This window comes from Micromys minutus (assembly GCF_963924665.1).
Source record: "Micromys minutus genome assembly, chromosome: 9".
Lineage (NCBI taxonomy): Eukaryota > Metazoa > Chordata > Mammalia > Rodentia > Muridae > Micromys > Micromys minutus.
This window is the reverse complement of record NC_137978.1, coordinates 33,780,018-33,907,763: the sequence shown is the minus strand read 5'-3', so window position 1 is coordinate 33,907,763 and position 127,746 is coordinate 33,780,018. Positions and strand designations below refer to the sequence as shown.

The 127,746-nt window shown below is 48.0% G+C and overlaps 8 protein-coding genes and 2 pseudogenes across 13 annotated transcripts in view; 6 read left to right on the top strand and 4 right to left on the bottom strand.

The window, feature by feature from the left end:
- Positions 1-10,579: 10,579 nt before the first annotated feature.
- On the top strand, positions 10,580-34,929 carry ARMH1 (armadillo like helical domain containing 1; the record flags this gene model as incomplete). The annotated part of the gene is made up of 11 exons (XM_080921227.1): positions 10,580-10,785; positions 16,500-16,568; positions 17,750-17,916; positions 18,332-18,528; positions 20,244-20,328; positions 33,135-33,257; positions 33,332-33,404; positions 34,074-34,203; positions 34,307-34,384; positions 34,652-34,733; positions 34,811-34,929. 11 exons carry the CDS (start codon positions 10,580-10,582, stop codon positions 34,927-34,929), a joined length of 1,329 nt encoding a protein of 442 aa, XP_080777353.1.
- On the bottom strand, positions 22,522-22,753 carry LOC308424000 (small ribosomal subunit protein eS27-like; annotated as a pseudogene). The gene has a single exon. The product of its transcript is annotated as a small ribosomal subunit protein eS27-like (transcript).
- On the top strand, positions 25,868-26,769 carry LOC308424846 (mitochondrial import receptor subunit TOM40B-like; annotated as a pseudogene). The gene has a single exon. The product of its transcript is annotated as a mitochondrial import receptor subunit TOM40B-like (transcript).
- An 18,042-nt stretch (positions 34,930-52,971) lies between the features above and the next one.
- On the top strand, positions 52,972-74,740 carry KIF2C (kinesin family member 2C; the record flags this gene model as incomplete). Of its 3 annotated transcripts, XM_080921525.1 has the most annotated exons (20): positions 52,972-53,032; positions 54,314-54,408; positions 57,071-57,172; positions 57,349-57,397; positions 60,102-60,224; positions 61,328-61,441; positions 62,866-62,966; positions 63,499-63,594; positions 64,539-64,593; positions 64,681-64,843; positions 66,727-66,817; positions 67,034-67,097; positions 67,174-67,265; positions 68,060-68,202; positions 68,997-69,201; positions 69,308-69,418; positions 71,825-71,892; positions 72,065-72,170; positions 72,270-72,374; positions 74,525-74,740. In XM_080921525.1, 20 exons carry the CDS (start codon positions 52,972-52,974, stop codon positions 74,738-74,740), a joined length of 2,160 nt encoding a protein of 719 aa, XP_080777651.1. The 3 variants fall into 3 exon arrangements, with proteins under 3 accessions (XP_080777651.1, XP_080777650.1, XP_080777652.1); XM_080921524.1 differs by having other exon boundaries at positions 57,071-57,166; positions 61,325-61,441; positions 72,065-72,374; XM_080921526.1 differs by lacking the exons at positions 52,972-53,032; positions 54,314-54,408; positions 57,071-57,172; positions 57,349-57,397; positions 61,328-61,441 and having other exon boundaries at positions 60,110-60,224; positions 72,065-72,374.
- Positions 74,741-79,081: 4,341 nt separating this feature from the next.
- On the top strand, positions 79,082-81,368 carry RPS8 (ribosomal protein S8). The gene is made up of 6 exons (XM_080921550.1): positions 79,082-79,101; positions 79,470-79,576; positions 80,046-80,145; positions 80,387-80,562; positions 80,745-80,874; positions 81,217-81,368. The coding sequence occupies exons 1-6, from the start codon at positions 79,098-79,100 to the stop codon at positions 81,324-81,326; spliced, it is 627 nt and encodes a 208-aa protein (XP_080777676.1). The 5' UTR covers positions 79,082-79,097; the 3' UTR covers positions 81,327-81,368.
- Positions 81,369-84,706: 3,338 nt separating this feature from the next.
- Positions 84,707-88,392, bottom strand: BEST4 (bestrophin 4; the record flags this gene model as incomplete). Its single annotated transcript, XM_080921226.1, is given in 13 exon segments — positions 84,707-84,856; positions 84,919-85,012; positions 85,117-85,268; positions 85,359-85,439; positions 85,566-85,763; positions 86,365-86,384; positions 86,387-86,441; positions 86,989-87,007; positions 87,009-87,141; positions 87,345-87,481; positions 87,483-87,576; positions 88,041-88,156; positions 88,241-88,392. Coding segments are annotated over 13 exon segments (1,401 nt in total).
- Positions 88,393-96,517: 8,125 nt separating this feature from the next.
- On the top strand, positions 96,518-101,467 carry PLK3 (polo like kinase 3). Its single transcript, XM_080921523.1, has 15 exons — positions 96,518-96,776; positions 96,884-96,991; positions 97,081-97,197; positions 97,354-97,483; positions 97,575-97,662; positions 98,420-98,515; positions 98,611-98,809; positions 98,920-99,046; positions 99,258-99,349; positions 99,593-99,686; positions 99,823-99,906; positions 100,002-100,164; positions 100,298-100,427; positions 100,775-100,888; positions 100,993-101,467. Exons 1-15 carry the CDS (start codon positions 96,567-96,569, stop codon positions 101,182-101,184), a joined length of 1,944 nt encoding a protein of 647 aa, XP_080777649.1. The 5' UTR covers positions 96,518-96,566; the 3' UTR covers positions 101,185-101,467.
- A 52-nt stretch (positions 101,468-101,519) lies between these two features.
- DYNLT4 (dynein light chain Tctex-type 4) lies at positions 101,520-102,179 on the bottom strand (the record flags this gene model as incomplete). The annotated part of the gene is made up of 1 exon (XM_080921549.1): positions 101,520-102,179. The coding sequence occupies one exon, from the start codon at positions 102,177-102,179 to the stop codon at positions 101,520-101,522; it is 660 nt and encodes a 219-aa protein (XP_080777675.1).
- A 2,344-nt stretch (positions 102,180-104,523) lies between these two features.
- On the top strand, positions 104,524-111,831 carry BTBD19 (BTB domain containing 19; the record flags this gene model as incomplete). Of its 2 annotated transcripts, XM_080921543.1 has the most annotated exons (8): positions 104,524-104,609; positions 105,750-105,951; positions 106,106-106,159; positions 107,916-107,975; positions 108,758-108,826; positions 108,908-109,039; positions 109,141-109,266; positions 109,377-111,831. In XM_080921543.1, the coding sequence occupies 8 exons, from the start codon at positions 104,524-104,526 to the stop codon at positions 109,509-109,511; spliced, it is 864 nt and encodes a 287-aa protein (XP_080777669.1). In that variant the 3' UTR covers positions 109,512-111,831. The 2 variants fall into 2 exon arrangements, with proteins under 2 accessions (XP_080777669.1, XP_080777670.1); XM_080921544.1 differs by lacking the exons at positions 106,106-106,159; positions 107,916-107,975.
- A 4,118-nt stretch (positions 111,832-115,949) lies between these two features.
- Positions 115,950-127,746, bottom strand: part of PTCH2 (patched 2) — a gene marked incomplete at its 5' end in the record, with an annotated part of 19,703 nt that continues 7,906 nt past the window's right edge. Inside the window, 20 exons of the mRNA XM_080921518.1 lie at positions 115,950-116,588; positions 116,880-116,979; positions 117,066-117,208; positions 120,351-120,488; positions 120,599-120,879; positions 120,994-121,174; positions 121,259-121,401; positions 121,492-121,804; positions 121,913-122,261; positions 122,368-122,486; positions 122,576-122,701; positions 123,268-123,360; positions 123,458-123,613; positions 123,704-123,831; positions 123,909-124,060; positions 124,201-124,322; positions 125,909-126,104; positions 126,729-126,820; positions 126,958-127,027; positions 127,131-127,320. Coding sequence (XP_080777644.1) covers positions 116,397-116,588; positions 116,880-116,979; positions 117,066-117,208; positions 120,351-120,488; positions 120,599-120,879; positions 120,994-121,174; positions 121,259-121,401; positions 121,492-121,804; positions 121,913-122,261; positions 122,368-122,486; positions 122,576-122,701; positions 123,268-123,360; positions 123,458-123,613; positions 123,704-123,831; positions 123,909-124,060; positions 124,201-124,322; positions 125,909-126,104; positions 126,729-126,820; positions 126,958-127,027; positions 127,131-127,320 — 3,284 coding nt within the window. The 3' untranslated portion in view covers positions 115,950-116,396. The remainder of the gene's footprint in view (positions 116,589-116,879; positions 116,980-117,065; positions 117,209-120,350; positions 120,489-120,598; positions 120,880-120,993; positions 121,175-121,258; positions 121,402-121,491; positions 121,805-121,912; positions 122,262-122,367; positions 122,487-122,575; positions 122,702-123,267; positions 123,361-123,457; positions 123,614-123,703; positions 123,832-123,908; positions 124,061-124,200; positions 124,323-125,908; positions 126,105-126,728; positions 126,821-126,957; positions 127,028-127,130; positions 127,321-127,746) is intronic.

Below are 127,746 nucleotides of genomic sequence, written 5' to 3'. Positions count from 1 at the left end.
CGTGAATGAATGTTTCGCTGAAGCAGACACACAGGTGGAAGGTTGTTCTGCTAAAGGAAGTACATGAGAGGACATGTGATGAAGGGTTCTTCAGTAACAACACTCATGTGTTGTTCCTTACATTGCATAGTTGAGCTGCATTTGTTAAGACTCCATAGAGAGAAATACACCAAAAAAAAAAACTTCTGGTGGTGTGCTGGCAGCTTCTTGCTGCTTAGGCCGATTGGTAGAGTTGTATCAACTGACACAAACTTATGTGGAGTTTTGCTAAGACAGACTGACGTGAGGTGAGACATATGGTGAGGCAAGGCCTGTGAAGGACACATGGTGTTTGGATGGGGGTATAAATAGGACTCAGCAGACTGTGAGAGGGACTTTGGTTTTGCATTGCTTCTTGGGATCTTCGGTTCATTGAGAGAGACACAGCCAAGAACGCCCTGGTGTCCCTGATAGCCCTAATCCCTCCTGCTGACTCCTGCTGATTCAGCTGAGGCCTGGCTGTTACTGCTGCTCACCACTGCTGCTATTCCAACACTACTATTCTGGACCACTGCTACGTAAAGTGTTTGCGAGTGGATTGGGCTGCCACTGCTGACCTGTGAACTGAACTGCTGATTTCCTCACAACGCAGATGGGGTTTGTTCCAAAGAATCATTTCTAAACAGGTCCACTTTCCCGGTATCCTAATAACTTTTCTCTTCCACTATCTCTGGTGTGGGTGGTGGGCAAGAGAAGGAATTGAATGTTTATTAAAAGTGGGTTGCAAAATTTTATACCTACATCAGTGTTCTAGCCCTAACCAGCAGCAGAACTTGACAGCTTCAGGAATATGATTCCGACCTTAAAATGCAGGATACAAGAAAGGGGTTGTAAAATCTCCCTCTGTGGGTAAAGAAAGTCAGGTTGTATATCAGGGTAGTCCCTACCTGGAGCTCCAGAGACACCATCGCATGATGCTATGAGAGCAAAGCCTGGATTTTGTTGAGAGACCCAAGATGTTGGAGAGTCCAAAGTTGTGCGACAACCCACCAAGGAGAACTGCCAACAGAGTGCAGAACCAGCTCAAGAGAGAAGTGTGTTGCAGTCAGCAAAGCTGAGAGGAGTTGGAGGTCTGGAGAGTGCTATCAGACATGCAGATGCAGAGTTTAGAGTTTGCCCAGCTGGGTTTTGGTCTTGCTTTGGTCCAGCAGTTCCTCAGTGTACTTCCTTTCCTCCCTTTTAGAATGTATATTCTGTGCCATTGTGTGTTGGAAGTGTGCGATCTGCTTTTTGATTTTATAGGGGTTATAGTTAAGAGTTTGCCTTGAGTCTCAGAAGACTTTGGACTTTTAAACAGTGTTGAGACAGTGATAGAATATGGGGATTTTTGAAGTTGGACTGAATTTATTTCTGTGTTAGGTTATGGCTACAAGACTCTGGGGGCCAGGGAGTGGAATGTGGTGGCTTAAATAAGAATGGCCCCCATAGGCTCATATATTTGAATGTTTGGTCACTGAAGAGTGGCACTATTTTTTGTTTTGTTTTGTTTTGAGACAGGTTTTCTGTGTGTAGCACTGGCTATCCTGGAATTCATGTTGTAGCCCAGGCTGGCCTCAAATTCACAGAGATCTACATGCCCCTGCCTCCTGAGTTCTGGAATTAATGATGTATGCCACCACATCATAGTTCATGAGAGGGAGCAATCAAGTCTCTAAGGAGAAGGCCTTCTTTGATTCTGCCCTATGAAACCCCCAGGAACAGGAGCAGATGACCTTATCAGTTAGGGAACCTGGGGAGTGTGAGGCAGGCAGATATAGCCCATGGCTTGGAGCTTTCTTGCTTTTAAAGATGTATTTTATTCTGAATTTAGAGAAATGAATTAGCAAGGGGGCTGTCTGGAAAATCTTGCCTAGTAGCAAGACATATTGAGCTCTTTTGTTTGTTTGTTTGTTTGTTTGTTTGTTTGTTTATTCATTTGGCTTGGTTTTGTTTTCCTTGGGACATGATCTTGCTACATTTTCCCTGATTGGATAGCCTGGTCCTTGCTACATAGCCCAGGATTACCTTGAATTTACGGTTGATCCCCTGCCTCAGTCTCCCAAGTGCTGGCTTTCCATGCCTGGCTTCTCTTAATTGTTAATAATACCTTTTGAGTGTTGGTAAGGAGCTCTCACTTAGCATGAGCTGGAGTTTTGAAATTTTTGTGATTTTGGTTTGCTCGCTTGAAGGACCTTTCTTTCGGCTACTGTAGAGTGATTTGTGCCTAAGACACTTATTAATCAGCTCTGACGATGAAGAGATGATCAAAGGGTCCATTCTGGGCAGAAGACAAAGTATGCTGGCCACTCTTGCAGAAGACTTTGCCAAGGTGAGAAGGCCACAGACAATTTGGACGAAGGTTTCTAATCTGGATTTTAATTTCATGTACTATGATTTTCACACCATCTTCTCTCCAAGGTAAAATAACGACAGTTGTAATTGGCTGCCACTTACAGAGAAATTCTAGTGAGCAGGATGGTGCCGGCCATTTTTCCCTGGCATTCCGTGCGAGCTCCAGTTCTGATCAAGCTGGTGAAACTGACTTTTATTGCCCACTGCATGCCATGATCGGCTGACTATAAATTAAATCCCCTTTTCCAAAAGCCATTTTCCATTAGTGCTAATTTGTTTGCTTCTCATTTCTGCTGATCATTAGAGTCTCTGCTTGTGAGCACCAAATTGGAAATCATTTCTTTGACGTTTCAAAAAATTTTTCTCCCCTTCTTGGATGCCATTTGGCTTCAACTAAAGAACATTATGGTTTTCAGAAGAACAGCTCTCTCCAATTACAGTTTAACTGACCGATCGTGGCACCAAACCCCTGTCCTTAGTTTCCAAACATGACACCCCTGATGACATCGCCGTCCCTGTCACGGCTGTAAAATGCCTCATAGAACTCACACTGGCCTCCTTGGATGGGGCTTCCATCATTCTATTCTGCACATGGCAGCTTTGAGAAGGCAGTGGTTTTATGTACCTACATATCATGGACATCCAGATATAAACATCAAAACAAGAGCTGACTGGTTTCTCATCAGCGCCGGGCATTTATTAAACATCTATTTTACGCCACCCGCCCCAGGGCACAGGGCTAGGGAAACCAGCCCTGCCATTTAGCTCAGCCTCCAGTGAGAGGGTTTGTTTCTCAACAGCACAAGGAAAGAGAAGGGTGTCAGAAGAAAGGCCACAGAAGCACAAGCCCTGAAGTGGCCCAGGGGTTTTGTCAAAGGACAAAAGGGAAGCTGGCCACCTCCTGGGTCAGGACAGTATTGAGGGCTCTCTGGAGAGGCCTGGGAGATTGAAACCTAGGGGTATGGGCATATGAAAGTGGTTGGAGATAGATTAGGCAGGGAGCCCTTCTTTAAAAGCTTATTCCCACTTTGATGCCCGTTGCTGTTTTGTCTGAATGTATGTCTGTGTGAGGGCTCCAGGTCCTCTAGAGTTACAGACAGACAGCTGTGAGCTGCCATGCGGGTGCTGGGAATTGAACCTGGCTCCTTTGGAAGAGCAGCCAGTGCTTTTTAACTGCTAAGCCATCTCTCCAGCCCCCAAGGTGGGGATCTTTTTTGAAATTTATTTATATTATTATTGCTTATGTGCCTATGGTGTGTGAGAGCATACTCAGGGTCATTCTTGGCTACACAGTAATGTGAGGCCAGCCAGAGATACATGGAGTGCATCTCAGTGGTATAGTGTTTGCCTACCTTGTAAGTGGCCCTAGGTTCTATCCCCAGCACGGCAAAGAGAAATGGAGGAGTGGGTTGGGGGCGTTTGGGATCCTTCATGCCCAATGGACCCCTTTAGTTTCTCCCTTTCTTTCATCCTCCACAGACACTCTGTCACTAGGTCCTGTTGTTTCTCTCCAAGAGGTATTTCTGCTTCCGTCTTCCCCTTGGAGCCCTGAGCCTCTTCTACCAGGTTACAGGGAGGCTCCTGAGCTGCCCCCACTTCTCATCTTGCCGGTTTTGCCCACATGCCTGTCTGTGTGCAGGTGTATGCCTGCTGCCTGCAGAGACCAGGAGAGTGTCGGATCCCCTGGAACTGGAGTCTGACGTGAGACACCATATAGGTGCTAGGAATCCAACCCAGATCCCCTACAAGAGCAGCCAGTGCTCTTAAACTGCTAAACTATGTTTCCAGCCCCACCTGTTGTTTTCCAAATGTGTAGGTCTATGTGGATGTATCCTGTGTGTGTACAAGTGCCCGTGGAGAATAGAAGAGGGTGTCAGACCTCCGGAACTGTGAAGTTCCAAGCAGGTGTGAGCTGCCCATCGTGGGCACAGGAACAACACTCAAGGTGTTCTCTGGAAGAACAGCTTTTATCCACTAAACCGTCTCTTCTGCCCCATCTTCCAGTTATTGTAGGAAATAATTAAAGGATTTCTAAAACAAAGCCAAGGCCATGCATGGTGGCACGTATTTTAGTCGAGCACTCAAGAGGCAGAGGCAGGGGAATCTCTGAATCCAAGGCCAGCCTGGTGTATGTGGTGAGTTCCAGGACAGTCCGAGCTACACAGAGAAGCCTTGTTTTGAAAGAAAGAAGGAAAGAGAGAAAGAGGAAGGAAGGAAGGAAGTACAGAAGGAAGGAAAAAGGGAGAGAAAAGAAAGAAGAGAGAAGAGGGGATAAGAGGAAGGGAGGGGAGGGGAGAGAAAAGGGAAGAGAAGGGAAAAGGGGGAAGGCGAAGGGAAGAGAGAAGAGTCCTGCCTCTGCTTAGGGCCTAGGATTATAGATGTGTTCTACCACACTCGGTTTATAAGGTAATGGGGATCAAAACCCATGGCTTCATGCATAATATGCAAGCATTCCACCACCTGAGCCCAAGTCCAAGACCAGGATTCAACCTCAGCTTCAACTGAGGATTTCATTCTGTATGTCACAGAGTTTATACTGAGTCTTATGAGATATTAGTACATTATAATGGATAATATAACCGAAACCCAGAGACATTAACTAACCAGCCTAATATGACACTGCTGGGAAGTAGGAAAATCACACAGCTCTCCAGAATCCACAGCCCTAACCACTGTACTGCACTCCCTATGACTTGATATTCTTTGCATCTCTCCTGATTCTCCTCGGAGCCAGCTACACGTTTTACCCTCTCCGCCTAGAACACGCTCTCCCTGTGTCTCCTCTGGCTAGTCATAAATCTTCCATAACAGCCAGCGCCCAAACCAAAGCAAGCGTCCTGTGCCTGCCCCATCGGAGCACACTGTCGGAACTGCAGTGATTTATTTATAAGGCTCTATGCAGAACTGGAGAGATGCTCAGAGGTCAAGGGCACTGGCTGCTCTTGCAGATGCCTCGAGCCCAGTTCTCAACACCCACATTGTAGCCAATGACTACCTATAACTGTAATTCAGGGAGTCCGATGCCCTCTTCTGGATCTCAGGAGCCACCAGGCACACGGCTAATGCACATACATACATGCAGATGAATACCCATACACACACAAGAAAAATAAATCGATCTTTAAAACAAGGCAGGGAGGTTTGGGGGAAAAAACAGGAAGGATGGCTCAGTGGGTAGGGCTCCTCACCAACCCTGATGGATTAAGTTTCATTCTGGGACCCACAGAGTAGAAGGGGAGAGAACCTCTTCCTGCGAGTTGTCCTCTGACCTCCACACATACACCATGGCATGCACGTGTGCCCCATGGACAAATAAATGAACGTAGTTGCACATTTTTTAAAACACAGTTAAATAAAAGGCTCTGTGACATCCGCAAGCCTTGTGCCCAGCAAGAAGAAGATCTGCGCCCTTCTCCTCCATGATAGTTGCTCAAACAGGACTTGTGTGTGCTCCGTTACCAGCAGAAGCGAAGGGGAACTTGATCCGTGGAAGAGTTTCCAGGTCACACCTACAGACGCCACTACAGAACACGCCTCAATAAAACAAGGAGTGACTCGAGAAACGAGACGTGTTTCCACAACAGTGGAGAACCACGGAAGGAAACCCCAAGGCAGCATTCGGTACGAGCCCCACCTGAAGAGAGAGGTCCACGGACACAGCTCTCCAGGGAGAAGGGACTGGCTAAATGTGTGCTGAACATCTAGAAAAATACCGCCGCATTTGAAGCACCCGCCGGGTAATCACTGCAGGTGATTAGAACTGAATGGCTGAGTGGAGATGTCTGTGACTGACACCAGATAAAAACCAAGCCGTAAGCAGAGAAAATGTAATAGTATTTTATTGCTTGACCAACGAGTTTATTTACTTGGTCAATAATGTAAACACTATTGATTTAACTGTAAATTGTGGGAAATTATATTGTGAGAAGGAGGAGGAGGAAAGAGAAGGTCGGAATGCTTCAAGAGAACTAATTCCTCGGCTGCCAAATAATAAATAATACATTTTTGTCCAAAATTGATAAATCAAGTAATAGTACTCTATCAGTTTGCTGAGGCTACCATGACAAGGAACCACAGACGGTGTGGCTTAAACAACGGGAATGGAGCTGAAGCTATGCCTCGGGTTACGAGCACTGGCTGACCTTGCAGAGAACCCAGGCTCCATTCCCAGCACCCACACTGGCTCAACCATCTGTAACTCCAGTTCCAGGCTGTCCAGTGCCCTCTTCTGGCCTTGGTGGGCACTGCATGCTCACGGCAGACACATGTACATCTTTAAAAAGAAAAACGCAGAATTGAATTCCCTTCCAGGTCTGCAAGTTGAAAGCTCATTTCAGAGTCCTGCAGGGCAGCTGGCTGCTGGGCCTCTCTGCTTCCATTATAAATGGCATCTTTCCCTGAATCTTCATTTTGACTTTACATATCCTAGTATTTTTAAATTTTAAAACATATACCATTATCCTTGGGGAGTCTAGTGTGCAAATGCCATGGTGCTTATGTGGAAATCGGAGAACAACTTGAAAGCGGGCCTGGAGGTTCCTCTGCACTTGTCCTGTCCAGGGGCCATTCTAAAGGTCCCCAGCCCATCAGCAACTGGTCAAATCACAACTCTCATGCCTGTGGCCTCAGGGACCTAGTGTTAGGCTCCGATGTCCCTCATGCACCCACCAACCATCTCAGTGTTCCATGGTCTTTCACCAGGCTAATGCTAGGCTGACCTTGAACTCACAGACATCTGCCTGCCTCTGCCTCCCAAGTGGTGGGATTAAAAATAGGCACCACCACACCCAGCCCTGATCTCTTCCTATAAAGATACCTCTCTATTAAACAATGTGCACCTCAGTGCCCCCACTAGGTGCTGTTTTAAAGACCCCGTTGGGGCCTAAAAGATAGTTGGGAAAGGGTTTGCCTGGCAAGCATAAAGACCCGAGTTCAATCCCTAGTGTCTACACTGAAAGGGGAGGAGGAGCAAGCTATTATGAGATATTGACGGGGCCCTGCTATCAGACTTTTATTAGGAAGCAATAATCTGAGACATGCTGCCATTCTTGTAATCCAGCAAAGACAAATGGACCCCTGATGCCATTTAACCAGCAAGCCTAGCCTAGTTGGTGAGACCCAGGAGAGTGAGAGACCCTGTCTCAAAAAACAGGGAACAACATTTGAGGTTGACCTAACCTGCAGATACGTTGCATATTGGCACGCACACATATACACACAGACCCTACCTCAAAGCATAGTCATGTTCTAAGGTACTGGGGATTTGGGGTTTCCACATATAAAACTCAGGGGAAAACAGTGCAGCCCATAGCAAGTGGTATGTGCATTGGAAACGTGGAAGAAAATACCAGAATAGTCAAAAGTGCCTGTGGCAGGAGGCAGGAAAGACGCTCAGAGCTAGGCAGGGACTGTTACTTTGCTTTCATGGCCTTGAGCCAGTCTGAGGCCAAACCTCATGCTCCTGACCCTGGCGAGGCGACATGCAGTCTTGCCTCCCACAGCACCTTGTAGAGAGCTACCCATGGGCATTCCTCGCACAATGAAGAGTTGAAGCTAGGTGTGGTGGGCACAAGCCAGTGAAGCTAGTATTCAAAGATGAGGAGAAGATCGTGTTTGAGACTAGCCTAGGCTGGCCTGTCTCACAGGAAGAAAAAGCAAAGAGACAAGAAAAAGAGATGAGCGTAAGGGGACAGTGAGCTCCGAGGACTTTGAGGGACCATTCCACGGAGCTTCTACCTGGAGTTTACTATCCCAGGGTTGCTAGGAGTTTCCCTAATAGTACACTTGAACGCTGACCCTAAGAAGAATCTGTCTGGAGAAAGTTAATGCTGGTGTTTCATCCCCTCCTCCCTGGGGTCTAAAACAGCTACTGATCCTTTTTTTGTTTTGTTGCCTGTTTGTTTTTTAAGACAAGGCTTCACTGTGTTGCCCTGGATAGCCTAAAACTCACTACATAGACCATGCTGGCCTCAAATTCACAGAGCTCTGCCTGCCTCTGCCTCCCAAGTGCTGGGGTTAGTGCCAGTTTAGCTGTTGAAGGTGTCTACAGCCTGTGACAGTTATTTTTATGTCTCTGATTACAATAGAGTTTGCCACAATGACGTCACATAAAGGTTTGGTCATTTTTTTGGTGTTTAAGTTGATCCACACTTGTCCTGCCCGCCCACCACCACCCCCTGCGCACACCCCTCTCAGTTCCCAGTTCTAGAAGCTGATTGGACCTTGTGATGCTTCCTGAAGCTGCGTGGTAACCCTTCCCAGGAGCACAGACCCGTTGTCCTCTGGGGAGTACTGGGGGTTGGTATGTATGTATTACGTCTGCCTCAGCATGCCTCAGATTATCACTTCCTAATAAAAGTCTGATAGCAGGGCCCCATCAATATCTCAAATACATATGAGGAAACGTTAATTTAGAATCAATTTTAGGATGTTTCAGACTGTAAAGTCCTTTTAACTAGATCTCTGGCAAAGATGTAGGAGCACTTTATGGGACTGTAAATTTCATGTTGAACCGTCTTTGTGAAATACACATCTCCCCTACACACAAGCTGTTCCCTCCATATCAATCATGGCCGCTGCACGTAATGTTTCACAAATATTCTGTAAATCACAGAAAACCCCATGATAATGTGAAATATGACTTTCACTTGTCTGTTAGACAAAAGGATCGCACGTGCCTTTATCCCGTCAGCACTAACATTTGTTATGGATAATAACACTTTCAATCACAACTATTTTTGGGAAACGGGTTTATTTTAAGCCTCCCCTCCCCCCACCGAAAACACTCTCCCAAGGACACAGGCTCCTACAAACCACAGCCCATTAATCCAGCTATGGAACAGGAAGTTGTTCTTTTCACTAACTTTACTTTGAGTTGTTTTAAAGAGTTAGAATAAACGCCCAGCTACAAGGTTAAGAAGAACTTTACCTAAACTGATCAGCCCTGGTCTCAAAAGACCCATCTCTGCCCAGCTTGAAGAGCGCTCTAAGAGCCACTGAGGCTTTTAGCAAACACCTCCCCCAACCCCCCCCCACCACCCCAGATTTTGTGCTTTCACGTTTCTGGCCTTCAGAGAGATGCCAGGCACAATAGTGCTCCACTATAAACCCAGAACTGGGTGGTTGCCAAGGCAGGTGTATTCCCAGAACTGGATAGCCAGTCCAGCCATATTGGTGAGTTTCAGATTCAATGAAAGACTTTATTTCAAAAAAATAAGGTGGCAGGGCCAGGCATAATGACACACGCCTTTAACCCCAGCACTCAGGAGGCAGAGGCAGGAGGATCTCTGTGAGTTCAAAGGCAGCCTGGTCTACAAATGGAGTTCCAGGACAGCCAAACCTATATAGTATAAAAAATAAAAATAAGGTAAAAAGCAGCTAAGGAAGATACCCAACATCAACCTCTGTCCTCCACATATGTCTATAAACATGTATGCACACACACACAAACACAAAGGAGAAATGTTTAGTTTAATTTCTGTAATCCAGCATCCACGGGGTTAAAGCAGGAGGTTTATTATGCCTGAGCTACATAGCAGAACTATTTCTCAAAAAAGAAAGAAAGGAAAGAAAGAAAGAAAGAAAGAAAGAAAAAAGGGAAAAAAGAAAGGAAAGAAGGAAGGAAGCAGACATTGTGGTACAGTCCTAATGCCTGGGAAACAGGACAGGCAGACCTCTAAACTCAAGGCCAGCCTGATGTACATTATCATTGAAATAACATCTTTCTCAACTTTAACTCATGCTACTTTGAAATTTTCCTTCTCCTGCTTCAGTGTCTTTAGGACCATAGGCTTTGGTCACTGATAGACCACCAGGACTCCTTTCATCCCATTACAACCTGGCTAAAGCCTCCCTGCTTAAAATCCTAGAGTGACCCCTCCCCTCAGTGTTAGGGATCAACGCTGCACCTTTCACATGGGAGGTGAGTACTGTACCTATAAGCGACAGCCCCGCTGTCACCCAGCCACCATTCAGTGACTCTGTGTTGCACAGTGCTAGGGCTGAAACTTGGAGGGCCCTGCAGGCATTACTAGGAAGCCATGCCCCACCCCCTAGTATGGCTTTCACACCTGCATTACCACAAAGTTTTCCGTAAGCTACAAATAGATCCAAAGAAAAGCGCAGCCCATGAAGTTATGGATTCATGTGGTTCTAAACACTATGGTACCTATCTTCTGTACCTTGCAGTTGACCCCAGGACTGGCTGACCATGACTTCCATAAAGGAGCAGGCAGCCATCAGCCGGCTCCTAAGCTTTTTACAAGAGTGGGACAATGCCGGCAAAGGCCTACGAACTCAGATTCTCACCACATTCATCGAAACCAACGAAGGCAAGACTGGCCCCGAGTTGGAGCTGGAGTTTTCCCAGGGAGCCAGTTTGTTCCTCATACGAGTGACCACCTGGCTTAGAATCATGTATCCTTTGCTAAATTGATGGGAAGCGGGGAGTCATCGTAAAGGGCAGGGGAGTATAGTTGAGGGAGTTTTTGTCTTGATTCCAATATTTTTAGACTTGAAAATGTGGTGATAAAAATATCTCCAAAGTCAAGAACTCTATTGATTGCCTGTCTTCCCAGATGTCTTAGTTAGGGGTTCTTTGCTGTGAAGAAACACCATGACCAAGGTAAATTTTTTTTAAGATTTTATTTATTTTATTATGTGAGTTCTCTGTAGCTGTCTTCAGACACACCAAAAGAGGGCATCAGATTCCATTACAGATGGTTGTGAGCCACCATGTGGTTTCTGGGAATTGAACTCAGGACCTCTAGAAGAACAGTCAGTGCTCTTAACTGCTGAGTTGAGGTAATTCTTATAAAGTACATTTAATTGTGGCTAGCTTGCAGATTCAGACATTAAGTCCAATATCATCAAGGCCAGAGCATCTAGGCTGGCATGGCTCTGAAGAAGCTACATCTTTTTCTGAAGGCAAATGAGAGAAGACTGACCCCTCAGGCAGCTAGGAGGAAGGTCTCAAAGTCACACACACACACACACACACACACACACACACACTCACTCACTTCCTCCAAGGAGGCCGTGCTTACTCCAACAAGGTTCCACCTCCTAATAGTGCCACTCCCTGGGCCAAGCATATACAAACCACCACATGACTCTGAGTGTGTCCTTATTCTTAACTCTGCCCTCTGTCACAGGAGACTTAGAAGCTGAGTACTCCTGAGTTGAACTTGTTTATTCTACACTTGACTCTTCCTCCGGGACTTTGTTTTCAGTCTTACATCTTTTCCATTTTCCTTATCTTCAACTTCTTTTTATCATCTTTTAGTTTGTGTGTGTGTGTGTGTGTGTGTGTGTGTGTGTGTGTGTGTGTGTCTTGGCTACCATGAGTATCTGATATCCTCAGAAGCCAGAAGTAGGTAGGCATCAGATCATCTGGAACTCACGGTGGTTGTAAGCCACTGTGTAGGTGCTGAGAGTCGAACCTGTGACCTCTGGAAGAGCAGCCAGTGCTCTTGACAGTCTTCAGTCACACCCACTTCTTTTTGTTTGGGGGCAAGATAGGGTCTTATGTCACCCAGGATAGCCTCAAAGACTATGTTGCCAAACATGCCTGACCCCTCTGTCTCCACCTCCCCTTCCCTTCACATTGTGACTTGCTGAAAAGGTCACCGTGTCCCTCTCTTCCCTTCTGCGGCCTGCTCACCCAGCTCCGCCAGGGCAGTCTTCCCAAGGTGTCCAGTGGTTTCCTAACTGCAAAGCCAAGTGGCCACTTTCTCATTTCTAATACATGCCCTCTTGATGACATTTGTCAGTCAGCCCTTCCTCTTCTCCACGCGGTTCCCTGGACTCCTGGGAGGCCCTCCTGTCTCCTCTTCTGGCTGACCCATCTCTTCTTTGGCAGTCCCTCCCTTAATTCTTGGCATTTCTTGAGCCTCTAATTTCTTTGCCTTTTCTCACTCTGTTTCTCCCTGAGTAATCAAATCCATTCTTATGATGCCAACATCACTCCAGCCAGAAGTCTCCAATTTCCTTCTGGAATCCGAGCTCTTTACCGAGAGACATCCAACTACTGGCTCTATTCGGGTGGACTCTCACATTTCTGGTTTATGAAAAACAAAACCTAGGTGAACAGGAAGCAAACACAAAAAGAAGAACAACCATGGTTAAGAGCATTGGCTGCTTGGCTCCCCCTAGAGGTCGTGAGTTCAATTCCCAGCAACCGTGTGATGGCTCACAGCCATCTGTAATGGGATCCAATGTCCTCTTCTGGTGTGTCTGAAGACAGAGCACTCATACATGTAATACATAAACAGATAAATCTTTAAAACTCCTTGTGTGGGACAAGTTCGCAGTCACCGTGTTGTTTGGGGTCCTGGAGGCAGAACAGGACGGAAGACAATTTGGTTACCATAGCTGAGGGTGAGTAGACAGAAGTTGCTTGTATTGTCTGTGAGGACCACATTGCTTCTGCTCTCGGTGAATTTACTTCAGACCTTCCTTTCCCCCGTGCTGGGGCTAGAACCCAGGACCTTAACACCTGCTGGGCAAGCTGGCCTTGAACTTGCTGTATGGCCAAGTGCTAGGGTTTCTATTGCCGAAATAAATCCACCAAAGCAACTTGCAAGGAAGAAGTTTATCTTACTGTACTGCTGGTAGCCCGTCGTCCAGGGAAGTGAGGGAGCTGAAGCCAGCAGCGGCACCTCCCACAGCGAGCTGGGCCCTCAGTCACCATCCACGACAGTGCCCAACAAGGCTTGTCAACAGGTCACTCTAAGGGAGCATCTTCCCCATTAAGATTCCTTCTTCACAGGTGACCCCAAACACGTCAAGCTGACATAAAGGCTAACCAGCACACCAACAATGACCTCGAACTGCTGATCCTCCGAGTGCTGGAGGTGTCAGCCCTCTCTCCCTGTCCTCTCAAGCACCCGGTGACGGTGACGCAGTCCAGGTGTTCACCGGCGTTTGTAGGAACTTGGTGACTCGGTGGTAGAGCTGCTAGGCAACAGAACCAGGAGTGCTTGACTGGCTCCTGACCCACATCTAACAGTGACCTCAATTTTCAGCAGTCATTTGCTGCTTGGAGTGAAGTCTAGACTCCATTTCTCCTGTTTGTCTCAGCATTTCCTGTGACCACCTGTGAGGCGAAGGAGATACATGCTCTAAGACCAGCTCCATTTAAAACCCTGATACTTTATCACAAACTTTATCTTATTTTCTGTCTTGGGTTTTATAAGCTTCTCTGTATCATTCTGTATATCTCTGCATCTGGTCTAGAACTCATGATGTGGCCCGGGCTGCCTATAGAGATCTTCCTGCCTCTGCCTCTGAGCGCTGGGATTGCAGATGTAAGCCACCACACTTGGCTTTAATGTCAATATTTTTAGTTTAATATTAAGTAGGATTTGATAAGGTCAAAAGAAGGAGGGCAAGCGCTGCAGGCTTGAAAAGTCTATAATCCTGGAACTCGGAAAATGGGTCGTCGTCAGCCATGTAACAAGCTCAAGAGTTCAGTGTGGCGACATGAGACCCCGCCTACCTGAAAGGAAGAAAAAAGAGAGAGAAAGAAGTCTGATGTGTTTGATTAGAGAACTGGGTTTTGTCCCCTTTTAAGTTTCTGACCTAAAGCAAGCGTGTCGCTCACCTTGCCCACTTCGGCCCTTCCACAGCGGCCACTACTTCTCAGACAGGATCTTCCTACGTATCCCAGGCTACCGTCAAAGGTGTGCTCCTCCCGTCTCAGCCTCCCAGCGGCTGGGACTTCAGGGATGCACTGTCCCTTCCACGACGCTCCGCATCCTCCTGTCACCGTGGATGTCTGTCTTGCTGCAGGGCCTGTCTGACCCGCCCCGTAAGTGCTCACACTTCTATGAGTGTGTGCCCTGCTCACCTCTTCCCTCTGAGCTCAGAGCGTTTAACACACTGGGCATCATGTCCTTGTCATGTGCCTGCCAGCCAATGCTAACGGGACAGTTCTACAAACCACACTGTTCGTCTACAGTCTGAAGATCCCGTTTCTAACCTCGAATCATCCGTTCGGGTACCTTTTCTTGTGATTCCGCCATTAGGAGTAGCCTACCGGAATGACAGTGCGTTGATTCAGCTCTCCCTCCGCCCCCAAGTCCTCCGGTTACTCACCCAAGAGGAAAACAAGCCCACGGGACATGGTTATCTTTTACAAAACTGACCACATGAGCCCAAACGTTTTGTTGGTCTTGAACGTCTCTAACAGCTTAGTGCAGTCAATGATTTGTACAGTGCTGATGTCACCGTTAGCTACTATTTTCTGTGTCTTCGAATGTTCTCGGCCCTGAGCCCTGTACCACTCATGTGTTATGTCCGCCAATCGCCTGATTGGTGGCTTGTAAGATCCCATCTCATTGACAAGAAAAATGGTCCTTGGAAGGCTGGGTAGAGCAGGGTATGGTGGCACGCGCCTGCCATAATCCCAGTGCTCGGGATACCAATGGAGGAGCACCTTACGTTCCAGGCTAGCCTGGGATACATAGCAAGACCCTCTCACAAAGAGAAGGGGGACAGAGATAGAGGAAGAAAGGAAAAAGAGAGGGAAGAGGGATGGATAGCGGAAAGGAGGAGAGGAGAGAGGGGAGGAAGGGGGAAAAGAACAAAAGCATATATCATAAGTGACTGAAACGAAGACTAGCCTGTGACAGGGAAATGAACTTACGGAAGCTGCTCAGCCCAGCTAGTAACTTAAGAAAAGGAGGCAAGAGCAGGGCAGAGATTGGGACCGAAGAGGCACAATGGAGCAGCCAAGAGATGACCCTGTGGGCTAAGGCCTGGCCCAAGCTGTGATGGCAACAGGCAGGGGAGCCTGGCTCCAGAGCAAGCACTGTTTCTGCTCTAAAGAGCCTTTCCTAATGAGCCAATCTGTCTCTCCTTCTATTGGCATCCTGGGAACTGGGGTGCAGCAGAGATAATTTGCCTCACCCCACTCCCCAACAAAGCACCATTACCTCCAACACATTACATTAGCCTTTCTCAGTCCTGGAAGCTCTCAGTCACCCTCGTGGACTGCAATAATTCCAGCTAATTTCTTAAGTGTTCTAAGAGCCTGTGATGTGTTATGAGCCTAGTAATTGTTGACTGGTTCCCTTTCTGCCGCGGCTTGATTTCATACCTTGTACTTGAGCCGAAGCGTGCGCAGGATGCTTTATTACTGTGAGGCTTTTTGCAAAGGCTCGCATTAAAAAATAACATTAAATACTGAGGTTGTTTTAAATCAGAGTTTAATTTTTCCCCCATTTCCTCTTATTCTTATTAGGAAGCCATGCAATTCTTCATAGGGATAGTAACCTCCAGTGTAAAATTTTGAGCAAGTACAGAATAGAGAATTAATGATAAAGCTAATTCTTTTATTGTTGTTGGTTTGCTTTTTGAGACAGGGTTTCTCTGTGTAGCCCTGGCGGTCCTGGAACTCACTTTGTAGATCAGTCTGGCCTTGAACTCACAGAGATCCACCTGCCTCTGCCTCCGGAGTGCTAGGCTTAAAGGACTGTGCCACCAGACCAACTGAAGTTAGTTCTTTGTAGAGAAGTCTAGGAATAAGACCCAAAACAATGAACTGTGCAGAAACTCGAACAATTGCATGGACCGTGGCTCTGAGAGGCTGTCAGATTTCTTCATATACATGCTTGTATGGGAACCTCTTTACTCCCTAAGGAGTTTGCAGAGCCCAGATGGGTGGGCTGCCCTGGAGGGATTTCTTAGAGAGCAGGGAAGGAGGTAAGAATACACAAAGATACACATACTCTCTCTCTCGAGCGCACACACACATACTCACACTGATACACATACTCACACACACACACATACACAGATACATACACACACTCACACAGATACAGACACAGGTGCACACACACACAGATACACAGACACAGATACATACACACACTCATACAGATACACAGACACAGATACACACACACACACAGATACACAGACACAGATACATACACACACTCACACACACAGATACACAGACACAGATACATACACACACACACCACACACACAATGGACTAGCTCTGCTTTATGCCCATGGGTAAAGGGCACAGGTCAGCCACATCCTCACCCTGGCCCTTGGCAGGCCTAGGGATCAATCGAAATGGAAAACCACCTGAAAGTTCTCTTTAACGCTGCCACAGCTACATGACTGGCTTGGATTTAGACAAGATCCTGAGGTCCATTGGCATCTTCTTATCCGCTGTGAGCAGGTAAGTCCTGTCCCAGAGAGACTCTGGGTCTCAGCTGTCAGGTCAGGCTCATGGTGTCCTTGATATTCAGGCCACATGGAGCCATGGTTCTAGGTGCCGGGGGATGGCCCAGGCCGCTGGGATTCTGCTCTAGTTGAGCCTCCATCCTTCCGCCCACCCACCCTTCACTACTGAGCACCATGTTGGCTGAGAGTCATAAAAATATAAATATAAAAATACATTTTTACTAGACTTGGGAAAGGGCAGTTTATTGACTCACTTAGCTGAAAAGGCCCAGAGGGTGGATAAACGTCCTTCAGGCCTGATCAGACCCAGGGGTTTTACTGTCACCGGTGTTTGGTCTGTCTATTCCTCTGCCCCTCCTCTCCTCAGGCAGTTCCTGTATTCAGAGGCTCCTGTGTACTGGAGTCTTTAGGCCCTCTAGAAGCCACCCTTATGGTTCAATCACACCAGGAGAGTTCCCATAGGTCACTTACCTGGCCCAAAGCAGCCTTCTGTAGTCAAAAGAGTCACAGCCCTGCCACATGCTTGTCCCACCAAGTCACATGGCTCTTGAGGGAAGGATTTGCCATGGGACAGTGAAAGTCATGATAGAGGGAAGGGGGGTGGAAGAAAAGAGAGGGAGAGGAGGGGAAGGGAGGGGAGGGGAGGGGAAGAAAGGAGGGAGGGAGGGATGGAAGGAGGGAAGGAGCAGACCAGCTATGGGGGCCCATACCTGTAGTCAGGAAGCAGAGGCAAGAGATCACTGCAAAGCCAGCCTGATCCATATAGCAGTGCTAGTCTATATAATGAGACCCTGTCCAAGGAAACAAAAGGCAGGACACAAAGACTAGAACAGACAAAGACAGGAATGCCTGTTGAACTTAACTCCAGTGTTTTCTTGGCTGAGCACAGCAGCACCTGCGTGTAACCTCAGCGTCTCAGAAGCTGAGGCAGGATAGCAAGTTCAAAGCAATGTGGTGAGATGTAATCTAAACATATGTGTGTGTGTGTGTTATAGTAATATATTTAATACATTTTAGTATATATTAAAATTTTAATCCAAACAATTTTGTCTCGATCTGTGGCAATCTCCTGAGTTGGAGGCAACTGTGTGAAGACAGTACCTTGGCTTTGGGTGCCTTCAGTTCTATGCTAAGAAACTCCTCTAACATCCTTTCTGTGGGGTCTCCCCTGGGCAGCAATCGCTACCTGATAGAATTTCTTGAGATTGGAGGAGTCCTAACGCTCTTGGAAATACTTGGCCTAGAGAAGATTAAGGAAGAGGACAAAAAGGAATCCATCAAACTACTTCAGATTATCGCAAATACTGGGAGGAAGTACAAGGAGCTCATCTGTGAAAGCTATGGTAGGTCCTGGGTTTGCCAGCCTGTGGACCTCACAGCCATTTGCTCAAAGAAAGATAGTTTTAGATATATTTCTCTATCTTTTAGTTTGCTTATAGCGTGCACATACGTGTGTCTGTGTATGGATGCATTGCAGAAACCAGAAGAGGGTGCTGAATGTCCCCCTCTTTCCTTCTCTTTTCTTTCAAGTAGAGTCTCCCTAAAACTGGGGATTGAGTTTTCTTGGCTAGGCTAGAAGCCGCCAAGCCCCGAAAAATCCCCCGTCTTTACCCACCTTGGAACCAGGGTTTCAGGCATATGAAGGATGCCCTACTTTGGTTAAACAGGCTCTTAAAGCAATTCCATTATGCAATCTTGTGTGGGAATTGTTTTAAACCTACATCCTGTCCAGTTTAACATTTTCTCTTCTTTGCCTAGGTGTAAGAGCCATAGCAGAATTCCTGGCAAAGTCTAAATCAGAAGAAACCCAGGAGGAAGTACAGGTTCTGCTGGATATGTTGGTTCATGGAAATCCCAAGTACCAGAACCAAGTATACAAAGGCCTAATAGCTCTACTGCCCTGTGGGTCCCCAAAAGCCCAGCAACTGGCCCTGCAGACTCTCAAGACTGCCCAGGTGAGCCACAGCTATGCTCTGCAGTTGTGATTCAGGTGCACAGTCTTGTGAACTTTCCCAGGGGCACTTCCCACAGACCTGAGAGGCAGAGCTCAGCCTTCTAGCACTGGCCTGCTATTCAGTCAACATCACTTCCGAAGGCCAAGGCGGGGCGTGGAGTTCATGTCTCCCAGCAGAGTGATTTGTCCTGTTTGCTTAAGGATCAGAAAGATATCGGCAGACTTCAAAGTGGTAGAGACAAGCACCAAGGATGACAAGGGAACTGTGGGAAACATTAAAGGCATCCGTTTGGCAGGAGAAGCATGGGGCTTCTGTAGGCAGTGTGTAAGTGGAGAGGCCAGATCTCGCTGATTGGAAAAGCCACATTGCCATATAGCTTTGGGCTTTGCCAACAGGGTGAGTTATACAGTGCTAAAGGCAGATGGGTAAAGGGGAGAAGTCAGGTTGCTGTGGGAGGACTTGGGTTTGGACTCAGTAAACAGCAGTGGCTCCCAAGTGGCCCTTGGTAATGCTTTGGCCTTTTTGATTCCCAAGGGGTCCTGATCCCTAGCTCAGTTTAAGAACCACTGCCCAGGGCTGGAGAGATGGCTCAGTGGTTAAGAGCACTGACTGCTCTCCCAGAGGTCCTGAGTTCAAATCCCAACAACCACATGGTGGTTCAACAACCATCTGTAATGAGATCTGATGTCTGTTCTGGTGTGTCTGAGGACAACTATTATATATATATAACAAATAAATAAATCTTGAAGAAAAAAAAAAAAGAGCCACTGCTCAGAGCTGCTGGAGAGGCCACTGGGCCACAGAAAGTAAAAAGCCAAAGCTCCAGAGCAAGGCCCAGGATGAGAATGTCAGCTTGGATTTCACAAACAGATTTCTAACAAGTGAAGCGGAAGTAAATGAAACTCCCCAGACAGGATTCCTCATGTCAGGAGGGAAGGAGAAGAGACACCTCCCAGAGCTGAGCTGAGCCAAGCCAGTGGGAGGCCACAGTCCCCTGCAGTGCCTCAAACAGTGGGCACTCGGGCAGACCCTTGTTTACATGGTTGTGTTCTCACTAGCTGGTGGAGGTGTTGTAGTGTCTTTGTTAGGGTTTTATTGCTGTGAACAGACATCATGACCAAGGCAAATCTTATAAAGGACAACATTTCATTGGGGCTGGCTTACAGACTCAGAGGTTCAGTCCATTATCATCAAGGCAGGAGCATGGCAGCATCCAGGCAGGCATGGTGCAGGAGGAGCTGAGAGTTCTACATCTTCATCCAAAGGAAGCCAGGAACAGACTGAGCATCCTCAGGCAGCTAGTGTCTCCAAGCCCACCCTCAGAGTGACACACTCCCTCCAACAAGGCCACACCTTCCACTAGTGCCACTCCCTGGACCAAGCATGTGCAAACCATAACATGTAGGTGAAGTCTGAAAAGGTAAAAGACAGGTTAACTGAAAGGTGAGGTTTCAGAGAGACGATTTAGGATCAGGGATGAGTACTTTTCTCCCTCCTGTGTCCTCCTTCCCGAAACCATACTCACATCCCTTTGTCCTGCGTGCCTCTCCGGCAGCCAGGAGACTTGGTTCAAGTCTTTAAAAACTTGGTTAAGGCATCTCGAGCTAAAGACTACAGAGTCAAGTCATCCCACAGCCTGGCTGTCTGTCTAGGGGGGTCCCCTTTCGCTTCCTCTAGACCCAAAGAGTCAACCCTCTTGTCCTCTGTCTTGCCAGTCGATCGTTGGAGCGACACACCCCAGCATCGTGGACTGCGTGCTGACGGTCCTGAGCACAGTGCACCTGGAGGTCCAGTTCGAAGGTAGGGAGGTCTCCAGGTCACCAAAGGTGGCAGCGAGAGGCGGCTCTCCAAAGTCTCCCTCCATCCACAAAGAGCCTGTTGCCAAGTCTCCAAAATAATCTTGCTGGAGGGAAGAGGCCAGTTCCTCAGAAAATGGTGGTCACATTTCGTTTGTTTGAGGAGTGGTTAGGACTGGCTAAGCCCACAACTCTCTCTCATATGCTTCCTGCGTCTGCACTGAAGCTCCTGACTAAGCTATGGTTGACTCCATGATAGGGTGCCCAGACAGTGTACACAGGCCTGGGTCAGACGCCAAGCACTGGGAAAATGGAGAAGGAAGCCTAGCGGTGATGCATACCTCTCTCCTCAGCAGTTGGGAGGCTGAGACAAGAGAACCTCAACTTCCAGGCCAATCTGAGCTACATAGTACAGCTGTCTTGTTGTAAATAATTGATCTCAGCTAAGACCCTCTGCCCTGCCTTTGATCACTCATTCAGTTTCCAGGTAAAATGCACAAAACCTTTGTATTTATAATAAGTCTTTAAAGCACTAGAGCAGGGCAGACATCCACCCGCTACGCTGTTAGAATCTACTTCCCTATCAACAATCCCGAGTTATAACATGTCAAGTTACATCTGGGCTGCTCTTAACCCCAATTGGCCAGCCCTCATGGCCATGTTTTTATGACTCACCTACCCCATGTCACCTTCTCCCCCCTACGTGTGGTCTCATGCCTCAGACCCCCAAGCCTGGAACCTGAAACCCCACCTACCTCTCTTCTGTTCACCTGGCTGTCTGGATCTTTATTCAACCAATAGGGTTTTTTGTTTTTAAAGATTTATTTATTTTATTTATATGAGTACACTGTAGCTGTCTTCAGACACACCAGAAGAGGGCATCAGATCTCATTACAGATGGTTGTGAGCCACCATGTGGTTGCTGGGATTTGAACTCAACCTCTGGGAGAGCAGTCAGTGCTCTTAACCACTGAGCCATCTCTCCAACCCCCAACCAATAGTTTTAAATTAAGGAGCAAGGTCACAGCATCACTTGGTGTAGAGACAACCTGGGCCAGTATTTAGCATTATGACAATACATTGCAACAGACCAAACCCCAACACTATCTCATAACAAAACAAACAGGAACCACCCTAGAAACGTCTTTCTTGCTAAAAACAAGCAAACAGACTGACTAACTAACTAATTTGGGCACTGATGGCACCCATATATTTTCATTTGGGAGTCTTTCGTTAAACTTCCATAGGTCACGTCATTTATTTCTCAAAATAATCCTCAGGGTACAAAACCTACAACCCACCCAGCTGGCCTGAGGGAACGAAGGCTGGATGTGTGATGAGGGTTTCTTTTTTGTTTTCTTTTTCCTTTAGAGACTGTATCTCTTATGCAGTCTAGGCTGGTCTTGAACTCTCTATCCTCCAGCAGCTTCCTAAGTACTGGGATTACAGGCACGCAGCACCGTACCAGGTCAAGTAGGTTCTTGAACTCAAGATTCTCTCAAGTCTACCTCCCTACCTTGGGATTGGGGACACATTCCACTGCTGTGACCTCAGTGGATGTGTCCTAGAAACCCAACTCAGGCAATGAGAGAATACACACACACACACATACACACACACACACATTCACACACACATACACACACATTCACACACACATACACACACACACAAACACATACACACATATACACACACAAACACACATACACACACATACACACACATACACACACACAAACACATACACACACACACATACACACATACAAACACACACACACATACACATACACACACACACACACACACACATACACACACACACACACACACACACACACACACAGAAAAGCTGGAATGGGGTGGGCTGTGCATGCTAGCCGAGAGCACCACCGGCCATAGCGCTGACTTCACCCATTACTGACTCCAGAAGGCAGCTGTACAGTGCATAGCTAAAAAGGGGGCCATAGGTCTCTGCAGGGGAACAGTCTGCAAAACATCTGGGAGAAAGCCAAGACTGATATACTACTCATCATGAGTGGTTTTTTCATTAATCTTCTTTTTGCAAATACTATTTTTAAATGATAGTTATTATGGTTTATAAGGCTTCTTTTTTGGCTCACTCTACTTAAATTTTTTTATGTCCAAAATGTGTTTATTGGGAAGGTTCCCACTCATCTGGAATCAGGGGCTTTCAGTGCTGCTTCCTCCTGAAGGAGCATCCTTCTGTCAGCCTTGAGGACAGTGGAGCAGCCGACACACAAGACCACCGCTTGTGCACGGCTAAAGACCGTGGTGATTTCATAGCATCCTGGGCATTTCACGCCTGTAAAGTAGGAACTGGGGCTCTGCACCAGGCACTTTTCCTTGTGTTTCCTCTTCTCCTCTTCCGGAGAGGGATGAAGGAGATCCTTTGTGAGAGGCATGTTCTCATAGGGAGGTCATAACCGCCGGAAAGCCTACTTAATTTTTATATCTGAAGAAAGTCTAGATCTTGGGGTGTCTTTGTTAGGGTTTTATTGCTGTGAACAGACACCATGACCAATGCAAGTTTTATAGACGACAACATTTAGTTGGGGCTGACTTACAGGTTCAGAGGTTCAGTCCAGTGTCATCAAGGTGAGAACATGGCAGCATCCAGGCAGGCTTGATGCAGGAGGAGTTGAGAGTTCTACATCTTCATCCAAAGGAAGCCAGGAACAGACTCAGCATCCTCAGGCAGCTAGGAGGAGTGTCCCCAAGCCCACCCCCAGAGTGACACACTTCCTCCAACAAGGCCACACCTTCTACTAGTGCCATTCCCTGGGCCAAGCATGTGCAAACCATCACATGGGGCTAATTCAAAGGACTGAAGGATTTGGAGGTAGGACTCAGCCAGAACCATCAATTATATGGCCTCTGTGTTGACACTTGGCTCCTCATAGCTTGATGGCTGGGTCCCAAAAAGGGGGCATCCCAGAACATCCAGTGAGAAGCTGCCTGGCCTTTTGTGGTCAAGCCTCATAAATGGCATAGCACTGTGTCCTGTTAGAATTCACAGGACTCAGCAGTGGTGAGGCACAAGAGGCAGAGGCAGGAGGAACTCTGAGTTTGAGGCCAGCCTGGTCTACAGAACAAATTCCAGCCAGGGCTACACAGAGAAACCCTATCTCAAAAACAAACAAACAAAAAATAATAATAATAAAGAATTCACGGGGGGCTGGAGAGATGGCTCAGAGGTTAAGAACACTGACTGCTCTTCCAGAGGTCCTGAGTTCAATTCCCAGCAACCACATGGTGGCTCACAACCATCTCTAATGAGATCTGATGCCCTCTTCTGGTGTGTCTGAGACAGCTACAGTGTATATAATAAATAAACCTTTATTAAAAAAAAAAAAAGAATTCACGGAACCACACAGTCGACACATCTCAATGAGAAAAAGGCCAAATAATATTGTGGCCAGTTCTTAAAACCACTGCAGAGGGGGTACTGGATCTGGGATACATGTAGGTGACATTCTATGGCCAGACATAATAGGCTCCTCTCCCCTTTCTCGTTCAGTTGCTCAACTAAAAGAAAATAAGATAAGGACTAAAGAGATGGCTCAGTGGTTAAGAGCTGAGTTCAGTTCCCAACAACCACATGGTGGCTCACAATCACCTGTAATGGGATCCGATACCCTCTCTAACACACAGAGGTACATGCGGATACAGCATTCATACATCAAATAAATTTCTTTAAAAATAAAATAAAAGATAGTGTGTGTGCTGTGTGTGCACGCGCATGTGTGCTGTGTGTGCATGTATGTGCCTTCCGGTGGGTGCTGCCCACAGAGGCCGCAAGAAGACAATGGCTCCTCTGGAGCTGGAGTTACGGGCAACTGTGAGCCAGCCAGTGTGGAGGCTGGAGCTGGATTCCAGTTTTCTGAAAGAGCAACACAAGCTCTCAGCTGCTGAGCCATCCCAGCAGTGCCCCCCCCCCGCCCGTTTCTCAGTATTTTGATTCAGTTTTCAGAAGCGTGCAAGGTTTGAGTGTGGGTGCCCCTGGTGCACAGGAGGGACAGCAGTCCTGGTCAGGGTCTTCTTTAAGCTCTGGAGGAGCTCCTGCCCCCTCCCCCCAGGAGAAACAGTGCAGGGGGCATGCAGAGGCCTGTGCTCACTGACACCCCAGGGCTTCTTACCACACTGCAGAATGGAATTTCTCCTAATGACCGTCCCATTTAAGCTGAGCCAAGATCAGAACTAACAGAGGACTTCTCCAAAATGGCCCTGCCTGGAATCTATCTCCATTTATAACTGCTCTGAAGTGAAAAATGACACTTTCCTCTCAGGAAGGATTGCCGTTCCAGGAACTGGTGGCACACAGGGACTTATCAGAACGAGCAGATAAAGGGACAAGAGCAAACATTCATCGTGTCCCTTCCCTAGAGTGGAGAAGCTAGGCTAGAGAGGCCAAGGCCCACAAGCTCAAGGCAGCCTCCTGCATTAAATAGTGAGTCTGTCTCCGAAACTCAGAGCTGGTGGGATGGCACATGCCTCCAAGCTTGTCAGCCTGAGCTCAATCCCCAGGATACATGTGGACAAAAAGAACTGACTCCCACAAGATGTCCTGTGACCTCCACGGGAGCACTGTGGCATGTGCACATACATATAAACACACACGCATGCACTAAATTTAAAGTTTTTGTTTGTTTGTTTGAGAAAGGGTTTTTCTGTGTAGCCCTGGCTGCCCTGAAACTCTCTATGTAGACCTGGCTGACCTCGAACTCAGAGATTCACCTGCCTCTGCCTTCCCATTGCTGGGATTAAAGGTATATGCCACCACTACCCAGCAATAATTTTTTTTAATTTCATTTTACTTTACTGTCCCACTGTGTGGTCTTACTGGCCTGGAACCCTCACAGTCTGCCCATTTTGCTTCTCAAGTGCTGGGATTAAAGGCATGTGTCACACACCTAGTTAAATGCAATAATTATTATTTTATGGAGATGGGTGTTTTGCCTGCATGTATGTCTGCTACCTGTGAAGGCCAGAAGAGGGCGTTAGATCCCCCGTACTGAAGTTACAGGTGGTTGTTAGTTGCCATGTGGATGCAGGGATTTGAACCCAGGTCTTCTAGAAGAGCAGCTAGTGCTCTTAACAACTGAGATCTCTCTTCAGTCCAAATAAAGAAATAAATATAAATAAACAAATGAGGAAAAGTAATAAGTTCAATTGAGAATTTTAAAAGAGGAAAGTATACCTCAGTGGTGGCCTGTTCCCTAACACTGTAAAAGAAAGAAAGAAAGAAAGAAAGAAAGAAAGAAAGAAAGAAAGAAAGAAAGAAAGAAAGAAAAGAGAGAAAGAAAGAGAGAAAGAAAGAGGAAAGAAAGAGGAAAGAAAGAAAGGAAGGAAGGAAGAAAAGAGACAGAGAAAGAGAGCATCAAGATGACCTGACGGGGTGTGCCTAGGGGAAAGGCAGCGGGATGGTCTGCGATGGTCTAGCATTGCAGCATATGGACGTTTCTGAAACTGGGGAGCCCCCAGGCTAACCCCAACCCCTCCCTGTCCTCTGGACTAAAATGGGGAACACCCTGGGCCTGGCACCGCTGGGGACTTTACTCTGCTGCAGCCACCGTCAAGAGGAACCACTGCCCAACCCCGGGAGCTTTGATGAGCTGCACCGGCTGTGCAAAGATGCTTTCCCAGCACAGATGGAAGGCGTGAAGCTGGTTGTCAACAAGGTTCTGAGCAGCCATTTCCAGGTGGCTCATACTGTGCACGAGTGCCCTGGGCTTGCCAGGGTACCACCTCCATACAGCCTATGCGGGGGACTGGCAGCTGAGCCCCACAGAGGTGTTCCCCACTGTGGTGGGGGATTTGGACAGCAGCGGCAGTCTCAACGCCCAGGTCCTGCTTCTGTTGGCAGAACGGCTGCGGGCTAAGGCTGTCTTCTAGACCCAGCAGGCCAAGTTCCTGACATGGCAGTTCACTGTACAGCCACTCTGACCCTGGGAAATCCGGATCTGACTGGGGAATCAGTGATCATGGTTGCTCGCTTCCTGCAGAGCATCACTCATCGGCTTGTGCTAGGAGGAGAGCTCTTTTATCACCGGCGGCCAGGAGAAGAGGGGGCCATCTTGACTCTGGCTGGGAAGTACTCAGCTGTCCACTGGGTAGCTACACTGAATGTCGGGTCAGGTGGGGCCCATGCAAGTTACTACCACAAGGCAAATGAACCGGTTCAGGTTGGAGTAGTTTGAGGCAAATACAAGACTACAAGATACAACCTTCTCCTTCGGTTACCACCTGACTCTGCCCCAGGCCGATAATGGTGTTTAGAGGCGTGGTGGATAGTAACTGGTGTGTAGGTGCCGTGCTGGAGAAGAAGATGCGTCCCCTGCCTGTCACCCTCGCCCTCAGAGCCTTTCTCAATCACTGGCGAAACAGATTCCATTGCGGCTTCAGCATCTCTGTGGGCTGAGGTTGTCCTGGAAGCAGCCTCCACAGCAGCTGGAACCTTTGAGTCTGATGCCCTAGGGCCAGAGACTAACTAGGTCCCTCTCCAGAGCCTGCCTTGCTGGGTGACTCCTAGGTCCCAAGGGCAGAGTGGGGGACAGGACGATGTTCTCCTCAGAACTGGAACTGCCACAGAATCATTTTTCCAGTTAGGTGGTGGGATGAGGCTCCCAGTACTGCCATCGGCCCCATTGTCATTTTCCACAAGCTCTATGGCTCTGGGGGGAAGGAGAAGGACTAAGGGATATGTCTGGCTTCCCTCCCCCTACTTTTTTCGTTATTTTTGTTCCATTAAGATATTAGTTTCTCCTCCTTCAAAGCAGAGAAATCTGCATGAAAATAGGGAGCAGAAAAAAAGCCCCCTATCCCATTTCTCCTGGTTTTTCCAGTTCTCGGCCTCCCAGGTTTGAGCAAGTAGGATTAAAGAGCTAAATCTTTGGCCATGGAAAGACCAAAGAATTGTCCCACACATTCCTAGAAGGGACTTTATTCACCTCTTACCCCTGAGGCGTCCATCTTTCCCATCCTCTGTGTTTCCAGAGAACAACTTTGGCCCTATGGTCACCCAACTCCCTCCTCTCTGTCCCCTACCTGCTCCGTGCTCCCACTGATGACCACACAAAGAGACGAGAGAGAGAGAGAGAGAGAGAGAGAGAGAGAGAGAGAGAGAGAGAAGGAAAGAAAGGAAGAAAGAGGAAGGGAAGGGAAAGAGAGAAAGATGGAAGGAAAGAAAGAAAGAGAAAGAACACATGCCACGTCTTTAAACCCACTCTGGAGGCAGAGGCAGGTGGATCTCTATGAGTTTGAAATCAGCCTGTTCTATCTTGTAAGTTCAAGGACAGCTAGGACTACATGGAATGACCTTATTTAAAAAACAAAACTGGGGCGGGGGTGGGAAAAATGGCTCAGTGGTTAAGAGCACTAACTGCTCTTACAGAGGTCCTAAGTTCAATTCCCAGCATCCACATGGTGGCTCACAACCATCTGTAATGGGATTTGATGCCTTCTTCTGGTGTGTCTGAAGACAGCTATAGTGTATTTATATAAATAATAAATAAGTAAATCTTAAAAAAAAAAAAAAAAAACCGGGATGGAGAAATGGCTCAGCAGTTAAGAGCACTGACTGTTCTTCCAGAGGTCCTGAGTTCAACTCCCAGCAACCACATGGTGGCTCACAAGCATCTGTAATGAGATCTGGTGCCCTCTTCTGGTGTGTCTGAAGACAGCTACAGTGTACTTATATACATAAAATAAATAAATCTTTTTAAAAACAGAAAGAAGAAAGAATAAGTAAAAAAATTAAAGATAAAATAAAGGAATAAAAGCTGGGCAAGGTGGCACACACCTTTAATCCCAGCACACAGGAGGCAGAGGCAGGTGGATCTCTGAGTTTGAGGCCAACATGGTCTACGGAGTGAGTTCCAGGACAGCCAGGGCTACACAGAAAAACCCTGTCTCAAAAACAAAACAAAAGGAATGAAAGGAAGTAAAAAGAGCAAGGAACCAATAAAATTATTAGTATCTTTTACAAATAAACTATTCATTGTTGCCTTAGGGACATAAACTTTATAAAGGACTACTTGGTAAGAAGCACACTAATTCGCTGTAATTTATGTTGTTAGATGCACACTGGCCAAAAGTCCTTTGATCAAAAGATTAACTTGCTGAATGACAATTTACCTAATCACCAATTTACTGACGATCTGTGTCCGTCAAATATTTGAAAATGTCTTAGCATTTTATATTGGCAGAATTAGTGAGGCCAGGAGAGTTGGCAGAAACCACATCCTCTGAATTCTGAGGCCTTCTTTTCCAGCACCCCCTTTGTGCCCCATGCTGGTTCCTTCTCCTTGTCTCTGGCCCTGCGAACCTCACACCATGCAGATGGTCACCTCTTCCTGACCTTTGTCCCGGGTCACCAAACAAAGCAGAGACAAACGAATCCTTACAATGCTGCCACAAAGCAGAAGTGAAAGCTGTTTATTTGAATTTGTGCATAAGCCCACAAAAGCTGCTAACTCTGTCTGTATATTTAGGGGATCTATTTCTACATTAAAAGTCTCCCCTACACTGTAGCAGTTAAAGACAGTAAAGATTTCACTATGTAGCCCAGGCTGACCTCAAAGCCCTGATGCTTCAGCCACCACATCTGACTAGTAAAGCTCTTACTACATATATCAGTGTTTATGGCTCGGGAATCTGAGAAAAGCTTACCTGATGCTAGGTCCCCACACCACCCCCTTTTTGAATCTTTTTTTTCCTTTTTTTTTTTTTTTTTTTTTTTCTTTTAACCCAGGATGCTGGGATTATAGGTGTGCAGCATACCCAGCTTAGACTTGGGATATTTAGTGAGGTTTCCAGGTCAAGATATCAACCAGGCTGTTGTCATTTGGGGCTATAATACCAGCACTTAGAAGGCAAAAGCAGTTGGATCTTTAAGTTCAAGGCCAGCCTCGCCTAGACATCAAGTTACAAGACAGCCGAGGAGAGAGGGAGAGAGAGAGATACAAACAGACAGAGACAGAGAGACATACAGAGAGAGAGAGAATCAGAGGAGAGAGACAGAGAGAGATAGAGACAAAGAAAGAGATACAGTCAGACAAAGACAGACAGAGAGACAGAGAGAGAAAGAATCAGAGGAGAGAAGAGAGAGTTGAGGAGAGAGAGGAGGAGGGGAGAGAAGAGAAGAGAAGGGAGAGAGAGAAGAGAGAGATCCAAGGGCCAGCAAAATGGCTCAGCCGGTAAAGATGCGTGCCTTCAAGTCTGCTGACCTGAATGTGGTCCATAGGATGTACATGTGGAAGGGGAGAACTAACCCCTCTGACTTCCACACATTCCCATGTGTGCACACACTCACACATGCAAAAGGAATGACTAAAGCTTCTGTCATCCTGTCTGCAGAATGAGTTCCATTGAAAAACACAAACAAAAACCAAACAAACAACCCATACTGAAATGTCAGTGGGGTATCCAGCCTGAGTTCAATTCCCCAAAGGCACGTGAAGATAGAAGAGAGAACCAACTTCATGGAGGATCCCGAGTCAACACGCATGCTGTAGCAAGGACATATGTGTGCGTGCATGTGTGTGCGCACACGCACACGTATGCGTGTGAGAGTTTAAGTGTCAAGGTGTTACTTATGTACAGATGTATTTATTTATTTGGGGTGGACCTGCATGCCACAGGGATCGGAAGGTCAGAGGACAACTAGCAGAGCTTCCACCATACATCCTTAAGATCCTACTCAGGTACCAGGCTTGGTTTCAAGTGCCTGTGTCCGGCTCTTAAAAAACAATTCTCTAAAAGTGTTTTTATCTGGACATGGTGGCAAATGTCTGTAATCACCGACGATGGATGTTGTCGCAGGAGGACCGCCACAAGATGAAGGCCAGTTTGATCTAACACGAAAGACTCTGTGTCTAATAATTCATTAATCCCTCTATTTTTAGTGTTTCAACATTGGTCTTTGAATACGATGTAATTAAAAATGTACGAGTTAATCTATTTTTAGTGCTTCAACATTACTATTTGAGTAGGAGGTAGTTAAAAGGGCAGCAGAACACACAGGAATCGGAGAGCATGTGACTGGTCAAGTACAGCCTGCCGAGGCTATTCGGCTGGAAAAGAAAGAAAATCTATGCTGAAGTGTGCTTCCTCTGTACAGCCAGAAGGTGGCAGTCTTGTCCAGACTTGCACAGTAAACTGGAGCCCTGGTTTGGAAAGGCTCTAGGAACAGAGAATTAATTCCTCTACTGCCTCAGACGTAGGTGAGCACCTTGGAAGTGGCTGTGTGCGTACGCAAGCTTTAGATTTAGTCTGTCCTCTGTAAAGGCATGATTATATTTTTAATATTTATTTATTTGTTTGTTTATGTATTACAAGTACACTGTAGCTATCTTCAGACACACCAGAAGTGGGCATCAGATCTCATTGCAGATGATTGTGAGCCACCATGTGGTTGGTGGGATTTGAACTCAGAACCTCTGGAAGAGCAGTCAGTGCTCTTAACCACTGAGCCGTCTCCCCAGGCCCCAAGGCATGATCATCTTAGTCTGTAAAGTGATTTATTGACAGATTAACAAACAAGGATTACTTGTTTGTTTTGTTGTTTTAGACAGCTTAGACCAGCCTCAAACTCTCTACAAAGTTAACAATGACCCTCCAACTCCCGAGTCTTGCTCTTATGGGCAGGTGCCACCTCACTCAGCTTCAGTCTGTGAGCTCTATAGTTCCTCTCTGGATTTAACTGCTGACTCTTTCCCCCTTGAACTGAGTCAGTGTCCATGGCATGTGACAGCCACCTTACACCTCAGCACTGGTCCTCTAGCAAGCGCATGCTCCATCCAGATCGGCCAAGGGATGGGGATGAGCCCGTGAGTCCTTAAAGTGCTTGCTCAGAGAGCAAATGTCTCAGAGGTGCAATCAGTGACAGCTGTGAGTTTTTTTTTAAAAAAAAAAAAAAAAAAAAAAACACGGTCAGAAATGGCTGGGTGGGTAAGTCCTCATTTGTCTCAGGAGCTGCGAGCATCACAGTTACACATGAAAGATGGAATATTCCGTGTAAAGCGGGTTGGCAGAAGCAGATTTCTATCTCCCCGGACGTTCACTGCACAGCAGAACCTGCTGCTCATCACAAACACACCTCCTCCCGCTCACCTGGAGCCCGGACACCTACCCAGTCGCTTCTCTTCATATCTCGGGCATAGACATATTCCCCAGGGTGCCCTGGCATTGCTTTGTGCTGTAGCTGGCAAAGTGGCACGCAGGCCAAACACCCGTATCCACCCAGCAGCAGAGCAAGTAAGAAACGCTAGAGAGTTTGGGGCTCTGGCCACTGCACATGATGTCTGCACCTAGAGGCTATTGTTTTCTTTCCATAAAGTTTGGGAGAAGCCAGAGAGGCTCTATGTGCTTCTCACCACCTCAGGGCTGGACCCTGTCCCCGTACGATATTGTTGGATCTATGATTCCAGGTTAGAACATTAATCAGCTGGGCATACAAATGCAGTTTTCTGTCCCAGCACTCAGGAGGCAGAGGCAGAGGCAGGAGGATCTCTATGAGTCCCAGCCCAGCCACAGCTACAGAGCCTAGGCACCCATCCGCTATGGCAACAACAACTATTACAATAACAACAAGAACCACATCTGGGCATCAAGAAGCATCAGGGGCTGGACATCAGGGTTGATTCTGAGGGTGCCCTGGAGGGCCTCTATGAAACACACAACCCAGAGAAGTGACGGCAGGAGCAAGAGGACAATAGGTGGCTGTTGCCACTGTTGTCTAGTTGGGTTTCCTTTTTGTTTGTGTGAGACGGGATCTGACTGCCTGTAGCCTTAGCTTTGTCAGGAATTAGCAATATAGGGCTATCCTCAAACTCACAATGCTCCTGCCTCTGCCGTCCTCAGCCTCCCAAACGCTTAGAGCACAAGCCTGTGCCACCATCTGAGCTGCATGAGAAGCGTTTGGTTTTCTGTTTTGTTGATTTCTTTAGAAGTATATAGACTGATAAAGGGCCTTGATCTACCTAAAGCCTAACCCATCCTCAAATTCAGACCCCTCTTACCTCAGCATCTGGACTGCAGAGACGACGGGGCTTTTCCCTCTAGGAAGTGTTTGTGGAGGAAGCAATGTTGCAGCCACTGTGCCATTTACTTTTTTCTTTAATGGCCTCAAACTCCTGCTTCCATTTTTCAAGTGCTAGGATTTCAAGCATGCAGCAGGGATGGGGGGTGGGGGAGTAGGAGGTGTGGGGGGAGGCGGGGCGATTGCATGCCATGGTGAGCCTATTGACAGTCAGAGGGAAGTTTGGTGGAGTTGTTTCTCTCCTATCTTTACCTGGTTTCTGTGGGATTGACCTCAGGGTAACAATGTAAGATGAGGAGTCTAAAAAGAGAGAGAGAGAGAGACCCAGGCCAGAGAATGTAGCTACAAGCTTGCCCAGAATGTAGGAGGCCCTGAGTTTGATCCGTACAGATCAACGTTTTAAAAAAATAAATGTAATCTGTCCTAACCCAGCCCTTTTTCCTCTATCAAATCTGAATTCCTTCAGGCTAAAGGCAGCTGTTTTCTGTGGGCCTCAAATCTCCAGCTCTGACCTCCAGGCCTTTCTCGATGGGCTCAGCCTCCCCTTCCTTCCTTCTGACTTCCTTCCCTCTTATGGGTATATAACACCGGCTCCAGAGGGCAGGAAGGAAGTGTAGCCTCCCCCATAAGGCCTTACCCAGTGCTGAACAGCAGAAGGTACTCGGAGAGGTGACAGACGGACGGATGAAAGGTATGGTGGGTTTGGAAGGACAAAGGGCCTCTCCAGCATCTCTCTCCTCCTCCAGCCATCGAGCTGATAAAGGACCTGATCCACTACGACGTGCGCATGCCTCTACTCAAGGGCCTCGTGGCCCTGCTTATCCCACCAGTCGAGGAAACAACCAAACTGCAGGCCAAGATCTTCAGCGGTAGGGACTCCTCTAAGGGACTGCCCCCCGGAAATGGGAAAGGCTTCCTGTCTGATGGTCCCTCATTTCTTCAGACTCTTCGGTTCTCCAGATCACCAACCAGCTACCTGTGTTCCTGCAGCAGGCTGCAGCTGCCAAGACTATTGGGTAGGGCTGCAGAGGGAGTGAGTGATTGCAGCCACCCTTGCACTTCTGCACGATAGGGTTAAAGACGTGTGTCGTCATCCCTGGCTCATGCACACGCACACACACACACACACACACACACAGATAAGATACAGGGCGGACATGCACTCAGGAAGCAGAGGCCAGTGGATCTCTGTGAGTTCAAGGCCAGCCTGTCTACATAGAGAGTTCCAGGACAGCCAGGGCTACATAGTGAGACCCAGTCTCAATCAAAGAAAGACACACACAGTAGTGTGGATATGGGCTTATCAATGAAGAATTGTAGCTTATTGACTTGTGTGTGTGTGTGTGTGTGTGTGAGAGAGAGAGAGAGAGAGAGAGAGAGAGAGAGAGAGAGAGAGAAGAGGAGGAGGAGGAGGAGGAGGTCTCCCTATAACATAAAGTTTATGAAGCCGAGGCTGTTCTGGAACTCTCTATTGGCCAAGCTGGCCTGAAACTCTCAAGAGATCCACCTCCTGAATGCTAAAGGTGTGGGCAGCTAATCCTATCTCTGCTGAGATTCTTGTCTCTCAGCTGGAGAGAGGCTTCAAACTTGGGGTTGAGGGACTCCTTTCCCTTCCCATATCCCCAGGGTTCTTTGTTTTGTTTTTGTTTTTGTTTTTTTTCTGTCTTTTTTCCCCACCTCACAAGGATCCTGGCACGAGACGACTTGAAAGTGGCCGAGGAGCTGCTGCACCTGCGCGTGGTCCACAGCCTGATGTTGGCCATGGGTAACACTGACCACAGCAATAGCCAGAGGCTGGCCAGCCTCACACTGGAGGTATGAGGGCTGGGGTGTGGCATGTGGCAGGCTGCTGGACGTGGGCGGCCAAGTCTGCAGATACCCACCCTGTCCTGCCGCCCCCGCCCTCCCTCCGCGGCAGTTCTTTGTGCAGATGTTCCCACTGGTGGAGGAACACGTCCGCAAGTCCATGGGGGAAGAACTCTACCAGCTCTTCCTTGTAAGTACTTCCGCTCCCACCAACCTCAGCAGATGCCCAGGACAGAACGGTGCCCCTGTACACAGAATAAATCTAGTCTCCTGACTTGGACCCCCCCACCTACCCACACACCCTGTCTTCTTGTCCCCTATCGGCCCTAGCTGGTAAGCTGGAAGCAGAATCTCTCTGCCTAAGCAGCTTTGCTTGTGGTAGCCCTTCCTCCCTAGCCCAACTCCGGGAGCACACTGCTCTGGTGCCCAGCCAGGCTCCTGCCGCTTCTGTCCTTAGAGTGATGCCGAGATCTTGTACACAAAAATAGATAGCATTCAGGCGGACATCTTGGCAGCCAACAAAGTCAATATCACCAGAGGTGAGCAGCAGGTGAAGGGGACCCAGAGCCCAGTCAGGGCCAGCAATCAGCCTCACGCTGGCCTTTGCTGCCTGCAGCGTTGGACAGCTGCGACTACATCAACAGCTCCATCAGCTTCTACACTGGCTCTGATGACTTGAATCAGGCAGGAGGCGTCAGCGACCTTGAGAAGCTTCATTCAGAACCCAAGGAGTGACAGAGCCCCCGTGGCCAAACCCGGAAGGCTAAGGTTGTGCCCTGTGGGAAGCCTGCCTGCCAAGAGGGTGGCACTGAGGGCGGTGCCATTCCCATTCGGCCCTGGGTGGGAAGCTGAGTATTAGATAATTCAGTGGGGAGAGGGAAGCTATTTCTGCAGAAGAGTCTAATAAAGAGTGGTGTTATCTGTACTGTGTGCTGTGGGCAGAAAGGAGCTCTGTGAGGGCTGAGTAACAGGGTTGACCCAGGGGAGGGGTCGCCAAGACTCTGGATGGGCTCCAGGGCCTACTGTGGCCTTAACAGAGGCCCCGCCTCCTCCTGATCCTCTAAGACAATGGTTCTCAACCGTTTTAATACAGTACACACACCACACCTGATGTTGTGGTGACCCCAACCACAGTTATTCTCATTGCTACGTCACAACTGTAATTTGTTACTGTCGTGAGCCATAATACAAGTATCAGTGGTTTTCATAGTCTTAGGCGACCCCAGTTGAAAGGGTTGGCGACGCAAGGGGTCGTGAGCCACGGGTGGAGAACATTTCTCTAAGCTCCCCCTTACATGCGCGCGCGCGCAAACACACACACACACACACACACACACACGTTTCTCTTCTACCTTTTGCTTTGCTTCTGTTCCCTCAACCCCTTCTGTTTGCAGACAAACATTCAGCTCTCATTGTATCTGAAACAACTCCAGATACAAACACCTTTCCCAGTTCTCCTGGCATTTGCTCTTCCTTCCTGTAACTCAATGCCAGAGTGTTCCAAGTACCTCGAATGAGCCGTCCACACTCCTGTTCCTGCCAACCCCACCGCACCCCACCCCACCCCTAATCTCTTAGGCTGCCTTGCATGGTACCAAGGCCTAAGCCTGGGGTCTCATAGGTGCTGTGTAAATGTTCAATCACTGAACTGCAACCCCAAATCGTTTCTACGTTTTATTTTTAAGGCAAAAAATATTAATAAAACTAAGTTACCTAGGCTGGCTTTGATCTTCTGACGACAGAAATTCCAGGCCTGGCCCAGCTAATTTCGATTTCCTGTTTAAGTTTTGATTTTGTTTGGGATCTCTTGCTCTCAGGATTCTGTTCCTTATTGATTTGGGTTATGTTTGTTGCCATTAGATTTTTGCCCAGGTTTTTTGTTTGTTATTGTTTCTTTAGGAGGATTTGTTGATGTCCTGCCTTTTTTTTCCCCCCAGCCAGGATCTCAGTGTGAAGTCCTGGCCATTCCGGACTGTTGCTTATTTAATATCAGACATTTTATATCTCTGCTTCTGCCTCCTGAGTACTGGGGTTACAGGCGCGCACCAATACACCTAGCTGACAGTACTGTCCTTGTCCGGATGAACTAAGCAAGAAAAAGAATGAATCAGCCAGTGAGTCTACAAATAAGCTGTTTTTCTCCAGCAAAGCATGGGTTTTATTCCCTTTGGGAGAACTTGTAGAACTTCTATTCTTTTTGACACCATAATTTGCCTTGTAAGTACAAGGCACCAAAAAATTGGGTTAAAACTCAGAGTTGTTCCTCTCCACGGAAATCTTTAGTAAAAGGCGAAAGATTTATACGATCTGAAGAGAAACCAGAGTATACAGAGCAAGTCCGCTGCATACAGTACTCACCTGACTGTATATCCTAGATCACCTATGGTAACTCTTTCCTCAAGAGTACACAATACTTATGTTTTATTCTCACTTAAACCTGTGAAATTCGTACAATTATGAAAGAAACCAAGATAGGAAAAAAAGAAACCAGCAGTTTCTGGTTTTAAATCAAGCAATGACCCCTCTGCAGTGCATTGTGGGTATGTAAATGAGGCCGTCCCGCCTCTGAAAATACCTTATTTCCTTTCCTCTCCTCTGTAAAGTGTGAGCTGACCACCAGGGGGCAGTCTGCCGTAAAATTGTCACAATAGGATAACATGCTCTGAAATTTAAAAAAAAAATAAAAATAAAAATAAAAATATAAAGAGTCAAAAAATATATATATATAAAGAGTCCTGGGGCTGGAGAGATGAGCCATGAGACTTTGGTAGCCTCCAGAGGTGGTAGCCAAGAGGCTAGACTTTGGAGGCTAGCTTTAGGAATGTAATTCAGTTTTTAACAAGGCAGAGGGCATGGGGGAGAAGGGCAAGGCCTGCCAGAGCCATGTTTGTCATGCTCGGGCTAGCTAGAGTCCCTCCAGGAGGGTCAGATATTCAAACCCAGCCTGAGCTATATGAGGCTTTCTCTCAACAACAAAAAGATGTAGTTGTCAGGCCTAGTGGCTCACACTGTAGTCACCATACAGAGGAGGCAGAGGCCAAAGTCAAAGACAAGAACATCACCTACAAGTTGAAGGGCAGCTTAATCTACATACACATCAAAACACTGTAGACACACCAGAAGAGGGCATCAGATCTCATTACAGATGGTTATGAGCCACCATGTGGTTGCTGGGATTTGAACTCAGGATCCCTGAAAGAGCATTCTTAACGGCTAAGTCTCCAGCCCCACATCAAAACTCTTACATCAAGATGGAAAGATTCCGTAAAGAAAACATGCAGGGCAGATGAAGTAAAGGTGCTTACAGCCAAGCCTAATGACTTCAATTCAATCCAGGGCCCCAAGAAAGACTTGACTCCTGCAAGGTATCCCCTGACTTCCAAATGGAGACACACACACACACACACACACACACACACACACACACAATTTACCTATTTCATTTTTTAGTTTTTTAAAATGAGGTTACAATGCATAGATCAGGTTGACCTCAAACTCACAGAGATTCACCTAGCTCTACCTCCTGAGTACATGGATTAAAGGCAGAGCCACCATTCCTGGTAACTAATTACTTTTTTAAAAAGGGACATAATGCTGCAGAAGCGACATAGGTGACCCCCAGTAGGAGAGACGAGAATTACTTCTTTAAAACGAAAAGGGAGGTTTAGGGATTTTGGTGATGGTGGTGGTGGGTGGTGGGTGGTTGGTTGGTTGGTATGGTTTGGTTTGGTTTGATTTGGTTTTTAGAAACAGGGTCACTCTTAGCCCTGGATGTCCTAGAACTCACCCTGTAGACCAGGGAATCCTTGAACTCAGAGATCCATATACCTTGCCTCCTGTGTGCTGGAATTAAAGATGTGCACCACCACCAGACAGCGTAGAGCTTTCTGTTTATTTTGTTTTAATTTAAGAGACTTACTTGATATAATCTCCTCTGTCATTTATGTAGGGTCCATATCTAGGTAGCTAAATGAACACACCTCACCATAGTAAATTTTACAGCACTAGCTGTCTTTTGGGACATTTGGAATAAGATGCCATGGGTCATTAGGAGTTGAGCCCCAAATACTTTCATGTAGGCCTTTCTGTCTCAACATGTTCCCCTGACAACAAGGTCAAATTAAAATCATAGATATAAGTCCAAGATGTCTGCCTCCGACCCAGCCTAGCATGCTGGCTGTTTCAGACAGAGATGGGCCCTGGTTACACTGACTCATAGGCTGTAGAATGAATCTAAGGCAGAAAAGGCTGGAATGGCAGTTTAGATCAGAGACGGGGTGGTTACTGTAAGAAACCAAAGGCTGGCTGGCTCCTGGTTTTGGACATTTTTAACTCCAGCATTCAAGCACACAAGGGAGAAGGAATGGATCTCTGTGAGGTCCGAGGTCAGAAGGTTCTCTGTGGTTGGAAACGGGTGTTGGTGGTAGTGGTTAAAAGCACTGGCATAACACAGACCTTGTGGGGTTTAACGGCTGGCAGGCTGGAAGGCACCACCTCACCATACAGTTAAATAAAGAAGGGGCAAGTGGAAGGAGCAAAACCACAATGGTGAGGAAACCCCGGAGAGACCCATGGAAGCCATGCCATGTGTCCACTACAGGAGTCATCCCTTGGAGGTGCTCCCTTCCCCCCTTTCTCCTTCCCTCCTCCTCTTCCTCTGCAAAGTAGAAGGGAAACTTTATTCAAAAGCAAAGCAATAATACAAGTCAAGAAAATGATGTCTGTGGTGGTTTGAATATGCTTTCCCCAGAGAGTGGCAGGTTTAGGAAGTGTGGCCTTATTGAAGGAAATGTGTCACTGTGGGTGTGGGTTTTGAGACCCTCCTATTAGCTGCCTGGAAGCCCATTTCCTGTTTGCCTTTGGAACAAGATATAGAACTCTCGGCTTTGCCAGCACCATGCCTGCCTGGACTCTGCCGTGATGATAATGGATCGAACATCTGAATCTATAAGCCAGTCCCAATTAAATGTTCTTATTAAGAGTTGCCTTAGTCGGGAATGGAGAGATGGCTCAGCAGTTAAGAGCACTGACTGCTCTTCCAGAGGTCCTGAGTTCAATTCCCAGCAACCACATGGTGGCTCACAACCATCTGTAATGGGATCCAATGCCTTTTTCTGGTGTGTCTGACAGCTACAGTGTTTATTTAAATAAATAAATCTTAAGAAAAAAAAACTAGTTGCCTTGGTCATGGTGTCTCTTCAGAGCAATGGAAACCCTCACTAAGAAAATATCTAACACCTCACAAGTATCTGTAACCTCGATCACAGGAGATCCTATGCGTCTCAGGACCTATTCTGGTTCTTGCATGCATGTGATGAGCATACATGTATAAGGCACATAAACATAAAAGTGTTTTTAAAAAGAAAGATGTCATGGTATACCATAAACTAAGAGTATGCAAGGGCTCGAGGATCTCTGTTTAATTGTTTAAAGATTATATGTGTCTGAATGTTTTACCTGCACATATGCATGTATGCCACATGTGTACCTAGTGCCACTGACAGTCAGAAGTGGGTGTCAGGTCCCCTGGAACTGGAGTTAGTGGTGGTTGTGAGCCATCACATGAGAACTGTTGAAAAAAAAAAAAGCAAAAAAAAAAAAAAAAAGCATCAAAGGAAACAAGAGATGGTTTATTCTAGAGCCAAATTGAGTTACTATGACCCAAAAACACATATCTAGGCTACTCTAAAGATGTTCCAACAAAGAAGCTTTTTTTAAAAGATTTATTTATTTATTACATATAAGTACACTGTCACTGTCTTCAGACACACCAGAAGAGGGCATTGGATCCCATTACAGATGGTTGTGAGCCACCATGTGGTTGTGGGATTTGTACTCAGGACCTCTGGAAGAATAGTCAGTGCTCTTAACCACTGAGCCATGTCTCCAGCCCCTCAGTTGGGTTTTATTGCTGTGAAGAAACACTATGACCAAGGCAACTCTTATAAAAGGCAATTAATTGGGGCTGGCTTACAGAAGTTCAGTCCATTATCATCATGGCAGGAAGCATGGCAGCTTCCAGGCAGGCATGGCGCTGGAGGAGCTGAGAGTTCTACATCTACATCCTAGGGCAGCAGAAAGAAACTGGTCTAAATCACACTGGCCAGACTTATGGACATGACACCTCAAGGCCCCGGCTCCACAGTGACACATTTCCTTTAACGAGGCTGCATCTCCTTCAATAAGGACACCCCTCCTAATAGTGCCACTCTCCACGGGCCACCACAATGAAGTTTTATAGTTAGACAGAACAAGGACATTTCATAAATCAAGGGAAAGTTTTAATTTTCCTGAGTAGTTAGAGGCAGATGTGGTCAGCTCCCCTCCAGGAAAATGCCTGATGACATTCTTCGTTTGGGAGTTGGTAAAAGTTTATGGTCTGCTAAGTTAGTGGATTTCAAAAGGTTTAGTAACCCGAGGTTAGTTCTGAAACAGAGGTGTGCTAAGGGCAGGCAAAGTCAGCAGTATTCTCCATGGACCTCGGATTTGTGTTATTTGAAGAGAATGTGGGTCTTTCCAAGAGGCAAGGAGAGGTGGTTGTAAGGGCTGAAATGGGGGCGGGGTGGTAAGAAAGTTATAATGGCTTGGTTTTTTGTTTTGTTTTTGAGGCAAGGCCCCAACATGGTGTCTTTGCTGACCTGAAACTCACTGGATAGCCTAGGATGCCCTCAAACTTATGAGCAATCCTCCTGTCTCTGCCTCTCTCTGGAGTGCTTGGATGTGTCACCACACCCAGCGCTGAAAGTTAAGTGGCACCAAAGGATGGTTATTTTAAGAAGACAGGTAAGAAGTATAAAGTGGTTATGAAAATGAGAAGAGCCCCTATGTCCAGGGGAATTGGGATGTGGGGTCTGGGGACTGTCACCTGAAGCATGTTCAGGAAAGGTGTAAGTCTCCCTGAGGATACAGGTCTAGGATAAAAGTTCCTAAATTGGGCTAGGTTTTAGTTTATAGTTTTTGTATTTTAAGTTTAATGTTGGGCTGGAGAGATGGCTCAGTGGTTAAGAGCACTGACTGCTCTTCCATAGACCCTGAGTTTAATTCCCAGCAACGACATGGTGGCTCTCAACCATCTGTAATGGAATCTGATGCCCTCTTCTGGTGTGTCTGAAGACAGCTACGGTGTACTTATACATAATACATCTTTTTTTTTTTTCAGTTTAATGGTGTGTGTGTGTGTGTGTGTGTGTGTGTGTGTGTGTGTGTGAAGTGTGGGTGCCTCTGAGGCCTGATCTATGAGGCTGGAGTTACAGGTGGTTTTCAGTCACAGTATGTAGGTGCTGGGAACCTAACTTGGGTCCTCTGCAAGAGCTGTAAGGCACTCTTCACCTCTCTCCATGTCTTTGGTTGGGTTTTTAGATCAAGGCGGAAAGAGGAGAGAATTTATAAAATTATAGAACCTTAGGGAGACCAGGAGATGGTGCTGTGCACCTTTAATCCCAGTACTTGGGAAGCAAAAACAGGCAGATCTCTGAGTTCGGGGCCAGCCTGGTTTGTGTAGCCGAGGCTACACAGAGAAACGCTGCCTAGAAAAGCTAAAAAAGAAAAAAAGAAGAAACAAAACTTGGAGCTGCTAAATCTACCTGTTTACTTTGGCTTTTTGAAACCGGGATGTCTCTACTTATGTAGCCCTGGCAGTCCTGGAACTCACCATGTGGATCAGGCTGGCCTTTAACTCAACAAATCTCCCTCCTAGGTGCTAGAATGAAAGCCTATCCCGACCAGTTCGGTTGTCTTTCAGTAAAATGACGTACTGAGATGTGTAACGTGCTTCTGAGAAAGGCAGAGCCAAGTCTTAGGGATCTCTAAACATATTATGCTAATGTCCTTATCTGCAAATACCTGCAGCACAAACAACCTCAGACGGCTTTGAAATGACAGTTCTAACGTTAAACCAGAAATGTCAGTCCCGTGCAAACAGGACCTCAAAAAATTGGTATAAGACTCAAAGTTGTTCCTCTCCACGGAAATCTTTAGTAAAAGGCGAAAGATTTATACGATCTGAAGAGAAACCAGAGTATGCTGGTGTGTATCTGCCCACCATCCTCGACCGACAGTAACTCCTACAAAACTGATGGGAACTAGACGCACGAAATAACTGGCTAGTGACCTGTTCTTTCGCTTCACACTAAGCTTCTTAAAGCTGGATCACTATTTAAAAACAAAGCAAAAAAATAAAAACTAAGTAAAAGAGTTTAAAAATTTAAACATAAGCGCGGGCCTGTGTGCAATGCATTGTGGGTATGTAAAAAAGATGCTAAGTCACCGATCAGATTTCCGGGACGCCGACCCTTCTCCCTGTACTACCGCCGGGCTACCATTAGGGGGCAGGACGAAAGCCGCATTTTCGAGAATATATCCAAGCCAACCACAAAGTCTGACTTTTATGGGTGTGGGTGGGGTCTTCGAAGCTCCACTCTTAGCGAAGGAACTATTAGTGGTTGGTGGCTATTGAGGAAGAAGATTCTAGCAGGTTGACTCCATACTCCTGTGCTTTTGGACAGCATTAGCTGAACTTGGGAAGGTTATTAACTACAAAAGAAAAAAAAAGACAAAAGCAAAACCCACAATAAAGAGGACAGGAGGTGGTAGAGAGTCGGAATAAAGTAAGTTGGAGGGAGGTAGCAGTGGATGGATATGATCCAAATGCATTGGGTATTGAGTTGTGATGGTCTGTACCTTTAGTCCCAACACTTAGAAGCAAAGGCAAACATATCCAATCTGTTCTACAGAGCAAGTTTCAGGCCAGCTAGGATTACACAGACCCTATCTCAAAATAAATTTTAAAATAGATAAATAAATGATAACTATAAATAAAATAGGGGTTGGAGAGATGACTCCGCAGTTAAGAGCACCGGCTGCTCTTTTAGAGGGCCAGGGTTCAATTTCCAGCACCCACATGGCAGCTCACAACTGTAACTCCAGTTCCAGAGGATCTGACATCCCCACACAGACACTCAGGTAAAACCCCAATGCACATTTAAATAAACCTTTAAAAAATTAAAAACCTTGAAAATTGTCTCGACACATTCACTTCACAAGAAAGTGTTGAGCACTGACTGCTTGCCCTGTGACCCAGGAGTGTGGGCTGAGCTTTGATAACAGAATGTTGGGACACAGGGGCCAGAAGAGCAAGGTAGTCAGTCACCTGAGGTGTACCTAGAAGGCTCTCAGAAGCCACACCACTGAGGTCTCAGACAGGAAGAGTGCCAGGAATTTACAACCATGGTGGTCTACACAGTGAAATCTAGACTAGCCTGGGTTATAAAGTGTGACTCTATCTCCAAAAAAGAAGGAAGATGAGGAGAACCATATAAAACAGAAGGCAATGGTGGCTTTTGTTGTTTGTTTAATATTCCTTTCTTTTTTGTTTGTTTGGTTTTTGTTTTGTTTTAAGGTTGGTTGATTGGCTTATTATATATAAGTACGATGTAGCTGTCTTCAGACACACTAAAAGAGGGTATCAGATCTCATTACAGATGGTTGTGAGCCACTAGGTGGTTGCTGGGATTTGAACTCAGGACCTCTGGAAGAGCTGTCAGTGCTCTCAACCACTGAGCTTATGACCATCTGTAATGAGGCCAGGTGTCCTCTTCTGGTATGTCTGAAGATAGCAACAGTGTACATACAATAAATTTTTAACAAGGAAAAAGAAAATAGAAAATGCCTCAGGATCTTCTGGAGGCTTCCTCCTCTCTGATGACTCTGGCTTGTGTCAACATGGCCCAATATTAACCAGTACAATTAAAATGTGATTTTTTTTTTTTTTACAATTTATTTTGTTTTTCCAAGACAGGGTTGCTCCGTGCAGTCCTGGCAGGCCTGGAGCTCTCTCTCCAGACCAGGTTGGCCAGGGTCTCACTGTAGACCTGACAGGCCTGGAACTCACTATATAGCCCAGGAATGTGGGTTAATTTGGAAATTGAGTTATATAAGCCACTTTTTCTAAGAAGCGTGGAGCCTTCAGCTGACTATCAGGAATCCAAAAGCAGGAAAGAAGTCTGGAATCTCCACCTTCATTTTTTGTCTGTTTCCCCTGCTCTGGACCACGAGCTTGCTTCAGTACATAGGTACACAAATCACTGGAGGAATGAGACCATCAGGAGGCCATACCACCCCAACACCAGAGGACTCCTGCTGACAGTATAATTGTTCTATTTTTTTTTTAACAATGTTATGTTCTAAACTCCCCCAAACTGCCTAAAAGGTATCCAATTGTTACCCTTGTCACCATAGATTCTAGGAGCAGTGAAGCTTCAGAAAACACACAGGGTTTCTCTATGCAGCCCTGACTGTCCTGGAACTCACTCTGTAGACCAGAAACTCAGAGATCCACCTTCCTCTGCCTCCCGAGTGCTGGGATTAAAGGCCTGTCTTGTTCTTTAGAACAGGTTCTCCACTGTTACTGGGAGTCAGGGTCTAAGTCATGTGCCTCAGCATCTTCAAGAATGAAATAGGTACTGAGAAGTTGGCTAGAGGTAAAAGGGCCTGCTGTTCATTCAGAGGACCTGAGTTTGACTCCTAGCACCACCTGACTCACAACTACCTGTAAGTATTGCTTGTGGTCAGGCATCCTCTTCTTAGCCTCCCTGGGCACCCACTCACATGTGGTATATGCCCACACAAGAAATATATCTTTAGAGGCTGGAGCAATAATTCAGCCATTAAACAGTACTGGTTGCTCTTCCAAAGGTTCCAGGTTCTATTTCCAGTCCCCACATGGTGATTCACAAACATCTTTAACTCCAGTCTCAGAGGATCAGTGTCCTCTTTTGACCTCCTCAGGTACCAAGCATGCATATACTATATAGGCATACTTCAGTAAAACATCTCTACAATACTCTAAAAATAAATTAATAAAAATTAAACTTAAGCTTGCTCTTGAGCTCTTTCAGCCTTGCTCTCCCACCCCTACCCTTCCTCTTCCCTTCCCTTCCCCCCCTCCCTCCACGTGCTCATGGCCGGCCTCTACTTGTCTATTACCCCCCCCTGCCTCTACCACCTTCTTAACTCTCCCATGACCTGAATAAACTCTATTCTGTACTTAAAAAAAAAAAAAAAAAAAAAAAAAAAAAAAAAAAAAAAAAAAAACTAGGGTGGTAGTGTACAGCTTTAATCCCAGCACTTGGGAGGCAAAGAAGGCAGGCAGATCTCTGAGTTCAAAACCAGCCTGGTCTACTGATGGAGTTCCAGTATAGTCAGGGTGACACAGAGAAACCCTGTCTCCAAAACAAAAACATTGAGAGAGATTCAGTACTGAGAGAGAAAGTGAGAATCCAGGAGAGAAGAAATAGTGAGGGGGACTCTGAGACTAAGACAATGGAACCTCTTCTCACATCAGAGTGCAAATGTTATCATAAACCACCACAGTGATCATGATCTCCTGGGCTCCCTGAACAGCCTTCCTTCCAGCTCTACCTCTTCAGCATCTACAGCTGAAGTGACGGGGAAATCGGGAAGCCAGAGCTGCGCTGAGTGGCTCACACTGGTGTTCCTGGCACCCAGGAGGCAGGTTAGGTGTTAGTTCGAGACCAGCCTCTACAACAGAAGAAGCTGAGTGTGATGTCCACATCTGTAACCCTACTAGCTGGGAGGCTGAGGCAGGCTTTAGGACCAGCCTGTTCCACACAGTTTCAAGCCAACCAAAGATATGAACTGAGAACCTAAAAGCTAAGTGAAGGAGGGACAGAAGGAAAAAACAAAACAAAACAAGCAAACAAAAACCCTAAAAATATGAACTGAAGGCTGGATGTTACTTGGCAAGTCTCTAATTGGCTTCTTGGCCTGCAGCAAAGGCCTCTGTTGACACAGGAGTTCCACAGCACCTACTAGCCGCTCTCACCTTCAGCCTGGGGACCACAGAAGGCATCGACTTGAGTGAGCAGATCAAACACGTCCTCGCCTAACACTGACCAACATCTGCCCTTCTCGCTTCCAAGGCAGACAGACTCCCAACCTCCAGCTCCTCCCTCTCGGTCTGTTTCTTTCTCTTCTGTCGGGTTACTCCTAAAACCAAACTGCTGGCTAGCAAGCTCCAGGGATGCAGCTGCGTGTCCCTTACCCCAGTGCTGGAGTTACAGACACAGGCTATGCTAAGACCTAAACTCGGGTGGGTCCCTGTGCTTGCTCAGCAAGCGCTCCCCAGTCCCGAGATAGATGAAAAATTGCTCTATCATCAAGCTATGTGCCTCAGCCCTTTGGTGGAGATTAGAGGAGGAAGGCTTGGTCTTTTGAAATGGTCTTGTTATGGAGTCTAGAATTCTGGAATTCTGTCTGGGCCTCCTGGGTAAATAAGATTACATACAGTCCCAGTGGTATTGTGTGTTGTTTACATAATTTTTCTTTATTTTAAAATATGTGTATGCAGGAGGCCAGAGGGAAGGACGCTAGAGTTATAGGTAACTGGAACCAAAACTTGCAAGAGCGATAACACGGTTTTTTGCTTGGCCATTTCTGCAGCCCCTGATGTGTATGTTTCTTTTTCTCTTCTAAAACCAGTAGTATTTGCTTCTACCCTGGGTCTTTAGATGCCTTGTCTCTGGTTCTTTGTCACACAAGCGTTTTTTAGTATGGGCAATAGCAATACAGGAATGTACCATCTGCCCCAATCCTGGCTTTTTGGTTTTTACTGAAGAAACCCAGAACTTTACTGAAGAAGCCCAGAAAGCTTGCTCATATTGATACACTACTAAATTAAAACCCAGCATTTGGGAGGCAGAGACAGACCACTATGGTCTACATGGTGAGACTCAAACAGGAAAGCAAAGCAAATTCAACATAGAGCGTTTACTAGCCCCTATCTCTAGTATACCTGTCTATTAGTAAACAGGCCTGTAAATCCCCTATTACTGCTGAAAATAGATCACCTAGGAAACCTATAAGCACAGGTCAGACTTAACAGAATCCACAAGCACGATTCTAACTTTAAACCTTGATTAGTAGCCCTGCACAAGCAGGACCTCAAAAAATTGGGTTATGACTCAGAGTTGTTCCTCTCCACGGAAATCTTTAGTAAAAGGCGAAAGATTTATACGATCTGAAGAGAAACCAGAGTATGCTGCCATCACGCTGCCGAGCATACTCGTCCGACTGTAACTCCTAGATAACGGATGGGGGTTACTTACACACACTAAACTATGACTTCTGCTTCCTCTCACGCACGTCTCTGAAAAATTCACATCATTGTAAATAAAATACAATGGGAAAGAAAAAAAATAAGCGTTTATCCGTTTAAATTTACGCACTGATCTGTGTGCAATGCATTGTGGGTATGTTAATAAGGCTTCCCTTATTTTTCCCCTAGTAGATGCTGAGCCGCCGCCAGAGGGCAGTGCAGAAGCCGAAATCACAGGACTATGAACACCTTGTTTTAAATTTAAACTTAGTGGAAGTTCTCTCTTTTTCTTTTAAGCCGGAAAGGGGGAGCAGGTAATGCTTTGCTTTTGCTTTTTGAAAGTTTGAGACTGTGCCTCACACAGTCCATTAGCTGGCCTTGAGCTTACAATGTAACCAGGTAAGTACCGGGCAGCCATTAGGGAATCTCCGGTATCTTAGGCTGGCATTAAACTTGCCGAATCGGCTCGGAAAATCTTGAACTCCTCATCTTTCTGCCTCTACTTTCTAAATGTTGGCATGACATGCATATGCACCCACACCCAGCTTAAAAGTTCTCTTACTAATTAAAAATAAAATAAAATAAACAGGGGGCGGGACTTGCCTAGCAAGCGGACAGCACTGGATTGCATCCCAGCACCCAGAACTAAATAGAAAAATGAATAGTCAAACCTTGAGACCGGTTATCCTGGTATTTTCATTTTACAATAAAAAAAAATTATTGAGAACTAACAGTTCTTGTTCTAGAACACAGGGCTGTGTGCTGAGCCTCTAATAATACGTTGATTACTGACACAGGCCAAGCACCAAGGATCCTGAGGAACAAGATGGCAACTGCATGTTACCTGCATATAGCATGATGTTATGACCTATTGAAGCTGAACTGAAACTGTACCCCAGATGAGCTTGCCTATGACAGACAATCGCATAACCATGGGTACCACGAGCAGGAGACGTGAAGAGAGAGGGCACACGCAGAGACATCATAGGACAGGCAGAAGCAGAATAATAGGACTTTTGGTTTTGGTTTGGGGGTGTTTTTCCCCTTTTTTTTCTCTTCCTTTTCCTTTTGCTGTTTCAAAAGGGTCTCAGTATGAAGCCCTGGCTGTCCCAGAATTTGCTATGTAGCCCAGGCTGGCCTGGAACTCATAGATCCACTTGCTTCCGGCTCCTTCTTCTGAGATTAAAGGTGTGCATCACCCAACCAGGCCAAAATGTTGGGGTGTTGAAGGAAGAGAGGCACCCCTCACTTTTAAAAGATAAAGTGGGATCCTGACTCTTACAGGTTTCTGGGTGGGCAAGCTCCACCCTTTGTAATCTAGCCTGCTGTGGCTAGGAGTGTCTGGAGCCACAAAATGGGAAGACACTAGAATAAAAGCAAGGTTATGGTTCAAGGCTGCCCTTGGTCTAGGATTCATGGGGGCTGGCTTTGCTCATAGTTGCAAGGGAGAAAAAGCTGAGCTCTTTGTAAGACCTGTAAGGCCATGACACAGTCTCAATACTGTCTCAGAGAGAGTTGCACAGAGGCATGATCTGATTTCTAAGGGGAGAGAGAAGAAGCTAGAGGGTCTGTGATCTGTTCTACCTTGGCAACAAGAAGAAGGCACTGAAAAGCTATAGAACAATCCTGGTACTGGGGAGGATGAGGCAGGAAGGTTACTCACAAGTTCAAAGCCATGTTACTTTTCACAGTGAGTCTCCAGCAGCCTCTTCTGCTTTTTTGTTGGTTTGCTTTGGTTTAGGTTTTTAAAGACAAGGATTCTCTGTGCAGCCCTGGTTATCCTGGAATTCACTCTGTAGATCTTGAGTTCACAGATATCTGCCTGCCTCTGCCTCCCCTGTGCTTGGATAAAAAGTGGGGGCCAACATACTTGGCTTCAGGCTACTTATTAAGTGCTCAGTGAAATATAAATAGCGGGTTTTTGTTTTGTTTTGCTTTAAACAAACAAACAAAAAAAAGCTGCCAGGGACTGGAGAGATGGCTCAGAGGTTAAGAGCCATGTAGGTACATACCCTTAATCCCAATGATTGGGAGGCAGAGGCGGGCAGGTGGATCTTTTTAAGTCTGAGGCTAGCCTGGTCTAGTTTACATATAGAGTTTTAAACAGGCATGGCTACATAGTAAAACCCTGTCTAATCAAACCAAATAGTTGAAGGAAGGAAGGAAGGGAGAAAGGGAAGAAGGAAGGAAGGAAGAGGTAAAGAAAGCAGAGCTGTTGTGGAGTATACCTTTGAACCCAGCACTCAGAGGCAGAGGCAGATGAATCTCCGGGAGTTTGAGGCCAAACTGATCTACAGAGTAAATTCCAGAATAGCCAGGGTCACCCAGTAAAATCCTGTCTCAAAACAAACAAATAAACAAAAAACAACAACAAAAAGCTGAGCCAAACTGCTGAATATTACCTCTGCTGCCACTACAGCAGGACAGGAGCAGATGTAGGTTGATGTCAAAGTGATACATGATTGGACAGTAGAGAGTGAGTGGGGTGGGGACAAAGGTTTTGTAAGGCAAGAGAGAAAAGGAAGGAGACAGAATCAACTTAGAGCAGGCGAGATACAATTTAGACCCAGGTGATCTTAACTGACAATAGGTAGATATGAATATTTTCAAGGGTTTCAATAGGTCATTTTGTTTTATCTAGGTTGGCAGTTTACATCTTTGTCAGTTGGTTATAAGCTTATTGTGTGGATGTATTGTGAATTGAGAATTTAATATATAAATGTGCTTGATAAATTATTGATTGTTGAGTCACGATTTTACCGGGCTGTGGAGAATGTGAGCTAAATTCCCGGCTGTCAGGGAGACAGCTGGGAGGGGGCGGCTCGTGGACCTGCAGCTCCCCACTGGAGCAGCTCCCACGGATTCACGCAGAGTGAGAACACACAGGAGGACTAGTAGCCACAGATTCATTTTTATTTTTACTGCAACAAATAGATGTACATCACCCTCTACCCCATCTCTCTTATGTAATACCATAATCAACCATGGCAACGAAGATCTTCTGATATTCCTTCTGAGGTATCCCTTCCCCCCTGAGGTACCAGCCATATGAAGGATATAGTATAGAATAGAGTTTATTTAGGGCATGAGAAGGGGAGTTGAGGGGGGAGTAGAGACAGTGAAAGGCAGAAAGAGAGAGAAGAGGTGAGAAAGAGAAGAGAAGGGAGAGGCCAGTCAGGAATGCATGCAGAGAGGAGGAGGGGCAAGGAGAGAAGGGGCCAAGAGTAAGAGATTAAGAGAGAGAGGAGGGGGGACAAACAGCCTCTTATGTAGTTGAGTCAGGCATACCTGGCTGTTGCCAGGTTACTGTGGGGTGAAGCCTAGAAGGAATGCTAACAGAGTGGATTGCTTCTTTTTCTTTTTTAATTTTTTAAAAAAATGAGGCTGGGTCTAATTATATAGACCTGGCTGGCCTGGAACTCATTATATTGACCAGGCTGGCCTTAGATTCTGCTGCATACCCTCACGAATACATACTCTTGAAAATATTTATATTTATTTATTATTTGTATGTGTTGGGATTCAGACCCAGGAAAAACAGTTGAGGTGCATATTTTATATACCAAAATAGACCTAGCCTCCATGTTCTCCCAGCATCCTTCAATCCCTCCCTGGCATACCTCTCCCCCAACCCTGTACTTTCCGGCCCAGGGGCTGGGTTTCCTCTCCCCAAGAAGTTCTTCAGTCTGTCATACAGACATTTTGGTTCCATTCTCTCTCTTCTCTCTCTCCCTCTCTCCACATTTTCTCCCTTCCTGTGTGCATGCTCCTTCTCTTTCTCTAACCCCCTTCCCTCTGTCTCCCTCCCCTTGGCAACTTCCCTGACCTCCTTCCTTGGGACCAGTGAGAGTGAATTCCCAATGATCCTGCCTTTATATACTTTAGTTTGGTTTGAATTCACTTATTGCATTGGCAGATGTTACTTATCAGTATATACGAGTGTTTTATACTGTGTATCCCATGCACGCCTGGTGCCATCAGAGGACAGAAGAGGGCATATTAGATTCTTAGGGATTTACAAATGATTGTAGGTAGCTATATGGATGTTGGGAATGGAACTAAGTCCTCTGAAGGAGCAACTAGTGTCCTTAATGTATTTTTAAAAAGAAAGGAGCTGGGCAGTGGCATACATCTTTAATCCCAGCACTCAGGAGGCAGAGGCAGTGTTCCAGGGTCAAACATAACAGCAAGTGCTTTTACCCTCTGAGCCATCTCTACCCTGTCCAGCTTTCCATTGTTGCTGTTCTTGTTTTAATGTAACAACCTTTAACTTGGTGTCCATGTGGACATGTGGTACACACCACTGCACATCTGTGGAGGCTTTGGGAGTTCATTCTCCTATCATGTAGGTCCAGAAGATCAAACTCAGGTCTTCAGGCTCGGCAAGGTCAGACAGACCAACAGCTAGACACCATTTACACAATACATGTACCCCTAATTGGGGGGGGGGTGGTTGCTGGTCGGCATACTGGGCAGTCAGTGTAAGAATACTTGTCTAGGGCTAGAGATGGCTCAGCAGTGAGTTAAATTCCCAGCAACCACATAGTGGCTCACAACCATCTGTAATAGGATCTGATGCCCTCTTCTGGTGTGTCTGAAGACAGCTATAGTGTATTCATATACATAAAATAAACACATAAATTATTTGTTTACTGAGACCACACAGCCCATGCTGGTCTCAAACATGATGCTTAGCTAAGGTTGGCTTTAAAATTATTTTCTGTCTTTATCTACACAGAGCTAGGATTATAGGCATGAGCTACCATACCCCACTTCCTTATTGGGTTTGTTTTTCTAGACAGGGTTTTCCTGTGTAATCCTGACTAGTCTGGAACTCAGTCTGTAGACCAGATTGACTTCGAACTCAAATCTGCCTTCTCTCTAGTGCTGGGATTAAAGACTTGAGTCACCACCGTCCCGTGTCCCCCATGTTCTTTTTTTCTTTTTTAAAGATTTTTTATTTATTTTGTGTATATGAGTACACTGTCACTCTCTACAGACACACCAGAAGAGGGTATCGGATCCCGTTACAGATGGCTGTAAGCCACCACCTGGAAATTGAACTCAGTTCCTCTGGAAGAGCAGTCAGTGCTCTTAACTGCTCAGCCATCTCCAGCGCCCCGTTCCCCACCCCCCAACCCCCGTATTTTTAATAGAAAAAAAATGTCTCACGGGCAGGAGCTATTCGTCTTGTTTATTCCACTATTCCAGTCTAGCACTATGTCTAGCACATGTGGCCGACTATGTTAAATTGGTGTCTTAGAAATATTTTATACATTTCAAAGAGAAAGCAATCAAGAAGCCAGAATTTGAATCCCCGTTTGCAGAATCACAAGGCTCTCACTGAAACATTATACATAAGTTTTCCCAGTCTTACATAAAGGCAGAAATCCGACTTGATACTAAGCTGGGAGAGGGACAGAGGCCATAAAACCTTCCCATCAGTCTCAGCGCCTGGGAGCCCGCCCACGCGCCGGAAGTCGGGAGGCCGGGACTACATATCCTACAATGCTCTGCGGTGCCTCGTACTGGTGACGTCGTAGGGACGCTGGCGCGCGGGATTTAAACTGCAGCGGTTTAGGCGGCGTTAACACAGCGCAGGATCTGCAGAGTTGAGGTTTTTAAGATTTTGGCTTTTGTTGTTACCGGTTGTTCCCGAATCCATGGAGTCGCTGCACGGACGATTGTTTCCTGGACTCTCTATCAACATTCAACGCAGCAATGGTGAGGGCAGGGTCCTGAGGCCAAGGGGACCCAAGAGCGGTGAGACTGACAAGATAGTTATCCGAATCCCCATACGGCAAGCTTTGGGACACTTTCCCTTATTCCACACTCAGGGGGTCCGTGTCACTACACTGGCAGTCGGTGTCCCCTACCCAGGACGAAAACGCTGCTTTGGTTGTGGGTCCCTTGTCTGCTGAATGTGGGCGGAGCACCTCTGTGGTCACTGGTGCACCTAGATTATGGAGAATGGATGCACTTCCTTCCGAAAATTTCCCTAGAAACTGCTCTGCTTTCTAGCTCCCAGATTCTGCTGGATATAGTGTCGTTGCAATATGTCAGGCTCAGGAATTCAAGGTAAACGAACAGGATTCCTGCTCTTAAGGAGGTGGTAAAACAACCTTCTGTTTTTATTAAGCAACTGCTGCAGGTCTAGTAACGGGTCGTTCGAAGAATAGCCAGTCACCCATTGCCAAAAATGAATCAGGGAAACCCGAGCCATCCAGCTCTTCAGCGATGTGTTTAGGAACAGCTAGCTCCTCCAAGGAATGTAGTACCGTACTTGCTCAAGTGAACCTTCATTCTATTGGAGTGGTGATGGAATCTTATCCTATGCAGCTGGGGTTTAAGGCCTGTTCCATATTCACTCTCACTGTGGGATGGTCTAAGGATGAACCCCATTAGGATTATTAGTGTTTGTGTTAGTTTTGTTTTGTTTTTTTTTGAGACAGTTTCTTTGTATAACAGAGGCCTGGCTGCCCTGGACCTGGACTTGCTTTGTAGACCAGGCTGGTCTCAACTCACAGAGTACTGTACTTTGCAAGTGCTGGGATTAAAGGCATGCATCACCACAGGCCTGGTTCTTTGGGTTTTGTTTGTTAGTTGTTTGCTTTTTAAATTACTAATATGTTTTTATTTTATGTTCATGGTGTTTTGTTAGGTCCTTTGGAAGTAAAGTTACACTTTGACAACAGTGTTTCTCTGTGTAGGCCTGACTGTCCTGGAACTCACTTTGTAGACCAGGCTGTCCTCAAATGTACAGAGCTTCTCTGCCTCCTGAGTGTTGGGATTAAAAGCGAGTACCACCACTGCCTAGCTTTTTATGTTTTTTAAAGAAGGGGAAGTAAATTTTCCCGTCCTTGGTAAATTCTACATTTGAAATCTCAAGGATCCTAAAAGCAAAGTAGAATATAAAACTTTCTTAGTTCCCAAAAAAAAAAAAAATTTTTTTTTAATTAAGTTTTTGGAAGACAGATGGATAACCTCTGACCTTTTCATATATAGGCTTAATTCACAGCGCCAATATAAGCACAGTGAACTTGGAGAAATCCTGTGTTTCAGTGGAATGGACTGAAGGAGGTACCACGAAGGGCAAAGAGGTAGGTCCTCCGAGAACACTTGTGTGGCATCTCACATGATCCCGTGCAGAGCATCTGTGTGGAACCTGTGATAGCCCAGCCTGATGCTGTGCTGTCCTCTCTAGCCTTAATTGAAATGATCCTCCTGGATACATTGGGATTTCCTCTGTCAAGTGTTCTAAATTGAAGCAATTAGCCGTTTCTGGTTTGTCTGTGGAGAGCAGATTGCAGCGAATCCTAAGCAAGGCTTTGCTTGCTCACCTAAGCTTGGGTTCTGAGTACGCACTGCCTGTGTCAGTTTGGGTATCAGAGTCTGTAACCCAGGAAAGGAGGAAACAGGGGAGCGGTTTTGACATGCTAAGTCATAAAGCTGCTGGTAAGGGATGGCACAGGTGGACAGCATCAGAGCCTGGAGTAGCTCTGATGGGTGGACTGTGAGGGCTTAGCTGAAGCAGTACAGTAGCTTGCCTCAGTGCAGAGGTCTGCACAGCACCGACCATAGGCAGAGCACGCTTGGCATGCTTTGGCAGCAGCAAAACAACTAGAAAGAGGAGGGAGGAAGCCATTATGAAAGTGTCTCTCTGGTCTATGCTCATAAAACTCAGATTTCTCCTCTGTCTCTCCCTCTGCTTTATGTGTGCTCAGTCATGTTTCTGCCCTTAGGAATTCCATTTCCTCATCTATAAAGTGGGCATGAGAATGTCTACCTCAGAATGCTGTGAGGATTTAAACAGTTCTTCTGGACTGGTTCTAAAGCGATAGGCAGTGTGTTGAGGCCTGGAAATGTAGGTGACTGAGGTGCAGTCTCTCTCGTGGAGTTTTAGAGGGTGACACAGTAGCCTGCTATGGTAGTCCATACCAGTGTCCAAGAGCCAAAAGCAGGCAGATTTTTGTGTTCTTGAGGCTAGTCAGGGCTACACAGTGAAAGCCTGTGTCTAAAAAAAAAAAATGTGGAAGTCTTTTTCCTTTAAAATTATTTGTGTGTGGTGTGGTATTGCATGCCCTTAATCCCAGCACTGGGGAGGCAGAGGCAGGAGGATCTGTGAGTTCTGTGCCAGTAAGAACCAGGACAGTGAGCTACACATCAAGACTTTTTTAAAAAAAGGTGTATATGTGTGTGTAAGGAGAGAGAGGAAGCCACGGATGTCATGTGCACATGTGTTTAAGAGTGGCATGTGTGAAATCTGTGGTACATAAGTGCTTAAGAGTGCAATGTGTGAACTGCCATGGAACTCATTTAAGACTGTCCTGTGTGGACTACAGAGATGGCTCATCTGTTAGGAGTGCTGACTGCTCTTCCAGACAGCTACAGTGTACTTATGTATAATAAATAAATCTTTAAAAAAAAAAAAAAAAAAAACTCAAGTGTGAAGTACCATGGTGCACATGTGTTTAAAAGTGTCCTGTGTAAAGTGCTGTGGTGCACATGTGCTTGAGAGTATCATGTGTGAAGATTTCAGGACAACTTTGAGGAGGTATTTTCTTTTTTCTTTTTCTTCTTTTTTAATATTTATTTATCTTATGTATATAAGTACGCTGTCACTGTCTTCAGACACACCAGAAGAGGGCGTCAGATCCCATTACAGATGGTTGTGAGCCACCATGTGGTTGCTGGGAATTGAACTTAGGGAGCAGTGTTCTTTTTTGTTTTGTCTTTTTTTTTTTTTTTTTCAGTCAGTGTTCTTAACCACCAAGCCATCTCTCCAGCCCCTGTATTTTTTCTTAAGTTTTATTTATTTGTATAAGTGCTCTATTTTCATCTATACCTGTGTGCCAGAAGAGGGCATCAGATCTCATTACAGATGGTTGTGAGCCACCATGTGGTTGCTGGGAATTGAACTCAGGACCTCTGGAAGAGCAGTCAGAGCTCTTAACCACTGAGTTATCTCCCCAGCCCTGGGGGAGTACATTCTTAAGCTTTATCCATTTTAAATATAAACAAAAGTGGGATTTATTTGGTGTCTTGTGTCCTGTGTGGTGCTGAAGAGTGACTTCAGGGCCTAGCTCAGGAAGGAAACACTACTGCTGAATTACATCCCTCAGCCCAATTTGCTGTTTCAAACTTATGAGTTATGCTGGTAAAGTCTGAGTTGTTCCTAAAGAGTTACAGGACTCTGGTGATGTAAACCCAGAATTGTGACCTCATTGTGGGTGTGAGCAGGAACTAGGAAAGGCATCAACTGGAAGGTGTGACTGGGAAGAAGCCTCTGGGCCCAGTAGAAAATGTAGGTAGACTTAGGATTAGGTAGCAGCTTTCGGGAACTTACTCCTGCTTATAAGATCCTGAGGGGCCCTCCATTTTGATATCACCAGCCGGTTAGAACTTGTTTCCTCCTTCGTGTCAGCCAGCAAGAAGTGCTCAGGGGGCTGTGGCCAGCAGGACGTCACTGCCCAGCAGAGCAGTAGGAGAACCAGTGGCGTAGGTCTACTGTGGACTTCTGTGTGCCTGCCTGTCTGCTTTCCCCTCCACCTCAGTCTCCTCACTCACAGACTCCCATTGGCTTGGAAACTGGAAACCCATTCCATCTAGATGGTAAACCATTACTAAGGAATAACTATTTTGTAGTGGTCAGTGCTTTAATGGAACGTAAGGTTGGTAAAGCCTGAATCTTGGGTGGTCTTGATCACAGCGATTCGTTTAGGTCACACAGTGCTGCTTCACCGAGACTTATTGCCCTTGCAGATTGATATTGATGATGTGGCTGCAATAAACCCAGAGCTCTTACAGCTTCTTCCCTTACGATCAAAGGACAGTCTGCCCCTGCAGGAAAACGTAACCGTCCCGGTAAGTGCCTGTCACCGGATTGCAGCTGCTGTCCCTGAAGAGACACTTTACCTTGGTACCTTTTTGCTGATTTTTGCCTGGGTCTGCCTGGGGCCTTATCCCAATACACAGGCTCATGATAGGACTGTGGTTACTAACAAGAGCCATATATTGTGGCCATTTGTTCTGTTTTTCAGAAGCAAAAACGCAAATCAGTCAACTCCAAAATTCCAGCTCCAAAAGAAGGTAAATGACCGTCTGTTGTAGTGGTTTTGCTGTGGCTAAGATTCCTAGGACTCAGAGTGGAAGCCAGAGTAGTCACATTAGGAAGTCCTAATGAGCATGTGCCTTCTGTATAAGCTGAGTTCTGTCCTTTGTGCAACCATCTTTCTCAGCAATAAAAACTCAGCCTACACCTAACCTTTGAGAGAAGTGTGTGCACATCTCAGGCGCTTACTTCCTGGACTAGATACTTGTCCTATATATCAGCGTCTGGTGCTGGGGAGAGTGGGAAATCAGTTGCTTCCTTCCCTCAGAACGCTGGGCTAAGCTTACAGTGAGGATGTGAGGAAAGTGTAGGTGTAGTTTGGGGGCTATTTAGAAAATCAGTGGGTCTGAATACAGTGACATGCTTGTGATCCTCATAGAAAGCTGAGGCAGGAGGATTGAAAATTCTAGCTGCCTTGGGCTGTGTAAGGAGACCATCCCCTAAAATAAAGAATCTGGGTGTGGTGGTGTACACTTTAATCCTAACACTTGAGACAGAGGCAGGAGGATCTTTGAGTTTGAAACCAGCAAGTTCCAGGACAACCAGAGCTATATAGTGGGGTCTGTCAATAATAATAAATACAAATTTTAAAGGTGAAGGGCAAGATAGTTCAGCGGGTAAAAGCATTGTGTGGCCCAAACCTGACAACCTGAGTTCAATCTTAAATGGAGAATGAGAAAACTGTAACAGTGTCCCCTGATCACCACACATGTGCCTTGTATGCCTGTCCCATAGACCTGTTTCACACACACACAGGGCCTGCAGGAAAGACACGGGTGCCACCCTAGTGGCTGTCCTCACAGGATGCAGATCCTTTCCTGGTTGGTTGGTTTTTGTTGGTTTTAGCCTGTGTGATCACACATAGGCCATAGTACACCTGCTTTTGGAAGTCAGTCCCGTCAGTCTGCCTTGGGCGTCCCGGTGGTCAGACTTAGGTCAGCAGGCTTGTGTAGCAAGCTCCCTGATGAGCTGTTGTGCTATTTTTAATGCTTTAGATTCATAATTATTCTTAATTCTATATCGTTTAGTATTGCTACATATGAATGCAGGTGCCCAAGGAGGCGGGAGGTATCAGAGGCTTGTAGAGCTGGAGTTAGAAGCCATTGTGCCTCACTCTCTAGTCCTAACTGCTGAGCCATCTCTCTAGTCCTGGTAGCCAGGTTTTTTGAGAAAGGGTCTCGTTCAGCCTGTCCTGGAACTCACAGTATAGCCCAGGTTGACTCCCCCCCAAGTTGTAGACCTACTATCTCAGCCTTCTCTAAGTGTTAGGATTGTAGGTGTGAGCACTCCCTCAACTTGACTTGGGAAAATAGAGTATCTTATCTGTTTGTTAGGATTTTCAAGATAAGGTTCCTCAGTGTAGCCCTCTCTGTCCTGGAAGTTCCTCTATACACCAGGCTGGCCTCACACTCAGAGATACACCTGCCTCTGCCTCCCAGGTACTAGGTTTAGAGGCTTATATCACTCACTTGTAGGGCTTTGATTATTTCTCTGTCTTGCTACAGCTATAAAAATTCAGGTATTGGGGCTGGAGAGATGGCTCAGTGGTTGAGAGCACTGGCTGATATACCAGAGGACCCAGGTTCAATTCCCAGCACCTGTATGGCAGCTCACACCTGTCTGAAACTTCAGTTCCAGGGGATTTGACTCTAACACAGACATATACAAGCAAAACACCAATGCACATAAAATAAATACTTACTTTTTTTTTTTATTTTATTTTAGGAACAGCTTACCTATATCCCAGTTATAACTCCTTCAGCTTTCTGAAAAACAGCATAGTTGTCCATAGGTTTCTGAAGAGGTGGCCTGTCTCGGTCCTGATAACGCACCCTAGAACAGTGGTGAAAGCCCAGATGTTGTCATGACAGCCCATCACAACCTGGCTTTAGCTCCTTCTGACTTCACCTGTGTCGAGCTTGTTCTCTTCAACCTGTGTCTCTAAATTCTCCCCATCTCCCTGCACTGCTCCCTCAAGCTTTCCTGTTCCTTCTTCTAGTGAGAGTTGGGCAGATGCTGGTCCATTAAATCTTTTTCTGATTCATCACTTTCTCTGCCCCTTAATTAGAAGTCACTTTCTACAAACTAACTTTACTCTCATTGTTTGGGATTAAAGGTGTGTACCTAGGATGTGTATGCCCTCCAGCCAGAGGAATTAACGATGTGCCACAACTGGAAACAGTTTTCCAGTAAAAACAGTCATTTCGGCATTCACAATTTGATCCGTTATTCTGTGACACATAAGCCCTGAGCTGTCTCCATCTCTAAAAAAATGAATGTTTAAGAAAGTTTTTTTTTTTTTTCATCAAGACTTAGAAGAATAGGTCTTCCCCTCTGGAATGATTTTAGATGTGCTGTAGGACCTTTTATTTATTCAGTCCCCCAAACCCCTGACTGCCTCCCATACTAGGGATTGAACCCGGGGCCACATACATTTTATAGATTAGCACTTGACCACTGAGCTATATTGCCAGCCCAAGACAAAGGTTCTTAAGGGGAGATATCTTTGCCACAGGAGCACCAAGATCTACCAACTGCACAAATAGTTTGAGCGTTAGTACTTGGTCTTCTGAGTGTTTCCTTTGCTGGGCTCATTCTGGGTGGCTAGGATCTAACCTGCCTTGTGTAGAATCTGCTGCTTTAAATCTATCTTGTAGCACTGATCGGTCCTCTGGGTCTTAGGCCTTCGAAGCCGTTCCACTCGAATGTCCACTGTCTCAGAAGTTCGCATCCCTGCTCAGGAGAATGAAATGGAGGTGGAGCTGCCTGTGCCTACAAACTCTCGCAAGCAGTTTCCCATTCCCTGTGAGTAATGAGTGTGCTCTCCTTGTATGAGCCCTGAGCAGCTCCTCATGCTTATCTGAGCCAGCCCCACTGCATTTCCCAGGCTCCCTACATGCATAGTTCAGGATGGGCTTTGTCACGAAGGGAAAGGCTCCAAAGGCCTGATTCTACAGACTTGAGCCAAGCATAGCTTTTCAGGCCAACCCCTTTCTGACTCTCCAAAGCCCCAGAAACCATGTGGTTAACAGAATCGAAGATGGGGGAGATGGAAAAAACATAGATGATGTCTGCTTAGGCAATAGTTAACTATGGGCTCAGTGAACCAGTGACTTGTCACAGTTAAAACGCCACTACTTAAGAGATTGCCATGGGTTTGAGATCACCTGGGCTACAGAGTGAAACTCTGTCTCTACATATCTGCCTGTGCTCGCTCTCACGAGTGTGCACACACACACACACACACACACACACACACACACACACACCATGAACAACAACAAAAGTTCAAACTGAAAAAAGAAAAACAAACCACAATACCACAGAAAGGTAAAATCCATCATGCCTTTCTACCCTCATATGTGGTCATGATCCTTTCATTTAGATGGATTTAATACATAAAGCATAATTTAGCGCCTCATAAAATCTTCATCTACTTTACAATTGAACAAGCACTTATTCAAAATAATTTTGGAGTTGGGGTTATAGCTCAGTTGTTAGAATGCTTGCCTAGCATACACAAAATCCTGGGCTCCATTCCTGGTCCACATAAAATGGCGTAGTGGAACTCCCCTGAAATAGCACTCATGAGGCAGGATGAGTACAAGTGTGACGCCAGCCTCAGTTAATCATGGTGGGTTTGAGGTCGGCTATGTCATTCCCCTCCAAACAATCGTCGTTCTCCCTTAGCCTCCCAAGTGCTGAGATTACAGGTAGAAGCTACTTTGATATTTAGTTTAAGTTTTTTTTGGCCCAGGTTTGATCCCTGGCTGGAAAGGTGGTTGGATTTGGGATGAGGACAAAAGGAAAAGCCTAAGTATGGCCCTTGACTCCCCCTTCTCCCTGAGAGTCAAGGACAGCTGCTGCATGCTACCTAATTCTCCAGTGACTCTTGTTCTCCACAGCAGGCCACCCCAGGCCCTCCTGCTCCACAGTGACAGACTTACCGTTGTTGATGGTCACTGAGGAGGCAGAAGTCCACTCCACCCGAAGCACCTCTTCTGCAAACCCTGGAAATTCAGGTAGACATGCTGAGCCCTGTGTGCTTCTGCTCTAGCACAGGACAGGGAATTCACACTGGGCCTGTCTGGGTCTGAGTTCAAACCCTGTTGTCATCCTGTGGTTCTGGACTGAGTCTTCCACAAGACACAGTATGTGAGAAGCCACTTGGTGTAGGTGAGATAGATGGACTGAAAAGCCCAGAGCACTTCCCCCATGCAGTGGAAATGGCTTGCTTTTTTTTCTAAATTAACATTTATTGATTTTAGCCAGATGTAGTGGCTTATGGTTCCAGCATTTGGGAAGCAGAGGCAATTGGACCTCTGTGGGTTTGAGGTTAGCCTGGTCTATGGAGGGAGTTCCAGGATAGCCAGGGCTACACAGAGAAACCTTGTCTGTAAAAAAACAAGCAAAAGGATTTATTTATTTATTTATTTATAATGAGTGTTTCACCTGTGTGAATGACTGTGCACTATGTGCATTCCTGGTGCCTGTGGAAGTCAGAAGAGGGAGTATCAGATCTCAAATGGTGTTATAGATGGTTGTGAGCTACCATGTGGGTTCGGGGAATCAACCCTGGGTCTTCTGCAAGAGCAGGTGGTCTGAATCACTGACATCTCTCCAGCCCTGCCTCATTTGACTCTAGAGGAGGGAGCTGCATTAGCATAAGGAGAGCTGAGGTCCAAACCAGGGCGGGGCAGTTAGGACTGCCGTCTCCTTAGCCTGCTTAGTGCTCCATGGAGCTGTCCGTCTTCTTACATATACCAGTTTACGGACAACCAGAAAAATCTACAAAAGGGGTTGGGATATGTCGGTGAGGGGGCTGAGCAATAGAAGGTGCTTTTCACCAAGCCTGATGACCTGAGTTCTATTTCTGGATCCCACATGGTAAAAGGAAAGAACTGACATCCAAAAATTATCCCCTGACTCCACATGTATGGTGTACACGAACACGCATACAAATGTACACACTAGTTTATAAGCAAATGGGCCGGGCATGGTGGCCCACACCTTTGATCCCAGCAATGGGTTCAAATGGGAGGCAGAGGAGTGGGGTGTTTATAAAGCAGACCAGCCTGATGTATTCACAGTGAGTTCTGAGATCAAGCCAGAGCTACACAGAGAAACTCTTATCTTAAAAAAACCAAAATAGGGCTGGAGAGATGGCTCAGAGGTTAAGAGCACTGGCTGCTCTTCCAGAGGTCCTGAGTTCAATTCCCAGCAACCACATGGTGGCTCACAACCATCTGTGATAAGATCTGATGCCCTCTTCTGGTGTGTCTGATGACAACTGCAGTGTACTTATATATAAGTAAATAAATCTTTAAAAGAAACGAAAGCAGATAGGGTCCAGAGAAGGAAGACGTTTCTATGAAGGATGCAGTCCACATGGAAACAGCCAGAGACTGAGAGGGTGCGTGAACGAGCGGCTTCCTTCTCTTCTTAGTTCGGAGGAAGTCGTGTATTGTGAAGGAGATGGAGAAAATGAAGAACAAGCGTGAAGAGAAGAGGGCCCAGAACTCAGAGATAAGAATAAAGCGTGCTCAGGTGACTCTTGGGAACATGGGCAAGAGTTTCCCCATAGGCACCCCTGACAGATAAGCAGTCAACATATAGCTGGCTCCAACTCTGATATCCGGGAAGTTTGATTGGTTTTCAGAATTCAGAAACCAATGCAGAATTCAAAAATTATCTGAAGGTGATCAGCTGAGCCATGCTTGATGCTGATTGGCCAGTGGGGTAGCCCATCTTGTCTTCACAAGGTGTAATGCTTTTGCTGGGCAGACCCACTTGCTCTCTCGTTTATCCCGTCAGGGTGGAATCGGTGGCAGTGGAGTGTCCTTAGCTGGGTAGCTGCTCTGAGGAAACCCATTCTGCTGCTTTGCCTCCTGAGATGGGGAAAGCAGCTCTCGGCCTGGTGCACACCTATGCTCCCCACAGTCCTGCCCTCGGCAGTCCGCCTGACTCTCAGACTAGAGCCGGTGGCACCCCGTTGCTGTGCAGCTGTCGCTGCCTGATAGCTCTGGGTCTAAGAGCACTCACCTGAACAGTGTGCCTTTGTCCCTCCTGCCTCAAACAGGAATATGACAGCAGCTTTCCAAACTGGGAATTTGCCCGGATGATTAAAGAATTTCGGGTGACTATGGAATGTAACCCGCTTACCGTGGCAGACCCTGTGAGTATACCAGAAAGTCTCCCTCTCTTCCCTAAGCAGGTAAACTACTGTAGGAGAAGGAGAAAGTATGCATGGATCTCCATTCACTCTTGAGTGTTAATCTGGGGGGATGGTTCGCTCTCTCCCTCCCTTTCCCTCTCTCTCTCTCTCTCTCCCCAACACTTTTTAAAGACTGTCTTAGGGCTGGAGAAATGGCTCAACAGTTAAGAGTACTTGTTCAAAACGCCTGGGCGTGATTCCCAGCACCCACATGGTGGCTCACAGTCACCCCTTGGCTCCCTGGGCACTGCTCCCATATGATGCCCAGGCATGGACAGGCCAGCACCCACACAGGTTTACAAAACAAAAGGGTCACACTCAGTAGCCATGCCTGGTCTAGAATTTGCTGTGTAGACTAAACTGGCCTTAAACTCACACAAATCTGCTTGCCTCTGTCTCCCAAGTGCTGGAGTTATAGGTACATGCCAGTATACACAGTTAAAAATGTCCCTCAAAAACAAAAAGAAAACAAAAGTTCTGGGTGTGTGTGCACATGCCATGGCACACATGGAAAGGTCACAGAACAACTCACTGAGTTGGGAATGTTATCTTGTGGGTTCTAGGTACGGAACTCAGATCATCAGGCTTGACAGAAGAATTTTTGCCCACTGGGCCAGGTTTTCTTGTTTTCAAATACTTTAGTGAGAGCATTAGTTAAGGCTCAGATGAGGCTCTCTCTGCTTTATGCTGGCCTGCCTACTAAGGGCAATTTGAGTACTGGAAAGCTGTGGAGTAAGAGAACCAGGGGGTGTTCGGAATGACTTTCTTGTACCCTAGAGTGGTTAACGGGCTTCTAGTATCAGGTCTCTTAGTCTCCTGCTAGAGCCAAGAAAGGGGTTGTGGATAAACTCTGCTTTGGTACTGTTCTGACCTCCTGTTGACTGTTTCCCCTCATCCTCCTGCAGATTGAAGAGCACCGGATCTGTGTCTGTGTCAGGAAACGCCCACTGAATAAACAAGGTGAGCTGTTCAGTCAGAAGCAGAAGGGTGACTGGGAGGAAGGTCCCATGATCAGGGAGCATCCTCTGAAATCTTCTCCTTCTTCAGAACTGGCCAAGAAAGAAATCGATGTGATTTCTGTTCCCAGCAAGTGTCTCCTCCTGGTTCATGAACCCAAGCTAAAAGTGGACCTAACGAAGTACCTGGAGAACCAGGCTTTTTGCTTTGACTTTGCCTTTGATGAAACAGCTTCCAATGAAGTTGTCTACAGGTGTGTCCTTTACTGTTTTCTTCCTCCTTCCCCAAGTCTTTCTTTGACATCAGACGTTGAGTTGTATTGGGTTAGCTCTTGATCAAGGAGCTCTGGCCCCTATAACCTAAGGGGGCTGCCATATCACCTTTAAAGCTAGAGCAGCCCATTCTTAGATGACTCGTGAGTGAAACATTGCCCACTGCACTGAGGCTCATGGGTAGGCACCAGCAATCCTTTCTGATGTTTTGTTAGGACAAGAGCTCATTCTGTAGCTCAGTCTGCCCTAGACCTGTCTGCGTTGCTCAGCTGGTCTTGAAGCATGACAGTCGAGCGTCAACCTCCCAAGTGCTGAGATTATGCCTTCCAATGGTTTGTGCAGCTACCTCGTTACCCACATGAGCTTATCAGACTCAGGTGACTTCAGATCTACTCTGTCCAGTAGCCACTCAGCATTTAAACTTAGAATTTTTGTTGTTAGCTTAGCCTTTAACGGCTGATCCATCTCCCATCCCAGCATTTAATTCTTAATGAGGGCTTAGGGGAGGGGGGTTAGTGGAGGGTGTGTCTGTGTGGGTGTATGAGAGAGGAGGGGGTGGGCACAGTGTGCCATGGTTTGTGTGTGGAAGTCAGGACAGCTCTGAGAAGTCAGCCCTTCCTACCACCCTGAGTGCAGACTTGTGCAGAAAGCACTTTTATCAGCTAAGCTCCAGTCTTAAAGAATTTGGGTTTGGTTTAGTGGTACAGTCTTACACTTCTAGTGCTAGGGGAGCTGGGGTAAAGGTCTTGACTTTAAGACCAGACATTGTGTCATAGAATCCCAGCTTAGTGGCTTATACCTATAATCCCAGGGTTTAAAAAGCTGAGACTTTGAACTTAAGGCCAACCTAGGCTATAGTGTGAGGTCCTAACTATGACAGACACTCTATGTAGTTCACAAACGACATATTTTCGGCCTGGTTATCTTTTGCCTTTTGAAATACATCCTGCAGAGGATGTTTTACTTAAAGTTTGGGTCATCAGCTTGTTCCTGGCAGGTCATTTGGACACTGCCCACACCCTTCCATTTAGCTAGTGGTTCAGATTGGTTACCGGGATGGATCAGGGTAGATCTTGAGAGGAATACTATACTCCAGGAATGAAGACTTGGAGCTCCACAGGCAGTGGTGGTGCAGGCTTTTAATCCCAGCACTCTGGAGGCAGAGGCAAGCAGATCTACAGAGGGTTCCAGGACAGGTTTCTCTGTAGCCCTGTCTCAAACAAAAAGACTTGGAGTTCTAGAAAGGACCATGTTCTAAGGAGCACATTTTGCAAATAGATAGTCTTCTACATGTTCTTGAGCTGCTGTGGACTCAACCACAGAGGGAAAATATTCCCAAAAGAATGGTGGGTGAGATGGCTTACCTAACCTGCTGGCCTAAGCCGGGTCCCCAGGACAGGCATGTAGGAGAAAACTGAGTCCCACAAGTTGTCCGCTGACCTCAACATGTGCCAAACCATGCCACCAACCCACGAGCACACTGAGAAATACACGTAATTTAAGTTAGAAAGAGTGGTTTTGTCTGTTCTGAACACATTCTGATTGATGTTTCTTTCACTTTTCCCCCAAACAGTAAAGTGTAAGAACTATAGGTTTTAAGTAATCTAGAAATATGTAATACTGTATGTAATATGCAAACATGCCATTTTATATAATGGACTTGACTAAGAGTCAACTCAGTGATAAAGTGTTTGCCTAGCACGTACTAGGCTGTGGGTTCTGTCCAGAAAAAAAAGAAAACAAAGGAAGTAGTTTGAGCAGCAGCTGTGTGTGGAGTGTCTATGGGGTTCCAGTAACCAATGCCTCTTGAATTCTAAGGGATAGCTATACAATGCACTTCTCTCTACTCCATCTGTTCTCCTAGGTTCACAGCAAGGCCACTAGTACAGACGATCTTTGAAGGGGGAAAAGCAACATGCTTTGCCTATGGACAAACAGGCAGTGGGAAAACACACGTGAGTACTTCAGTCTGGCAGAGAAGACCTCCTATTTGTACAGCAGTAAGTTCTTGAGAAGGAAGACAGGTGCCCAATCACTAGCTTCTGCCATGCCAGATGCAGAGAGGGGCTTTAACAGGTCCAGCCCCCTGGCTCTGGCATAGGCCACTCACTGTCTTAAGGGAGAGCCACTGTCTTCTACTGGGCTGTGTCACATGCTGTTTCCCTTTGCAGACAATGGGTGGAGACCTGTCTGGTAAAAGTCAGAATGCATCTAAAGGGATTTACGCAATGGCTTGTGAGTAAATTGTTTGGCCACATTGGGATTGGGCATGGACAGCAGGCTGCTTACTTAGGGAGGCTCTTCCTTCCAGCCCGGGATGTCTTCCTTCTGAAGAATCAGCCTCGATACCGGACCTTAAATCTGGAAGTTTATGTGACATTCTTCGAGATCTACAATGGGAAGGTAAACTGACTAAAACCTTAAAGAAGGATAGAAGTTAGTGAAGCCAGACATCCTGTTATCTGTAGGCCTTCAGGGCTATTCTGCCCAGCATGTGGACCTGTCCTCTGAAGGTGGGAGGGCAGCCAAGCTCAATAAGGAGAACAGAAGTCCTCTTGCAGGCTCCCTCTGAGGTGGGAGGTCTGCCTTGTATGTGAGCAGTCCTCCCTGACCACCACTTTCTTGTCCTCCTTCCCCATCATGTTACCTTAGCCTCCCCCATCTTCTGCACTCTCTCAGAATTGCCTTTTGTAGAGCAAGACCTCAGTAATAAAAATAGCTGATATAATTAATGGGATATCATGTGCTAAGCACTCTCTGTTCTAGTCTTTCCCTTTTTTTTAGTTTTGGTTTTGGTTTTTTGAGACAGGGTCTCTCTGTGTACTGTCCTGGAGCTCACTCTGCAGACAGGCTGGCCTCAAACTCAGAGATCCCCCTGCTTCTGCCTCCTCAGTGCTGGGATTAAAGACATGCAGCACCACCATTTGGCCGACCTACTATTGTAGTTTTTTGGATTTGCTTGTGTGTTTGTTTGTTTGGATTTTAGTAGTAGGCTAGAGTAGCTTAGTCTTGCTCAGGTTGGTACAGTTAGTAAGGTAGTAGCATTGATGTGAGTCACAGAGATGAGCTTAGCTTACTCCTGGCGTTTACCTGTCAGTGAAGCTCTGCCTTTCCTGACCAGGCTGCGCAGGCTCTGCAAGAAGGTCAGGCAGGGTACCCAGCACCTATGGATCTAAGCTTATACTCTGCCTGCACAGGTGTTCGATCTGCTCAACAAAAAGGCCAAGTTACGTGTGCTGGAGGACAGCAAGCAGCAGGTGCAGGTGGTGGGACTGCAGGAGTACCAGGTTACCTGTGCTGATGATGTCATCAAGATGATCAACATGGGCAGCGCCTGCAGGTCGGGGTTCTGGCAAGGGGAGGGAACTATGGGTAATTCCTGGTTCAGGTCATGAGCCTCAGATGCAGAGACAGGCATGAGAGGAGAGGGAAGCCATGTTTTTCCATAGTTCTACTCACCACAGCAGCTGTGAGAGCCTCTGCCTTAGGGAACCTCAGTAGGGCAGATAATCCCAGAAGGTCCCAAGGACAAATTTAGAGCAGCTAAAGTCTAACAAAGGCAGGCTTTATTGGCAGGCATTCTTGCCTGGGATCTGTGAGCGTCTCCTTGTTTCCCCTGTAGAAGAAATCAGCAGCCCTGAGTGTGGTCTGGGCTGGAAGTAATATGCATGGCACCTCCATGTGAAGGCACCGAAGTGCTGACACATGCAGAGGCGCACCGGGCAGTTGCCGGCTCAGACTTTCCCCTCCCAGTACTGGGGATTAAACCCAGAGCCTCACTTTGCATGCAAGGCAGGTGCTCTGTAGTAGCTCCATCCACACAAGAGCCCTCAAGTTTGCACAAGTGACTAGTCCCCTTTCCTTGTGGCAGAGTCAGCCTTCTTCATTCATCTTCATGAGCCTGAGGTCTGTTAATGCTCCAGCACAGACTCGGGTACTGATCTGACTGCGTGGAAAATGCTCGGTTAAGAGCTACTGTCTCGGAGGGCAAAGTAGAGGTTAGAGAGGGGAAGACACAGGACTTAGGATCCTTCCTTTACCATAGTTTTACTGCTGGGCCCTGGGATAGTGTAGACCCTGGGGTTCCCTGGGGGATAGTGTATAACCTTTCCTTGCCTTTCCCTCCTTTAATAGGACTTCTGGACAAACATTTGCCAACTCCAATTCCTCCCGCTCCCATGCCTGCTTCCAGATTCTTCTCCGAGCTAAAGGGAGATTACATGGCAAATTCTCTTTGGTGGATCTGGCAGGGAATGAACGAGGTGCAGACACGTCTAGCGCTGACCGGCAGACTCGCATGGAGGGTGCAGAAATTAACAAGTCTCTCTTGGCCCTGAAGGTAGCAGGCTGGAGTAGCAGTGACTTGGATGGCAGTTGGGAAGGGAGAGAGTAGGCCACATAAGAAGTGAAAAGAGGCTTCCAGGTTTTTTAATTCTGTCCCACAGGAGTGCATTCGGGCGCTGGGACAGAACAAGGCTCATACCCCGTTCCGTGAGAGCAAGCTGACGCAGGTGCTGAGGGACTCCTTCATTGGGGAGAACTCGAGGACGTGCATGGTGAGTGTGGTGGCTTTGCGGGGTGGGGTTGCAGAAGACCCAGGGCTGCTTTCCAGATGCTGACTTGTCTGTGGGCAAGGAGCTCAGCACCCCTTCCCTGCCTGGGTTCTCAGGCTCTTGACTGACAGGCCTTCACACCCTGCAGCCTCTTGTTACCTGTAGGCAAGGAGGAAAGAATTTATTCTTTATGTAGGTGAAGCTCTTGGTTTGAGGACAGCCATTGCTCCCTTACCTGGAAAAGGGGTTCTGGAATTCAGGAAGTGAGCCTTAGATGCAGAGGGAAGTTTTCCCTTTCCCACGGCTTCCCTTTGTGTTCATGGCTCCTACCATATAATCTCATATTCCAAGTCTTGAGTAACTGCTTCATTCCCTACTTTTCTCTTTTTAAGATTTATTATTTAATGTATATGAATATACTATTCTCTTCAGACGTATCAGGAGAGGACATAAGATTTCATTACAGATGGTTGTGAGCCACTGTGTAATTGCTGGGAATTGAACTCAGATTCTCTGGAAGAGCAGCCAGTGCTCTTAACCGCTGAGCCATCTCTCCAGCCCCCCTTTGGTTTTTTAAGATTTGTGTGTGTGTGTGTGTGTGTGTGTGTGTTCCCTTAGATGTTTGGAACTCACTATGTAGACCAGGCTAGCCTTAAACTCAGAGATCCGCCTACTTCTGCTTCCTGAGCACTAGGATTAAAGGTGGGAGCCACCCCTGCCAGGCGTTCCCTCCTGCTTAATCTTCAGGTCCTGCTAAGTGAGATCTGCCACTATCCAGAGAGCACTCTGCTCCTCTTCCCTAAGAGTAGGACCTTCTCATGGATAGGCTTCCTTATCTCTATTAGTATTGGTGCTAATTAATTAGTACTTCTGGTCCCTCTTTCTTCCTCTCTGTCAGTGTAGAAGATTGAAGTCAGAGTTCAAAGGCCTAGTCAAGTATTTTACCCCTGTCTAGGCTGTGAACCCTTCTCTGAAGCATCACCTCATGGATTGGGTAACCTAAGCAAGAGTCACTGAGGTTTGAAATGTGTCTTTGATAGAGGAAATTAAAGAAGCAGAAGATAATTAGAGGTACCTTCAAAAACAGAACCCAGCCAGGCTTGGTGACCCACCTGTAGCTGTGGTCACTAGGCAGGCTGACGATGGAGTATCATTCAGAGCCAGCCTGGACAATATGAAGACCCATACAGGGAACCTTTAGTTTTGTTCGTCTTTGAAATACAACAGGCTAGCCTCAATTTCACAGTGATCCTGACTACAAGGATTATAGGTATGATGTACCAGACCATTTGGGGAGCCTCTTTTCTTTATTGGGGAGTGGAGTTTGATACAGGGTCTCTTTGTAGTCTGACTGTCCTAGACCCTGCTATGTAGACCAGGCTGGCCTCATACTCACAGAGATCCACCTGCTCCGTCTCCCAAGTGTGGGATTAAAGACGTGCATCACCACTACACCCAATAACCTTTTTTCTTTTTCTTTTTTAAATTTTTTTTTTTTTTTAAATTTAGGGCTGGAGAAATGGCTCAATAAAGAACACTGACTGCTCTTCAGAGGCCCTGAGTTCAGGTCCCAGCAACCACATGGTGGCTCACAACCATCTGTAATGGGATCTGATGCCCTCTTCTGGTGTGTCTGAAGATAGTGACAGTGTATACACACACACACACACACACACACACACACAATATAAATCTCTAAAAATGCATACTTTTAAAATTTATGTATGTGACTATTGTATTTATATATGTAAGTGCACCACAGATGTGCCTGGTGTTCTCAGAATTCAGAGGGGAATGACTAATCTTAGGAATTGGAGTTATCATGGTTGTGAGTGGCCATATGTGTGCTGGAACTTGAACTCAGGTCCTTAGCAAGAATAGGTGTTCTCAGCCACCGAGCTATCTCTCCATCCTTTTCTCTTTCCCAGACTGTATCTCACTATTGGTAACTCTGCTGGCCTGAAGCTCATTACATAGACCAGGTTGGCCTCAAACTCACAGGATCTGCCTGCCTCTACCTCCCAAGTGTTGGGATTAAAGGGTATGTGTCATCACACCTGACTTTGTTTATATCATAAATCTGAGTTTATTGTGTAAGTGGTGCTTATGACACATGCCATGCTAATCACGTGAGACTCAGAAAACATGACATTCACAGGAGTCTACTCTCTGTTCCCAGTGTAGGTCCTAGGGTCAAATTTACCCTTTTACTTGCTAAGCCATTTCACCAGCCCCCTGGATCCAGTTTTTCAGTTGCTCTGGTTTACATGCTCAGGAACAAATTGCCTAGCAGAGCACATGTACTTCGCTTGTTGGACGATACTCCTGGTGCCTTCTCCAGGAGCAAATTGTCCAGTGCCCTCAGTTCCTGACTCTGAACCTCTAACCACGAGTTTCCTCTTTTCTCAGATCGCCATGATCTCACCGGGCATAAGCTCCTGTGAATACACTTTAAACACCCTGAGATATGCAGACAGGTATGGGGGCCTACATCCAGGCGGGACAGACAGGGATGAGTGAATGTCCTCCTAAACAGTAAATGTGACATGTGTCAGTCAGCTGTGTGCTAGGTCTGCCCCAGTCCCTCCCCGTCAGTAGTCAGCTTCAGCCTCTCCTTGGCTGGAACTCAGACCCTTCTTATGTCCTCAGAGTCAAGGAACTGAGCCCCCACAGCGGGCCCAGTGGAGAACAGCCAATTCATATGGAGACAGAAGAGATGGAAGCCAGCTCTAATGGCACCTCGCTGGCAGGCAATGTAAGATGGGGAGGGCACAAAGCAGTGTGGCCTTTGAGATGGACCCTAGACCACAGTCTTTACACTGTTATCTCCCTCTTTGGCCTTCTGTTCTCCAAGGATGAGGAGGAGCTGTCTTCCCAGATGTCCAGCTTTAATGAAGCTATGACTCAGATCAGAGAGCTGGAAGAGAGGGCCATGGAAGAGCTCAGAGAGATCATACAGGTACGAACTGGCCCAGCCAGCCAAGGAGGGACGAGCAGGTCACTCTCAGCCTGCAGAGCTCAGCTCTCTCCCTGCAATGTGGTCTGGGCATTGTTCCTGTTGGGGTGGGACAGGGCGGTCCTTTATACCCTGCTCTCAGTCTCCAGCTGCTCTTCTAGAAAGCTAATGACTACCTCACTACCTCGACCGGGGCACAGACTCCTGTGGCATGTTGCTGCTGCTGACTAGTTGCAGAGGGTCTTTCATATAAGGCATCATTCAGGGAATGTTCCAGCTTTGTAGTGACACATGGCCCTACAACACCTCACTCTTTCATTCCCTGCTGAAAGGCATTTAGTCTCACAGAGCCTCCGTTTTCTTCTTTCTAAGCCAGGCAAGACATAGTGTGTTCTTTGGGGACTAACTGCTAGTTTCTGTAGCTGCAGCACAGTACCAGCATCACTCAGAACCGAGTAAGTGGGAGGCGCTCCTTTTTCTTGTTTTGTTTTGTTTCTGTATTTTATTTATTTATTTATTTTATTTTTTGAGACTGGGTTTCTCTGTGTGTAACAGCCCTGGCTCTTCTCCCCAAGTGCTGGGAATAAAGGCATGTACTACCACGTCCAGCCAAGGGAGATGCTGTGGGAGAAATAGGAAACATCTCCTGACAGTGGCAGACAGCAAAGCAGAAAGAACTTGGGGTACTTATGACACTGTTGTGAAGACTAAGTGTCCAGATGTCCCCTCCTTCCTTGTGGCATCCAGGACTCTGCAATAAAATACAAAGCCCTTCCAGGATACATGAGAGTTGACTATGGTCAAAGCAAAAGCTGTGAACAAATGGCACAGGGAGATAGATAAACAGCAGGGTCAGTGGGGCTGCACTGGGCTCATGCCAAAGGCTTAGATTTTTATGATGATGCGTTGAGTGAGGCCTCCAGCAAAGGGGCAGTGTGGTCAAAGCAAAGGTTGGCTGTTTGGTTTTTATTTTTGATGTGTTTGAATGTTTTTGCCTGCATATATTTATGCTTCATTTTTATGCCTAATACCTAAGGAGGTCAGATTAAGGTGTTGGATCCTGTAGAACTGGTCATGTGCTGCCACATATGTCCTCTAGTTCTCTTAAGCACCAAGCCACAACTAGCCCCTGGTTTTGTTTTTGAGACAGTCTCTATATAACCTCGAACTCTCAGTCCTCTTGCTTCAGCCTCCCAGGTACTGGGATTCAGGTGTGTACTACCATGCCCGGCTCATGTCAGAGGAGAGGAAGAAAAGGGGGGAACCAGGGAGTCATGTGAGCTGGCTTACATCTATAATTCCAGCATTTGAGAGGCTGAGGCGGGAAGAGTTGGAGGCCAGACTCAGCTACAAAATAAGATCTTGTCTCAAACATAGGGCCGATAGGCCTGAGTACATAGGGATGCTCATCAGCTGGACCTAATGCTAGTGCTCTGGTTCAGGGCCATTCTCTTATACATTCAAGCTACGTGAAACCTGTCACAAAAAAGGGAGGGAGAAAGTTGTCATCCCAATTTCTGACGTTTTTGTTTTTTTCAAAAGATGGGGTTTCTCTGTAGCCTTGACTATTCTGGAACTCCTTGTAGACCAGTCTCGCGGGGAACTCAGGCCTATCTGCCTCTGTTTCCTAGGTCCTGAGATCAAAAGCACAGCCCAGTTTCTGACTCTTAAGAACAGGATCAGTGATGTTATTCACTTGACATAGGGACAAATTTGGGGTAGGAAGATGCTAAGGATTTCTTTTTGTTTGGTTTTGTTACTGTTTATTTTGAGTCATGGTCTCTTGAAGCCTAGGCTGTTCTTGAACTCCTGAAATTTTTTTTTCTCTTTAATTTCTTGTTTGGGTGGGTGGGTATTAGTACAGGGTTAGGCAGAGGACAATTTGGAGTCAGTTTTCTCCTGGGAATTGAATGCAGGTTGTCTCTGCAGCCCTACCTCCTGAATTCCTGATCCTCCAACCTCTGAGTGTTGAGTATGGGCATATACCACTACTACACGGCCCAGGCTGAGGACTTTCTGAGGAGAGGGTTTCAGGAGGCAGAACAAAGGTTTGGCCTCCGCTGATGTGTCTGTATTGCAGGTGATTGAGCTCTGTTTATAACTTGCTGGAGTGTTGTGAGTTTGTGCTGACCGGGTTCTCCCTGTTGTTGCAGCAAGGACCAAATTGGCTTGAGCTCTCTGAGATGACGGATCAGCCAGACTATGACTTGGAGACCTTTGTGAACAAGGCCGAATCTGCCCTGACACAGCAGGTTAAGCAGGCTAAGCACTTCTCAACCCTTCGAGAAGTCATCAAGGCCCTGCGCCTGGCTATGCAACTGGAAGAACAAGCTAGCAAACAAATAAACAGCAAGAAACGCCACCAATGATGACTTCAAATAAAGATCTGTTTGGTACCACACTAGCCTCTTCCCCTCCCCAGAAAACTTTGGGCACCTCTGGCTTTGGTTAAGAACTGAGTTGGACAGATTTTGATAAATGTCAAGTACAGGAGGGCATCATGCCCAGGAAAGCTAGGGGGAAGACGCCCTCAGTTTGGAGCAGGAAGAAGGAGCTTTAATGACTGTAGGAGCGGAGTGCTGTTTGGTTTGTTTTGTTGGTGCAGCATCCAGCTGGGTAGAGAAGATACAAGGTGCAGGCTCTGGCAGAGAAGCAGTGCTTGTCTGGCTCCTGCTGCCTCTGGCCTGCAGTACAACCCTTGGTCTGAGCACTCTTATGTTTTTACTTTCAGAATGATTTTAAAGCCTAAAGAAATCTTTATGTTCTTGCTTTTTATGTGTATGTATTATGTATATGTTGTCCCTAACAATAAAGAAAGAAAAAAACAAAACAGATTTTGTGTGATTGTGTCTTGAGCCTTCTGAGTCCAAGGTCAGTGCTACCACCTTGGGTTCTGATTCTGTTTTTAATCCACACTGATTTCAGCAACAGGGTAGAGTTGCAACCTGTGGCTTGTCTGCCATAGATGTGTGTTGAGCTCCAGTCTCTGGGGCTGGAGTAATATTGCCTCCTGCTCTATAGCCCTGGCTACAAAGCAGCAGGGATTTAACATGATAGGCAAACACTCTGCAGCTGTGCTCCCAGTTCTATTGAGACAATGTCCCACTAAGTCTCTAACTTTGAACTGGTAATTCTCCTGCTTCAGCTTCTGCAGTTAATGGGAAGATATCCTGTAGCACCAGGTCTAGCTTAGTCTGCTCAGGACTTGTTGAAGAACTGGTAACACTGACAAGAATGCACTTGACTTCCCCAAAAGAAAGGCATCTGGAGGGAACACTACTATTGTTTGCTTGCTCGGTGGACTGAGGAACCAAGCTTAAAGGCATGGGTGTTTGGGCACTAGAGGGTTAGATGTCAGAGTGAATTCAGTGAGTTGGGTCCAAGGTGTTTATAAAGGATTTTAATGAACCATGTGTTCAGATTGGGTAAAACAGTAACTGAGCCCACAAACCAAGGGGTGAAAGTCCTTGGCTTTGCCTCTCCTTTGGAGAACTGGTGAGGTTTACACCTAGCGCTTTCCGGGAAGTAGCAGACAGGTCTGGCTTAAACCTTCTTAAAATCCTTCATCTAGTTTCTGTCTGAGACTCAGAAGTTACTTCTTGCCACAGACCATTTCCATGGATGCTGGATCTCCCAGCCATACCAACGAAGTGGTTCCCATAAGGTCTGGCCCTATAGTTTCTGAGCTAAGGACTAAGGGATCTTTGATGGCTAAGCATGTCCTGCTTCTGCATGACAACCATCTTGCAGAAGTTGCAGGAGAGCTGGCTATAGTTGCAATCTGTGATGTTCTACAAATCTGTCTCTTGTATGTGACCTTTTCCGTCTCCCAGACCAAGAGCTTGCAAATCCAGCCCAGGTGCATTGGTGGCTCCGACTTGCATGTGGCAGATTATAGTGTTTTCCTCTTCACTGAAGTGCTCCAGCTGCTGCTGTGAGGGATAGTGTGGCACATCCCAAGTTCAGAAAAGTTGGATGTGGTAGCTTGCCTATAATTCTGCAAGTCAGAAAGGCTGACACAGGAGGATTACCAGGAGTTTAAGCCTAGCCTGGGCTTCTGTGAGTTCTAGGCCAACATGTAAGACCCCATATTAATACCCCTTAAGGACTGGAGAGATGGCTCCGTGGTTAAAGAGCACTGACTGCTCTTCCAGAGGTCCTGAGTTCAATTCCCAGCAATCACATGGTGGCTCACAACCATCTGCAATGGGATCTGATGCCCTCTTTTGGTGAGTCTGAAGACAGCTTCAGTGTTTATTCATAGACATTTTTTAAAAAGCTTAGGTGGTAATGCACACTTTTAATCCCAAATCTTGGATGGCAAATTACAAGCTTATGTCTTCAGGTCTGGCTCAAGAAAATTTACTTTTTGTTGTTATTTCTATGCACAATTGCATTATTCTTCCCAGGGATATTAGGCAAGAAAAAGGAGTGAAGGTCCTAATTGGAAAAGTAGGAGTTCTGGCCCTCTGTTCACAGGTGGACTTGACATGTATATGATCACACAAAACTCGTGTGTATCTCTTACATGGCAGCAATTAGCAATCTGAAAAGGAAATTAAGAACAGTTTTAGTTCTAGAAAGATTGGTTATGCAAACTGAACCCAGGTTCTCTCCAAAAGCATCAAGTGAGTAGGTGACTCACAATTACTGTAATCCCAATTCCAGAGGATCTGACAATCTAGCCTGGCCCAGTGGCTCAAACCTGTAATCCCAGCACTGAGGTAAAGAATTGTCTCTAGTGGAGGGCTAGCCTAAGCTAAAGAATGAGATACTGTTTTTAAAAGGCAAAGGATTCAGGCCCACACTTTTTTTTTTTTTTTTTTTTTGAGACAGGGTTTCTCTGTATAATAGCCCTTGCTGCCCTAGACTCACTTTGTAGACCAGGCTGTCCTCAAACTTACAGAGATCTGTCTGCCTTTGTAGTCTAGGCTAGTCTCAAATTCACAGAGATTTGCCTGTCTTTGCCTCCAGAGTGCTGGGATTAAAAGTATGAGCCACCACCTATGCTGGATGTGCCTGGCCTACACCTTTTATCCCAGTATGTAGGCAGAGGCAGATATCTAAGTCTTAGGCCAACACAATAAGCAAGTTCAAGGACAACCAGAAATACACAGAGAAACCCTAACAATAAACAAACAAACAAACAAACAAAAAACATCCATTTTTATTTTATCAGGTCTGTGGGCACCTTAGCCCAGGAGCTTATTTTTAAGACATGAATTTGAAAATTACATGAAACTCAAATGCAAGTATTCACATGACACAGGCACTCATTTGCGAGTTGTTGGACATGCAGAGGATCAAACTTCAGATTTGGCCGCAGGAACCTTCACTCGCTGGCTCCATATTTACTATTGCCTAGACCTGCTTTGGCTAGACAGGACTGAGTAGTTGCACCTAAAGTATTTCTTTCTCATCATATATGTATTCCAAGGCTCAGCAGGGAAGAGTACTGGCTGATCTTTCAGAGGACAGGGTCCAATTCTCAGCACCTATATGGTAGCTTAAAACCATCTGTTAATCCAGACAGGAGTACAGAAAAAAACACCAATGTACATAAAATAAAGATGAATCGTTTTTTAAAAATGTATTCCAGGGGCTGGGGAGATGGCTCAGTGGTTAAGAGTTTAAGAGCACTGACTGCTCCTGAGTTCTGTTCTCAGCAACCACATGGTGGCTCACAACCACCTATAATAGGATCTAATGCCTTTTGGTGTGTCTGAAGACAGTGGCAGTGTACTTACATAAAACAAATAAATCTTTAAAGTTAAAAAAGGTATTCCAGAGCTGGGGTTAGCTGAGTTGGTAGTGGGTGCCTGGTATCCAACAGCTTCTGTTTCTAGCAGCAGCACACATTGAAAAAAAAAAAAACAAACCAGAACCAAAACACCCTGGTCCCACGGGGTAAGTGCAAACCTACTCCTTCAGGTTGTCTTCTGTTCTCCCCAACACACACACACACACACACACACAGAGTAATTTTTTTTCTTTTCTTTTTTTGTTGTTCTTTTTTTAAATTATCTATTTTATTTACATGAGTACACTGTAGCTGTCATCAGACACACCAAAAGAGGGCATCAGATCCCATTACAGATGATTGTGAGCCACCATGTGGTTGCTGGGAATTGAACTCAGGACCTTTGGAAGAACAGTCAGTGCTCTCAACCGCTGAGCCATCTGTCAAACCCCTGGGTTACAAGCTCCAGCTGTCCTGGAACTCACACTGTATAGCCAGCCTGGCCTCAAACTCACAGAAATCCGCCTGCCTCTGCCCCCAGTGAGCTACGATTAAGGGCATGCGTCGTCGTGCCCTGCCATGTGTAATTTTAAAAATAATAAACTGGAAAAAAGCAAACAGACTTTTACATTCACAAATTGAACGGTGATGTGAGCCTTTAATTTCGGCCATAGAAGACTAGTTTACGACCCTGTCTCAAAAAACTGTTTTTCTAAAGCTCAAAATGTAAGCATAACAGCTGGCAACCGTACCCTAACACCTCCGTTTAAAGTGCAGCGGGCCTGCCCTCCAGACCACCCAAGGTCAAGGGATTTGAGGCGGAGCTCCCAAGAGTTGGCCCGCCCCAGGACCCTCCGGTGCACCAGCGTTCCAGGATCGCCCGAGGTCCTTCCCGGCAGCCGGAAGAGACGTAACGAGGGCGGGGCTGCGTTTTAGAAACCGGACCGTGAGGCTTTGCGCTTCCTCTTTCCAGCCAGCGCCGAGCGATGGGTGAGTGTTGCTGCAGGCCGGGTCGGGCCTCGGGGGGCGAGCTCCATCCGTCCCCATCCTGCCTCACAGCCCGGCCAGACGCATGCTCGGGCCGACCGTGGGTCACGAGCAGCCGTGGCAAGGGCCGGCCGTGGGTTTGAGCCGCCGAGATCACTTCGGCCGCCTCCGGGGCTCGGGGCTGCGAGCGGCCCAACATGGCTGCCGTGGGCCGCACGCGGATGATGACACCTGGGTATGCTGCACACTCCCGACACTGCGTCGTGGGGAAGCCAACCTTGGAGAGCTGAGCGTGCGGGCCTCGGGAGCGGGCTAAGTCTCTGGCACCGAGGCCCGGTTGCTCAGGCTTGCGTCCTCGCTCCCACACACAGGGATCTCTCGGGACAACTGGCACAAGCGCCGCAAGACCGGGGGTAAGAGAAAACCCTACCACAAGAAGCGGAAGTATGAGTTGGGACGGCCTGCAGCCAACACTAAGGTGTGTGTGGGGGGACCTGGGAGAGACCGCCTTCCCCTACGTTAGAGCGTGGTTGCAGGGTGCACGAGTGACTTTGGTCACCTTTAAGGCTCTGACTTTTCTCAGTACTGGGGACTGGGCATGATGTACGTGTCCACGTGCTGAGTGAGAAACAGGGTCTGTGAACCCCAATCACCAAGCTTAGGGTATTACTAATGGGGCCTAGGGATGGGCTCCTTTCTAAGTACCGCAAGCTTGGTGTATCCTTTACTGGAATTCTGCGTTTGAGGGGTCTGGCTTTTCTCTTTGGAGGTAACTAGGGTGATGAAAAAGTATCCTTAGGCGTGGTTATGGCCGTCTTGGTCACTTGTATGCCACTTGCCAATGCAAGGACTTGTCATAGTTACACTGACTGTTACCTCCATTCAGTTCAGGATCTGATCCCAGTCCCCTCTACTCGATGGCCATGTTCTGGTCTTATGCTTTCCAGATTGGCCCTCGCCGTATACACACAGTCCGAGTTCGAGGAGGCAATAAGAAGTACCGGGCTCTGAGATTGGATGTGGGGAACTTTTCCTGGGGCTCTGAGTGTAAGTAGGTGTTAAAGCATTTGAACTTGTTCCACGCCGAAAGACCCTTAGGTGGTCAGATTTCTTTCCGATCATCTGATTCCTTAATTCCTACAAAAAGATAAAAGATCTTAGTAATAAAATCGTGGTGGGGGCTGGGGAAAGAGCTTAGGCACTGGGGAAGGGTGTACTGCATATCACATTGGGGCCTGGAACACCTTGAGTGCGCCAGCCCCATGATGGTGAACTCCTTTGTGTGCAGGTTGTACTCGAAAAACAAGGATCATTGATGTTGTGTACAATGCATCCAATAACGAACTCGTCCGCACCAAGACCCTGGTGAAGAACTGCATTGTGCTTGTTGACAGCACACCGTACCGGCAGTGGTACGAGTCCCACTATGCACTGCCCCTGGGCCGCAAGAAGGGGGCCAAGCTGGTGCGTGGTTTTCTTGTAAGAGGTGGGGGGGGCACCTGCCTTCTTGTGATGAAAATACTGTCCAGTTCTGCTGCTGAAGGAATGAGATGAAAACTTTAAAGCTGAAGAAGGCCAGCATTAAGGTTTTGGGGGTTCAAGGAAGCTGTGGCCTTTCTGGTGACAAATCCATTTGTATTATCTAGACTCCTGAGGAGGAAGAAATTTTAAACAAAAAACGATCGAAGAAGATCCAAAAGAAATACGATGAAAGGAAAAAGAATGCCAAGATCAGCAGTCTTCTAGAGGAGCAGTTCCAGCAGGGCAAGCTTCTAGGTGAGTTAGCTGTTGTGTTGGGGAATTGGGGTGGTGGTGTTTTGCCCCATCCCGGTTCAGTGGGGTACATGGGTTCAGTGTAGATGTTATAAGTCAGCAAGCACAAGTAAAGCAGTTGGGGGTGGGCTGGTACTCTGGCTGGTGGTGCTGTCTCGGTGATGAGAACTTTGTCCAGTTCTGCTGCTGATTTCTAAGTGAGGATGAAGTGTATCTGAGGAGACAGTTGGCCCCAACACCTGCCCTCTGGGTATCAGGCCAGTGTGGGCTTCTAACTGGACAGGGCAGGTAGGTTGTGTGGAGCTTCTTATCCTTTTTCTGAGAACTACTCATTTTCTCTTTCAGCCTGCATTGCCTCAAGACCAGGCCAGTGTGGCAGAGCAGACGGCTACCTTCTCGAAGGCAAGGAGCTGGAGTTCTATCTGCGGAAGATCAAAGCCCGGAAAGGCAAATAAACCATTCATAGCTCATGTAATAAAGGTGTTTGCTGTTCTGTATGTATATTGTCTGGATGTTTAGATAGATTTTTCCTGTTCTCTGAGCAAAGCTGAGGAAATACATCTTTACTGTACTGTAGGGGCCAGTCCTTGAGAGAACGATGTAAAATTAAGCCAATATCCCTGGTCTTTGGAACCTAGAGTAGATTGGTGTGGCCGCGGCTTCAACTCTTCTGAGTGCTCTTAGACACCAGGGTGCTGTCTAAATCATGCCTGCATTGGGCTAGTAGAAAGGCTGTCCCTTTCCTTTGTAGACTTGGGTTTTAAGGGTTCTTTAATTAGTATATGTGAGTCTTAAGCACATAGCTGGCTACATCTCGAGCCAGATTCCTGGGAAGTCTGGGGATCCTTGACATTGAGAATCTTCCCCCAGTGGTCAAGATTTTGGGAAAATTTTGAAGTTACCTGCAAAGAATCCTAAATAAGGTCATGGGGTCCACCCAGCAGGACTGTACAGTTGACTACAGGTTAGAACAGAAGTCACCAAAGGTTAATAGTTTAGGGGGTTTGGGTTGAGGCACAATCCTATTTGGTGACCTTGGCTGGCCATACCAGGCTGATTATAGTTCAGATCCACCTTATCTAAGACTATTTTGTTAGCTTTAACAGCAAATATTTGATTCTGCTGAAATATTTCTCTTGTAATTGAGCTTCCCTCCCAAGGTAACTTGCAGCCTAGTCTTTTGGGGTGGGGCATGGGTGTGAAGGTTGAATTGGAGGGGAGTGTCTTGTACCTTTGAAATGAGATGCCAATTTAGCCAAAACTTAGTAGCCAGTGAGCTCCAGGAGTCCTCTCCACTGTTAGGATCATGGGTGTACTCTGTTGTACCAGGCTTTTAAGCGGATGCTTTGTGGGGGGTGAATTAGGTCTTCATGTTTGCATAGCAGTTAGCATTCTATTGTCTGAACTCCCAACAATTCAAAGGTTTGTTTTGAGGTCACAAGTTCTGATGCAAAGTCTCTGGTCTCTTTGAATTCCAGTAAATGCTGGCAAAGGTGTGCACTACCTGACCTTGCTTAGAGTTCTCGGTTAATCTGACCCTCTGGGTAAGGAGGGGAGCGCAGCAGTTGGGCAGGTACAGCACCCTAGCAGTTGCTGTCAGAAATGGAAGACAGTTTAACTGGGAATAGTTAGGATTTCATTGTTTTTTCATGGCTAATCAGAAACTCTGTAGATCAGGCTAGCCTTGAACTCAAAGTTTGCCTTTTCCTCTCCAGTGCTGGGATTAAAGGTATGTGCCATCGTGCCTGACCTAATGAAGTACTGCAGGTTTTTTGTTTTCGAGATAGGGTTCCTCTATGTAACTGGCTGTCCTGGGGCTCACTCTGGTAAACCAGGCTGGTCCTGAACTCACAGGGGATCTACCTCCTTTTGTTTCCTGAGTGCTGGGATAAAAGGAGTCAAAATTGACCAACTATTTTTAGAGACAGGTCTGGAGCAGGCCGCAAGCTTATGTCTAGGGAAGTACGAATTTGTAAACCGTTGACTAGTGTGGCTGTGTTAACCTTCCTGCCTCAGTCTCCAGTCCTTAATTTTTGTGGGAAGAGGGGTTGGCCCCTCACTGGACATCAGGGCAGAATTTCAGTGAGTCCCAACAATCCGATGTAGGCGGTCAGACTTGACAGTAAGTACATTTAACCCACTGAACCACTGCCCTCATTTTATGTGTACACCCACCCTAGACACTAGGAACATGTCAATCCCTAGGAGCTGCAGTGCAGATAGTTAGGAGCCACCTGATTGGGTGCTGGGTACTAAGCAGGTGCTGGGACAGCACCAACAATCAGCAAGCACTTTTTAATGCTGAGTGCTCCCTCAACACTCCAAAACTGGGTTCAGTTTTTGTGGTAATCTTACCCTAGTCTGGTAAAAGAACTGGTGTGTGCCATCAGGTGGTTTTGTCTTATGGTTTAGTTGTACTAAAACAAGTTCTCATCGCCTAGGAACTTAGGACCTTTGGAAGAACAAACTTTAACCACCGAGTCATCTCTCCAGCCCAGACTTAATGGATATTAAGCATTCTTTCATGAGAGTATTTCTAGCTGTCCTTCCCTACTTCAAATCAAATTTGGGATTTAATGAATATTAACAAGAGTTAAGTTCTAAGGTTTCAAAACACAGTGGATGTGTAGAGGCTGGAGAGATGATGGCTCAACAGTTCAGTTTGTCCAGAGGACCCAGGTTCAACTCCCAGCAGCTAACGTAGCAGCTTACAACTTTCTTACAGTTTTGGTTCCAGGGAATCAACAGACATAACATGGCAGGCAGAACACCAGTATACATCATGGGGGTGGGAACAGGCTTTTCATAGGAATGTCACGGGTAGCCCACACTCACATTGCTGCTAGGACCAGTGAGGATAGCCTGGTAGTTAGGGTGAATACCTAACCTGGTGGGCCTGGATTTGACACAGGGAACCCACAAGGGAAGGAAACTTTGAGACAGGCATGTTGTGGAGCATCCGTGGGTCTAGGTTTTAGAGGCAGTCTGGTAGCCGAGGCTATGCTAAAAGTGTAAAGCAGGGCAGGCTGGCCTAGTAAACACATCCCCCTCCTGCTTCAGCCTTCCCAGTCAGACATCAAGTAATGTTTTAATTGCCCTTGATGACTCAGCAAGTAAAGGTAGTTGGTCCCAAGCTTGATACCTGAGGTCATGAAGTCCCTAGGACCCACAGGATCGAAAAGTTATCAAACCATGTAAATGTACTGCTATTTTCATTTTAAAAGTTGGAGGGGTGGAGAGTGGTCCTCTGAGGTCCGTATAGACAAACAATGGTTCTTGGAAAATTTGGGGGATTGCCTGGAATCCTATTTACTTGGAAGGCTGAGGCAGGGGAAGGTCAGCTGGGGCAATTGAGTGAGATCCTGTCCAGTATTCCCTTAGCCATTATTTCATAAAAGCAAGAGTCCAAAGCAAGCTTTTACAACTGGTCTTCATGAGCCAAATGCTCTTAATGGTGGGCCACCATTACTGGGAATATAGATACTCCACCAATAATATCCTAGGCAAATTCCAAATTAAGCATAGCTCCACAACAAAGAGATGGATATGTTATTGCAACAACGAAAAAATCATTACAGGTTTATTACAAACATTGCAGCCCACTCACTGACTTCTTCAGAGTGAATGAAGTTACTGAGCGGTAGCTGTCACAGGCCTGTAGCATAGCATCATCCTAGAGCTAGAAATGCCTGACAACCAGGAAGGTAACAAATATACACCTCCCATCTTCACTTCTCCCAACAGCCAATCCTGCTGTCCAGAAAAGTTCTAAGCTGTGTATAAGACAGAATGAAGCTGGGGAAGAAGGCGGGGTGGTGGCCACCACAGAGGATTCTTAGGGTTCCAGGGTTTCATCCTCAGATCCTTCATCCACAGTCTCATCGATGCGACCCTTGGCCTCCTCACCGCAGGTTTGGAAGTGCAGCAGGTGCGGGGCCCAGGCAGCACCATGCCTTCCACTTAAGTTCTGCAGGTGAGGGCATTCCTGCACCCAGGAAGCAGGGGGGGTGCAGGTGGGCACCGTCACCCAGGAGGGCATTCCTGCACCCAGGAAGCGGGGGGGGGTGCATGGTGGGCACCGTCAGGTCGAATCTCCCGGGATGCCTCCACCTGCAGGCACTGCTCAGGGTCATCACTCATGCTGCGGGCACCAGGGCAAACAAAGACAATAACTCATGGAGGGCTTGTGACCCCATAGGGTAGTCAGGGACTAGGCAGAGGTTCCCATGTCAAATCCCAACTCACCACAAATTGAAAGTAGAACCCATGAAGGAAGGACGCAGCGACTCAGTAGCTGTGGCCACCATATAGGGTGGCTGAGGTTGGGCCTCATCCCAGTACAGATCCTCCTCAGTGGGAGCCAGGTTCTGGTACATATCCACAGAGAGCAGGGACACCTGGGCCAGCAGAAGGGCAAGCAGTGGGCCACAGCCATTTCTCTGCACACCTGGCTATCTCTGACCCCAGTTCCCTACCCCACACCTAACCTGAAAGTTTCGGTCTATGAGCTGATTGGTCTCAAAGTCGTCGTCATCCTCACCAAAGGGGTTAATGAGCTGTTCAGCCACCTATGAATGGCAGAAATGGTGTCTTCTAGCCTCAAAGCCTCCCTACTTGCTACCCTGACTGCCCAGCACTGCAGCCTGACAGTGATTGTATGTGCCCACCTCTACAAAGTAGGGTGTCATACTCGCCTTGAGCCAACCAGCATAAAAGAAAAACTGCAGCAGGGTGGTGAGAGGTGCAAACATGTCCAGGTCCCACGGGGCCGGAGAGGACCCCTTGCCTGGCTCCAGAGGCTCCAGAAGTTTGGCAGCCCCTGTTTCTGACTCCACAAACTGGCGGCCAACCAGGGAAAGGGTGAAGAAGGAACAGACAGCTATTGTCACCACCTAAAGAGAGAAAAGCCAGGGCTAGACATGGACAGCAAGGAGTTTGTCCCTGTCTCTGAGGGCCTGAAGTCTGACAATCATGAGGCTGGGCAGCAGTAACAAGAGGGGCAGGCTCATCCTTCTGTTTCGTTTGCTTTCTTGAGACAGGGGCTCTATGTAGTCCTGGCTGTCTTAGAACTTGTACACCAGGCTGGCCTGGAAGTCACAGGTCCTTCTGCCTCTTGTCTCCCAAGTGTTGGGATTAAAAAAAATATATTTATTTATTTATATGAGTACACTGTAGCTGTCTTCAGACACATCAGAAGATCTCATTCCACATGGTTGTGAGCCACCAGTGGTTGCTGGGACTTGAACTCAGGACCTCTAGGAAGAGCAGTCAGTGCTCTTACCCACTGAGCCATCTCTTCGGTCCAGGTGTTGGGATTTTAAAGATGTGTTTTGCCATGCTTGGCAGGTCATCTTGATGGGTTGGGAGGAAGGTTTTTTGGATGATCCTCAGCAGTTCAGTGTTTCCCCAGACTGAGTTGGCCCGGATGAAGAGCCTTCTCTGCCCCTTGGTATCTCCCACACCTCAGAACATCCAACAGACACCTGAATTTACCTGTGTGTAGACAAGGGGACACTGATCCAGTCATAGTGGAATAGCATGCTGCACTTGGCCTGATACTTGTTCAGTTCCTAGAGAAAGAGGATGAAGGGGAGGGCAGAGGAGACAAAGGAGGACCTGGAGCCTACCTTAGTTTCCTTACCTGTGAAAGGGGGTTATAACTTGTCTCAAGGGTTCTGAGGACTGAGCCAATGTAAGCACATTGCTTCCAAAATGTATAGACAGTACAGAATTGCTATGGATTTGGGGCCAGCCTGGGCTAGATAGTGAGTTCCAGGCAAGTTTGAGCTATGGAGAGTAATCCTGTATCCCTTCACCCCCAAAAAGTGTGTGATATATTGTTGGTACCTAGTAAGTTTTTTATTTAATTTATTTATCTTATATATGTGACTATACTGTCACTGTCTTCAGACACACCAGAAGAGGGCATCAGATCCCATTACAGATGGTTGTGAGCCACCATGTGGTTGCTGGGAATTGAACTCAGGACCTCTGGAAGAGCAGTCAGTGCTCTTAACCTCTGAGCCATCTCTCCAGCCTGCCTGGTTAAGTTTTAAGTACCAAAAAGTATGCTGAAGCTGAAGGAGAGGCAAGGATCCAAATTCTAAACTAACTTACTTCCAGTATGAGACAGAGCGATGTCGTCACGGATTCGTCCATCCCTGCGGGCCTGGGCCGCTAGGTTAGTGAACCAGACACAAGGGACCCAGTACTTGTTAAAGTCCGATTTCAAGCTCTCAAACTTTTTCCTCTCTTCCTGAGACATGAAACCTGGCCAGGGTGAAGGAGGTAAGGTATAGAATCCTCTGCTGCCAGGGGGCGCCAGTGATTCCGTAGCTGACTGTTCTCCCTTAAACCCAGTGTTCTCCCTGGAATCCTGGAGCGCCCCCTAAAGGTCAGACCTTTCCATCACGGAAAGAGAGCCAAGATGACAGCGTCCAGCCACCCACCCAGGGGCTGTGCCCTGCCAGCACCTGCATTCACCACATGCTCCGTGGTGGGGAAGCGCTTGAGTACACAAGTGCTCACGGAACATAGCACCAAAACCGATGCCAGGTTGGCATAGCGGGTAAGAGTTCTGCGTAGCAAACGGCCAGTCTGGTCCACGCCGCACACTGGCTGAGATGACACACATTAACTGGTCTGGCAGTGGAATGCTTGTGTACCGAGACCACCAACGGTTCACCACCAAAGTCACATAGAAACCTAGTGAGCCGCCATGGGTAACAGAGACAGAAAGGTCAGTCCCAGGCACTTGAAAGGGGTTGAGATACTACCTTGGATTCTAGTGCCCTTCTAGTTCCACTAGAAGAAGGACTTGCTGGGAAAGTCGGGCCAGGAGGAGTCAGAGAATACAAAGTTCTGGGGAAAAGGGGGGGGGGGGGGATTGAGACCAGGTAATTATTGACTCTGAGACCTTATCCCATGAGGGTAGGGATTCCTTCTCTCTAGATTCTGTTTAATACCCAGAGTGGGGTTATAAAGCCAGGGAGTGTCTTTGTGCCAGTGAAGATTGAGGGTCCAGCAAATGACAGGCAAGTAATAACCCAGTGGAAACAGTGGACTCAGGATCTAACCCCTATGTCTACTGGTTAACTGCAGGCCATGTTGCTCAGGGTTGTCATGTCAACCGGAAGGTCAGAAAACATGGTCAGGATACCAGGGAAAACTAGAAAGAGGTGTCACCCAGCTTAGAAAGAAGGACAAGGGGATGAGGTTTGCGGAGCGGGTGCAGTATCGAGCCACCTGGGCATAAATATGCTTCTGCTCCTGGGTCAGCAACAGCCTAGGGAACATCAGGCAGAAACCATGGTTGGAAGAAGGCAGGCAGCACAGGTCACCGTAGGCCAGGGCTCAGAGCTGCCCTCACCGGTAGGTGATGTTGAGCGTAGCATACAATGCGCAGAAGGGCAGGAACTCCTTGTACAGGAACTTGTAGATGCTGCCCCTCCAGCGGAAGAGCAGGCCAGAGAAGGCTCTGATGCGCGTCTCTGCCACTTTGAGAGTGTAAGACACTGTCATGGTGCTAGGGCCTGGCACAGAAGATCACAGAACTGGCCTCTTCTCTGCTTGTCTTCCTACCGCTAAGCCTAGTACCCCAAGCAAAGTTCCTTCATCTCTGGCCACTCATCTTCACCCTGTGTTGGTAGACAATAGGGCTAAAAAGCCGTACAGACAAAGTATAAACGGTTCTCTGCAGAACATGGATGAAACCAGGATGGAGTTGGGTAAAGTGAGACTGACCTCTGTGCCCCTCACAGAGGTTTTCCATAATTCTCCTGCCTTTGGAGCTGGGATAGATTCTGAAGTATTACATCACAAGTTCAAGGCCAGCCCATGTTATAGAGCAAGCCTTTCTCTCTAAACAAACACAATCAACCAACTACAGCCCAGAGGCACCATTTTCCCCAGGAGCTCCCCTTTGACACCTGGTTACCTGGTCTCCCAAGTCCCAGGGCCTCTACCTGCCTACCTGCTCTGAGCAGCAGCCTGGAAGAACTGGACCAGACCCCACTTTTCCCGAACTTAAGTAGCTGCTGGGTCCATAAAGTTAGGTTGGACTGGAGCTGTCATTGATGGATGGAGGCGGTCATCCAGCCGATCCTGGGAACTGGGTGTGTGCTACTAGCCTTGTGGAGCTGGTCTGGACTTTGAGTAGCAAAAGTGCCGTGTGTCCTGACCCCACATTTCACAGGTGATACCATGTTCTTCAAGCTAGGGACAACAGGGATTACTATCCTATGCCCCAGGAGAGATGACAGTGCTGGGTAAACTGTTGTCACAACTATCACCTGCTGATCACAGAGTACTAGCAAATGGACAGACAGACACAGTGTCATCACATCCTCACCAGGCAGGAATCATCCCAGTTTCACTGATTAGGTTCCAAGAGGCAAATGACATGCCTAAGGTCACACAGTTAGGTCACGTTGGACGCAGGAGACAATGACACAGCTTCTGGACTTGAAAGGCTAGATTGTGCCCTGTTTGGACCCTAGATCAGAGTCTTTGGTACCAGTGGCCTTAACACAGTGCCAGGCTCCTGTCCCAGGCTCTGGGGTCCTAGTCAGGTCATTCCCATGCCACAGTGTTAAAGAGAGCATGAATCTAGGAACTTGGATCATCATGTGCATCCGTTCACGTTCTGTGAAACTGTCTTTTTTTTTTTTTTAAGATTTATCTACTTTTATGTATATGAGGTCACTGCTACTGCCTTCAGACACCAGAAGAGGGCATCAGATCTCATTACAGATGGTTGTGAGCCACCATGTGGTTGCTGGGAATTGAACTCAGGACCTCTGGAAGAGCAGTCAGTGCTCTTAATCGCTGAGCCATCTCTCCAGCCCCTGTGAAACTGGATGCTCTCAGGGACTCACTGTCTCCTGACTGTTTTATTTCACATTTTGGAGTGTATATGCACCGAGTGTATTCATGGCCTACAGAGGGCAGAAGTGCCACATGCTGGAGGGATTCTATCCTTATCCTGATCTTGGTTTTTCCCTTCCTTTCTGTCCTTCCCATCCTTCTATCCTTCTTTTCTCCATTGCTCCCTTAAGATCCTGTGCCCTGCACCTCCATGGCGCTCACACACTTAAAACCGTTATCAGCTTTCTGGTTTTCCCAGAGTTAGGATAAAAGGTTTGTGACCTTCACCTTATCTTCCTTCCCACTGAAGAGGGGTCTCTTTCTCCCTGCTTTATGATCCCAGAAAGGGAACCATTCCATCTATAAATTACGCAGCCTGGCCTGCTTCTCTATTTCCTTCTTGCTGGAAATAGAGCAAGAAGGAAATAGAGCCTACCCGAGCCCTCACAGGGAAGTAGCTTAGTACTTACAGCAGAGGTGTGCAGCCACTCCCAAGCTCCCCAAGATTTTTTTAAAAAAAGATTTATTGATGTATGTGAATACACTGTCACTGTCTTCAAACACACCAGACGAGGGCATCAGATCCCATTACAGATGGTTGTGAGCCACCATGTGGTTGCTGGGACCTGAACTCAGGACCTCTGGAAGTGCTCTTAACCTCCGAACCATCTCTCCAGCCCTGAGCTTGATTTTTAATTCCTGAGCCTCCTGCCTCCACCTTCCAAGCGCTAGGATCACAGACAAGTGCCAGAAATACCAGGCTAACCTTTGTATGCTTGATCAGTGAATTTCACCAAGAGGAAATGGAAACGACAGTACCCATTTCATCCCGTTGCTGGAAATATTAGTTAACATGTAAAGTACTCGGAGGAGCAAGAAGGAAGCATGAAGCCTGGTCTAGCTAGTGGAAGTTGTGTGGAGGGATGGGAGTGGGATAAGAGCCTCCTGTAGCTCAGGCTGACCTCAGGTACTGGGAGGGCAGGTATGTATCGCTATACCCAGTTTTATGCTGTACTGGGAACTGAACCCAGGACCTCCTGCATGTTAGGCAGGCATTCTACTGAATGAGTTGAATTCTCAGCCCTTTTGTACCCCACACTGGCCTTCCCTCAGACCCGTGAGGTAGGTCGTAGCACATCACAGGTCCTGCAGTCTCCTTCCAGACTAACCCTGTGTTTCCTCCTGAGTCTGAATCCTAACCTGTGCAATATCTCATTCTTGACTCCCCCTCCTCTCTTAGCTTCTGATCAAGAGACATGTGACTCCGAGTTGCCAAGGGAACCAGGAGTCTAGATAGACCATGTGCTCAACAGAGCAGGAGGCCTGACCACAGCAGGAAGGATGGACGCACAGAGAGCTCAGCAAAGTCTCAGCTTTAGCCCTACTTCATTCTCTGGAGAGATGAGGCGAGCTAGTGATGTACAGGAGGTAGAAGGGCTCAGGGATACAGGGCCAGCAAGCTCACAAAATGGAGCAACTGTGGCTAGTGGAGTAAGGCCACCTTGATTTCAGATCCTGGATCTGGCCCTGGGAAGCTGAATTGACCTTGGAAATTGTTCCACCCGTGTGTGTGAACTTTTATTTCCTTCTGAGGACTATAATCAATTCCATATCATAGGCTTACTAGGAGTAATCAATACACTAATTGCCCAGGTCAGTGCCTGGGACGTGGGAGGTCTGTAGATGAGGCGCTGACACAGGGAGAGGTCCAGGCAGGCCGGTTTATTACAATGTCCTGGGGCAGAGCTTGGTGGCAGAACACTTGTCTACATGTACAGGGTCCTTGGTTTGATACCATGACTGTGGACTGAGAAAGATAATGGCATTTAGAAAGGTCTCCTGGTATCCTGGCTCCCCAAAGAAGATTCAAACACCTTGTTAACTTTCTAAGTTGCACAGTTGTCTGGGTGTATAGCTCTGTGGTAGATTCTTTTCTTTTTTCAAATTTATGTATTTTTTTTATAAATATATTAGTGCTCTGTCTGCATGTACAGCTGTGTGCCAGAAGAGGGCACCAGATTCTTTTATAGATTCTTTTTAAGTCATGAGCTGCCTTATGATTTCTGGGATTTGAACTCAGGACCTCTGGAAGAGCAGTCAGTGCTCTTAACCACTGAGCCATCTCTCCAGCTTCTAGATTACTTTCTCATGGGCCTGAAGCCTTGAGCTCAATCTCTAGAACTGGAGAAGAAGTGAAAAAAAACAGGTATACAGAAGGCTCACAGTGCCTGTTGGGGCTGAGGACACAAGCCCATAGAGGAAGGCATAGGAAGAGGACAGGACATCCCTGAAGGGATTCATGTGAGGGACCTTGTCCTCTGTGGCAAAAGTAGGTCAGACAGTCTGAGCTCAACCTTCCATCTTAAGCCTAGAAAGAGCTTAGCATCAGAGGCGTGGTGGGAGCCTCTCCTCGGTATTGGAAGGGAAAACCAGAGTCAGGAGTGGGGCCACAGCATCAACTTCATCTTCCCAGAAACTTATTAAGGCTATCCTGCCCCTCACCATTACCCCAGATCTACTTCCTGACCTCTGCGACACTGACAGACTCCAAATAACTTTAATCAAACCCAAAATTCATCTAGACTGCCAGGTTGTTCACATGCAGTCTGTATGCACGCTGTCTACCTGCTTTTTGCAAAGTGAGGAAGGAAAAGAATACTTTTAACCCCACCCCTCCATCCAGCTTGCAGAACTTTTTAGGGTCCAACTCTTGGAGTGTTTCAGCTATTTTGAACTTGTTTTGGTTTGGGTTTTATTTTTTATTTTTATTTATTTATTTATTTATGGTTCTTCTGTTTGGAGATGGCCTACTACAGCCCTGGCTGGCTTGGAACTTGCTATTTAGCTCAGACTGGGTGATAAAATTACAGGCAGTGACACTGGACTTAGGTTATGTCACAAGACAAGAGGCCAACTGAGCTAAATCGCCCCAGATGTTTTCTTCCTTCTTCTTCCTCCTCCTTCTCTTCTTCTTTTCTCCTTTCTTTTGATTTTTCTTTTTGTTTTTAAATAGATTCCTTTATGTATGAGTGCTCCACCTGCATGTACACCTGCGTGCCAGAAGAGGGCATCAAATCTCAGACGATTGTGAGCCACCACGTGGTTGCTGGGGATTGAACAAGACCTTGGGGAGAACAGGCAGCCCTCTTAACTGCTGGCTCATCTTTTCACCTTCCTTTTTTTTTTTTTTTTTTCAAAACAGGATTTCACTGTATAACCTTGGCTGTGCTGGAACTTGTTCTGTAGAGAGTAGGCTGGCCTCACACTCGAGGATCTGCCTGCCTCTGCAGGAGGCCAGCCTGGTCAACAGAGGGAGTCCTAGTCTCCCTCCTTTGGCTTATAGACAATGATCTTTCCTGAATTCACTTTTTTGTTTGTGTGGTTTGGTTTTTCAAGACAAGAGTTCCTCTGTGTAGCCCTGTCTGTCCTGGATCACTCAGTAGACCAGACCAGTCTCGAATTACAGAGATCCTCCTGCCAATGATCTCCCAAATACTGAGATAAAAACAAAAAACAAAACAAAGCAGAAAAACCTAAGAAATCTGCTCTGTTTTGATTTTGCACCTCCAACTGTGCAAATAATTTTATTTTTATTTATTTACTTGTTTATCTTTGTCATTTGAACCACTCAAGGCTACTTTGTTATGGTGTCTCCAGCAAAGTAATACACAGACATCTTAGTCTATTTTCCAAATCTATAGCTGTAACGTCAAGCTGGGAACACAGTTTAGTAACACTTACCTTCCATAGACAAAGCCCTGGGTTTAATTCTCAGCACTGCAGAATAAAAATAAAATAAACAATATTGAGTATGTCTTTTTCAGATTTTTTATTTCTATTATTTTATATGTGAGTGCTTTGTCTGCATGTATGTCTGCATCACACATGGCCTGGTACCCTGGTGCCCAGGAAGGCGATGAGCTTCCAGTGGATGCCGAGAATCAAACCTGGGTTCTTTGCAACAAATACTCTTAACTACTGAGCCACCTCTCTAGGGCAAGATATTTCTTTTTTATAGGATTTTATTTATTCTGGGTTGGTCTCATGGTTAGTTTACTATGCATATAGCCAAGGATGCCCTTTGACCTAGTTACTTTCTGCGGCTGGGATAAACACCCAGACCAAAAGCAACCTGGGGAGGAAAGGATTTCTTTCTTTTTACAGGTTACAGGCCATCAGGGAGGGAAGTCAGGGCTGGCAGCAGAAGCAGGAACTGAAGCAGAAAACATGGAGGAATGCTGCTTCCTGGTTGGCTCCTCACTTGCTCCTTGCTGGCTTTCTTTCTTTAAAGAATCAATTACACATGTATGTATTTGAGCATGTCCATGCAAGGTACCCAACCGAGGAGGCTAGAGGTGTAGAGTCCCCTGGAGCTCTGGTCACTGAACTCAGGTCCTCTGAGAAAACACTATGTGCTCCTAACCACTGAACCATCTCTCCAGATTCCTCTGCTAGCTTCCTTACATAGCTCACTCCTACCTACCCAGGGGTGGTGTCACACACAGTGGGCAGAGGAGCTCCCATGCCAATCACCAATCAAGAGGATTCCTCCCAGGCCAAAGGTCAATCCGGACTGTGCAGATCCATCCATCGTGAGGCTCCCTCTGGTGACTCTTCATTACATCAAGTAGACGACTGACTTTAACTAGGCCAACCATGGACTCCTGAACCTCTTGCCTCAACTCCAGCCCAGAGTTTGTGCTTCAGGCCATTTAACCTGAAGTTTTTGCCCTTTCTGACCTTACCACTACCTTCTCCCCCAGGAAATTGCTATGGATAGCACCTAAGACTTTCCTGCCCTCCCCCTATCATTTAAACTACTAATCCTGGTAGTCTTAGACTATTTGGGACCTCTGGTATGTGTGTGTGTGTGTGTGTGTGTGTGTGTGTCCATGAAGAGCAAACTTTAGGAAGGTCCTTGTGGGCCTGAGGAAGGTTGGGTGAGATGTCTTGACAGTTTGTGTCAGGCAGGATGAAATGAAGATGAGACCAAAGGCTGGTCGAGCAGTATGGGGGGTCGCAATAATCCCAACGGGAGTGATTATGATCCAGACCAGAGTTTGGGGGATGAAGGAGCTGATTCAGATATTTGGGAGACAAAATCAACCACGTGGCAGGGATTCGGAGTACATATTTGTTGGCTTTTCTGAGTACTCTGTTTACTTCCTTCTTAGCACTTTTCACAGCCCATAATTACTTTATTTATGTGCTTAAGTCTGTTTCCACAAAGCAGAACCTGGATAAACCAAGCAGGGCTGCAGCCTTAACCATCCTTATTTGGAGGCAGTGCCTGTCACTTTGCAGATGTTTTCAGGAAATCTGAGGTCTGAACAGGGCTCTGAGTGAAAATGAAGCCCACACAGCCAAGAAGAGATCTGTGACCCTTTGAGAAAGTTTTAGGGATTAAGATTCCACCTGGGAAGCTGGGCAGGTAGTGGCAAACCCTTTAATCCCAGCACTCTGGAGGCAGAGACAGGTGGCGGCTCTCTGAGAGTTGGAGAGCAGCCTGGTTTACAGAGTGATTCCAGGACAGCCAAATCTATACAGAGAAACCCTGTCTCAAGGAGAAAAAAATTTTTTCATTGCCCCCCCAAAGAAACCACACAGAAAAAGATTCCACATAGATCATAGATTCCTGCTACCTAAGTTGAGTTTATCTCCAATTGGCTTCAATACTAACTGCACAATTGCCTGTCTCTAGCACCTAAGAGTATCTAGCGCTCATTCATCATTTTCTGGCCTTTTGCCTGCTGATTCAGTGCAATAGGTATTTTGAGAATGTAATGGGGAACTCAGCATCTGGAGCAGAGGTGCATGTCTGTAGTCCCATCATGTCAAAGGTGAAGGCAGAAGGACCTCGAGTTCAAAGCCAGCCTGAATCAGATGACAACTACTCTGCCTCAGCTAACCTTTCCCTCAAAAGAAAAAGAAGAAGAAGGTAGAAGTGGGTAGTAGAAGATGAAGCCTGGAATATGATTAAAGAACATGAATACCAGTGGGGGGGTGTATTGGGGAGGCTGGTGGATCTCTGATTTCGAAGCCAGCCTGTTCTACAGCAGCTTGAGTTCCAGGCCAGCCAGGGCTACAGAGATACCCTGTCTTGAAAAAAGAAAAAAAGAAAAAGAAAAAAGAAAAAGAAAGAAAGGCAAGTAAATCTTGAATACCAGGCTCTGTTCCACAAACCCATTGCACAGTCTCAGGCCAGGTAAATCGGGCTCTGAAGTGTGCTATTTCATAGTCCCCGAAGAGGGCAGCATGCTCTGTACCAGAGCATGAGATGCTCACAGGAGACCACCTGTGTTGGTGAAATGCACTGAGCAAAGTTCGCAACAGACCTGCCTTTCCTCCCCAGCTGGAATGCTAATCCTTGTTGCTCGAAAGAGGCCTCGGGATAACTGGCCTCCACTCCGACTTCAGCATACACTCGAAGGATGAAGAAAAAAAAAAAAGGTGTGTGGGGGGCACGTGGCCCGGGTAGCCTAGAGAAAAGGAGCAGGGTTACACCTGCTAGGTGACTAGCTCTATGGGGTGACACCTTTAAGGCCAGAGCAGGAGGAGTGGCCTTTAAGTACGTTCTGGCAAGGGGAAGAGCTTTCAGATGACGTAAGGCCGAGCAATGGGCGTGTCTTCTCCCAGCCGGGTAGCCAGGAAAGGGGCGGAGCTCGAGATGACGAAACGCCGGGGAGGGGGCAGGAGTTCATTGATAAAAACGCCGGGCTCGCCCCCGCCCGGGCGCGATCGCAACGTAGAGAAACCAGGCAGCGCCACGCGCGGCCGGGGCCGGGCGGAACCGAGAACCAGCCCGGCAGGCGCTGCGCCGCGCCGTCCGCATGGAGCCCGCCGCCGGCTTCTTGTCCCCGCGCCCCTTCCCGCGCGCGGCTGCCCCGTCCGCGCCCCCCGCAGGCCCGGGGCCACCTGCCAGTACCTCCCCACGGTCGGAACCTGAGGTGCTGGCCGGGCCACCGGCGCCGGATCCCGGTCGCCTCATCACGGACCCTCGCAGCGGCCGTACCTACATCAAGGGCCGCTTGTTGGGCAAGGTAGGTCGGGGCTCTGGGGTGGCGTTGATGGAGGTGGAGGGGAACTCTGCGGGCCCGACCCAGCCGCTCCGGAGCGCCCCGACCGATGATGCAGCCCTTCTTTCTAGGGGGGTTTCGCTCGCTGCTATGAAGCCACTGACACTGAAACCAGTATAGCCTACGCGGTCAAAGTCATCCCGCAGAGTCGCGTCGCCAAGCCGCATCAGCGCGAGAAGGTGGGTCCGGGCCCTGCGGTCCAAGGGATGGGGAGGGGATGGTGGCGTGGGAACCCTGGAAAGATGAGAATTTCGCTTCCCCGTCGCAGATCCTAAACGAGATAGAGTTGCACCGAGACCTACATCACCGCCATATCGTTCGCTTTTCGCATCATTTCGAGGATGCTGACAACATATACATTTTCCTGGAGCTCTGTAGCCGAAAGGTCCGGAATGGGGGCGGGGAGGGCTCATTGGGTACAGGGCTTGGGGAGGAAGAGGGTTCTTAAGATCCAAAGCTGGATTCTTGTCATCTTTAGCAAACACAGATGGTGGGAGGGTCTGGGAAGGCAAGCGGGGACTGAAACTGTGGCTTTCTGCAGTCCCTGGCCCACATCTGGAAGGCCCGACACACCCTGTTGGAGCCAGAGGTTCGCTACTACCTGCGTCAGATCCTTTCTGGCCTCAAGTACTTGCACCAGAGGGGTATCTTGCACAGAGATCTCAAGCTGGGTGAGATTCCTGGGTCTGGTCGGAAGGGTGGGGACGTGGGGTGGTAGGAGAAGGAGTTAAGACTCTGACATGTCTCTCTGCTACTGTCTAGGAAATTTTTTCATCACGGATAACATGGAACTGAAGGTGGGGGATTTTGGGCTGGCATCTCGGTTAGAGCCCCCAGAGCAGAGAAAAAAGTGAGTGAGGGTAGCATGTGACTCAGATGATATATGAGGTGACGTGTGTGTGGGGGGAAGCAAGGTGACCAGATGTGTACTTGGGATAACCAGGGAAGGGAAGAGGTGATTTGAGGATGGGTTGTCTGTATGTGTGACAATAGAGGTGGCAACCTAGGTCATCGGGTTAGGTGGAGAAGGACATCAATTTTACGAATGTGTGGCACAAATAGGTGGGTGCTCTGAGTCGCTGACACAAGATGGGAGTGTAGGGTTTTTGGGAATGTGTGGGGAAAACATAGGCCAGGCAGTGAGTGAGTGTGTGTGAGAGAACTGAGTGGGAATGACAGATCATGATGATACCATGATACCCCGTGTGCCTGAGTGACCCTGCTGTGGTGACAGGGTGTGTGTAACAGCATGTGTGGCAGGTGAGTCTTTATGAAGGGTATGACAGCTGGTGTTGGCTGTGCGCAGCACAGTGGGAGGTGACAGCCTCCTATTTGACAGACGGGAGTGGGGGAAGGGATCAGTCATGGACCCTCTGTATTGACCTTGGGAGAGGGGGCTGTGATGGGTCAGGGCCTCCGGTCCTGCAGAGCAGCTGGGCTAGAGGGGTGGGTTAGGGCTCAGCTGCCATTCTCAGCATCCATTGTCCCAAGACAAGCAGGAGCTCTCTGGCCTTTGGTGACAGGCAGCTGCTTTGTCTGAACTCACAGCAGGGGCAGGAGTGGGGGTGGGTACCGAGCCTTCCTCTCTCCGCCCTACCCTTTCTCAGGACCATCTGTGGCACTCCTAACTATGTGGCTCCAGAAGTGTTGCTGAGGCAGGGCCATGGCCCGGAGGCAGATGTGTGGTCACTTGGTTGTGTCATGTGAGTTTCAAAGTCATTGGCAGACGGGTGGTGGGTGTATGGATGGGGTGTTTGTTCCCAGTTCTTTACTCCTAATCTCCCATCCCTGGGCATAGGTACACGCTCCTGTGTGGAAGCCCCCCGTTTGAGACAGCCGACCTGAAGGAGACATACCGCTGCATCAAACAGGTTCATTACACACTGCCCGCCAGCCTCTCACTGCCTGCCCGTCAGCTCCTGGCTGCCATCCTTCGAGCTTCACCCCGAGACCGCCCTTCCATCGAACAGATTCTGCGCCATGACTTCTTTACGAAGGTCTGTGGTTCTCCAGACCCTGGAGTTCACTGTTCACGTTCCTAGAGGACACACAGGAGCAGGACCCTTGGGGGTCTCACTTCCGCTGTTTCTGTGACTCTCATTCTCAGGGCTACACCCCTGATCGGCTCCCCGTCAGCAGCTGTGTGACAGTCCCAGATCTGACACCCCCCAACCCTGCGAGGAGTCTGTTTGCCAAAGTTACCAAGAGCCTGTTTGGCAGGAAAAAGAACAAGAGTGAGTCAGGTGCCAGCAGGTTGAGTGGAAGAGTGGCTTGGTGGCTTGTTACATTCGGGTAGGGGGTGCTTCGAGGCTGTGGGTGTCCACAGATTCTTGGGGAGAGAGAGCATGTGCTGTCTAGACAGTTAGGAAGATCTGCCTGTCTGTGAACACTTCTAAAAATGTGATCAGGCAGGACACTGAAGGCTATATTCTCCTTCACCCTCAGATAAGAACCCTTCTGAGGAACAGGATAATGTCTCCTGCTTGGTGAGCGGCCTCATGCGTACATCCATCGGCCATCCAGATGTCAGGCCAGAGGTGAGGTGCTCACGTGGGCATTATTCCCCTGACTCACCCTGACCCTAGCAGCTGAGGGAAGCCCAGCATAAAAGGCTGATGAAGCATCTAACCTCGTGGTGGCCTAATTGGCTGTGTGTCATTAGCCAGCTGAGGCTGACCTGGGGTGCCCCGAGAGCTGCCAGGGACAGGGCTAGGACACTGGTCCCTCAAGGATTTGAATTTTGGGGCCTAATTTTGCTCCCTCTCTACCCAATTGTCCAGGCTCCAGTAGCTTCAGGTCTGGCCCCCGTCAGCTTGGTAGAGACAGCTGCTGAGGACAGCTCACCCCGTGGGACACTGGCAAGCAGTGGAGATGGTGAGGAGCTGGAAAACGAGAGGTGCTAGGGGTTTCTGGGGTGGAGAGCAGGGGCCTGAAGGAAGTAGTTGGCTGAGGCACATGACCTGGGCTCAGGGCTGCTCTTGCCTAAATGTCAGTGCCCTGTTCCCTTCAGGATTTGAAGAAGGTTTGACTGTGGCCACAGTGGTGGAGTCTGCCCTCTGTGCACTGAGAAACTGTGTGGCCTTCATGCCTCCAGGTAAGGCTGGGCTCTGGTGCATGTGAGTAGTTTGCCAAGTTCTTTTTGACCCAGAGGTCAGGGGAAAGTCTTCATTCCTTCCTCTGCCGTAACAGCGGAACAGAACCCAGCCCCGTTGGCACAGCCAGAGCCACTGGTGTGGGTCAGCAAGTGGGTTGACTACTCCAACAAGTACGGCTTTGGCTATCAGCTGTCCAGCCGCCGTGTAGCGGTGCTCTTCAATGACGGCACACACATGGCCCTGTCAGCTAATAGGAAGTAAGTGCTGTTTTGGCTTTGTCTTTAGGCTGTTGTTCCCAGCAGGGCATGCACCTCGGTGTGTGTTTCTGTACTCGGGGTTTGGGGAGGAAGGGTGGTGCCAGGCTCCTCCTGTCTACATTCCCACTTCCAGGACTGTGCACTACAACCCCACCAGCACAAAGCACTTCTCTTTCTCTGTGGGTTCTGTGCCCCGAGCTCTGCAGCCTCAGCTGGGAATCCTGCGATATTTCGTCTCCTACATGGAGCAGCACCTCATGAAGGTGTGTGGGCTGAGGTGGGGGCACTTTAGGGACAGATTGATCTTCTGATTGGTCGGTGATCGGGGAGGGGTGGCTCAAAGATAGTGGCTGAGGGATAGGGCTCAGCAGTTAAGACTTCACTTCTGGAGGTTCCGAGTTCAATTTCCAGCTCACATGGCTCACAACCATCTGTAATGGGATCCAGTGCCCTCTTCTGGTGTGTCTGAAGACAGTGACAGTGTGCTTACATACATAAAATCTTTAAAAAAAAAAAAAAGATAGTGGCTGAACCTGTAAGTGAAGGGGACATCCACAGGGAGAGACCCAGCTCGTGCCAGTCCAGTGACCTGACCTGCCTGTTCTCCCAGGGTGGAGATCTGCCCAGTGTGGAAGAGGTAGAGCTGCCTGCCCCACCTTTGCTGCTACAGTGGGTTAAGACCGATCAAGCCCTTCTCATGCTGTTTAGCGATGGCACTGTCCAAGTAAGCCCATCCTGGGACTGGGGGGAAGGTTCGGTACCCAGGGTTCTGGGAAGGAAAGCAGAGACGGCGTCCAAGTCCTAATCAACGTTACCTTCTGTGCACAGGTGAACTTCTACGGGGACCACACAAAGCTGATCCTCAGTGGCTGGGAGCCTCTCCTTGTAACTTTTGTGGCCCGAAACCGCAGTGCTTGCACTTACCTCGCTTCCCACCTCCGGCAGCTGGGCTGCTCCCCAGACTTGCGGCAGCGACTGCGCTATGCTCTGCGCCTGCTCAGGGACCGAAGCCCTGCTTAGGTTCCAACTTGCCAAGAGAAGACTGTGATCCAGAACCTGGGCCTGAAAGGGTCTGGGCCTCGCCTTTATGGCCCTTCCCCTTTGGTGCCTCACTGGGGGCTCCTGGCTGAATCCCCCCAGGGAATCAGGGACCAGCTTTACTACAGTTGGGGATGGCCTGCCCTCCCCGAATCTTACCCTTCTCTCTGAGATAAGCCTGAGCCTTAGCTCCCAGCTAGGGGGCATTATTTATGGACCACTTTTATTTATTAACAGACACTTATTTATTGGGATGTGAGCCCCAGGGGGGCCTCCTCCTGGGATAATAAACCGTTTTTCAGAACGTGAAGGCCTTATCATTCCCAGTAGACCGCGTGGACGGTAGCCACTGCAAACAGAGAAGTGTTGGTGAAGGTGGCAGAGGCCAGCCCATCATGCACTGCATCCCAGAGTGCTCGGCTGACCACCTGTACACCCTGTCCCTCACGTGGCCCCAGCACCACGTTGCACACCAGTTTGTAACGGGGTAGGTTGAGCTCTCTCACACGAATGTGTATCTGGTCACACAGCGCCTGCACCAGTTTCCCTGCCTCAGTACCCGAGTAGCTCACATCACTCAGCAGGGCTGTCAGTGCTGCCTCCAGGGCACGATGGGCACTTGCAGCTTCCCAGTGTTCTCCGGGCGCCGGTTCTGTGCGGTATGAGGGTGCCATTCTACGGGCAGGCATCAGGGGCAGCCCAGAAAAACTAACTCTCGAACCTAGAGGGGGCATTGGGCCCAGCGACGGTCTTCGACCTCCAGGGCCCACTAAGGGTCCCGCCAGTGAGTTTCGGCGTGAAAAGGATAGCTGTAGGCCGGGCAGGGATCCTCGACGGGAGGCTGGGCCTGGGCCAATAGATCGGGTCTCATTGATGCTGGGCAGGTGACCTCCAGGTTTCCCTGATGGTAATTTCAGAGCCAGGTCTTTGGTAGTCTCCTCTTCCTGGCGTCTGGATGGCAGGGTCCTGCAAGCCATGGATCTGCCTGTGGAAGATCCATACTTACAGGAGTGGCCCCTCACTGGCAGAGATCACCCTAACTCTAGCCTCTTGCTCGGTGAAGTAGAGATTTCTGGTTTGGGGTGTGTGCTCACACATCCCTCTGTGTGTTTTAGACAGGGTCGAATATGGCCTCCAACTCTCTCCTTTCTTGCTTGCTTCCCTTCCCCCCCCCAAAAAAAAAACAAGGTTTCCTTTGTAGTCTTGGTGATCCTGGAACTGGCTTTGTAGACCAGGCTAGCCTTAAACTCATCAAGATCTACCTGTTTTCTGCCTCCTGAGTGCTGGGATCAAAGGTTAGCACCACTCCCTGCCCCCGTCCCCCAGTCAACTCTTATGTAGCTAAGGTTGGCCTTGAACTCCATCCCCCTGCCTCCAACTCCCGAGTGATTATAGGCGTGCGTGACTACGTTCAGTGCCTCCCCTTAGTAGACTACAGGCATATATGCCATGTGTAGCCACTCCATATCTCTTTCTTACCTGTATGATTGGAACAAGTAGGTCAGATTGGGGCTGCGTGGGCTACTAGGTGCTTAGAGCCGGTTACCGGCTGTGAGATGTAAGCAAGGGAAGGGGCTGCTTAGTCCGTGGCCCTAGAGCCTCTGCTCAGTTTCTTTCCCTTGGTCACAGCAGAGGCTGACCCGGTGAGCACTACATTCACTTCCCCTTTCCCCTCACACTTGACTTAATCAGCAGAATGGGCCGTGAAGCCGGTTTCTGGGTTTCTTCAGTAGCCAGAAGGGACAGACCCAACTCCACCACTCCCACAGCTCTCTGCAGCCTCGGAAGTATAGAGCTTAATCACCTTCCTTGCTCTGAGTATGGTGGGACTTTTCTGGAGGCAGGCAACATGTGAAGCAACTTCCATCCTCTTGCTTAGGTCTCTAACTCCATCGGAATCACTTGTGGGATGGATGCCCTCTTCTCCTGAAACTCCCTTAGGCCTCTGACTCACCTGTAGCCTTTGGCCTCCAAGCTCTGCTGGCCCCACAATCCTCACTGAGCTGGCCTGACAGGCCTGTAGGCGGGGAAGGCTTGTGTTGTGCAGTTACCATGGGGCTGCAGTGGCAAGCAGGCCTCTCCCTCCCAGAACTTCCTCCTGCCGAACTCTGGAATACTTAAGTGTTACCGCTACGGGCAGCTGCAGAGGGGAGGGTGCCCCGAGTTAGCAAGGAGAGAGGGTCCACAGGGTTCCAGACTAAAGGGGGCAGGTATGGAGAAGTACACTGCTCAGAAAGGGCCTTGTTTCTGAGCCACTATCTCATACTAATCTTTCCCTGCCTCTTCACCCTTAGCTTCCTCAGATTCACAGGTCCAGGAGAGGGGAAACCACCAGGGGGCCGCTGGCTCTGGCCTGGCCATCTGTGAACAAGTCACAGGGGCCTGGGATATGCTGAAACCTTGAGACTGTGGGGGCGGCTTCTCAGGAATCCAGTATCTGGGCTCACAGGAAAGAGTACGTCATGGTTTAACATTCTCCCCGGCTGCCTCAACAAGGACAAACATTTCCGCTTCAGGGCAGAGCTAGGGTGGGGCTTGGATGACTTCCTTAGTTCAGAACTAAGTGCTGAGGGGAGGCCTATTGGCTCAGCGGGAAAGACCCAGGCCTGGCATGACCATGACTCAGTAATTCTAAGTCGGATCTCTTAACCTTTGCTGACCTACTCACGTGTCCTGGGACCTGTAGTTAGCACCTCTCTCCTTAGAGTGATTGCTTTTCAGGGATGCCAGAGGCTGTGCTGCTCCTGTTAGAACTGACCCCTTACCTCTTTTACTCTGGGAGACATGGGGCTGCCCCTCCAAGGCAAGCTAAATCTGACCCATGAAAACCACACTGAGGGGTGAGAATTTTCCCTGATGAGGTGATGTCTCAGGTGTGGAAAAGGCAAGGAGCCAGCCAGCACTAGGACCCTCAGACTCATCTTAGGGCCCTTCGACAGCTAAATTTTTTTTTCCTGGGCTTACAGGGAGATGGGCGTGGCCTCCTCAGGCTCAGCTCCAGTTTCTATGGAAACCCACAGGCTTCCCACCCAGCCTCTGCCTGGGCAGACTCCCAACCTGGGCCTCATTCACCACCAGCTTCTCCCAGGGATCTTAGGCCTATTTCAGCCCCAGCTTCTTCTCTGGGTCTCATCTGCATCTGCATCCCTTTCCTGAACCTCAGCCCTTCTTTAGGGACCTGGGCCTCTTTTCTTCTACATTTTAGCTCCTCAGCAAACAGGCCTCCAGCTCCTGTCCTCCCTCTCAAGTCTCTCGGGTCTTTGTTGGCCTGGCTGGGCCTTCTAGGCTGTTCCACCCTTTGAACTGCTGCCCACTCCACATATGGAGAACCCAGGACTGGTGGTGCGTGGGCAGGCTGCACCCTTTTCCACAGCACTTCGAAGCCTCATCAACAATCCCCGGTACAGGTGAGGCAGTGGCCCCCTGGTGGGTTTTCCCTAGCTGGCTCTCTTGAGACTGAATTTGAGGAGGCCAAGGGTGAAGAGGCTGGGAAAGAACAGTTGCCCTCCGGTGAACTCAGTCTGTGAGGAAGTCAGCTATAGAGGAAATTTTACTGGCCTGTGGCCACACTACCCTGAGAGGAGGGGGCAGTGGCAGACAGGCAGGAAGGGATCATCCTCCACCCCCTCGGTCCTCAAAGGTGGGGTATGACTTGATTCACTCCCATTGGGCATTCGACTGAGTGCTGGGACATCTTTCCTGCAAGAGACAAAGGTACAGATGTCTTTCGGGACTCACAAGAGGAACAAAGCTCAAAGGATGGAGCTGGAGACCCAGACAGGAAGTAGTTGAAGGTTTCTGGCCGCCTACTGCTTGCCCAAGAGGCTAGTGCTGTCTGAAACCAGGAATAGAGTTCACTGGGGGCAGGGCTGCTCATAGGAAACAAGAACTGTTTCCCATCCCCACTCTCTTAGAGGCTGCACTGTTCCCAAGGGTCAGGACTGTCATAATTCTCTCTTTTGTGAGGGCAGGGTGCCACGGTCTGGCCTGAAGAGTGGGACCTTAGGCAGGAGGCTCTGGGAGCTGAAGCTTTCTCACCCCCTGCTTTCTGGAGAGGCCCAGAGGCTGGGGCCGGAAGTGATTATGAGGATGGAAAATGTGGTCTTACCTCATGATGGTGCATCACTAGCATGTCTGTTTGCAGTCTGTGCTCTGTACCCCACATCCTCACACCCTCCTACAGGAAGAAGGGTAAAAATGCTGACCTGGCATCTGGTGGAGGAGTCCCAAGAGGAGCGTCCTTTCCCCCCCAAGACTCAGACTGGGGAGACATCAATCTTGTTTGCATGAACTCTGGTATCCCTCCCCCCCCGCCTTCAACCAATCATAGTCAACTCCCCTGAGACCTGCCATCATGGCTGAGAAATCTCAGAGTCTAAGAGATAAAGTCACAGAGTGCAGCTGAAACTACAGTTCAGGCTTCTGTCTCCCACATGTACGCTTGGACCTCACATAAAGAGAAGTCCTGGTGTGACAGAGATAAAGCCAACAGTGTGTGATCTAGGTCTGAGATCCCCTCCCTTGGCTCTCGGCCCTCTCTTCCACAGTGATATTTGCTTTGTGGTTGGTCAAGATCGGCAAGAGGTATTTGCCCACCGGTGCTTGTTGGCCTGTAGATGTAACTTCTTCCAGAGACTTTTGGGCCCTGGGGTACCTAGTCCTGTGGTGCTAAGCACTGTGCCGGCCGAAGCCTTCTTAGCCGTGCTGGAGTTCCTGTATACCAACAGTGTCAAGCTGCACCGATACTCTGTGAGCCCACCAAGAAGAGGTCTGGGTGGGAGAGAAGCTGAGGATGCCAGAGGCAGGAGTCTGCCCATTATGCTGTGGGTTGAGGGGCAGGGGGTGGGGGGACTCTCTTCTGCTCCCTCAACCACTCCCCCTGCCCCAACCCCACCCCATGCAGGTACTGGAGGTGCTGACAGCAGCTGTGGAATATGGGCTGGAGGAACTTCGAGAGGTGGGTGTCTCAGGCTAGCCATCTTGTCTCCCTTACCTTTCAGTTCATAGTCTCCTTCATTGCAGTCTGACCTTGTCACACAGAGAGTATGACAGCTCTCTGTGTACACAGGACCCGTACATGATCATTATGTCCTGAATGAGCACAGGAAGTATTTATGGCTGGTTCTTCAGTACAGAGGTAAATTGTCTTTGGCTTATGATTGTTGGAAGGAGATGTGAAAATGGTTAACGTGTATGGGCCTTCCTGCTTCAGGCTCGTACTCCCAGCATTCTGAAGGCTGGGGAGGATGGCAAGTTTTAAGGCCAGCCTGAACTAGAGTGAGACCTAGCCTCAAAAACCTAGATTTAAAAGTAGGGTTTAGGGCTGGAGAGATGGCTCAGTGGTTAAGAGCACTAGCTGTCCTTCCAGAGGTTCTGAGTTCAATTCCCAGCAATCACATGGTGGTCACAACCATCTGTAATGAGATCTGATGTCCTCATCTGGTGTGTCTGAAGATAGCTACAGTGTACTCACATACATAAAATAAATTATTTTTTTAAAAGTAGGGTTTAACGGTGATAGGCAAGCAGCTGGTTTGTGGAGAGAGATTCTTGGAGAAGGAAACTTGTGTCAGAGCTGGAAGAACAAATGGGGTTTTGTTCAGGAGTGGGAAGATGGCTTTATAGTCACAGGACACTCAAGGAACTTCCTAGCTATGTGGTGGATTGGGAACATGGGTGTGGGGTGAGCTGGAAAGGGTACCAGGATGTTGGTTCACACAGGTGCTTCAAGAATTCGGGCTTTAGGCTGGGAGTGTAGGTCAGCTGTAGAGTACTTGCTTAGTATGGCATAAACTCTCAGTATGGTTTAACTCCCAGCACTGGCCAGGTGTGGTGGTGTATGTGCCTGTATTTTCAGTACCCAATAGGCAGAATAGAGAGGAGGATAATTCTAAGTTCATGGCCAACCTTGTCTACAGTGTAAATTCTAGGTCAGCCAGAGCTACACAGCAAGACCCTGTTTCAACTGTTCCTCCTCTGGGCTTCTTTTGATGCAAGGCTAAGTGGAGAATCATTGGAAATTTTGGGCAAGGGAGCTAAGGGAAAGGGACTGAGAGAAGAGGAAAAGGGAGGTGCCAGTTAGATCAGTATAGAAGCCAAGAGGGTGTGACTGAGACAGAAATGGCAGTCCCCAAGAGGACAGCTGGCACTGCCCAGTGCTGTTTGGGAAGAGAGAGAGAGAATTTAAGTTTCTGTTAAAAATAGAAGTGTCATTGGGTAAAGGAAGGGGACAAGTAGAGAAGATGAGGGAAGAAACTGGAGTTTTTGGGATGGATCTTATGAGAGACAAGTGTACCAGAAGGTGCTTTGGTGGCCTCCAGTCCCTCTGGGCTTACTAAATTGTAGGTCTGAACAATTCCATGTTTCTTTTTTTTAGATTTATTTATTTATTATATATAAGTACACTGTAGCTATCTTCAGACACACCAGAAGGCATCAGATCTCATTACAGATGGTTGTGAGCCACCATGTGGTTGCTGGGATTTGAACTCAGGACCTCTGAGAGAGCAGTCAGTGCTCTTAACCACTGAGCCATCTCTCCAGCCCTCCACCCCACCAATTCCATGTTTCTCAAATCTGGGGATTCAAGATGGCAGTGGGACTGCTGGGAGTCTGAATGAGTCATTGCTCCGAGCTTCACTGCTTCTGAGCTAGGACTTGGGGTCTTGAAACAAGGACATGGCCACACAGGTCACTTTCATTTCTGTCCCCAGCTATGCCTGGAGTTTGTGGTGAAGGTGCTGGATGTGGAGTTGGTTTGTGAGGCTCTGCAGGTGAGTATTGATGAGCAGCCCTGGGGATGAATCTGATATTTAGAATGTGATCCTCGAATGGCCTCCTGTGTCAGACGCCTTCAAAGGCTACATCTGCTAAGGAACAATACGAGGGTATGTATGCTTAAGGATGATTATGAGAGAATCTCGGACCAGGTCTGTGGGATAGAGTACATTATGTGTGTGTGTGTGTGTGTGTGTGTAATCAATAAGGTCATATATAGGAGGAACAGTCAAAGGGCTGTGAGAGGTAGGAATGGTGACACACTTTAATTCCAGTACTTAGAAAACAGAAGCAGCTGGGTCAGAGTTCGAGGCCAGCCAGGCCACATAGTGATCTATTAAGAATGGGAAATCAGGCTGGAAGATAATGGTGCCGGTCTTTAATCCCAGCACTCTGGAGGCAGAGGCAGGTGTATCTCTGAGTTCAAGGCCAGCCCGGACTACAGAGTGAGTTTTATACCCAGGGCTACATAGGGCCCATCTTGAAAAACAAACAAAAATCACAAAAAGAGTGGGAAACGGTTAAACAGGAATAAGAGAAAGGTGGGATTGGAGTTTAGAAGCCAAGTTTGGGCTCAAAGACGGAGTTTGAAAGGCCTGAACATGGTCTCCTTTACCACACACCTGTGTGTTGTGCATGGGTCGCCGCACTCTGCCTAGGTCTAATTTCATGGTAGGTGCTGATAACCTGTTTAACTCAAGGTTGTGGCAGTACCTTGTGTGCAGATCTGGGTTATCAGGTCTCTTCAGTCTCTAGCCTAACTATTCTCTGTTCTCAGGTTGCTGTAACCTTTGGCCTGGGACCACTGCAGGAGCGGTGCATAGCCTTCCTAGAGGCTCACAGCCAGGTACAGCTCCCCATCCTTATACTTGTAACTTGTCGCCCCCATGCTATCTTTCTCTCCTCTGACCGATACACTGGTCCATAGGAGGCGCTCCGCACCCGCGGCTTCCTGGAGCTGTCAGCCACCGCGCTGCTGCCCGTGCTACGCAGTGACAAGCTCTGCGTGGATGAGGCTGAGCTAGTTCAGGCAATACGAAGCTGGGCACGTGTGGGCGCCGTGAGTGGGACCTGGGGGAGGGCGAGGACGCTGAGGCGTCGCGGGCCGCTGTAATTCTGCAAGCAGGCGGCGGGGCACAGACTCAAAGTTCGCTTCCACAGGCGGTGTTGGAACAACCCGTGGCTGAGGTGGCAGCTCCAGTGGTTCGAGAGCTGAGACTGGCTTTGCTCGCCCCGGCGGAGCTAAGTGCTCTGGAAGAGCAGAACCGACGGGAGCCGCTCATTCCGGTACAGACGAGAGTACCCAAACTTAGATCCACTTGGTCACGTGGGGACGAGGAGCAAGAGCCGAAGGCCAGGGACTTCCGGTCTGCGTAGTGACCCGCTTTTCCCTACAGGTTGAACAAATTGTGGAGGCATGGAAATGCCACGCCCTACGGAGGGGAGATGCGGCTCGGAGCGCACCGTGCCGTCGGCGGAGGGGCACCCTGCCCAGGGATCACCACCGCTTTCTGGACCTTCGGTTCAAATGACCCACTTCCAGACCTTTCGAGGGTGTTGAGCATATCCCAAACTACAATTCCCAAGGTGCTCTGCGCTGGAGTTGGGCTTCCGCTCCCAGCAAGCTCAGCAGCCGGAAACGGGAAGGACCGTTCATCGTCTGGAGTAATACCAAAATCCTCAGTGGAGGAGTAGGAATAGACAGTGGGCCCACGGTTGAGGGTAGACTGGGCTTGGGTGATGTCCTGAGGCCGGAAACAAGGGTGGCCTTTGTTGCATGAGCTCATGCGGCATCCTGCAAGTCGGTCACTTCTCTGCACTCCTGTACTCGGATGGCGCTATATCTGTTTAGCTCATCTTTAACAAATCAGCTTCCTGGCTCCAGGCTCAGCCTAGAATCGGGCTTCTCACCTTTCCCAAGCTGGGAAATAGTGTTTCTCTTTTCTGCAGGTCTAGAACCCGGATCTCATTCTTGCCTACCTCATCATGCCTTGCCTCCCTTCTAATACTATTTTGGCGTTGGTTTAGTCTGAAGCCTATCTTTCGTCACATCTTGGGGTCTTTTCTACCATTACCCCAGTCAGTGCTCCTCACTCCTTTCCCGCTCAGAGTACAATATCCATCCCTATGATGGTCCCATCGCTACGATTGTCAAGCTTTTCCTTCTGAGCCCTTCAGCGTTCATATTGCTTTCTAGGACAAACTACTAAATTCCCTTGAGATTTAGCAATTTTAAATTCTGCGTTTGGGAGTTCCAGACTTATTGGTGGATGGGGTGGAAGATCGACAATCTCACTGTAACCCAAGCTGGCCTAGAGCTTTTAGGATAGGCTAGCTTTGAGTTCACAGTGATCTCTTTGGCTGCCTCTGCTGTCGCTCCTCGATTTAAAAAAGAAAGAAAAAAAAAGTGGAAAGTATGGTATAAGCCTTTAATCTCAGCAGTTGGAAGTCAGAGTATGGCGATCTCTGTAAATTTGAGGCCAGCCTGGTCTACTACAGAGTGAGTTCCAGGAATTCTAGGGCTACAAGTTCTTTGGACTTACTGGAATGAAAAAGTCTGTCTTAGCACCCCTACCTTTAGTGGCTAGAACCAGCGTGTGTGGTGTATATATATGTGTGTGTATATATATATATATGTGTGTGTGTGTGTGTGTATGTATGTATGTATGTATGTATGTATGTATGTATGTATATATGTAGGCTAGACCCAATATATATAGTGGCTTTTGCCACTTTATCCAGAAAAATTTTTTGGCTTTGTTTTTTGAAAAAAAAAAAAAAAACAAAAAACCCAGCTCCCAGTAAATAATTGCAAAGGAGCTGTAAAGCAAAGATCTAAAAATGAAGACTAGTGGACAATTTGAAAGGAAATAAAGTTATAAACCTGGCCTTATATAAATATATATTGCTTATGAGTTAAAGATGATTATTTGTATTCTCTGAAGATGGAAAGGTGGCTACCTAATGGGACCACTCCTGGTACCCTTCTTTGGATAGTAAACACTGAAAGTGGTTGACTGCTTGCTTACCTGTATTTCTTTTGCTTTTGGTTACTTTGTACCAACTTTAGAAGTCATGTACTTATCTGTAGTAATGCTGTGTGTCCATTGGCTTTGCCACAGCATTGAGGTGAAAGGGTTTCTAAATCGTTTCTAGGAGCTTGGTGATCCTTCACGTTGTGGTCTGAATGTGCATTTCACGAAGCAAGCATAGCGTGATGGCATAGGTCTGTAACTGTAAGCACTCAAGAAGTGGACATTGAGGCTAGCCTAGGTTAGTTACTTGATGAGACTGGTTTCAAAAAATAAACTAGGCATGGTGTTATACACCTTTGTCAGCATTCAGGAATGCAGAGGCAGTGAATTTCTGTGAATTCAGGGCCAGCCTGATCTGTGTCATGGGTTCCAGGCCACTCAGAGCTATGTATAAATAAAAACAAACTAGTTGTGGCCTGTGATTAAACACTGAGAAGACTGAAGCAGAAGGCTTGCCAGGAGTTTGAGGCTAGCCCACATAGACTATACAGCAAGATCTAGTCTCAACAAAATGAAGAAATGCATATGACCTTCCTGCCTCGGCTTCCCAAGTGATAGAATTGTAAATCAGGTATGAAATACATCCCAGACTCTACCGTTTAAGCCTCTATAAAAGTGGCTGATAGAGGGCTGGAGAGATGGCTCAGCAGTTAAAAACACTGACTGTTTTTCTAGAGGTCCTGAGTTCAATTCCCAGCAACCACATGGTGGCTCATAACCATCTGTAATGAGATCTGATGTCCTCTTCTGGTGTGTCTGAAGACAGCTGCAGTGTGCTCATATATATAAAGTGAATAAATTAATTTTTTAAAAAGTGGCTGATAGAAAGCAAGGCTTCCAAAAATTGGGTTTTGAGCTGGGTCTGGTGGGTCACTGGGGAGCAGATCACTCTGGGTTCAAGGACAGCTTTGGCTGCATTCCAGACCCCTGGGATAGAGTGAGAGTCTTTCCAAAACCACAAAAGAGTGCTGGTCAGGCAGAGAGATGTGTCTCAGTTACACCACTTGCTGCTGCTGGAGGGGACCAGACTCCATTCCTAGCACCTAGGCCAGGTAGCTCACAGTCATCTATGTAACTCAAACTCCAAGGGAGGCTCTGATTGCTCTAGTCTCCATGGGTATCTGAATGTCACACGGACACCCCCCCCCCCAGAGTTAAAAATAAGACTAATCTGAAAGAAAAGTGTTGACCACAAACTGTTCTTCATGGAATGTGAAATGCTTGTATGAAAAGTGAAAGCTGTCCATGATAAGAAGAAGCCGAGGACAGGTGTGTCCCTTTGCTTCCAGCCTAGCAGAGCTTCGATGCCTCTGCACAATGTAGAGTTAGATAGCTACGGTTTATATACATGTGCATGTTTCCAGGAAGAAAGTTGTATACTACAGTCCTGGAAAACATCCTCAGGGCGGGAACACCAGCACAGGGTAAACTCTAGACGAGCCATGGGTATGCAAGTTAAAAGGGCTTGGACTGGTTTGGTAAATCAGCTTTGGGAATGTCTGTAAACAGAACCAACCAAGCGGAAGACTGGATTCTCACTGTTCTTCCTGCTTCTCTGCCAATTGCTTGACTAGGGCCTTGTTTTATCTTCCCTCCTAGGTCAGGGTTTGGTAAATCGTTGCTTCAGAGAAGTTTCAGACTGAACAGCACAGCACTGGGCAGCAGGACCACACAGGATCCATATTACTATCCCACACATCCCTGACATTTTTTTAGCTTTTGAGACAGGGTCTCTCTGTCTAACCAGGCTGCCACTGACCTCACAGCGATTCTCTGGCTTCAGCCTCTGAGGAGACCAGATACATTACCAATGTGAGCTGCTACACTCAGTAGCATCCGGTTCTTAAAGGATGGCTTGGGGTCAGGACAAAGGAAGGTGAGGAAGAATCGAGTAGAGCCAGGCCATGTGGTAGTGTACGCCTTTAATCTGAGCACACAAGAGGTAAAAGCAGGCAGATCTCTGAGTTTGGAACCAGCCTTGTCTACCGAGTTTCAGGACACCCAAAGCTACACAGAAAAACCCTGTTTCAAAAACAAAAAAGAACCTAGGCAGTGGGAATGACAAATTCAAAGCTATGGTGACACAAATATTAGTGAATTATTCTTGTCCAGAAAGTGTGGTGTGTTTTTAAAAGGCTGTGTTTGGAGGGTAGCCCTAGTGGAGTCTGGAAAGGGATTTGAAGCCAGGAAAAGGTGCTAAGCCAGAGGGTAGAGTAGGGTTAGGTGCTACTCAGGATGAGCTGACTTTACAAGTATGGGACTTCTCACCCCAGGCTAGATGAGGTCAGTGGCCAGGACTGCCTGCCTGGGGGTTCACCTCTGACTGGACCTGTTCAGTGATACCAGTGACACCTTCATTCCTCAGGACCACACGGATCAAGCAATCAGGGTAAAAACTTTCAACACAGCTGTGAGCAATGTTCCTGAAAGGAACCACGCCTTCTGCAAGGATAATTAAGCGACCAGAGCCTCATGACGTGGTGAGGTTGGAATGCTCTAAGTCTAGAGCCATTTTATCTTGGGACATCTTTGGCCCCCACAAGAGCCATTATTGTCCTCTGTACATGACATCACATATTTGTGGATATTAAGCAAATCTTTTGAAATGCACAAGCTCCTAGTTTCCAATCAACAATGGGACCAAGAATGCTAGCAGCATCTGAGGCCTGAAGCTGTTCTCTTTGGTTTGTGGTAACCCTGGCTGCCTAATGTTTCCATTGATGTGTCATAAAGATTTATTTCCTGTTTTGTTTTTCAAGACTAGTTTCTCTGTGTAGCTCTGGTTATCCTGAAACTCTGTAGATCAGGCGAGCCTGGAACTCAGAGATCTGCCTGCCTCTGCCTCCCGAGTGCTGGGATTAAAGGTATGTGCCACCTCACCTAGCTTTTCTTGTTTTAGAAAACAATATTCGAGCTGCTGAGATGGCTCAGCAGATCAAGGTGTCTACCACTGAGCCTGTTAACCTGAATTCAATCCATAGGCCCCAGGAGGAAGGAGAGCTGACTCTAACCTTCACACTAGAAACATAGCATGTAGGGCTGGAGAGATGACTCAGCGGTTAAGAGCACTGATTGCCCTTCCAGAGGTCCTGAGTTCAACTCCCAGCAACCACATGGTGGGTCACAACCATCTGTGATGAGATCTGATGCCCTCTTCTGGTGTGTCTGAAGAGAGCTGCAGTGGACAGACATATACATAAAATAAATAAATAATTCTTAAAAAAAAAAGAAACATAGCATGTACACACCCAACCAACAGATCAGTACACCATCCGCCTATCCCAATCACCAAATAAAATGTTAAAAAAAAAAAAGAGAGAGACAGTATTTCATGTAGCCAAGGCTAACCCCAAACCCTCTAATCCTACCACACAAATGTTGATATTACCAGTCTTCCTCACCATTCCAGTTACTTTAAGGGATTTTAGTATTGATTTAGCTACAATGTTACAATGTGCTTTGTGTATGTAATGTTTGGTGTTGGATTATGGTTTTCCAACCTCTGTGTGGATGAGGTGTGAGATGGCAGTGTGCCTGGGTGGGATCATTCCTGGCAAGCACTGGCTGGAACCCAGGGTGATTATATCCATCGGGGATAACTGGGGCTCTGACTCTAGCCCTGGGGCGTGTCCAGCTCCTTTCATGGCTTTGTGCAATGGGGCCAGCCAAGTCTCCACCACCAGCAGCCTAACTCAGTGCTGTCACTGGCTTGTGCACTGACGTCCTACATGTTTAGCTGGCCATAGACAACTCTCTAAGTCACTGATGTCACTTCTGTCCTTGAGGTTATCTGGGCTCTTGCCCCTCACTCCCCAAACCTCCTAATACAGCTCCTTAGGCTCTGTCTTTCCCATCTCTTCTTCAGTGAGCCATTTCCATGACCTTCTGTTTTGCCATCTTGTTTCTCAAATTTGCCCCTCCCCTATGTGCTGAAGGAGCTGGGAGCTGGAAGGAGAAGCGGGCAAGACTGGAAATACCACACGAACACTAATGTTTGCATCATTTTCCGTTTGCTTTGTCTTTTTTCGGGAAAGAGCTTCATTTGCATTTTCTATACTAAGCATTTTTTTTTTTTTTAAACAGACCTTGCCTCAAGTTTATTTGTAAAAACAGCACAGGGCACTGGTCATCTGCAAACTGTGTAGGTGTGTCACACCAATCCTCCTGTCTCACATAGGTAGATAGAAGCCTTTTCTATGGGGCCTTCACAGGGGCACCTTTGGGAGCCTGAGCCGGAGCGGTGGCCGTTGCTTTGGTTTGAACCTTAGGTTTTGCTTGGCAGAGTCTCTGACTCTTAGCCATGTAGCTTTGAGAGCTCTTCCCAAGTTGGGGGAATGATGGAAGCCAGACCAGCTGAGTTTGCAGGTGGGGCCTTTGACATCTCGGGCTTAACTGCTTTGGGCTCCACAAGGGCCTTGACACATGATTGCCTTTGCTATCATCTCCTCCAGGTCTAGAATTCTTGTGCTTCCTGGCAAAGCACATGCTCCTCGGGAACTTGGGGTAGACCTCCTTGAGAGACTCCTATCTTTGTGACAGGTTTCTTGGTTTTTCTGTGCCATTTTCAGGATTGGTTATGTGTGGTGTTTCTTGGATTTGGCCATGTCTGCATGGTCACCTGAGGCTCCCAAAGTACCTTCTACTAAGCATTTATGCAAACCCAATTACCAAGTATTTTAATAAAACCACAGCATCTGAGGTTGTTCCTACCAAGAACTAGACAAGCCCAGGATTCCAGGCTCTGACACCCCACCAACCACCTCTAATGCTCACTCACTCTCCTAAGTCATCTAAAAAATAAACCTCCAGTCTTTTGAAATGAGTTCATATAGAATATATTTCACTCTTTAAAAATAGAACTTTGAGCAGTGATAGCATCTATATACAAAAATAAACATCTTCATATAAATAATTTATATGGTAGGAGGTAGGGAGGGTACAGAGGACCTCCCTAGGAGTCATCAAGCAATGAATGGCCAGGGATGGGAGAATGTGCTAGGAACCCTCAGGCTCGGTCTACTGAGGTGACAGTGTGGGACAGAACAGGACAGGGCTGCACTGCAGCCAGAGTGTAGCCTTTCGGTCCAGGCTGGATACAGACGTGAGCTCCCAGGAGTTCCTGTGTGCCAGGAGGCTCTTGTCCAAGCAGTAGCTGCTCTCTCTGGGTATCAGCCAGGTTTGTGGTAACTGAGTCAGGAGAGAAGATGCAGACAGCATAAGGCCCTCCAGGGGCCCATCCTGCATCTTGTACCTCACCCATTGCTTCCCAGCGAGTCTGTGTGGCTCTGTGAGGTCTCTGTGGTTCTTTCACTCAGTGGCTAGACCCAGTCCTCTAGAGCTGAGGTTGCTAGAGCTGTTGGTAACTGGGGAGGCAGCAGGAGACTACGTGGGCTCATCGGAGGCTGGGTGGACGTATGCTCCAGGTAGTGGTGGTGGGTGGAGGGCCACAGTCATGGAGGCAGTTACTCTGGCGAAACTCTGGGGCAGGGTTGGGGGCATGCCCCACCTGAGCCCACCTCTCTGTGGAGCTGCAGAGCTTAGGGTCTGTGGACTCTCCTTGTATATCTGCACCACCTGAAAGAGACACCAATCGCACGCTAGGCTCCCTGTCAGATTTTACAGAGCAAGATTTCAAGGCCTGCCAAACCCTCCCTCCGCTCTCGGTCCTGAAAGTTTAAGGCTTGTCCCACCGAAGGCTGCTGGGGCAGGAGCCCGGTGTCTGAGGCAGCCACTTTCAGCTGATGGAAGGCTCTTCTAGGAGAGCCCTTCAGACAGAACTGAGCCCTCTGTTAGCCACTGAGGGCCTTTGATTATGGGTCTGTCCCTCCCTTGCTTTCCTACCCTGTGCCTTGAGAGTTTGGTCACCTGAGGTGGGGGGCCCAGGATGGAGAGCAGCACAGGCAGTAGCAGGAGTCCATGGAGCAGGCCCAAGAGTGTCAGCACCGTCAGCACCACGAAGAAGTACCTGGGGGAGAGCGAGGGTCGGTGGCCAGGCCCTGAGGCCACCTGAGGCCAGGGTGGGCAGTCCCCTCTTCCTGAGCCCTCTCACACCTTATGATGAAGTCAAAGTTAGAACCAGCAAGCATGAGCAGACCCAGCAATGTAGAGACAGCTCCGTCAGTCACGGGGGCAAAGGTCTGTTCCAGAGCACTAGCAGCTCGAAGGTTCCGGCTACCATGGCTGGTCAGGAAGCCCTGGGGAGAGAGTCCTGAAGTTCCTCCTCTGCCAACCACAGCCAGCTCATCCAGGGTCCCCAGCAGCTATTTTTCCATGCTAGGTTGCACCCAGGCCTTCCCCACAGAAGGCTTCATGGGAATGGTCTGGAAGCACTGTGGAGTCCACTTTGGGAGCACTGGTAATGTGTGTGTTGGTGGTGCTTGCGCTGCTGCGACTTCTGGGGCGGTGATGCACACCTTCAATCCCAGCACTCAGAGGATCTCTGGGAGGCTAGCCTGGGCTACTTGGCGAGTTGTCAGAGCTACGCAGTGAGACCCTATCTCAAAACAACAACGAGAAACAAACAAAGCACTACCGCCTACGGCAGCTTTTGTGGTATAATGGTAAGATTATGTTGCTTGCCGAGTCTGACCCACTTACTGTCCAGCCTTTTAGACTGAAAATGTGCAAGGGGCCAGCAAGAGGGCTCAGTGGGAAAGGGTGCTTGCTGCCAAGTCTTATAATCTGAAATGATTTCCAGGATCCACAAACTGGAAGGAGAGAACTGGCTACCACAAGTCATCCTCCGAACCCTCAAAATTAAGTATGGGTAATAATAAACAATGTGTGCCCATTCCAGGCCAAAGTGGATGGACAACGTGGTGAAGTCACTTCTCAGGGTAGCTTTTTCTGTTTTTGAGTCAGGGTCTCCTGGGTCTCACTATGTAGCCTTGGCCTATGTAACCTTGGCTGTTCTGGAACTCACACATGTCTGTCTGTCTGCCTCTTTTTCCTAAGTGCTGGGATTATAGGTGTGTGCTATCACATCTGCCCTCAAAATAGTCGTCTTCTTCTTCTTCTTTTCTTGAGACAGGATTTCTCTGTGTAACAGCCCTGGCTGTCCTGGAACTCACTCTGTAGACCAGGCAGTGTGCGCCACCACCGCCTGGCTAAAACTCTTTGTGTGTTCTGCACGCTGCCCCCCACCCCCCACCCCCTACCCCTGTCTGGGGAAAAACATCCAACCCGTGCCCTTGCTCTATCAGGTGAGCATCCAACCACTGACAGACACCTACACTCCTGCTGGCTGTTTGTGATAGTTTCATGTAGCCTAAACTGGTTTCTGACTTGCTACACAGTCAGGCTGGCTTCAAACTTGCTGTATACCTGTGGGTGGGCTCATCCTCCAGCCTCCGCCGACCAAGTCCTGGGATTATAGATGTATGTCACTCTGCCCTGCTTATTTATATACTCTTTTGTTATCTATTCGTTTGTTTTTCACGAGCTCGTCCCTATGTAGACCAGGCCATCCTTTACTTGGTTGTGACCTTCCTTTCTGTGACTTCTGAGTGCTTGAATTACAGGCATGTGCCATCACAACGGGCTCAAATATTGTTCTTATAATCTATTACTGTGGGGCTGTGGGATGGAGAGGAAAGCTACTGTGGAGACTGGTTGGTGTGTTGGTGCAATAGCTGGTCTGTGAATGTGAAGCTCTAGGGGAGTCCTGGGCCCTCTCTGCCTGTCCGTGTTGGTTTCAGTAGGAATCCCTCTTGCACATCCACAATGCTATTCATGCAAGTCCTGATCCCCTTTAAAAAAGAGATTATATATACAGCCGTCTGCCTGCATGTATGCCTGCAGACCAGAAGAGGGCACCAGATCTCATTACAGATGGTTGTGATCCACCATGTGGTTGCTGAGACTTGAACTCAGGACCTCTGGAAGAGCAGTCAGTGCTCTTAACCACTGAGCCATCTCTCCAGCCCCATGATCCCTTTTATAGTAAAACTATTTAAAAGAGTGGTTGGTTCCTGGGGATGAGGATGTAGCCTGGTGTGGTGGTGAACCCAATCACAGGAGGCAGAGGCAGGAGGACCACAAGTTCAAGGTCATTCTCTGATACTCAGGTAGGAGGTGAGCCTAATTTACATGAGACTGCCTGTGGGGGGGGGGGGGGGAGTGTTTCCCATCTTCCCAACTTCCACTCTGTCTTTAAACTATTCCAGACAGGCCTCCATTTCCTTCTCACTACAGATATGGCCCTTCATTACTTAGTTACTACTCAAGATTTAAGTATTAAGGTTAGAGAGATGGCTTGGTGACTGAGATCACTTGTTGCTCTTGCAGAAGACCTGGGTTCAAGTCCCAGCATCCACAGGGTGGCTCATAGCCATCTGTAATTCTAGTTCCAGGGCACTTTACACCCTCTTCATTAGGCACAAACACAGTGCACACATATACTTGCAGGCAAAACACTCATGCACACTAAAATCTAAAAATAAAAACAATTTAAGGAACATGTAAGCAGGACACAGTCAACACAATGTAGGAACTGGGCCCCACATGGTCATGTACACCTGTAATAACCAGATGCAGGAGGATTAGAAACTAAAGGCTGTTGCTAGAGAGATGACTCAGCGTTTTAAGAGTACCGGCTGTTTTTCCTGAGGACCTGGGTTCAATTCCCAGCATGCACATGGCAGCCCACAACTGTTTGTAACTCCAGTTCCAGGGGATCTGACTTCCTCACACAGGCATATATAGGCAAAAACATTAATGCACATAAAAATAAATAAATAAATCTTAAAAAAAATTAAAAGTCACTCTCAATTATGGAGTTTGAGGCAATGTGAAACCTGTCTAAACAAGACTGTATTGTCAACTGAATTGTCACTCCATGTTTATCTGAGACAGTCTTGCTACGTGCCCTGGAATGGCCCAAATGACTTGAACTTGACAAGTTCCTGTCCCTGCCTTTCATGACCTGGAACTGCATGTGTGCGTCCTCAGCTGGCTCTGACACTATTGCCACTATGACGGTCCTTTTCAGGACTGGAGCTTCAACTCGACCTTCTGTACGAAGGCGAGGCTCCACAGATGAACCATGTTTGTAGTCTCTTTATTTTTCTTTCTAGACCTACTAGTTTTATGTGTATGTTTTGCTTGCGTGGATGTATGAGCACCATGTGCATGCCTAATGCAAAGAGATCAGAAGGGGTCGGGTACCCTGGAACTTGATTACAGAGAGTTGTAAACCACCTTGTGGGTACTGGGACCTGAACCCAGATCCTCTGAGCCACCATGCCTACCAACACACAGAAGGTGCCTTTTTTTTTTTTTTTTTTTTTTTGGTTAAAAACGGATCACCTGACCTTTCCTCCCAGGACCTATGCTTACCAGAGCCACGTGAACTGTGAATTCAACACCAATGCCTATAGAAGCCACGAGGATTACCACAGGGATGGCACTCAGTTTGATGCCCAGGAATCCCATGATGCCAAACAGCTCCACAGTCATCATCGCCAGGACCAGCACCTGTGGAGGGCGGGGCTTACCCAGGGCTCCTTGCGGGAGGAGCGCTGGTCTGGACAGGGCAGGGTGGGTAGCTGCCGGGGTCTCTCCTGCTCCATCCCACCAATACTCACTATGAGGCCAGCGGTCCACGGGTTGAGTAAGAGCAGAGCACAGACAAGGAAGGTGCACAGCAGCAAGATGCAGACCGCCAAGAGGAAGCAGTGCCGAAGACCCAGATACTGCTCCCAGAAGAGGAAGGGGGAGCCGCTGGGGTAGGCATGCACCCCTGCCTGGCCTGCCTCTGTGCATGCCGCCCGGGCCCCTTCAATGGCTTCTACAAAGTCTGCGGTCTTCCGGAGTCCGTGCAACAGGAAGGGGAACTGGGCAAACTCCAAGGGCTGGGCCGCAGGGACTGTGGAGAGGACAGAGGAGCAGAGGGAGGAGTGAACGGAACGTCGAGGGGGTTGGAGGGTCAGAGCCTGGGGGGCTGAGGGCCAGGTTCGGGGTGAGCTCCCCCAGCACTCACTGCGAAGGTTCTCTCCAGTGGTGTCGTATTTGTCATGCAGCCATTCGGGAGGAGGAGGGTAGAAGTTGGCCTGAGAGGCTGCTAGGCCCAGGGGGTCGCTGCTCACCCACACGGTTAGCCCCATGTAGAAGAGTTCTGGGGGAATGAGCCCTTCCTTATCCACCAGTTTCCTCGTGGTCAGCTGCGAAGGCAGAGAAGGCTAAAGGCCTGGGCAGTGAGGTCTGGAGCCCACCAGTGCTCCTTGACCAAGTTAGCCCCTCCTTACCTGGTTGAAATCCAGAGGCTCCTGGGCATTCCCGGTTTGGATGAGCAGCTTGTAGGCCAGGGCGCCATCTTCAGAGCCGTTGCGGTAAGAGTGGCGGGTAATGCGCCCGGAAGCCCAGTCTTGGTCAAATGCAGCCTGGATGCCTGGAGGTACACGGATGGACCAGGACTGATGTACAGCTCTAGAGACCGGGCTCTGCGGCCATTCTGCCTGTGGGTCTCTTGGCCTCTTACCCTGTAGCCAGCTGCGGTAGTAGTGCAGCCACGTGCGGGGTGCCTGGGTGGCAGGGGGGGGCAGCACGGCCTTGAGGGAACTGAAGCGCTGGTGCAGATCAAAGAGGGCGCGTTGGGAGTGGGCGTAGTCAAAGCCACCCTGTGTCACCAGGGCCACCTCGTACAGGGAGAAGTACCTGAGCTGGGCGCTCAGGAAAGCGTGCTCCTTGGTGCCCCGAGGAACCACATCTGTCAGGGCCAGCCCATCTTGTACCAAGGTGGCTCCATAGAGGCTCAGGCCCAAAAGAGCCCCAAAGAACAGCAACACCAGGGCCTGTGAGAGATGGGAACTAAAAGCTGGAGGCCCAGGGCCGTCCTCCAGCCCTCTGCCCTCTTTGGAACCAGACATACTGAGCCTCCATCCTGCCCCACCTGGACTAACCTTGGCTTGTGTCTGGAGCAGCAAAGGCGCAAACTGATAGCGGGCAAAATGGGCAAGAGTCCAGTGGGCACAGAGCAGGGACCTGCAGGACGCCTTGGCCCTTGTCCCCTCCTCCTGACCGAGAAGGTCCCGTGTGGACCCTCCGGGGCTGTAGAGTTCAGAGCCCAGTGGGTCAGAAGTTGGAGACAGTAGGTGGGTTTGAGGGGGCAAAATGGTGACTACATGCTGGCTGCTGGCTTCGCAGTGGGTAAAAGCTTGCACGGTGGCAGTCAGGTGGGCAATGCCCACTGGTACGGCTCCATCCCCTAGTTCCTGGGGCAGCATCTGAATGACCTGCGCAGAGCAGGGGCTGGAAGAGTCAGAGAGAGCAGACGAGTCAGAGGTTGGAATGCTGGACAGGGCACAAGCTCCGGTGAGGTTGGGGACGGAAACGGGTGGGCACGAAGGAACAGTACCTAGAAAAACAGCAGAGAACGTCAAGGCGCTGGCGGTGGCGCCGACGCAGGTCCAGGCTGAGGATGGCTGGGAAGACAAGCATTACCGCTGCGAAGTTGCAGCCGACCACTATGGCTGCCTGGGGAGACAGGAAGCGCGGAGGCTGGGGATGAAGCGTGCTCGTGCTCCACGCCCACCCCAGTCCGCATGGTTATGCGTCCGCCTCACCTGCAGGGAGAAAGCCCGCAGCGCAGGGATGGGAACCAGGACAGCCATGAAGAAGGCGACCATGTTGTTGATGGACGTGAGCGCCACACTGGTGCCCGTGCGTCTCAAACACTCACCCATGCGCTCCTGCTAGGACAGAGCAGGGACAAACCCTCAGGCCACAGGGACGGTGGGCCTTCAAGGTAGAGTAGGGGGTGGGGTGGGCGGGGCTCAGGAACTCTGCAAAAGTGCAGTTCTTTTTTTTTTTTTTAAGATTTATTTATTTATTATATGAGTACACTGTCGCTGTCCTCAGACACACCAGAAGAGGGCATCAGATCCCATTACAGATGGTTGTGAGCCACCGTGTGTTTGCTGGGATTTGAACTCAGGACCTTTGGAAGAGCAGTCAATGCTCTTAACCACTGAGCCATCTCTCCAGCCCAAAAGTGGAGTCTTGCGGCCACAGCAGTTAACATCTGTCAGGTACCATGGATGGGCATTTGCTGTTCTAAGCACCCATCTTGAATTACGTCACTGGTCTTATGTCAACCCTCGGGACCCAAGCACTGTTAGCATGACACCCATTTCTAACGGGGAGATGGATGTTCAGAAGGGTTAATGAGCCAATCAGACAGTATTAATCAAACCAAGAGGCTCTTAACCGCTTTGATGAACTCCGGATAGGACCAAGCTGGTGGATGGGTCCTTACCGGGAGAGGGGTGTCGGGTGGGGCCTTTGTGAAGGCATGTGCCAGCAGGAAGATGTCATCCACGCCGATGCCCAGAGCCAAGAAGGGCAACACCTGGAGAGGCAGAGCAGGGAATCAAGCAGGGGATCAAGAGACTATGTGGCTTGGAGATGGCCGCAAAGGCTACCCCTTCCCCCCAGTTCTGATTTACCTGAGTAGTGGCAGCATTGAAAGTGATGCCAAGCAGGGCACAAAGCCCAAGACCTGAGGCCACCGCCAGGGCCACCAGCAACACCCCAGCAAGACCTACGGCACCCTGGGACTGGGCACAGTCCCACCGTAGCATCGTTACACAGGCATAGGCCAGCTGTGGAGAGAGAGAGCATGATCTCAGACAGGGATTTCCGGGGAGTGAACTTGCTGGAGGGGAGGCAAGGTTGCTAGACTGGGGACCCACCATGAGCAGATAGCCTCCTACCACACGGGTAGCGCTGACTTCCGAGAACGCGTGAAGGATGTCATCCAGGGTGGTGGAGGAGAAGGCGTGGATCTGCTGGGATGTGTTGGCCGGCAGAGCCTCCTGGGCTAGCTGTGTGAGGGGTGAGTGTGAGGGGCAGGAGGAGGCATGGCCTCAGGGAGCCCTCCTTTGACCTTGCCCATACTGACCTGCACGAAGCGCCTCTGCCAGGCCTGTAGCACCATGCTGGCCTGCTCCTCACTCCAGCCGATGTCATGTGTCTGGTAGTCACCCCGGAAGTGCTCATACAGCTGACGGGGACTCATTAGCAGGAAGGTGCTCTGCAAAGCCTCTGCCCTGGTTAGGGGTAAGAGAGGAAGAGTTAGAGATTGCCTGGACACTCAGTGTGGGTTTGTGGGGTGTTTTTTTCCCAGAGCTGATTAGCATTACAGTGTGAGTTCCCAGGCCCCCTCACCAAGTCCCAGGGGAGGCCCGACCTCAGCAGCTGTCCTTGGAGATCTCTGGCTGTTCCCCCCAGCAGCAGTTCCTCCTGCCAATGCATGAACTTGTGGGAGAAGCCGTGGCAACCTCCACTCAGCTCCTGGGCCACATTGGGAGCCTACGGTGGAACAGAAAGGGGTTACGTCTTTAGAATTTTAAAAGTTATTACTTCTCAGCCTTTTGGCTAAGATCAAGTGTAGAATTTTAAAAGTTACGTTAGTAGTTGTGTATGTATGCATGTATGTGAACATGGAGTATGCGTATGGAGGTCAGAGCACAGCTTCTGAGATTTAGTTCTCCCTCTCTTTCCATCATGTAGGTCCTGGGAATGGAACTCGGGCCATCAGACTTGGTGACAAGTGCCTTTACCTGCTGAGCCATCTCAGCACCCCTGAGATGGGTTTTAAATACCCAGAGCTCTGGGTGGTCAAGGATAATGCTCAGTGATAGAGTCCTTGCCTCGCCCGCTAAGCTCTGGACTCAATTACCATTCCCACTACATACCAAAAAAGATGTGGTAGTGTGGTCCAGCCCAGCATGATGATTTACATAAACTCAGCGCTCAGGACGTGGTGTGTGTGTGTGTATGTGTGTGTGAGAATGAGTGTGAGTGCACCTAAAACTGGATAAGCCCTGGGCTTGTACCTCCAGGACCGATGCCTGACACAGAACTCAGTGGGCCTGACTTTCTTCTATGTCTCTTGCCTACTGCATGAGCCAACAGCTTGTGTTCTACAGGGGCCACAGGAGGAACAGTTCTGGAAATGGGCTCCTGGAAGGAGGCATAATCACAGCTCGAAACCACCTGCAGCTCCAGGGATCTGATGTCTGCTTCTGGCATTCACAGGCAGACTCGTGCATATAGGTCACACATGGAGACACACAGACACACACACACATCTTAAAAACAAAACAGAACTGAAAACAATGTAGGCTTTAGTCCTAGCACTAGGGAGATGGCAGCAGGTGGGTCTCTGTGAGTTCAAAGCCAGTCTAGTCTACACAGTAGGTTCCAGGCCAGTCAGGGCTGGATAGTGAGACCCCGTTTTTATTCCCATCCCCTAACAAACAACAAAGAAAGAACAAGGACTGGAGAGATGGCTCAGAGGTTAAAAGCACTGACTGCTCTGCCAGAGGTCCTGAGTTCAAATCCCAGCAACCATCTGCAATAGGATCTGATGTCCTTTTCTAATGTGTCTGAAGACAGCTGCAGTGTATTCATAAACATAAATAAATAAACAAATCTCAAAGTAAAGAAAAAAAAAGACACAAAACAAGAGGAGCTGAGGTTGGAGAGATGGGTCGGTGGGTGGTGAAGAGCAAAGGTTGTCCTTCCAAGGGAGATGAGCTTGGTTCCCAGCAGCCCTGACAGGCAGCTTACAAATGTCTGAAACTCCACTTACAGAAGACTCAGCACTTTGGTCTCCTTGGGCCTGCACTCACTTGCACATTCAGAAACACACCTCCATTTAATTAAAAAAAAAAAAAAAAAAGGATTCTTGTGCCACTTGAGGGTTCTTTTAGAAGTGAATGAGAATGGAATAGTGAGTGTGTGTGTGTGTGTGTGTGTGTGTGTGTGTGTGTGTGTGTGTGTGATGTTCAGAAAATGGAGGTGGCCAGAGCACCTCTCAGAACACAGAAACACACAGGTAAGAGAGAAGGATGGGAAGCCATCTTTCCTGGCAGACCTGTCCAGGAACCTACCTGCCTGCTGTGATGGTTGGGAGCACTAGATGGACAGTGGGGGTCATCAGGGTCCAGACAGGGTCGCCCCACATAGGCCTGGCCCACCTGTGCCTTGTCTAGCAGCTCCCGGAAGCCCTCCAGAGAGGCGAAGGGGCCCAGCTCTTCCAGCAGCTGCTGGGGATCCAGGTTGGTCCACTGGATATCAGGGCGGCCCCTGGGGAAAGCCTGTGGTTAATGAGGTCAAACCACAACGCCTGCCCCCAGATCGCTGCTGCAGACACTGCTCCATTCCAAGTACCACTGATACACGATCTGTCCTTCCCTGAGATGTGCGCAAGGCTCAGCTTGCCTCAGCTGCCAGGCTGCTGCCGAGAGTTTTGGACCCAAAGGGGCTAAGGCAGACCTTGGAATGGGTGTGCCTAATATGTGGATGGGTGCAGAAAAGCCTTACCAGTCCACACTAAGACGTCTGTCTACCTTTGGTTCTAACCTATAACCACACACACACACACACACACCTGCATCTAACAGGCTTTCTTTTGAGTCCAAGCAGCAAGCTAGCTGACAGTTGGCTAATGTGAGCAGAAAAGTCTCAGACAGATCTTTGCCTGAGGATCTGTGTGTTCTGTCTAAACCACACAGGTCCCCTTCCCACCGGAGGTGAGGAGAGACAGGTGGGAAGCCTTGGGCAGCACAGGCTCTCTCTGATCCTGTCCTGGGAGGCAGTCAGGACTTGGCGAGGATCTCCCTTTCATTCATGCCCCCACACCTCTCTTTTCTGCGGGGAGTCCCTGGCAGGAGATGAAACGGGCAAAGGGGCGGCTGGGGCGGCACTCACGGCAAGTAGGCAGAGCCCCCTTGGAGTTTGGCTCCTTCCCAGAAGCAGTCAAGTGGGGTGAGGATCACACAGGGAAACAGCTTCTCAATCATCTGCCAGGGACACCCCAGGTCACATCAGTCCTGCGCCTAGGATACCCTCTGCAATCCTCCCAACACCCCCTCCCCTGTGGAGCCTCAGCCTCCCACAGTGCCTCTGCCAGTACTTGGGAGCAGCCGAGGGTACTTACCCGCTCAATCATTCCATTTTCAATAAGGGGAACCCCTGATTTGTAGCAGATTTTGTTCAAATCCCAGGACCTGTAATGACCAGGGCACAGGTGATCAGCAGAAGAGGGACCCTCATTCTAGAACTCCCACAGCACTGGTCATGCCCAGCCACCAGGACCTCCCCTGGACTTACTTCCCGTAAAGTGAGACCTGTACTTTACTGGCTGTGAGGGCTGCCTGGAGGTGAAAGCCAAGTGCCTCAGGGGTGAGGACGTTTCCCCCCTCCTGGCGTGCAGTCTGAATCAACATCTGGGAGGTGTATGCAGCCTCCTCCCCCAGCTTCTCTTTGGTGTAATGCAGCTCCTGGCTCACCCTGCTGTCCACTGCCAGAGCAAAGAGAAAACAAAAGGCTGGGAGAAGGGCCCAGGTAAACCAGAGGTCTGGGAAATGGGGTCCCAACCTCTGCCTTCTGCTTGGTGGCCTTGCCCCACACTTCTGCGATCTCCTTCCCCTCTTAGGGAAGAAGCCACATCTGTGGGATTCTACGGTGATCTAGAGTTTAATTGTGACTCACATTGGCTGGAGCTCAATGTTAAGGCTCGAACACATGAACAGGTATAAGTCTGTAAGTCGGTACTAGAGATTTGTACAGGGTGTGCACAGCCCTCGGCTCGATTCCCCAACATCAAAAGGATCAGTGTAGGGCTTGCAGGATTATAGGACCATCCAGGTTAGGAACCCTCAGGCCCTCTCTGCTTATCTGGGCAGGACAAAGGAGGGACCACGGGGGCCTGTGGGAAGGGTTTACT

Bases quoted from the DNA above. Each gene is read 5' to 3' on its own strand.
- RPS8 (XM_080921550.1), top strand. The intron at 80,563-80,744 runs GTGCGTGGTTTT...TGTATTATCTAG, and splicing joins GCAAGAAGGGGGCCAAGCTG to ACTCCTGAGGAGGAAGAAAT. The intron at 80,875-81,216 runs GTGAGTTAGCTG...TTTCTCTTTCAG, and splicing joins CCAGCAGGGCAAGCTTCTAG to CCTGCATTGCCTCAAGACCA.
- PLK3 (XM_080921523.1), top strand. From the start codon at position 96,567: ATGGAGCCCGCCGCCGGCTTCTTGTCCCCGCGCCCCTTCCCGCGCGCG. The intron at 97,484-97,574 runs GTGAGATTCCTG...GCTACTGTCTAG, and splicing joins GCACAGAGATCTCAAGCTGG to GAAATTTTTTCATCACGGAT. The intron at 99,907-100,001 runs GTAAGGCTGGGC...CTGCCGTAACAG, and splicing joins TGTGGCCTTCATGCCTCCAG to CGGAACAGAACCCAGCCCCG.